Source organism: Diuraphis noxia, unplaced genomic scaffold (genome assembly GCF_037042655.1).
Source record: "Diuraphis noxia isolate RWA-SAM2 unplaced genomic scaffold, SU_Dnox_SAM2 contig0003, whole genome shotgun sequence".
NCBI lineage: Eukaryota > Metazoa > Arthropoda > Insecta > Hemiptera > Aphididae > Diuraphis > Diuraphis noxia.
The window spans coordinates 25,077,958-25,218,733 of NW_028301713.1; the positions used below are offsets into that span (position 1 = coordinate 25,077,958).

Here is a 140,776-nt window from a genome sequence, read left to right on the forward strand (position 1 = left end):
TCAACGTGTTTTAATGTAAACATTGTAAACCCTAAACACCAATACACAAATAATAATATATTATATGTATGTTATATATATAGTATATATACTACATACCTACTCTGATATTATTATCAGTGACGTAAATCTGATTTTTCCTGTGGGAGGGGAATAATTAACATTTAATACAATTCTTAAATATTTGAAAATGTGCAACTACTTATGTATTTAAAACTTTAAAATTAAATAACAAATAATTTCTGGATTTTCCATAATTTGTATCTATATGTTAATACTTATAAAACTCGAATTATACTTTAAATCGTGACTTTTTTAACCACTGGAAATTAAGTTTGTATACAATAATAACATTGGGTACGGTTTAAATGAAAACATTAAGACCATTATTGAAACACTTGAAACCCCTTATTTTTTCTGAATCTTATAACATCTTATGATCATGGATTGAGCCAATTCGTCCCCATATACAATATTTAATAGAGTCATTTATAAATATATAATGATGATTTTTACCTTCTGTAAAAATTAAATAAAAATGGTAAAAATGGAAAAAATTACAATTTAATATAACAAGATCTATAATACTTAACTTTAATGGGATAATTGCAAGGGCGCTAATTTAAAAACTGGATACACCTGACTATTTAAGCACCATCATAAGTGCAAAAAGTTTTTTTTTTTAGTGAAAAGCTGCAGAAGTTCTAATTTGGTAAATTATTAATAATATTGAATAAGCTTAAATAACAAATTAAGCTTAGCCTCTAAACCCAGGGGGGACGGGAGTTCCTTGAGTTCTCTCAACACCACGCAACATGATTTTTATCAGAGTTGGTAGCTAGGTAGGTACTTTTAAATAATATTTATTTAATGAAATATTTATCGAATACTAGCTACAATATAACTAATTATAACATTATATAAATATATAATATTATGATGTATATAATATGGTACTTGTGTAATATTATAATATATATAATAATACATTACAACGTACATATTTATATAGTAAATGCTATTATATTTTAATTTATCACTTTTCGTTTCAGTCGTGTTTTAACAAACTTGTTAGCCTACCAGCTGCAGTATACCTATATTATGTTTATTAATGAAATTTAAACAATAATGGTAGCGATGACTAGCGCGATAACCTTTATTTTCGATTCGAAATTACGTCATGATTTGAAATTAACATAATATAATATAGGTAATTAAAGTATTAAAGGCGCTGTTTTTCTCGAGAGACGCGTATAGCTATACCCTATATTATACTAGCTATACGTTTTTAATATTATAAATTGATAATATTATAGTTAGTCACGTATCATGCGCGTATATTATCCTTGTGTGTGTGTGAGTGTTACTGTGTAGGTAAGAGTAAACATCATAGAGTAAATAGTGTCATTTCATTGCATGTTATCAATCAAACGATTATTATTGAAATAATCGTCTACAATTCACAAATATAATAATATGTAGTTATTTAGTAGAGATCCGAAGTACAACCATCGCGTCATGAAGTTTATATCATTATGTCGGGCGTGAAATATCGAAATTCATTGCAGTAGCTGAGTAACCAACGATTGGAAAATTATGTTGGTACCTATGCATATATAAAAAGATTCAAAACTGAATTAATTTTGAAAATCGTATTCAAAAGACCACACCGTGGTATCTATTTACATATATAAGAGTACTCGAGTCTCTTTTTTAGGGTGCCTAATAAACTAGATAACTGTGCCTGACCAATAAATAACACAAAAGCTAGAGGCCTGGATCATAATTGAGTGGAAGTATGAAAAAACCCTTTAAACCAGCGTTTCCCAAAGTGTGTTCCGTGGGACTATCTCAAGGGTTCCGTCAGATGTATGACGTGATGTCTGAAACATTTTTTGTAGTACTGGTTTTTTTTAGAAAAAATAGGGTTGAGTTGGAAGTAAAGACATTAGGGTTCCGCAAAACACAAACTATTTCCTAAGGGTTCCGTGATCCTAAAAGTTTGGGAACCGCTGCTTTAAACTATATTTATTTTACTTAAGAGGACGCCACACCCGCATGTGTTGTCTTCGTCGTACAAGTGCGTAGCATAGCAAATTTTACGCTCAGCAGATCACGTTTATCTCCGTTATTTTAAAATTTAGAGTGAATTGACCTATTATAAAAATTAAAGGCAAGATTATTACCGAGTGCATCTCATAGGCTTTTTATTATATTTTAATTTTAAAGCGAGTAATGAGTATTTAAAAATTGTAAATAATTTTTATATCTAAAAATACTCATAACTCGGCTTAAAATTAAAATATAATAAAAAGCCTATGAGATGCACTCGGTAATAAATTTGCCTTTAATTTTTATAATAGGTCAATTCACTCTAAATTTTAAAATAACGGAGATAAACGTGATCTGCTGAGCGTAAAATTTGCTATGCTACGCACTTGTACGACGAAGACAACACATGCGGGTGTCGCGTCCTCTTAATGAAAAAATTCTACGAGAATATTATGTCGTTTCACTTCTACATGATGACATTTACTTTAGACATAACAAAACAATACAAACACAGTGTTAGTAGGAAAATTTTAAATTATTGTAATCTGTAGGTAATACCATATATACAGTACAAGTATATGTTGTAGATTGTAGGTAGTATTATTAATGTATGATTATATATAAAAAAAATAACAGTTATATGTTGTATATTACTGCTAATTACATATTATCGTGTGCCTATAGTGACCTATCTACAACTTATTTTAGCTTGAAATATGACCAAAAATAAAATTGATATATAATGTTTAAGGTCGGACCAGCAATGTTGTGGAAGGACCGTGGTAGGCTGCCACTGTAAATGTAATTATGTATAGAAAATCGTAGTTTTTGTCGAATGATAACATCAATAAGTACCTACGTTATTATAAGAAATATTCATTTTTTTTAAAAATAGTTTGATTTTAGATCTATTATTTAAAATTAGTCATCGACTAAATATATTGATATTAGTCTGTAATAGAGTAGTCTTAGTCACGGATAAAGATACCTATCTATCTGCAATAAAAGTCTCGATCATACGCTAAAACTCAACGAGTGGATTTATCAAATGATGGCTACATCAAACAAAACTTTGAGCTCTTAATAATATTATCTATAGCACAAAAATCGGAGACCAGTATAGATGACCACAAGAGACAAGACTAATACAACTAAGACTATATAATATGGGGGAGCCAATCGACCCGATGTTACCTCGGCTACTTAATAGTTATTAGTTACCCAATACTCTATAGTATATAATAAACTACCAAGGTAGAACCACGAATTAAGATATTATTATTTTATCTTTATTCGTGGACAGCACGCGCCCTCGCCGAAACCGCAGAACCTCGTATAGAGTCGTAGGTAACTTCGTAGCCAGCGACTATACGGCTGGCCATCGATCATCGTGGCGTGTCTGCAGACTTTCGATTTACATATTTTTGCAAGTCTCAAAATATCGAACCATAGATTAATGTAATGATATAACAATAGTTGCGCAGTCACCGTACCCGCACCGATTGTTACAACATATAGGTACCAATAAGTACCAATGGTGGGCATTAACTAGTTAAAAAGTAAATTTTTTTAAAACTTTTTAGCTTCAACAATTACAGTTTAACTGACAGTTGAAATAACTTGGCTTTTATCAATTAATTTAAAAATAATAACCCACCAAGTTAAAAATATTTTGAAATTTTTCCTTTTTTCCGTACATATTAATAAGCTAAAATAAAAATAATCCAATACAAAATACAAATAAAACAAAAATTTCTGTTATTTTTTTTGATAAAATAATTTTGTATACTGATCTACCTATTTTATAAGATTAGATAGACACAGTCACTTTTTATGCGATTTGCATACTAATTTAAGAAAATACATTAACTCTTTTTAAATTAAGTTAAGTAAATATTATTTTCAATAATAAATTTTTAACTTGTCGAGTTAATCTATATAATTTGTCAACTGTTAACTTATTTTATTATCCTTAACTAGAGTTAATTACTTCCATTAATTTATTTGACAACCTTTGCTATTAGTATACCGTACATATATACCTATTATTATAGGTCGTAGATACTTTGGGAAATCGTTATATGTAAAATAATAATAATCGCATTGTGTGCGTATCGTCATTGATATTATTATAGGTAGGTAGGTACCTCCTAATGGGAATAATACTTTTACTTTTTCTATGGCGAACAACGCCGTTCGCGTGCTTGCAAGCGGCCCTTCGACCTTTTATCACGAATTTGCGGTGAGTGACGTTACAAATTACGATCGTTACAATGACGCGCCGAGTTTTTGCGGTCTAACTATCGTTCATTTTCCTCATACAATAAAATAATATAATAAAAATATGATCTAGATCGTAAGTGCAAACGTACCTAACGCGATCTAATAATAACAACGACAATAACAATAATAATTACGACCGGACACCGCCGAATCGAGGCGAATACTCGAAAGTGAAAAGGCGAAAAAAAAAATCCGTCATAGACGTAATATTATAAACAACGGCACGCCGCCGCAGGTTCGCGTTGAGGTCATACCCTTGGCAGTTGTTGTACACAAGTAGTAAGTACACTGCGTTCGTAGTTTCGTACCGTCGTTTACTCCACTCTCGGCGAACCAGTCGGTCGGCGGGTCGACCTTGGCAGCTGCTGTAGAACATACCGATATACCGAGCGGCGAGACCTTGATCCGTTTCGCTGGTCGTTTTTATCGCGGTTATCGGCATCGCGCGCCGACCGCCCGTACGGCGTACGCCATTCACCCAGTGACCGTCTTGTCGTCAACACGCACGCCGAACGCGAACACCATGAGTGGCAAGTAAGTACAACACTTATAATACGATTGTATTTTACCGTACCGAATCATCTAACTCGACACTGGTAGCCGTATTGAGCGCTTACCGTTTTCACCGATTTCCGGTCGCTGACATGTCTTATTTGCTTCGCAGATCAGACTTCGGACTCATCGGCTTGGCCGTCATGGGCCAAAATCTCATACTCAACATGAACGATCACGGGTTCGTCGTCACCGCCTACAATAGGACCGTCGAGAAGGTGGACGAGTTCCTGCAAAAGGGTGCCAAAGGCACGAACATCGTTGGCGCTCACTCGCTCAAAGAATTGGTGAACTCGTTGAAAAAGCCTCGCAGAGTCATGATGCTCGTCAAAGGTGAGTCAAATCCATAAAGTTAACGTTGAATATTATATCGATGCAAGTAGCATAGTATGTATAGGTAGGTACTTGCACTATACTGCACCTTTTTCAAAAGTCCCATTTTGAAACTGATTTCCAAAATATGATAGTGACGAGTCGCAGGATTTTCTATCCAGTAGAGCGCACATTTTTAACCAGTCCTACAGAATAATAGGCGGCCAACTTATTTGTCCATAATATCTCATAAGTAAAACTAGCGAAAGGTGCGCAAGTAAAAACTATTTGCTCGTATTTCATTCGATTATGTGATAAGAGTAAAATGTCGTCTGGTATTGACACAGGTGTGCATATTATAAAAATGGGTAATTGGCATTTAAAATTAATATTTACTCTGACCATTTAAATCCAAAATTAGTTGGCATGTTCAGTGAAAGCACCATTCACTGCTTCAGTGCGCACATCTAAGCTAAGTATTTCGGCAGTTTGGTATACATGTACTGTACACGAGCTGTGTTAACAAGTATAATATGATTGTTGGTTCAATGCAAACTTACTTTAAATGTTCCTCATTAAATATTTATAATGATTGTCTAGTTATTGAAGTATTGAATGTTCATGAAAGACAAATCAATCAACTTACTTATAGATACTATTAGTATTGGTAGGCAGTAGTAAAACTATTACTTTTATCAGTTTTATCAAAACATAATATTATTATAATTGCAGAGCTTAAATTTAAATTACAATCCTTAGTTACAGGTATGTTCAAGAAATTTATTTATTTATTAAATAATAGTACACATTAAAAAAAAAAAAAAAAATATAATTCATGTCAAACCGTGGAATTTCTAGTTGTGTATTGTTCTTTAGTCATGAGTCCGTCTCTGATTTTTTCAAACCTTTGTTTTTGTGGTAACACTATTGCGATAAAACCAACATCATCTGGTTTGTTCAACATGATATTTGGGGTTTCTGCTAGTTTGCTGTTCATTTGCACCAATTTGCCTGGTACGGCTGATAGTATTTTGTGTTCTTCGCCGTCCGAACAATAAACCTTACATAGAGTTGACCCTGCCTGCACAATTTGAGCTCCTCGTTTTCCTTTTCCTGTCATAATGTTGCTGAGGCGATCAGTGTTCTCTGACACCTGGAAATCTATTTTTTTTATGGTTTTGCCCATTAAAACATGCGTGGATGCCAACGACAAGATGCACAGATTGTTGGAATGAATTAACACGCTGTAGTCTTGGTTAGGTTTGTCGTTGACGTTTGTTGCGTAACGAGATTCAAAGTATCGTTGAACAACAGTCGGTGGAACATCTTCAGTTATGTCAACGGATTGTTCTATTGATGGAACTGAATCGTCGTCGGTACCGAAGTTGTATACACTCGGTTTATCCATTTTTATTACAGTCTACACGTTATACGAAAGTTCGATTTTATAGATACGTTCAAGGTGCGATCAAACTCTAAATAAATAATAATATTAATATTATTTCGGATTATTTGAAAAGAATCGCTTTATAAAAATGAATAAATGATTGAAATGATTACATTAAGTTCAGATTTAAATCTCTTAATTTTCGTGTTCAAAAACGTGCTACTGATAACGCTTAAAGTGTTATCTGTAATGTTATCTGAATCACAGAATATATGAAATATATATATATACGATATACCTATATACATTCTGTATTTCTGTGTCTGAAATTCTGAATGTCATTAAAACAAATGATACCAACATGAAATATTTTAATTTTATTCAGTTGCCTGCATAGACATAATATATAAGCAATAATGTTTATATATGTCTATGGTTGCCTGGTTGCCTCTTTTTTTTTGAATTACGAAGATAATGCTGCTGAGGCTGACATACATTTGTATATTGTATTTTATTTTTTGATCTGACCATGTTAATTTTTATGAAATAAATTTTTTTTTGAAATGCATACTTATTTATTACATAATTATTTTTATTTACATTTGGCCAGTTAATATTTTGCTGTACTCAATGTATATTTTCTGCCACTAAAATTATCAAAATATAATTTAGTGACACATGTAAGACCTTAAGTATTTTCACAATAACTTAAATAAATTACTCATTAAAACATTAAGAAAATAAATCAAGTATTCTTCATTTTTAAAATCAATATTAAAGTATAACATTGGAAATTATTACATTTTCTTTGATTAATATAATTAATGATTAGTTTACTTTCATTCTAGCTGGTAGTGCTGTTGATGATTTTATTGCTCAACTTGAACCTATGTTGGAAACGGGTGATATAATTATCGATGGTGGAAATTCTGAATACCAGGATACACAACGCAGAACTAAAGCACTCGCTCAAAAAGGCTTGTTGTTTGTTGGTTCAGGCGTATCTGGTGGTGAAGAGGGAGCACGATATGGTCCATCATTGATGCCTGGAGGAAATCCAAAAGCTTGGCCATATATCAAGGATATTTTTCAAGTGAGTAGTCCTTAATATGAATATTTAGTTTATATATTTTCTCTATAACAACCAGTTATAATTAGGTATAGTATGACTATGAAGATACACGGCAAGTACTCTTGGGACTTTGTAGACAAGTAGACTTGTTATTTTACTTATTTATCAACTTTTATTTGTTATATCTAGGTATATTTTATATTAAATTTCTTGTAGAAAGTAGATTATTATTAGATAATTATACTTTTGATGGTGTGCTATGTTGTACATTTTATGTTATCATTTAGATTTTTTATTACCTTCAACTAATATATTTATTTAAATACTATTACAATACATTTTAAGAACCTAGTCTTGGTAAGTTGATCTATATAAAAATCCTGTTCAAACTCATATATTTTTCAACCTAGCCTTGATCTTATAAATATTTCCATTAAACCAACAAAATATTATAAGTATTTACAAGTTCATTCATGTCATGTGTACAGTTAAAAATAGTTTTGTTTATTGTTCTAATGACTAGTACAGGGCTATTTGGGTGTGTTTTTGATTATATTTTCATACTGCCTCAAGGCAGCTACCTGCCACATGTATAATATTGTAATATCATATCTACCAAAATGATATTATAATAATGCTATGAAAGTAATTACTTTCACTTTGTTCAAGATTTTATTTTAAATAATATTAAGAATATAATATGTAAATATTATGCTGAAATGGAGTATGTTCCTATTATGATTGTTAAGAATTTAAATTGTTCCCCAATTTTGTATCTAACAATATCTAAATTTACAGAGTATTGCTGCTAAAGCTGATGGTGAACCTTGTTGTGATTGGGTTGGTGAGGATGGTGCTGGCCATTTTGTGAAAATGGTTCACAATGGTATTGAATATGGAGACATGCAACTTATTTGTGAAGCATACCATTTGATGAAATCTGCTTTAAAAATGAATAACAAAGAGATGGCATTGGCCTTTGATGAATGGAACAAGGGTGAATTGGACTCATTTTTAATAGAAATCACAAGAAACATATTGCAGTTTAAAGACAACAATGGAGAATATTTAGTTGAGAAAATTCGTGATGCAGCTGGCCAAAAAGGTACTGGTAAATGGACTGCTATTTCTGCATTGGATTATGGCGTTCCAGTCACACTTATTGGAGAATCTGTGTTTGCACGTTGTCTATCTTCATTAATTGACGAGAGAGCAGAGGCTAGTAAAGTTCTTCAAGGACCAACTGATGCCTTTAATGGAGATAAGCAAGCTTTCTTAAAAGATATTGGAAAGGTAACTTAATTTTAAATACTGTAAAAATGCAAGGATCATTGAGTTTTTTTGTTGTTATTAGAAACTCATATAATCTTAATTATTTAAAATTTGGAAAAAATAGAACTTTGTACTTCTTGATTATATGTTAACTGTATTTTTATTCACATCTACATCTATACTACAAAAGATTTTGGTTTGCTGGTAGTAACTAATGTAGCATGTAGAAGATGTATACATGTCATAGTGTTGATATCGCACTAATACATATATGGTGTAAATGTATACTTTTATGTACTATTTAATATTGACTCTTGCGGTTTACTCTTTCTAAATGATGTTTGTTGTGATTTTTACTGTATTTCAATTATTTGGATAACTGAATATTTATTTGTTGATATATTACATATTATGTTTTCGTTAAAATTTTATATTTAAATTTTGTTTTAAGGCACTATACGCATCTAAAATTGTTTCATATGCTCAAGGATTCATGTTGATGCGAGAAGCTGCAAAAATACATGGCTGGAACTTGAATTATGGAGGAATTGCACTCATGTGGCGTGGAGGATGTATTATTAGAAGGTTGTATTATTATATATATCATTAATTACAAAAGAAATTGTTTAACGCAAAAGTTTGAATCTAGTGCATTCTTGGGAAAGATCAAACAAGCTTTTGAACTTGATCCAAATCTTAAGAATTTGTTACTTGATCCATTCTTTAAAGATGCCGTACACAATAGTCAAGTAGCTTGGCGCAAGGTGGTTGCTTCAAGTGCTATGCTAGGAATCCCTACTCCAGCGTTCAGCACGGCTCTTGCCTTTTACGACAGTTACAGAAGTGCTAGGCTTCCAGCAAATTTATTACAGGTAAAATACATACCATACTTATTTAGTGCTCCACTATATATGTAAAATTTTTATTTTGCTAGGCTCAACGTGACTATTTTGGTGCCCATACATATGAGCTATTAACAGCTCCTGGAAAATATATTCACACAAACTGGACTGGTACTGGTGGTGATGTTTCGGCTAGCACTTACAAAGCTTAAGTGCAAATTCTTTAATTTTTGGGACCAAACAAAACATACAAAATAAGTTGATATATTCTCAGAGAGGCTCTTTAAAACCGATTATGTTTTTATATTTAAATAAAATGTAATTTCATCTACTTAAATGTGATTATTGTTACTCTCATTTTTAAACGTTTATATTTATATAGTGTACTGTTATTGTTAAAAATGTGTTGTTTTATCAAAAACCCTTTTTGTTAATGAGAGTATAATATATTTTTTATTAAAAGTGGAGAATTTCACAACAAGCTTAATTTTTAATCACTCATTAATTGTTTTTGTGTATAAAAAAAAGTAGAATGTTGATATTGAGTGTCTAGTTATCAGTGACTGTACTGCTTTGAGAGAACTTTTGTTTAGAAATATTATTTTTAATTGGTTACTTGGTTGTTTGTAATTTGGTAAAATAACTTATAAATATTAGGGATACTGTAAAGCTTTAGTATTATATTTTTTCCATGTATAAATGTGCAATTATGCATTATATTAAAAATAATAAAATAATACATTCAAGAGGAAAACACCATAAAAAACATTATCTGTGTTTTGTTGGAAGTTTTTTTTATGATAATTTAATGTTTAAGTGAGTTATGAGCATTTTTATTGTGAACAATTTATTATACACTCATAACTCATATATACCTATATAATTAAAAATCCATAAATTTCAAAAATATAACATATTCATTACATACAATATGTTTATAAATACCATATATACATCATATAGATCCTTAAAAAGTGAAAAATCTATTAATTAATGAGATTTTATTATCGGTTAATGTTAAATAGTTTATTATGTGGATAATATAAGTAATAAACATAAAATCAAAATTTAATTAATATATTAGAATATTCTGCATAAAGGGATCATGAAACAAATTTTCAGCTAGGATAACATTTTAGTGTATCATGTATATAACATTTTAAAATGTCAACTTTTTTTACTCAAAAATAAAAATTAAGATTAAGACTTAAAACCCCTCTCTTTAAATGACGTATTCACTGACTATAGAAATGTATTATTTAAATTATTTATGATATTTGGACTTATTTTTATTGATTTTTATATAATTATTATTTTATAACACTCACTGAGAATGTATTCAATAATCATTAGTCATTACTAAATCCATATTGAATGGGGGGGGGGGGGAATTCCGTTTGGGCGCATTTACCCGACACGGAACACTTTAGGGCGTAATTTCATGTCTTATTTAGCCATCATGTTCCATGGGTGTAATGTATAAATATGTTATACTATGATAGGCGACTTGGTTATGTGAGATAGCTACATAATATGAAGCTAATAAGTAATAAACTAATAACCATAAATTCGCAATCATTTTGCTCATCCATACAGTGTGAACTGTGAACTGCCTGTCTAAGACAACCAACCAATATTTTATCTCATTTAAACCTTAACCGGATATAGATTTATTAGTGAAAATAATATTGAGATTCCAGAGCACAATTCGTTTTCTCTCTCTGACCCACGTGCAACATACGAAATTAAGTTTAGCAAATGAACCCTGTGTCACCATAGAAATATAGTTCTACAGCTCAATTATATCATAGCCAGTGGCAAATTTAGTTTTTGAGAGAGGGAAGTTAAGGGGTTGTTAATTTTTTTTTAATAACAATAGAATGACTTTCAAAAATAATTTTCAGCTAAAACATGTCAAAAATAATTTTCTTATGCATGTATATAGACATAGATAAACCTTCACTCATAATCGTTTTTCGTATGCAATGGTTCATTACTGTACCATCACAATGACATCTCGAAAACTATTGTACATCTATTTTTTGATTTTATTTCAATAACACGAATTGAGACTATTATTCTATATTCGGTGTTGGTCGATCTTTTGACAGTCATATAGGTAAGTACTCGTATCGTGTGTTCATATCATTATTTTTATCAAAAACTTTTCAAATTATAACTTCTTACTGTAGTACATACGTATTTTAGTAACGTTGATTGTAGCTTTTCAATAAATTGCTATGAAATGCAAAAACAACGTACCTACATACTTTGTTTTTATCACCTGAATCAATAATTAGTACGTCTGCAAAATAATGCACACCGCACCTTGGCTTGACACATTTTAAGCGTATTATTACAATAGTTGTGATACGTGGCAAAGAAAAATATTGCACAGCAATAACCAGTTTTTATTAAAATACATTTTGTATTAATCTAACACGATCCAAAACGAATACCCGTAGATAGGTTGATAGGTACATTAAATTGTCATCAAACGTTTACGCGAACACTTAAATAAATTATTTAAACCCATTTTTAATGCTTAATACAAATTTGATCAAAAATTGTTAGAATAATAATTGATGTATTTTCAAAATATTTATGTCTTTGCGTTTAAAGTTAGAATACTGACGATTTTTGGAACAATATATTTTATTTCTAAGAATATTTTTGTCATTTTTATATCATAGTATCATAGTATATCTATAGCAATAGCAATTCGAATCTTTGATAAATTAATATGAAATTTAATAGTAAAATTGTAGTATGGGGTTGATTATTAAGAAAAGAAAAAGAATTAAACTGAACGGTCTAACGTATTTTTATATAATTAAGAAAAAAACACTATTCGGTTATAACATTAAGTAATGCATTCACTTCTTAGTGGCGCACACTATATAGCTCACACGTACTGTATGAACACTACTATTACACTAGTTGACAAAAGACAGAAGGCTGAAGCCGACTATAAGTATAAGGTACGAGGAAAACCCAACTATATACCGATAGCATAGCCTACAGTCAAAAATATTCTGCAGAGTTTTCTGTTTTCTGTGGTCTCTCCCCTGTCGTCGTTCTGGTTGCCTATACTGCCCCCCACCGGACCCACTCCACTGGGAGTGATGTCCACACACGTGTATATACTCTTCTTAGAGAAGGGGGTACAAGAGCTACATGCATTCTACGCCTCCCAAAGTGAAAAGACGTCGATGAAGACCTTGGGGCCGTTTCGATACAAAAACATGAAAAAAAAAAAATAAAAAAAATATTTGCATTTTTTGTAGTTCATTTCTTATTGTTTTTAAGGTCATCAATTTCCGAGACCTAATAATGAATAATATGTATGTTATATTTTTGAAATTGCGTTTACGTTTGATGACAATTTAATGTACCTATCAACCTATCTACGGGTATTCGTTTTGGATCGTGTTAGATTAATACAAAATGTATTTTAATAAAAACTGGTTATTGCTGTGCAATATTTTTCTTTGCCACGTATCACAACTATTGTAATAATACGCTTAAAATGTGTCAAGCCAAGGTGCGGTGTGTATTATTTTGCAGACGTACTAATTATTGATTCAGGTGATAAAAACAAAGTATGTAGGTACGTTGTTTTTGCATTTCATAGCAATTTATTGAAAAGCTACAATCAACGTTACTAAAATACGTATGTACTACAGTAAGAAGTTATAATTTGAAAAGTTTTTGATAAAAATAATGATATGAACACACGATACGAGTACTTACCTATATGACTGTCAAAAGATCGACCAACACCGAATATAGAATAATAGTCTCAATTCGTGTTATTGAAATAAAATCAAAAAATAGATGTACAATAGTTTTCGAGATGTCATTGTGATGGTACAGTAATGAACCATTGCATACGAAAAACGATTATGAGTGAAGGTTTATCTATGTCTATATACATGCATAAGAAAATTATTTTTGACATGTTTTAGCTGAAAATTATTTTTGAAAGTCATTCTATTGTTATTAAAAAAAAATTAACAACCCCTTAACTTCCCTCTCTCAAAAACTAAATTTGCCACTAGCTTGGTTATGATAATTGGGCTGTAGAACTATATTTCTAGGGTGACACAGGGTCCATTTGATAAACATAATTCGGTATGTTGCACGTGGGTCAGAGAGAAAAAACGAATTGTACACTGGAATCTCAATATTATATTCACTAATAAATCTATATCCAGTTAAGGTTTAAATGAGACAAAATATTGGTTGTTTTTCTTAGACAGGCAGTTCACAGTTCACACTGTATAGTGTATGGATGAGCAAAATAATTGTGAATTTATGGTTATTAGTTTATTACTTATTATAGCTTCATATTATGTAGCTATCTCACATAACCAAGTCGCCTATCATAGTATAACATATTTATACATAAAACCTATGGAACACGATGGCTAAATAAAACATGAAATTATTCCTTAAAGTGTTCTGTGTCGGGTAAATGTGCCCAAACGGAATTCCCCCCCCCCCCCCCCCATTCAATATGGATTTAATAATGACTATTGGAATACATTAATAGTGAGTGTTATAAAATAATAATTATATAAAAATCAATAAAAATAAGTCCAAATATCATAAATAATTTAAATAATACATTTATATATATATATTTGACTATAGTCAGTGAATACGTCATTTAAAGAGAGGGGTTTCAAGTCTTAATCTCAATTTTTAATTTTGAGTAAAATAAGTTGACATTTTAAAATGTTATAAGCATGTAATTATGTTTTTTATATTGTTTCTAATAATATATCTAAACAGATGGAAATGTATAAATTATTATCTATATCTTACCTTGTAAGTGCCCTATTTATACCCGTATGGGTTTCAGTTTTAGTTTTCATAACACTCATTGATTGTCCACCAGTTTTGTTTTTGGTATAGCTCTGGAAACTTTTGTGCACAAACGTTTGGCGTAGTCAGAAGTTCAAATTTTGAAAGTTGGGGGCCATTGAAATGGAACTTTGAATAAGATTCCCATGACTATTGTAAGACTGAGACAACAAATGTGGATGTGGTGGATTTTTAATAGATGGGTATAATTCATAAAGTTGTGAAACTTTAATTTTTCACGTAATATGTATTCACGATGTAGGCAGTGTGGGATATAATAATATTATGATTAAACTCAAATTCAACTTTATAAGGATAAAATGTATATAATTAAAAATACATACATTTCAAAAACATAACATATTCATTACTATAGGTCTCGGAAATTGATGACCTTAAAAACAATAAAAAATTAACTACAAAAAATGCAAATATGACATAAAAATGGCAAAAAATGTCCTTAAAATTGACCTAAAAAAATTACAAAATAATAATTTTAAACTAATAAAAATACATTTTTCAAAATATTTTTCTCTATTTTGCTATAAAATTCTTTATGAATTCATCAAAGCTTCGAATTGCTCAAAATATTACAAAAATATCCTTAGAAATAAAATAAAAAATATAAAAATATTTTCCCAAAAATTGTTAGTATTCTAAATTTAATAAACGCAAAAACATAAATATTTTGAAAATACATCAATTATTATTCTAAAAATTTCGGATCAAATTTGTATTAAGCATTAAAAATGGGTTTAAATAATTTATTTAAAAGTGTTCGCGTAAACGTTTGATGGCAATTTAATGTACCTATCAACCTATCTACGGGTATTCGTTTTGGATCGTGTTAGATTAATACAAAATGTATTTTAATAAAAACTGGTTATTGCAGTGCAATATTTTTCTTTGCCACGTATTACAACTATTAGAATAATTTATAATACGCTTAAAATGTGTCAAGCCAAGGTGCGATGTGTATTATTTTGCAGACGTACTAATTTTTGATTCAGGTGATAAAAACTAAGTACGTTGTAATTTTATAATTAAATATTCAAATCGTTTTTATTGTCCATACCTTAGATTTGAATATTTAATACGAAGTCACTCGTACATTTTTGTTACTAAATTTTAAGCAAAAAGTTTTTAATGCTGTGCTTTAAAGTACATTAGGTGTTCGGTGACGTCATTACAATTGATGAATTAAAATATAATTCATTGTGGAATCATTATAAAATCATTGTAGGTATACGTAAAACATTTCTGAATGAAGAAGGTCTGTCACGCTCTATATATCTATAATGTAGTTATATACAATAGCAATACATTGACGATTGTCTTATATATATATATATATTGTTCTAAAAATATTGATTGATGAATCGAGAATTTTAAATTCAATGACATCTCATTGCTTCATTAGGTAGTCTAATATACAATTTATTAATCATTAATAACTTCATCTTCATTGAACTTTTATTTTAAATTACATTAATTGACAGATCATGGATGAAAATAACAGCTAGTAAGCAGAGGTATTATTATGAATGCGATATTGTCCTTTTTTTATAATTTAATATAATTTGTGCGTGTGTGTGTGTAGTAAACTGGCTGGCGTATATACAACAACACAGAGGATTGAATAAAATATTGATTGAAAAATAATTCATACTGTTACCAAAAATTCTAAATTATAAGAAATAAGTAACTCCTTATTATTATATTTTCGTATTACATGTTGAAGTCTTAGTTATGTCCAGTAAAAATACTATGAATGTTTAATTATAAAATATTTTTCAAATTTTTGCGATGTTCATAAAATCTTCGATATTTTAATTTTGAAACTCGAAGAATAAAATATTTTGAAAATGTATTTCAAAAATACATTAATTGTTAACAACTTCTGAGCAAATTTTGTATTAAATCTTAAAAAGGGCTAACGTTTGGTTAAAATTTCAAGTATCTACGGGTACTCGTTTTGCTGTCGTATCTATATTAAAAATACAAAATGTTTTTTTTTCGAAAGTTGGTAATTATTGTTGTGCCATATTTTCCAAAGCCACATATAATGATTATACATAGGGTTTATGTTTAAAATGCATTGAGCCATTGTAATCGGATTTTTTTTTACATACGTACTATAATTATTGACTCAGAGTATAAAAAATTAAAACTAAATTTTTTTTTTGAATTTTTTAGCAATTTAATGAATTCTACAACCAATATTATTAGTATATACACTACGTCTGAACGTATTATGTAGGTAAACATCAAAATATTATTCATACCTATACTATTATATTTCTTCAAATAGTTTACTCAATTGGACTGGACTGACACATTTTGTTGTATTTGCACAATAACTTTTTAAATGGCTTAAATACCGTTGTTGAGCAAGTTTCGATATTATTCTTGATTTATCACACTTACCGTTGTAATTATTACTAATATTTTTTTGGTATCTATAATCATGGTTAAATTTAACATTATTGCATTATTTGCTATATTTTTTATGTTTTGTGTTATTGAAATCACAGGCTATTGGACGGTAGAAATGGGTAAAAAAAGTAAGTATAATTTTTATTTTTTTTACATTTTATGACAAATCACATAATTTATGGATAATATAAATTAGATGTTAATTATCTTACCCTCATCTTGTTTGTAAAACATCTAACTATTTTTTTATTAACTATTTATTTATTTATAGAATTTGATAAATTTGTCAGTTGCTATAGTAAGTAATAAGATTTTACTCTATGATATATTATATACCACACATTTCTCATATAAATATATTGAATTTCGCTCAACGTGATCATTTTTTTACTATATAATTGTAATTTATTATAAAAGTTTTTGGTATTCTGATTTTTTTAACCAAAATGAATAAAGACGTAAAACATATCGTACCTATGTAGCTACATGTGACTCGTTTAGTAAAACATTATAGTTTCGGGACAATTTCAACCTTTACCATATTATGCTCGTTTGGCAATTATTGTTTTCCGTGTTTCAAATACATTATATCACGTCCTGTGTATCCACATAATAAACTACGATATACGTATATATAATAGTATGATTAATGATTATACTATATCCATTATCCATGCTTTCCGCCATTGCCCAGAAAAAAGATTTGTTTTATATTTGCAATTATAAAAATAATAAAATATGAAATCAGTGCCAACCATTTAGATAATAATAATAATAAAAAAAAAATAGGGTATAAAGTATAATCACCCCCTAAGTTTCAATGCAGCACATCCATCTTTAACCTTTTGACTGACTTTGCCCGTAAAAAATATAAAATTAAGCATTATATGGGTGTACCAATGGCCTCGGTGCAAAATGATTGTGCACTTTTTACCTTTTTATATTGGAGCAAACATAAAGAATGACTACGAATTGGTTCCCAATTGTCGAATTTGTTCCCGTGTTGTATACAAGTAACATATATGAATTGGTTTCCGCTAGCTTTTATGATGATGTAACCTTGTTAAATTCTCTTTTCAAATTATTATGATATATTCAACCAGAAACAATTTTCTTCTCATTTATTCAGACTTAGGACTGTTTAGAATTCAAATAAGTTCGTATACTTCAAACACTATCTAGAATACCTAGTCATTCAAAATTTCATTCTTCCTTCTCTTAGCTCATACTCTTATTGTGCCGATTGTGTATAGATTGTGATTGTGTTATTATATAAATTTTATGTTGTGGTCGAAAAGAATCGATGTATTTTAAATTTGGTCGAAAAGCGAATCGGCCGAAAGGGGAAGGATACGTTTTTGGTCGAAAACGGCTATGCCCATTTTTTCAGGTTTGTATGAAGGTTCGGTTTTTGTTAGGGTCTTTTAAAAGTGTAAAATAAAGATTATTAGTATTCTTTCAAGGTTTTAGGTTTTGTAAGCGGTTCTTTAAGGTCCCACCTCATTCCCTGCATTCGACTATTGTATTTGTTTTAACGTATAATTTCTAGTTAAGACTAAATTATTGAATATTTTATCGAAATTTATGTATATCGATGATCAATAACAATTCGTTGCAATTTGAAATGTATATTTTCTATTTATACACGTATTGACAGTGAATCAATGTCGAATAACCATTAAATACTAACGATGAGCAATACGATAAGCCATAAGGCCCCTACAGTAAATGTCTTGTATACTACTTATTTGATCACACCATGCACAGGCGTGCCGCTGCGATCACGCCAACTGTCGTCGCGCGTGGAAGTGTACGGTCGGCGTTCATTATTTTTATTTTTTCAAATTTTTCGTAATTATCAAAAATTCCATTGTCACTAACCGCCCAATTTGGACGTTGGACTGGGCATCAATGTTGGAGGTAGGTCGAGATCGGAATTCGGAATTCATGCCGAAAGATATCTCTATGTAAGTAATATTTTCGGACCTGTGATTTTTTTTATATTTTTCTAGAACAAAAACTGTATTGAGTTTTAAGGATGTACACCACACCTACCGCTATGAGATGCTTTAGATTGTCATTTTTATTTTCGAAAAATTCCAATCAATTCCAAAAAAAAAAAAAAAAAAACCGTCAATAAATGTGTATATTATATTAAATACGCTTTAAGTTTGTGCTTAATATTGCACCTTTTTTAGAGTTTTAAAAATATTATATTAATAGGTATAGGATGTATAGGTACATCGTTTTTCGATATCACGATATAAATGAACCGATATCGATAACTGAAAATACATCGTTGTGCATCAATGCATCATTAATAATTTCATTATCAAGCCAACGATGATAACCGTTAAAAAACTAAAATAAATTAAATTTCTACTAATCATTTCTCCTATTATTATTATAATCTAAAATATCTATCATAAATCTCAAAATGTCCTTTTGAGCAACTCTTTGGGGTGGACCTATAGAGTCCAATTGTGAAACTAATATACACATAAAAAATTTGATCATCATCGATCTAGTCGTATAGGAGGAGTTCATATGTGTATAGATGTACAGAAGAATTATATTTATACAAATAATTAATATTTGCTGTTATTATAATCTGAACTTTTACAGAACAAATGTATATGTTTAACATCATAATACAAAAACTGGATGCAAGTATGTTAAAAATTGTATGATATATATATATATATATATATATATATATATATATATATATATATATATATATATATATATATAGTTTAATAGTTTAATTATTTAAAAATTGTAAAGTATGTAAATTCCATCAATGTCATACCTATATTTTTAATTATGTTACTATAATAGTTTTTCAAATCATTATAAATTTGAAGAAATTTATAGCTTGTAATGAATATTGAATTTGGTTTTTTTTTATGACTTAAAAGTGTATTTTATTCATGACCGGTAATTCGTAGGTCGAAATTAATTATTTTGCTAGGTTGATAGGTATGTCAATATTATAATGCTTAATCTACTTTTACATTTTGAGAGATAATGTTAATAAATTCATTGGTTACATATTATATACATAATACATAATGCAATAATAATTGTGTATGATATTATTTTAAGTAATACTATATTGTTATTGGAAATATGTATATTGAACTGTTCATTGAGGTATTAATATATTGTGTTTAATATGTATTACTCATTAGAATTAATCGACTATCCGAAATTACAATAATAATTTTGGACGTCACGGGTTTTTGCGAATTTTTAAAAATTGCAATGTGTTTGGACAATTTAGCATAATGCGTTTGGGCGAGTGATTTACAACATTGTAATGCGTTTGGGCGACCATTTTTTTATTATTTATTTTTAATACCCTGGGAAGCTGTATTTTATCAATCCATTGTCCCTCTCATCTTGACAGACTTGGGACTCTCCGTAAATTCCACGGGTATGATTATAGATGGATTGTTTATTTATGTGTGTGCGCGTGTAATTAAAAATTGAAATGATTTAGATTTTTTAAAAATGAAGTTAAAATATAATTAAAATTGAAAAAGTATATTTGTTTTTTTGCTTATTAATTTTTTTTTCCTGGGAATTTTACTCCCATACGTTGTATATACTCTAAGAGTTTAATTTCACCTGATATATACCTACTTATTCTAGCATGTTTTTAAATATTCCTGTTTTTCTAATATGACTTTCATCGAATATTGTAAATATTTTTATTTAAAGCATTGCATTTTGTGTTAGTTTCTACTTGAATTTGTTGTAACACATTAATCACTTGAAATACATTTGAATGCAATGAATAAAATTGGGAATTATAATGTGCGTGGAATGATTCTGCTCCATTTGTTGTGTTTGGATCATTTCCAGGTTTTCTTGCCCATAAATAAGGAGGAAAAATACCCTCATCTGAAATATATGTATCAAGTATATAATCTGTAAATTCGATGATTTTTTGAGTTTTTGGAGCAATTGATATGAGCTCCATAAAACCATCGCCTACTTCATTGGATGGTAAATAATATGGTAATCCAAAAAAATGTTTAAGCCAAAAACCAAGTTTGGAATTGGTACCATATTCTCTTAACAATATTTTATTTTTTTGAATTTGTCTAAACCAACACTGCGCTAAATGAAATTTGTAACACATCAATTGACAATCCGGAAATGAATTAATAACTGCGTTATGAGCTGCTTTTTCAAAATCTGAATGAAATTTTCATACATTAGTAATTTTACCTGTTAAAGCAAGACACGATTTTTTTTTTAACCACATAGAAATATATTGATTTTCAGATTCTAATGTCACAAGTGCACGTGATAAGGGTATGTAATAATTGTGTTTGAAGATGTGTATTGTATATAATTAATAAAAATAATTAGAAGCGTAATTAAATGTTCCGTCGCCAAAAACGTTTTCACATTCAAAAAGATGTTTTAAGTTTTCAGTACACGTAAACTAAATAATTTGTTTTTCTCTATTGACGAAACAAAATTGTTCTTTATTAGTTTTAATATCGATTTGAGTTTCAAATAGTTGGTCGAACGCTTCATTTACGTGTAACATCATAATATACCAGACAGGATACAAGTATGTTCAAAATTGTATGGTATATATAGTTTAATGATTTAAAAATTAATCAATATGTAAATTCCATCAATGCCATATTAATTATGTTAGTATAATAGTTTTTCAAATCAATATAAATTTAAAAAAAATTTATAGCTTGTAGTGAATATTGAATTTGGCTTTTTTTTATGACTTAAAAGTGTATTTTATTCATGGCCGATAATTTGTAGGTCGGTTTCTATTTAAAATCCCTTGCGTTCTGGTCAAATAATGTGGTAAATAATAAAATATGCCACTGAATACAATCATGAACCATGTTTAATTATTTTGCTAGGTTGCTAGGTATGATCATTTCCAGGTTTTCTTGCCCATAAATAAGGAGGAAAAATACCCTCATCTGAAATATATGTATCAAGCATATAATCTGTAAATTCGATGATTTTTTGAGTTTTTGGAGCAATTGATATGAGCTCCATAATACCATCGCCTACTTCATTGGATGGTAAATAATATGGTAATCCAAAAAAATGTTTAAGCCAAAAACCAAGTTTGGAATTGGTACCATATTCTCTTAACAATATTTTATTTTTTTGAATTTGTCTAAACCAACATTGCGCTAAATGAAACTGACAGCACATCAATTGACAATCCGGAAATGAATTAATAACTGCGTTATGAGCTGCTTTTTCAAAATCTGAATGAAATTTTCGTACATTAATAATTATACCTGTTAAAGCAAGACACGATTTTTTTTTTTAACCACATAGAAATATATTGATTTTCAGATTCTGATTTCACAAGTGCATATGTTACGAGTATGTAATAATTATTTTTGAATATGTGTATTGTATATAATTGATAAAAATAATTAGGAGCGTAATTAAATGTTCCGTCGCCAAAAACGTTTTCACGTTCACAAATATGTTTTAAGTTTTCAGTTCACGTAAACAAAATAATTTGTTTTTCTCTATTAACGAAACAAAATTGTTTATTATTAGTTTTAATATCGATTTGAGTTTCAAATAGTTGGTCGAACTACGCTTCATTAATAGTTGTGGGAATTATGGGAAAATGTTTTCTACGAATCCCATATGCTGATTCTCTTTATGTATTATCTTATTTGGTCTTGCATGTAAGTCTTCTTCGGCTTTCCTTTTGACGGCTTTTCTAACACACCAAGTATAGAGTGATACTGCCGACCTGCAATAAGACTGAGCCATATCTAGGTTGATATACAATTCCCTCTAGAATAATATAAGGAGGAGGCATTTTGTCTCAGATCCCCGTGTATTGTTACAGAGTATTTTAATGATTTTCATTCTTGATAGACATTCACCTTTGAGTTTTTTCAATTGGGGCGCTAGCTAAGTTTGTCGTTGAACGTGAGGCCCAGGATACGGATATTATTGGAAAAGGTCAAAGGGGAGTTCATGAAAGAAATTTGCAGAAAGTGATCTTTTTTCTTTTTGTTGAATATGATGCATTGTGTTTTTGAAGGAGAAAACGTAAACCCAGACTTCGACGACCACCTGGATAGGGCATTCAGGGAAAGTTGAAGAAAATGGGTGGTAGTTTCAATTTGCGATTCACTGCAGTAGATATGGCAATCGTCCGCGAAGAGAATGTATTTGACCGGCTTAGGGATTTTTTCGAAAATGTCATTAATGGCGAGAAGAAAGAGTAACGCTGAGAGCAGATCCTTGATGAAGTCCGTTGACAATATCGTGGGATATTGACTTTTACGCAAAACTTTCGGTTGGCAAGAATTTTTTTTATAAATCTAAGGAGATTACCATTCAGTTCCCAGTTGTGAAGAATTGTTAAGACTCTGTTTTCCATACAGTGTCATATGCTTTTTTGACGTCGAGAGCAATTGCAATGAGGTGTTGTTTGTTTCTATATGAGGAGCAGATGTCGGTATGTATTGAAGTTAACGCATCTAGTGTTGAGGTTACGTCTGAAACCACATTGCTCTTTGTTAAGAAGAGACTTTGATTCTAACATCCAAATTAGACGTTTGTTTATAATTTTTCCAAGGTTTGGCGTTGGGAGAGGATACTATTTTTTCTTGCTTGTAGTGTAGAATATCAAGAATGGTTTTGAATTTGTTACCTTTGGTAGAGTTTATTTTGTTCCATATTATTTTAGGAGATGTATTCTAGCTTATGGAAGAAGTGAAATTTTTCCATGAGAGGGTTTTGTTATTTTTAGTAGTGTAACGGGCTATTGCCCTAGCATTTTTTAGGAGTATGCGGTCTTCAAGAGTTTTGATTTTTTTTATATATCGGTTGAGTCTCTTTTTATAGTTTTTAATTTCATCGTGGCAGTCCTTATTCCACCATAGAACATTTTTTTCCTGGGATTTAGGTTGGTCTTAAGTCCGATTGACTTATAGGCTGCATTTAAAATAGTTTCCGTGAACTATTGAGTCAATTTTATCCTGGGTATAACATGGATTTATGTCTAGTGGAGTATTACTGAGGTCATGTTCGATTAGTTGCGAGTAGAGGTCCCAGTTGCGGTTTTTGAGATTCCAGTGGGTTCTATGATTTATGCCGGGAGAGTGATCAAAATACTGAATATCTATAGGCCAGTGGTCACTGTTACTGTATGATGTTAGCACTTGCCATTCGAATAGTGGTGCCGAATTATAGTCTGTGATGGAAAGGTCAATTGCTGAGAAAGTACGGTTGGCAATATTATGTCTGGTAGGTTCATTATTGTTGAGGAGAAAAACGGACTCATCGTCTAGAAATTTTTCTACTGATTTCCCCCGATCATCGGTGTGCGAGCAACCCCATGGTATGTTGCGACTGTTGAAGTCACCTAAGAGTACGAAGGGCTTAGGAAGTTGACGTATAATATCTGTGAGGTGCTGTTTGGTAAAGATTTTACTGTCCGAAATATATATATATATTGCTTATGCATAGGTGTTTTACAAATTTTACGAGTGTAGCTGTTACTTCAAGGTCAGAAATTATTGGGATGTCTTCGCTTTCAAGAGTATTATTAATGAAGGTGGCAAAGCCGCCACTTGCTCTGTTAGCGAAAGTTCTGTTTTTAAAATAACCTGAGTAGTTTTTGATGTGGGCAGTGTGGTTATTTTTTAGGTTGGTTTCTTGGAAGCATATAATTTTAGGTTGAAAGTCATATACAATACGGTTGATGTCGACTGTCCGTTTATAGTAGCCGTTGATGTTCCATTGGATAATTGTGCTCATGATAAGATGTTATTAATAGATAGTGAATGGTATATTAGGTGGGTAGAGATCAGTAGTATTGAGAATGAGCTGAGTGGGGTTGCATACAGTGGCGTATATAGAAATAATTTTTGGGGTGGGCTATAGTAGATAGAAATTATTAAGTGATCTAGCACCTAGAGGCATATTATTAAATGCACATTTATCTAAGGTACCTAAACGTAAACAAGTTATATTACAATCAGTATTCACTATTCAGCACCTAATATTATATTATATGTACATTTCTTATGCAAGGTAGATTTTTTCTATTTAGTAAGTATAGAAAAAAATAATTGTAGGTATGTACCTATTATATAACATTAAACCCTTTGTAACTTTACATAAAACAAAATAAAACAAATAGGTAAAAATCATTTTTCTATTTTTTTTTACAAAACTATTTACAATGTCATTGATTTGCAACGGTATATTTCTATGAATTGTCATTAAGGCTAATCCAGTTAACCGAACATTTCCACATTGATTTCTTATATAAGTTTTTAATCTTCCAAGAGTTGAAAAACTTCTCTCTACACTTGCAGTAGTAATTGGTATTGTACATAAAATTTTCAGCAGAATATAAATATTAGGGAACAAATCAAATTCACATACTTTAAGGGCTGTTAGAGCATTTTTTGGAATCTTTTGAATGGTTGTATCAATCATTTTCCACTTTTCAACCCATAGTTTCCACTCACCTTCAATCATAGCTTCACCATTTTCAAAATCAGTGAGGTAAAAGTGTACAGCATCAACAATATTTTCATATTTTGATTTAACTGCATTTATTGGTATAATATTTTGTAAGCTCACAAGAGTCTTTTTATGTTTGGAAAATCTGTTGACTAATGATGAGTTTAATTCATCAAGATATGGTATGAATAAGCTAATTCTATAATATACATCTGGAGAGTTAGTCGAATAATTATGACGATGTCTTTGGATACCAACAATCCTAGGTATTGATGGTTCAACATTAAGTTTAGAACTAATAGCTTGAGCACTTAAATACAATTGTTTAAATTCAATTTCAACGTTAGATCTAATATCATTTATGACTGATTGTACAAGTTCTATGTGCCCAATAGCAGAACTTAAATCAATATCAGGTTTTTGCAGGCTAACTGATATTTGATGAGTTATAGCCAACATTTTGCTAACAGTGACTAATGTTATTAAAAATTCAAAATCACAAAGTTTTTTATGAAATGATCGAGCAGCTGCTCCATCATCTTTATTATCTGACATTATCTGTTCCATTGTTTCAATAATTGGTAAAATATCATTTTTGAAATTAACAATTGCTTCATGCCGTTCTACCCATCTAGTGTCACAGTAATTTATTAAACGTGAAGGTGTCAATCCTTGTTTAGATAATTTTGTTTTTAAGATATTAGATCTTCTCACCGATGCTCTCATAAAAGTACTTATTTCTCTTATCACCCCAATGCAATTTCTAACTGGTTGTAATTTTGATGCATCATTTAAAACCAAATTCAATGAATGAGAAACACAATGAGTGTAAATTGCCATAGGATATTCCTCCAATATTATTGCTTGTACTCCATTGAAAGCTCCACTCATTGCAGCAGCGCCGTCATACCCTTGTCCACGCATATAATTTAAATCAAGACCAAGAGACTGAAGTTCTTTTTTTATTGTAGTAGCTAACCCTTTGCCTGTAACATCATGCACTGGCACAAATTTTAAAAAATCTTCTCTTATTTCATTAACTTCTTCATCAAAATAGCGAACAACTAATGAAAATTGTTCAATTCCTTGGACGTCAGATGTTTCATCAGCAAGCACAGTAAAAAATTTGGCTTTTTTCACTTTTTCAATAATAATATTTTGAATATAACTCCCTATTAATTCAATTATTTCATTTTGTATTAATGGACTTGAATACATTTGTTTTCCACCAGCATTTAAAATATGCGATTTTAGAGTATCGTCACCATTTTTAGCTCTATAACGCAACAAGGCTCTGAAGTTCCCATCATTATTACCTGGATCATTCAGACTTAGGTGGCCATAGTCTTTATGTCCTCTTAATGGAATTTCTTGCCGCCCACAAAATATTATTGTTTCAACTATTGCAGAAATTTTTTTGGTGTTTTCAACCAATTCTTTCTTCATTTGCTTATCGACTTGATGTTGTACGCTATCTATCTTTCCATCAACCATTTTTAAAAAATTATCTGATTTTAATACTGCTAGTTGGTGATATTGAAGACAAGAATGACGATAGCAAATTTCTTTGGCTGATTTCCAATTCTGCAATGGTTTTGACACGAGCTGTCCAACACTCTGATGTGAACCTTTACCAGAAAAACTTCCAGGACCAAAAACCACACAGTTTTTACAAAATGCTCCATTTTGTACTTTAGAATAAGCTAACCATTTAAATTCATTCAACCAGGATTTTTGAAAGTGTCTAGTAGCATTAGATAATACTTGTACATGCAAGTTGGTGAACGAATCTGGTATCCATGTATTTTTTAAAAGCTTTTCTTTAATATCATCACTGAAAGTTTTACTAGATGTTCTGTTAATATATAAACCAATGTCATAATCACTGTTGCTTGAAGTTGTTTGGGTAGAATTAGAATTAATTATCAAATCCTAAAATAAAATTTAAATTATAATAATTATTTATTCAATTCCACTTAATCAAGACTTACATTAAAATCTATCTCAGAATTTTCAAAACTGTCATTAACTTTGTGTTCATTGTTGGCTATAGAATATACTTGACTGGAACTTGTCTCATCTTTGTGTGCCTTTAAATTAATATATAAATTGGGTAAAAAGAAAATCAAAAGAAATAAGTATATTCACCTAATAATTAATAAATACATAACACAATAACACATATTACATAATATTAAGTGGTACAATATTGATAAACATAACATTTGTAATTTTCTCTTATTGGTTCTTAAATAATAAGATCTAATTTTATAACTTATAAAAGGAAGTTATTGAAACTTATAAAAACATACAATTTTAAAATATAATTATATATTTTTTATAGAAATTATATTTTATTAAATACCTAGCTTATTATGTATAGTATACATATTAAGAGTACCTAATACTGGGAAAAGTTAAGAGTATCTAATATTGTATAAGTATTGGAACTTGGAAGTGTATACAATTTTCAAAAAATGTTAGATTTCACTAATTTAATTTATTACCTTTTTAGATATTTGTATATATGGTTCACTAATTTCACTAGGAAACGGGCGTTTTTCAACAGAGTTGCCTTTATTCAATTGTTTGTTCTATAAATTAATACACAAATAAAAATAAATCATTAAACTATGATAAAAAATAACAATACGGATAAAAATAATGAATGTCTTGATTTATTAAAATACATTTTGTTTAAAAACATAAGTAGGTAATTAACTAAAATATCTAAATTAATTTTATTATTTTAGATATTTTAATACATATTTAAATATAAGTAGGCAATCAAATAGTTTTAAATTTTAATAAATATGTGTATGATTTGACAATGAATAATAATATTAATTTACGATATATTTCAAAATTTAAATCATCCATCAAGACATCAATTATGGTAACCTAGCTTTTTTAAATCGATAAAATATTAATGTGGAATTGTACTTACTTTTTCGGCATCAAAAACATATTTTTTTAGTTTTTCTTTAAAATTCATTATTTAAAAATTAAAATTCAATAAACTATATACTATATAGTGTACAGTAATTTGTAATTACTACAGTATCTATTTAATTTAAAAGTCAAAATATTGTAAGTACAGTACTTTTACTAATTATTATAATTTATAATTATGGACAAAGGAAAATAATTAAGACGTTCGACTGCAACTTGCAAGGCGGCGAAATGGCGAATGATTCAGCGTCTGCCGCCGACAATGCTATCAACGACAACGTAATACGTAAACATAACTCTCGAATAAAGTATATTGTATAGACCAATAATATTATTAACCAACCTATAAATAGTATTCATATTAACTGATAAACAATTATTATTGCCAGTCTGGCCGGCTGGGCGTCTGGCAGCATAATATTATCATTTTATTTTCCCACAGATATACATACAGAAAATAAACGTTGATAATAGATAATGTCAAATATTCAAATATTCGTATAATATTATTACTTATTAATTTATAGTACCTACATAATAAATATGTTGTTATTCTATTTAAAAATTAAGATTGTTATTTCGGGGGGGGGGGGGGGGGCTGCGGCCCAGTAGGCCCCCCCCCTATATACGCCACTGGTTGCATAGGGGGTTAGTTGTCTTGAGGCGGTGGTAAGGCTTGGAATAGAAAGTTGGTCAGTCTGGTGAGTAGAGCTTTGGTGGAGCGATCGGTGACTTGAGGTCGTACTGAATCAATCAAGAGCATTAGCGATGTAATATCCGAGTTAATATCTTTGCAGATGTTGTGAATATTTAAATTTTTGTTAGTGAAATTTTCCAGTACGTATTTGAATTGATTTAAGGAGATGGATGAGTCATTAGAGAGGATGTCCTCAGCTGGTTTGAGCCCGTCGGATATTTTGTCAGCTATCTTGGATGAGGAATTAGAACGAGATCTGTCCATTTTACTTTTTTTTGAGCTATTCCTGCTTCTCTCGGCGTCTAAGTTTACCGAAGGGGGAGAGGGAGGTGTTGCTAGAGATGAGGTGTCAGAAAGGGGCCTTTTATGTGGTTCACAGGGTGGAGTGAGATGGTTTTCGGTTTTTTCAGTACTGTTATGGGGGCTGGGCTGAGAGGTTTCGTTTGCTAGGTAGTCTTCTGTTATTCCTTCCATTGTTTGGGTGGGTATGTAAGGAGTATTAGGATATTTTATTGGGGAAGGGGTGATATTCGTTTCAAGAGTGTCAGGCAAAGGGGGTATGAGGTAAGTTCTTCCAAGGGTGGTTTTTCGACAGAATCGGGTTGGTTATGTGTGGTAGAGGTTTGGGGGTCGACAATTGTTTTTTTGCAAGTGTTAGAGGTGTGGCCAGTGGATTTGCATAAAAAGCATGTGATTCTGTCATCAGTGAAGAATACTCTAAATTCAGTTTGATTGTAGAGTAGTGACAAAGATCCAGGGAGATTTGGTGTGTCTTCATGTTTAATAAACATCTGTCGACCGAAGCTTAAGATGTGCTCTTAGTCTTCAATGTTGATACCTGCTTTGAGGTAGGAAATTTCGGATACAGGGTTAACATAGATATTTTTGAGCGCGTCGAGTATTACATAGTTTGGTATAGAAGGGCAGACATTAGATATGACTATCCTCTTAGCAGGATTAATAAGTCTGCGTATTTGGATTACGTTGTCGTTAATTGTAATCGTTTGAGTGGCTTCTAGAAGTGAGTCAAGTATTTGTTTGGTTGAAAGAAAAATACAAAAGCGGTTATTCGATATGCGTGATACAAAAACAATATTTTTAGGCGGGATTATTTTGCCTATGGCGAAAATATAGTCTCTTTGGGGTATACCGTCTATTGATTGAACACAAGTGCTTGTTCTCTGCTGAGATAGTTTTCCTTAGCTGCCGCGAACGCGTAATTACGGTTTGTGTTTTGTAAGGTATTGTTAGTATTTATTACTTGATTGTTGATAACGCTGGACGCAGAAGACGCCGATGACAATAATGTTGAAGTAGTCGCAGTAGGAGAACTAGGAGTGGGGTAGAAGTAGTGGTTTTAAGTACCTTAGAACAACTTGGGAGAGTGTGTTGTGAGAGATATACATTTTTAGATTTAGTTATTTGTGTTGAAATAGTTTTATCATTTAGTTTATTCGGTATCATTTTAGTAATGATCGACGATAATGACGGTCTGCCCGTCTTATTAACGTTGCTCATTGTGCGATTTGGTGGGTAGTTACATAATAATATAATATTATATTACCGTATATATTATGTGTGTCCATTAGTGATGTTCTATAAAATGCCATTCGCGAATAGGTAAACACGTGCTACACGGTTGGCTGTCAGACACGTGCACATTACTTTTATTATACGGGTAAAAAGGCAATTCGCCCAAACGCAAACCGTCCATAATTTTAACCAAGTTTTTGTTACCACTGACTTATGTTTATATCACAATTAGGTATTAAAAGTTACTGAGTTATCCGTCTCTAAATTGTCTTTTCAAGTTGACTATTAATTTATTTGGAATCTAAGTTGTATATTGCTGACTTCTCAAAATATCTGACATCCATTGTAATCTAATCTAATCATATCTGTTCATTCACCCCATAATGCGAGTGAAATATTTTGGTTAGATATTAATACATTATGGAAAATTGAGTGTCATGTTTAGTTTCATCACACTAAAATAATAGTTTAATTATCATTGGATATTTGAATGTTGTAATTACATACACAAGTAGTTAATTAGAATGAAAAATAAATACAGTTACAACCCGAGTTTCATCTATGCGTGATACATTTTATTTTTTTATAAATCTAGAGAAGGTTTTTGACGAAATATTGAACAAATTATGTAAGTATACATTATTAGTTATATAGAGTGTTATATTATAATATTTTAGTAGTATGTTTTGGTATGTTTTGTACCCCCCGAAAATCCAGGTGATCCAGGTGCCCCGCCCCGCCCAGCTTATGCTATGCTTTCGCGACCGTGCCCAGCCTTGCCCCTTCCCATCCATACTCGACCGTGCCCGTCCGCGTATTTCCGGACCCTAACTGAGCTGGGGGACTAGTGCCCGAATCCGGTTAGACTCCGTAGTGCGTGTCTTCACTACGTTCCCTAAGTGATTTAGGGCACACTATTAAATATTCGTGTAAAAGCATAGTTTTGTACCTATATTAATTATATTTACATAATAATACATTAAATTACGAACCATACAATATTATTGTCTGGCTTGGTGATGCGTGGTCGTACGCTCAATCTGCGGAAACGCACTGAGCGTACGTACCGGCCGCAGTTGCTAGCTCCCGGATGGGTGACCACCCGGGGTTTTAACAACATATCCTTGCCACACATACACAAACACGTGTTACAATTCTACCCACTTAAAAACCTACACACAAATATACAAAAATAACCACTACCGTACCACCCCACACCCAATGGCATATGTTGCCGCGGGCTCCCCTGAAAAAAAAAAAATATTATTGTCATAATATATATATATATATACATATGCTATATACAACTTAAAATATTAGGCTTGTACATACATTAACGATTAGCTCATCTACAAGTGTCCCGTGTGGATTTAACCATTGCGATATCTGCCGAAATACTCGTAATGGTGATATCGAAATTCTGATTTTGTAATATGACTCACAGGGTTAAGAACTACAATTAATTCATATTTTAATTTATTTTAATGTTTTGGTAAAAAAGTTAAAAAATATATTTTTATATTTAATTATTTCTAAAAAAGTTAAAGATTAAACCATTTTGTAGAGTTTATTTTTCTGAAAATATTGATGTTTCAAAATTTTATTTTCATTAACTTTCTGATTTTTAATATTTTTTTTAATTTCGAGAAAAATTGCGAATTATTTAACACCATAATGTTATCAAACATGTGACCAACCGCGCCGCGCGCATTCCCATACGGCAGGCCGAATACTTTCCATGTTCCTAATAATTATAAATTTATAATCATATTTTATTTCTTCAAAACTAGAAAAAGTATCAAAAATCAGGAAATTAATGAAAATACAATTTTGAAACGTCAATATTTTCAAAAAAATAAACTCTATAAAATGGCCATCATTAATTTTTTTGGAAATAATTAAATAAAAAAATTAATTTTTTAAATTATTTACAAAAACATTAAAATACATTAAAAAATGAAATAATTGTAGTTTTCATCTCTATAAAACTTATTATAAAACTTATTATAAAACCAGAATTTTGATATCTCCATTATTTCATGAGATATCGCAATGTGTAAATCCCCGCGGGACACCCTGTAAAGTATTCAATCTAGAGATGTATAAACATGTGATGGTAAACTATTTAATATCAAAGTAGAAGGAACTATATGATTATAATAATTTCCCTTTAAATTATATCAAGAGTAGTATGTCAAAGGATCGAAATATCTATACGAAAATGCGCACGCGTGCTGTACCACTCCTGATATATCAAAGTTAAATATCTATCGTGATTTGTGATGAAATTATTAAAGAAATAAATTTAATGTTAGACCCCACCTCATCGAGATTTTTTTTGTTTTATTATGTTTTATTCAATCTGTTTCAAAGGAAACAATAAGAATAATTGATGATAGAAGCTAAGATAAAAATAAAAATAATATATACAATGGCAGATTTGGCGGATTGTGAGGCCTCCCAGTGGAGGTATTACGACATGAGTGAGATTTTCTTAGGCTAGGTTATTATTGTACATATATTCACTTAGGCTAGCAGGTCACGACACCACTGCCTTTTTAATCTTTTGGTTGGGTTACCTGGGATAGAAACAGCTAGATGATAGGTCAGAGATTAAGGGATTTGTATGGTGGGCTAGGCAGCTGTTGAAACGTTTATGATGTGTTTTCGATAATTCAGAGACATACGGAATTTTGAGGTTGGAGTGGAGGGAGTGATTAGAAACAAAGAATGGCGCTTTAAGAATTGTACGTAAAGTTTTTGATTGGAATCTTTGGATGCGGTTGATGTTGGAGATTTTGGCAGCGCCCTATAGTTGGATCCATAAGTCCAAATGGGCTCATCGAGAGATTGATGGATTATTATTTTATTCGTGATACTTGAAGAGTGTTAGATATTCAATCGGCTAACGTGTTAGCTGATGCGTTCTTATTTCCTAATAAATGGTTTGGGAATACATGTTACAAATGCTCTTTCAAACATCCTAATTATCGATTTGAATACAAAAAAATGTTAGAAATATATCCTTTAATTAATCATGATACATATATGTATATAATAAATAATTGTCTTAAATTAATGATTGTTAATTCACTAGTATTTAACTTAATATAACCTTTATATAAAATTGATATACTTATATATTTTCTATTAACCTTAATAAATCTTTTCTTAATAATTTTTCCATTGTATATATTGTATTCTCTGTCATAGATATTACACATAGTATGTAATAACACCTACAACACATCTCATATTAATATATTTAATTTTTGCTATTCGTAAATAGTATATTAAAATGTGATATATTTGTCTAATAATTAAATTAAATTTACCACTTAAGAACATATTACTTTTGATAGAAGATAATCAAATATCATTTAAATTAGATTTGATTGTTTATAATACTATCGGTGATTATTAAAACTTCGGTAGTTATTAAAAGGATTATTATAAGTAAAAACAATTTCACATCCTGTAATAATATTTTCAAGAGTTTTATTTCAGTGAGTTGTATATAATATATTAATGTGTGATAGTTATAATAATATACCTATTACCTATATATATATATATATATAATATAATATAATTAGATAGTAAGTAAATGATTACTTTCGGTTATTATTTAACTATAATGATAATATTATTTTTATATCACTATCATTCGATAACTGTATGTACTTAGGTATTAAACTATAAACATTAGGTGATATGATATATACAATTTGATATATTTAAGTATTACATATCTACACTTAAATCTAAAAAGATTGTATTAATAAAAGCTAATATTCTTATTTATTATATTATAACATATTATACACCTATTTATCAAAATGGTAGGGGAGCTCTAATACTATTATACTGTATATTATTTCTCTAGTATGTATGTTCCTTCAAAGTTTGAAGGGTAATATTCAGTATTTCATATGTCTTCTAATAAATTGAAAATATTATACCTAATAAAAGGAATAATTATAAGATTATATCATATTAATTATTGATTTGATTACTCATAATATTATCAGTGATTATTAACACTTCAGTTGTTAAAAAGATTATTATAAGTAAAAACAATTTCACACTCTGTAATAAGGATTTTCAAGAGTTTTATTCTAATTAATTGTATATAATATATCAATGTGTGTTACTTATAGTAATAAACCTACTACTTATATATATTTAATTTCTTTAATAGTATACTCAATATCATTTCTTTAATATTAATATACCTATTATATATTTGTATATATAAATATATAAAAGGGAAATAAATGAATAATATAACTGAATATATTATAATAATATAAATATATGAGAAAACATACATATAATGCTCAATCATTACATTGTAGGAAGATATTTCACATATCATTTAAATTAAATTAAATTGTTTATAATAATATAATCAATAACAGTTGTTAACATCTCGATAATAGACATTAAAGGTAATCGAAAGAGAAACACTTCTAGGGGTCTTAATATGTTACGTTTAGTCGTTGGTGTTCGTAAACAATATATTAATGTGTAACATATTGATATGATAGTTAAATATAATTTTTCTCCTAGATAGGTATACATCTTATTTTCGAAAGAAGAAAATCGAATATGATTTAAATTAGATTCCACTGTTTATAATATTATCGATAACTATTATCCTTATAATAGTTATTAAAGGATAATTAAAAGTGAAACACTTTCATAATATATCAATGTGTATTATACTAATATTATATTATATTCGATTAGTATAATAGATGTTATACTAAATATCGTTTAATTAAATATGAATAATACTTAATATTATTTCTTTACTCGCTAACACGATTGTGAGGTATGATCAATTGGATAGGTAGGTGGGTTGTAAAGGAGGGTTATCTATAATAATATAGTATATTTTATATAATAAAATGGTGTGTGAATGATAATATGTTATATATATGATAATAATATAATGTGTTTAATATATAATATATCCATCACGTAGGAGATAAGTCTATGATATGATATTGATAACTTGATAATATTGAAGTGTAGTCCACCGTCGTATGGTATTCAAATAGTAGATATTGGCGTCAAATGAAATAACACACGGATTTACTAGGTATATAATTGATGATTTATTAAATTAAACACTTTTAAAAAACAATATATTAACACTGATACATTATTACGACTTATGAGAGGTTTTGATTAAAACTATATGAGTGACGCTCTGTTACAAAACTTAAAGGATGCTCTGTTATAAACTTAAAAGATGCTCTGTGTAGATACGCTCATGTCGTTCACTCTTTCCAGACTTTATTCGACTGACTGGCGACCACCGACCGGGCCCGTCGCAACGGTCCGTCCGGGGTCTTCGGTATGTGCTGACCCAACCATTTCGGTCACGTAGACCATCGTGTGAACCGAAATGGTCACACACTCTTTTACCCTGAGTCAACACATTTGCGCGTTTATATGTAAGCCTCCAGTACATACATACATACATACAAACATACATACAAACATACATACATACATACATACATACATACATACATACATACATACATACATACATACATACATACATACATACATACATAAATACATACAAACATACATACATACATACATACATACATACATACATACATACATACATACATACATACATACATACATATACAACAATATAGTGATTAAATGATAGTACTTAGATTATATAGTATGGATGCAGCCACTCGGTATATTATGCTTATGTATTAGATGTGAAACTAAAATGAGTGAAAAGATTAGAGCGAATTCAATCAGAATTACATTTATTACATATACATGTAATTCACTAAATATTCGGAGCTCTAGGTAATTCTAACTTTAAGAATTAGCCTGATGACTTCATCCATTTTATATGATTTAAGATATAGTATATGATGGTTATTGGTTATAGAAAATCAAGACTAGAGAGGGTTAATAGTTTTATTTAATATTTAATTTTTAGGGGGGGGGGGGTATGTTTATGATAGGAATAGATAAGAGGGGTAGACATGTAAGTTATAGGTATATATGGGAGGGGAGGGGTCGGTAAGTGTTAGGTAGGACGGGCATGCTCGAACATGGATGGGAGGGGGCAAGGCTGGACACGGTCGCGAAAGCATAGCATAGGCTGGGTGTGGTACCTGGATCACCTGGATTTGCGGGGGGTATAGAACATACCAAAACATACTACTTATTTTCTAATGCATAATTTACTTATTAATAGTTTGATTTTTTTTTAAATATATGTACAATAACATTCGTATGTCGGATTGAATGATAATGCTTATGCTGTGTTTGTCTAGTGTATTTTTTTGTGACATCAAAATCAGATTTTATTACCCAGCAAGATAGTCACCCAACATCAAATTAAAATCGATTTACTTGCAATTTTAGTGGTCATGCCAAAACGTGTTTTCATAGTGTATAATACACAATTAATTAAACTCCGTGCTCTCTTTTTGTCTTTACCGGACATAATAGTCAGTTTTTTTTTATTTTTAAGTCCAAAAATTATAAAAAGTTCGCGTACAGACTGGTGTCGGTGTTGAGTCAGTCTGTTTAATATATTTTCTTTAAAGGCCGTTTTCCTTTTGTTCAAGGAGTGAAGGTAAATTTATATTTATTACATCTTATCGTCGTTTGCTGCTCATTAAAGCACAGTGCATGCGTTTTACAGGATTGTGTTATTACTCTCGTTATCTTCATTTCGTCCGCGGAGCGTGTCAAGGTCACCATAATTACGTTATCGTATATATTGGAATCAGTCTATTCTGCTTTAACTGATTATTCAAGGTGTTTAATTACTACTGCTATTTGTCTTGCATCTCTTTGCATTTAAGGAGTTTTATCTGCCATAAATTCTACTATGTCTTCGGATAATCTTAATTCACCTGAAGTCTCTGACCAGCAAATGTTGCTCAGATCTGCCAAGCCTTCAGTTCCACTTTCACCCATCCCACTATCGTCTGCAGAATTTAATCGAGTAATTTTGGCCATGCTTCAAACTTAGGATGCTACTTTGGCTCAATATAAGGCTTTATCCCATTCATTCAATAAAAAGTTTTGTGAACTTCAAGCCAGTGTTGACTCACTAGCTTCACAAATTGTTGATGTAAGAGCAGACAATACGTACGTCTCTTCGCAACGAACTTTCTACTCTCAACAATAGGATCGGTGTCATTGAATCTGACGTGAGTAAATTGCCCTCTTCGTCTGAAGACAAGATTCCTCAGCTACTCCAAGAATTATCAGAAAAAGAAAAATGCTCTTTTAACGCCATCGTCCACGAACTTATTGAATCTTCTGCTACTATACCAACTGAACGTTTATCTGATGACCTACAGCATCTGTATGAGTCCATTCTACCACTTGCTATGTCTCTGCCCCCAGATGTGAAGATGATCAGGTTGGGTCGAACTATTGGTAAGAACCCTCGCCCATTAAAAGTCATATTTTCATCAAAGATCATTTCCCAATAATTCATTAAGGACTTTGTAACCGGTATGTGTTCTCGTGCTGCTACGGACCCACCCTTATTGGTGTCTGTTGTTCGTGATCGTACATTAATGTAACGGCAACAAGTACGTCAGGTTTATGCCGATTTGGAACAACGTAGGAAGAACAGAGAAAATAATATAGTGGTCAGACATTTCAACGGCGTTCCCTCTATTTTAAATTATAACACATTGTCCTGGCAGATAAGGATTTTCAATTAAACCATTCCACTCATGGTAATGTCACTCGTGCAAAAAACTAACCAGCTTGAATAATATACCAGGAACCTGTGGTGACGTCAGTCAATCATCGTCATACCTTATCGATCCTCAATGTTTCCATTTGGTACCCCTAGCTTCATGTTATCTTTGTAAATTATCTGTTAATACATCTACTGAATTTTTTGATTTTGTAAACCATTTTAAAAATAATAATCATTCGAATTCTAATCTAAATAGTTTTAACATTTTCTACCAAAATTTCCGTGGGTTAAAAACTAAATTAAGTAATTTTAGAAGTTCTATTCCCATTTTTATTTGTTATGATGTTATCATCCTCACAGAAACATGGCTCTCTTCTGATGTCCATAACTCTTAACTCGGGCTCAATGGCTATCAAATCTTCAGGGTTGACAGAAATTCTCTTAACAGTAACTACTCACGAGGATGTGGTGTTCTCATTGCAATCAAGTCGGATATAAAAACATCTCTTATCTGTACAAACCTCAACACGCTTGAGCAAGTATATACCCTTCTGTCCATTAATTCATTTAAAACTATTATAGGTGCAGTTTACTTACCACCTGTGTCTACGCTCCCAGATTTTGAGGCCCATACCAGCTCTATCGAACACTTAATATCATCCACTAACCCTACTTCTATCCTTCTCTGTGGTGACTATAATCTACCTCTTATTAAATGATCTAAAAGCAACCAAAGTCTTTTCGCATCTGGTACAATGTCTAAAACTTCTACTCATCTTGTCGATTCTTTCTCGTACTATAATTTTTACCAGCTTAATCAAGTGCCTAATTCCCGTGGATGACTTCTTGACCTTGTCTTTTCTAGTTTTGATACACCTACTATCCAACTTGCCAACACTCCAATCGTTTTTCCGGATTCTTACCACCCACCTTTGTTTATATCTTTTCCTATTCCAACTCCCATAACTGCTATAGACACACATCAATACCGTGATTATAAATCGGCTGATAATAAATCTATGCTCCAATATCTAGGATCGTTTGATTGGGAAAATACCTTTTCGCTTTATTCAGTTGATGATTCTACTGTTGTCTTTAATGATGCACTTCCAAGCTCCATAAATAAGTTTGTCCCCGTTAAAGTATTTTCGCCTTCTAAATGTCCTAAATGGACATCCAGTATTCTCAAAAATCTCATAATAAACAAGAAGAAAGCCCATGCAGTTTATAAGCGAACCAAGTTGATATCTGATCATCTTGTTTTCTCTGAATATAGAGCAAAAGTTGATTACTCTGCTCATATTAGTCATGCCGAGGAGGCTCTATCATATTCCCCCTCCAAATTCTGGAAATTTTTAAATAATCTATAACAGAAACCTCCAATTCCGTCATCACTCCATCTCGGTAATATTACTTCAAATACTCCAACTGAATCAGCTAATCTGTTTTCAACTCATTTCTCCTCGACGTTCAATTCCTCGGTTCTCCAACTTTCACCATTTACTGGCTCATCCGATTACTTATGTTATTAACTGCCTTCCGATATAACGTTTACTGTCGACGATGTTTTTTCCGCTCTTAAAACGTTAAAAAATACTTACTCTAATGGCCCAGATGACATATCCGCTCAATGTTTGTACAATTGTCGTTTTTCTATTGCTTACCCAATTTATTTACGCGTTCATTAGATTTAGGCATATTCCCCATGATCGGGAAAATATCCTCTATAACACCGGTTTTGAAATCTGGTGACGCCTCTGATATCCAAAACTGCAGGCCAATTTCTATAATACCACATATTGGTAAATTATTTGAATCGATAGTATACTCCAGAATAAAGCGTATTCTTAATCATCTTATTATAAGTGAGCAGCATGGTTTTAGATCAAATAAATCAACCGTAACTAGTGGTGTTGCATCTTCTTATTTATCAGAAGTTATCGAACACAGAGGTCGAGTAGATGAATCATTACAAACTTTAATAAAGCATTTGAAACAGTCGACCACGATTGCCTTATAATGGTGCTTAAGTCTTTAGGCATTGGGAATCCCCTACTATCTTGGTTGCACTCTTACATCACTGGTAGAAAACAATTTATAAAAATCAAAAATGCTGTTTAAGAGTTAGCTGTGATACCATCTGGAGTTCCTCAAAGAGGTCACCTTAGTCCTCTTTTATTTATTCTGTTTGTTAAACTCGATAACCAAATGGATCACAAAGGCTAAACTCCTTCTTTTTGCGGATGACATAAAAATTATCCTTAAAATAGACAGTCTTAATCAATGTCATATCCTACAATCAGAATTACATATTTTTGCAAGTTGGGCGAACTCCATTGGTCTTAGCCTTAATATAAGTAAATGTCATGTTATGTCGTTTTCTAGGCAGCGATCTCCTATCCACCACAACTATTTCCTTAATGGCACTTCTCTTAACCGTGCTTTCCTCTATAAAGATCTTGGTATTCATTATACACCATCATTAAATTTTGAGCACCATATAAATGTCACTGTAGGTAAAGCCATGATAAAATAAACAGGTATGTCAGCAATTTTATGGTGCGCACAATATGGCGGCCGGCTTGCGCGTGTTATCAATTATACGTAATCAGTAATCACTTATCATCATATCTCCCATAATCATGATCTTAAATTTAATTTTAATTTAATGATATTAATCTGAATCCCGCTATTTGTTAATTATCTAATAAATATTACCTCAGAACAATAATATTACATAGGGTTTAATATTATAATGATTTTATTTTAGCTCCTTAACAATCAACAATATATTTAATATAACATAATGCAAAAATAATAGTTTTCTATGATGTGGGTTATGTATAGTCTATATTACAATATTACTTAAGTTTATTTCATTAAGTTATGAACTTATACTATAATTTATTCAATAACTGTTTAATATTAATACTTCAATAGTTTAATCAATTACAATTTACATTTTTATATTTTATTTTACCTTATCATGAATAATTTGAGAATTTTGAGAATCATATTACCATGATAAATGATAACACTTCAGCAAATGAAAAGCGGCGCAAACCGGACGCCATCTTTGCGCAAACTCGCATAATAAGTAATAACCGTAAGTTACTGACATACCTGTTTATTTTATCATGGGTAAAGCTTTAAAAGTATTGGGTTTTATTAAACGCAATACAAAACAGTTTTCTTCTGCCCGTTGTCTCTGCGCATTATACTTATCTTTAGTACGCTCTATATTAGAATATGGTCTGGTAGTATGGCATCCCTACCTAGCCAAAGACGAACTAAGACTCGAGCGTGTACAAAATAGGTTTCTTTCCTACATTGCCTACAATTTAAGTATTAGAAAATCAAACCAGACATAAAATGTTACATTGTAACAAATATTATTTTTACTTACATAATAACTTATTTATTTATAAAACATTGATCTTCCTACACTTTTTTCACGCTAATAGTAACAAATATCATTAATAATGTAATTAAGTACAAATAAACTAGTACTTACCTATAACTTTTTAATTTAAAAACGATATTGTATTAGGTAAATTAACATTCATAAATCAGGATAAATATGTGTAATAGAAACATATACATAAATTATTACTTTTACCACCGCACTTAACTAACTAAATTAATCATTTTAAATGAATATACCAATTAGTGCAATTTCTAATTCTAATTAAATTAATAATTATAAAAGTCAAAAACCTATAACAAATTAGCAAACAACAATTTATATTGAATATTTAATATATTATTTGATAACACAATATAATATAAAACTGTGATAACAGTTAATTATTAGCGCGGGAAAACAAGTCGATTTAAACTGACCAATGAGAATTAAGCTGGTGCCGAAATCATGTACGTTATGTTAATATGCTACCGGGAATTTCCCTTTTTTCTATATGCCGTGCAGCACTGTTTATTCGAAAATCGTCAGAACGTGTTAGCCATGACGTTTTGTACTGTGTAAGTTGTTGTTGTTATGAGTGGAATTGCAGATTAACAATGTAGCCACAAACCACAGAAAACTTAAAATAAAGGGAATTTCTCGGTACGTGGCAACACGTTTAAAATCTAGAAATGTTGGACGGTTTTTCGATGAGCCTTATGATTCCCTTCTGTTTGTTTAGTGGTTAAAATACATACATACAACTGATCAAGGAGCTGATATGCTGACAAAATCCTTGCCTACTAGTAAATTTAAGAATAATTTGTTAAAAAATGGAATACACGTCTACCTAATACTTTAGTTGTTTATATGATAAAGTTTTTTTTATGCAGGAATGAAGGGGAGTGTTGAAATTAGACATATCTAATTCCTTTTTGTTCATAGTATAAATACTAGGTTATGTTATTATATTACTTGTGTTGTTAAAAATGTTTGATGGATTACGCAGTTATGTAGACTATGGTTTTATGTAAATCTAATTATTATTCTTAATTCTTATTATGTATTAAAAATGTTTTATAATAAACTTTTCATTGCAGTTATTAATCAGCAATATTAATTTATTAATTAGTTTTTTTTTTTAAAACAATATAACATACAAAGATTTATAAAAATTATTATTATATTATTTAATTATTTATTTATATTGATATTTTTATAGATGAAAATTGTACCCAAAATATCGGGGCTGAAGCGCAGGAGGATATCAGTAAGGATAGATAACTATAGTTAAATAGTGTTATATTTAAATATTTTATATAAATGATTAAAAAAATAACAGAAGGTAATACGCATTAATCATTTAATCAAATATGAAGGCCTTAAGAGGACGCTACACCCGCATATGTTGTCTCCATCTTACAATTGTGTAACATAGCAAATTTTATGCTCAGCAGATCACGTTTAGCTCCGTTAGTTTAAAATTTAGAGTAAATTGACCTCTTACAAAAATTAAAGGTAACATTACTATCGAGAGCAACTCGTAGGCTTTTAATTATATTTTTATTTTAAAGTGAGTTATGAGTATTTTAAGATATACGAACAATGTAAAATTTTAAAATACATGTAACTCACTTTAAAATTAAAATAGGTATAGTAAAAAGTCTACGTGATGTCCTCGGTTTACATTACTTGTTACTTTTAAGTTTTGTAAGAAGTCAATTTACTCTAAATTTTAAACTAACGGAGCTATATACGTGATCTGCTGACTGCTGAGCATACAATTTGCTATGTTATGCGTTTGTATAAGACGAAGATAACGTATGCGGGAGACAAGCGTCTGGGGACAGAGAACCGAATGGAATCAAAACGGTGGATTTTTATCATTAATTTACACTGAGATAAGAAAAATACAAAATTTTGATAACAGACTTTATCATAATATTTATTATAGCTTATATAATATCATATAATGACATAATATGAAATTATGAAAAATAAATAATAATTAATATAATAATGTTTGACTCGGTCAATATCAATTTTATTATTCGTCAGAATGTCAGATCATAATATACTATATTAAATATAGTCAATAGTCTTGTAAAAATAAAATAATATGTGATTTTGTCAGTTTGACTCAGAGTATAAAATAAACAAATCATATTATATAAAAATCAATTAAGGTAAAAAACAAAAAATATTATGTAAAAATCAATTATTCGTCAGACGATTATATGATATAGTCATGTATAAATAAATTAATATTTGATTTTGTCAGTTTGATTCAGGGAATATATAAATAATAGGTAAGAATCATTAACTACTAAGCAGTATTATTTTTGAATATTAATGATGCACTAATATGATTTTGTTCCATTCTGCTTGGTGTTTCTAATACCTTTTCCAATACTTTCCTTGTTTTTTTAGTTGAGTATAAACAGCGTTGTAGTATAATTTTTTATTTGTTGGCGATGTCTGAGATGTTTTTCTTTTTGAGGTTGGTGTATTTGAACTGTTTCTTATTGCTGTTAATGTCGGTATTATAGGTGTAAGATATATTTCATTATCAGCATTATCATTTATCAATATTATGTAGTGTAAGATATATTTCATTATCAGCATTATCATTTATCAATATTATGCAGTAGTGTAAGATATATTTCATTATCAGCATTATCATTTATAAGTAGTTAGTTGTCGATCGGACGTCGTATAGTGCGCGTCGTCGAATCGATCTCGCTAAGTTTGTGTAATTTTTAAAATAAACTGTTTTAACTATTTAATATTCGAGTATATTATTTTATTAGTTATTACATGGCGCTGTGGTAAAACACGAAACCAATTCCGCGTAATCTATAATTATTTATTGTCGCCTTTCAGTAAGATCTGCTGTCACATGGTTTTAGCCTTATGAGCAATTTCTACGTCTGAAATTATAGGTTAGAACCAAGTACCAAGTATGGTAACCTTCGTGGGTTGATGTCAGTGACGACAGAATAATTGTGTTTCGCAGCATACTTCAAGTCGTTAGTATCACAAACAGTTCTGTAAACAGATAGTGCGTGTTATCTGCGTAATTGTTGTGAGATTGTCAGTGTCACGTACTCACATTTGTCAGTGAATTATTAACAAATCAGTTAAATCGGTTTTTTTTTGTTTTTTGTTTTTCAGTTTCTCGTATTAAATTAATTTTTCATGAATACACCTACAATTTTCGATTCTGTTGACATCAATCAACTTAAAACTATTAAAGCCGATGAACTCAGAAAAGAGTTAAAGTTTCGACATCTTCCGGACAAAGGAAACAAAGATGAGCTTATTGATTTTTTATTAGCCGACAACGAACGCGTTGTCGCTGATAATCTACAAGAGTCAATTATTACCTCGCGTTTTAAACAAAAATAAGATCAAATCAAGTTATCAGAAATGCAACAAAAAATCGATAGTTATGAAAAGATCGAATCTAAGGATAACAGTACAATTTCTATTGAATTATTAACGCAACTTGTACATACTCAAAAATTGATCTCAGATAATTTAAGTGCAAACAATAATAATAAAGTTCAAATCTTATCAACTAATGATACAGCTAATGCTATCTCTTTGTATCACGGGAAAAAGCATGAAGACATTACTGATTGGATCTTAGAAGTAGAACGTATATCTAGTCATGCACACTGGACATCATCTTTAACGTTAGTCAACGCAGTATCTCGACTTAGAGGTGCAGCGCTTAATTGGCATAAAGTATCAGGACGTCAACTTGTTTCGTGGACAGAATGGAAAGATAAAATAACTGATCGTTTCAAGTGTAAAATGTTTTTCTCTGATTTTTTTAAATTTCAAAGTAAACGCGTCTTACGTACAGATGAATTAATTGTAGACTACATTTTTGATAAAGATGCTATTATCGAAAAGACACCATTCAAAATGGAACAATCCGATCGCGTATCTCTTATTTTGGAAGGAATAAATGATAATATTTGGGCTATTCCGCTTGCAACAGCTAAATGCCTAACTGTTCAAGAACTCATTGACCTCGCTTTACCACTTGATACTATTCGTAAAGTAAATACAACTACTAATAGTAACAATCAGAATACATTTAATAATACTAAAGTTCCAAAAGAAACAACTAGGGAAACAACTAAACCAATTCATCGTTATAACCCTACTACAGATAATAAGGATGAGCAACTGTGTTTTAAATGCAAAACTTTTGGTCATATAAGCTATGACTGCCCTTTTCCTGATAGTGTTTCTAAGTATAGAGATTCAAATAAAGTCAATACCAAAAATCAAAAGTCAACTGATATTAAACATCAGTCTGAGAAAAAAATACAAGATTTAACAAACAGTAAAAGTATTAATTGTATTTCAACAGATTTAGTCAATATTTCTCAAATACCAGTTACCATTAATGGATCAATTACGATAGACGCCTTGCCGGATAACGGGTCATGTGTTACCTTATTAAGAAAATGTTTTGTGCCCAAAGATGCTGTAATTCATGAATGGCAAGACGAACCATACGCTACACCTGAGTAGTATATATTTGTATGTTCACAGCCAGCTTTTCCACGGTAAAATTTTTTCAAGGGGAAAATTCTCCCTTGGAGCACACTGATTTACCGCGTAACACAATACGGTGATTACACAAGATTATCCACCTATTTGCCCCTTACACAAAAATATTTACCGTATCAACTATTTTTCCCCTTTTTTTAAAATTTTTTCAATCAAATATCGCTAATTTTTATAAAAATTATATTTCAAGTAAAGAACACAAATTATTTAATAAACTTTTTTATTTTGTTCAATAAAATTACACAAGTTTTCTTACTTCTCTAGTAAAAGGTACATATTCTACAATACGATCATGAATTAATAAACAATAAGCAGTTACACCTGTAAGGGATTCCGATGCTTCAATTTCCAATTGAACATCCACTGCTGAGGCTGTTGCCGAATCATTCTGTTTTGAAGTATCAATAACTATGATGGGTGCGTTTGATAGAAAAGTAGATGGACTCAATATAGGGTTCCGTATACTTTTTTCATAGTACGATTCTTGAAATGATGTATACATATCATATAATAATGTAAAATTATTTTTTGAAAAATCTAAATTCAAATTATCATACGGATATGCATTCGAGTTTAGAAATACTTTAACGTTCGTTAGACTACAATGGTCGAATATACTACAATCTTTTGTTATTGTATTTTTACGACCTTTTTGTAATCCAATTATAATAAATCGTGGTTTTTCTAATTTTGAAGCGGTTTTCAAGTTCCATACTACTTTTTTAGTAGTTCCGAGTTCAGGATATTCAAAAGTTTCGAAAGATCTAAAAGGAATAAACAAACTTTTTTCTTTTTCTACAAGTTTCAATAACTTTAACCTTTCTTCATCATCAACAGTAATATGCGGAACCTTCCAGACTATTTTATTTAATACAACTTTACCTAAAGCAGCAACTACATCACTTTTAAGGCTTAACGCATTTAAATCAGTATGACTTCGAGTTAATATTAATTCCAATCTTGAATTTACTAATATTTTTTTATAATCTTCAAACAGACCTAACCAATATTTCAATGGAATGCAAGCACTGAATTCACCTTTATCGTTTGTTATTTGTGATCCATTTTTAAAATTCCAGCCAGAATTTTCGTAACAATTATAGTTATCTGGTGTACACGATAAGAATCCTTTCAGCGAGCTTGTGATTCCAAGAACACGTGTGCTATCTACTTCTATTCCATTTATTTCTAATCGAATTTGTTCAAAGAGGTATGAATAACCATTATTACACAGTTTCACTTTATCAGGATCAGATATTATTCCTTCTAAATAAATAAAGCTCTCATGTAGATACGGATAAACATCTGTTTGCTGTACTGATATCCGTATTTCATCATTATTATTAAACGATGTTGTGTACGGTGTATATGAATGATATTCAATTTTCGTTATTTTAGAATCCGTCTCGTACCGTGAACTTATATCTAAAATATCACTTTCAGGCATTCTGTTTTAATTGATAACCTAGAGCTTGCAAAATTTTTTTATTTTTCAACGTCAATTTTTTTACTTTATTTGATGTTACCGATACCACTTTAGTCTTATGACTAGTTGAACTGATCCGAAGTAGCGGATTTATATTGAATTTTAATCCCATATCAAGATCCGTAACGTTTAATATGTAACACGATTGTCAATGCCTCACCAAAATTATCAATCGGATTATTATCTTGATCAACTAGCTGAACGGTTATCGAATCAATATTTGTTTTATTCAATTTGTAATATACTAAATTTAGCGGGGACTGAATTACTTTAGATCCTGTCCTTCCACTCGGGAAAAACTCGTAAATCGAATGACTTTGAAGATGGTTGCTGAATGATCCTTGAGCTATATTACACAATACTTTTATAGAATTAATTGTGTTTAAATTTACTGCTTTTTCCGATCGATGAATTGCATACTCTGGTTTATATTGTCTTTTTTCAAAACCGAATACAGGTGCCATACTATATGGAATCTCAAAGTGTAGTATCCCATTACATTTTATATACGATCTGAAATCATTAGGATCAACCGAAATTTCGAATGTTAATTTGGTTAAGTTTTCACTATTATAGACATCTATTTGCTTCTTAATTCGTTGATTAATATCTTCAATTTCATAACATCCCTCTTCCAATTTAATATGACACATCATAGGCATCATATCATTATTGTTTTCATCGTCAACTATTTCTATAGAAAATGTATTATTATTTTCATTAATATTTGGGAATGAATTAAATGACTGTAAACATAACAAAGCTATTTCTGAGTCCTCGTAAAGGTTTATAGACGGAAAATAATTTACAGATAATATGGTAGCATTCCCAGTTAAACTTAAAGTAACTGACTCATACATTACAAAATCTAAGATATAAATTTAATAATGAGATCCATGACGTTTAATATGTAGAACAACTGTCAATGTCTCGTTAAAATCGTCAATTGGGTTATTGTTTTGGCCAACTAACTGAACAGTTATTGAATTAATATCTGTTTTGTTTAATCTGTAATATATAAGGTTTGACGGAGATTGAACAACCTTTGTTCCTGTTCTCCCAATCGGGAAAAACTCATATATCGAATGACTTTGAAGTTGGTTATTGAATGACCCATGTGCTATATTACACAATACTTTTATAGAATTAATCGTGTTTAAATTGGCCGCTTTATCCGATCGACGATCTTCATGAAACGGTCCACATTGTATCTTTTTAAACCCAAAAACAGGTGCTATACTAAATGGAATATCGAACCTAAGTAGTCTATATAATAGTGGGTTTATTCCTTTGTCACCGCGATCTAGTCTCTTTTTCAATTTCGTACCTGGCCCACAAAACTGATAACCTGGAACATGGGATTCAAACGGAAGACTATTTATAAGAGAGTTTGAACGCATCATCAATAACTGAATATAAAATAAAAATCTTCGAGTATTTATAAGAAAATGAATTTAATTGAACAGAAAGATAAATTAGAAATAATAAACGTAGATGTACAAATATCAAAAAAACTATCAAGACATGGTTCGTTATTACCTGATACTATACGTGCTATATTAGTTGGTCCTAGTGGATCGGGTAAAACAAATATAATGTACAATCTAATCACACATGAAAACGGGTTAAGATTTGAAAATATCTATTTATACTCTAAAACCTCTAATCAAGAAAAATATGTTTTGTTAAAAAAAATAATGGATGATATACAAGGTGCTAATTTGTTCATATTTACAAACGCAGATAAAGTTATAAAACCAAACTTAACCAAGAAAAATTATATTATAATTTTTGATGATGTAATATGTGATTCACAGTCTGTTATTAGAGAATACTTTAGCATCTGTAGACATTCAGGTGCTAGCTCTGTATTTTATTTAGCACAAACATATTCTAAAATACCAAAACAGTTGGTAAGAGATAACTCAAACTTTTTAATAATTCTGAAACAAGATGATATGAATTTACGTCATATATTCAATGATCATTCGTCGACAGATATGGATTTCTCAGAATTTCGGAAAATTTCTCATTTATGTTGGAATTAAAGTGATTATGGGTTTATGGTTATTGATAAAACTCGAGAAATGAATGAAGGAAGATATAGATGTGGTTTTCATACGTTTATTAAAATAAAATAATTATATATAATATATATATATATATATAATGTAACATTGTTATTATCTACATAGTCTTGCCAGTGGTCATACGATACAGTAATATTGAGTTTATTATTTACTATGAACAAAGAAAAGGTTTTGCTGAAAAATTTAATAATATCAAAAAAAAATATTAAACAAAAAAAAAATGGAAATGAAACGTGGTATTATAGATTCAGATAACTATTTCCGTGAAGCATTTAAACCAATAGCTGAACCACTCAGTACAAAAATAGAAAAAAATACATCGTGTAACTTACAACTAGCTGATTATAAAAATGCAGAAACCTCATACACTAGTGGTGAAAATGAAGATGATGAATTAAATTCGACATTTGTAAATTTTTTTGAACGTCCTAAATCACAACGTTATGATAAATCTTATGGTTTACATTATGATAGAACTAGTGATTCTTACAAAATAGGAGATTACTCTGTAACTTTTAGCCATGGTAACTTACAGCTGCTTAATAAATACTACCCATGGACATTAGGACTACAATCTTTATTATGTGAGAAAGAACCAAAAAATACAACTATACAAGATATGGAATCTTATTACGATATTTTGAAAACTTCTCGAGTTCATTTAAAAGCGGATGGGAAACCAAAAACCTCAAAGTTTCATAAATGGGCGACCGTTGTAAAACCTCTCTACGAAAGAATGAAAAATGAAGAAAAACAGTTAAACGAAGAAATAGTTAAAATTAATAACTCTAGAGCTCCTCGGATAAGATTTAAAGAATTAAACGAACATTTATCTAGTTTGAGTGCTAAACGTAGTAATGTTCATAATAATACAACCATAACAAATGAACCATTTGATTTTAACCCTACAGCAAACAGTTCTATGTCTGTAGATCCTCCAGTTGAAAAGATGTTTAATTTTACTGCATCACCACATGCTAAGAAAGGTTCTGGTTTATATAAAGATGTAATACCTCAAACACAGTTAGTTTATTATGATGATCCAAATGAATTAGTAACTAGATTAAATCTTTTAACATCATCACAAAGAGTTGGTAATACTGGCGTTAGTAATGAAATCATATCTATTTTAGAAGAATTACGTGAGAGGAATATTATAGTATAATGACAACCTTAGAAAATATAGCTAATGAGCTACATCGACCAGCGAGAAAAATATTTCCTAGACGTAGCGTAGTTACACGGTTTAAAGATGATCTCTGGCAAGCTGATTTAATAGACATGCAGTCACATTCTAGACAAAATAAAAAAAAAAAACGTATATGAATTAGATACAGACGAATTAATACAACTACTCGCACGAGTATAAATGAAGATACCGACCGTTTACGGACGTCCTAGCTCGTACTCGTCGAGGTGCGCGGGTATTTGTCGTTTTCGGGTGGACTGTCGTTGAACTGGTTCCGCGTCAGCGGCGTCCGGTTGGACCTCGGCGTCGGCCTCCTCGTCGGACAAGAACTCGTCGGCGTCTCCGTCTTCGGGTGGTACCTCATCGTCGTCTTCGCGGAGAATCCGCCAAGATTTGAGTTGCGACACATGAGCGGTGGTCGCGAACGTCTCGAGCCCGTCAGTGCCCAGTTCCGCGACGCGGTATGTGTCACTCGGGAGAACCTTCATTACCTGTAGTGGCTTCTCGCGGTACTTAGCTTGTAGCTTCGTCGGTTGGCCCGCTGTTGGTTGCTTCAACATGACAACAACTTCGCCGACTTCGTATCGCACACCCTCGTAGTGCTTCCGATCGTACTGCTCTTTCATCTTGGCTTGTCCGCGCAAAATGTTCCCGCGTATTTCTGCTTGTACTTCCGCGGGCGGCACACTATCGTTGCGGGTGCGGCTCAGCGTGGACAACGCGCTAGCCCGGTATCGGGGCAGATAGCCGTGAAGGGCCTCATACGGGGTTTTAGTCGTTGTCTTGTTGACAGCGGTGTTTAACATGCGCTCGACATCCTTGAAGCGTGTCCCACCGTCGTTGGTCCGCGGTCGACATGCTAAGTAACGGCAAAAGCGTACGATTGACTCGCTCCACCTGACCGTTCGCTTGCGGATGTCGGGTGGAGTTGAGAGTGTGGCTGATCTCTCGGTCGCGGCAAAACTCCTGGAACGTACGCGAAGTAAAACATGTACCCCTATCGGAAATAATTCTGTCCGGAATTCCTCGTTCGTCGCAAAACTTTTTAAGTATTCGTACGACGCTGGCAGCGTCGGTGGTTCGGCACGGGTACAGATGGACATATTTCGTAAGGTTGTCGGCCAACACCAACAAATACTTATTGTTGGAGGTAGTGGTTTCGAACGGCCCCAGGTGGTCGACGTGAACGATTTGGAAGGGTCGTTTTCCCGGCGGTATCGGGTTCAACAATCCTGGTCTCTTCCCGGCCGGACGCTTGTGCGTAAGGCAATCGATGCACATACTTATGTGCTGACGGACGTAATTCGCGCGACGGTCCTGTCGGTCGAAAAGTGACCTCCGTGATCGTGGGCCTCGATGACTATGCCCTTCCTCATCGATTTCGGTATGACGAGTAGCGACCGTCCCTTGTAACGACGATACAAAACGCCCGAAGACAGCTCATAGTCCTTAATTTCGTTTCGTTCGGACTTGGTGAGTTTCCCGTCGCACTCGAGGAGGCTGATCAGTTTACAGGAATTTTCGTCGACCTGTTGCATGAAACGAACGCGATCTTCCTTCGTGAGAGCGACACACACCTCTAGTCGTTCGGTCACTTCCGCGTCGACGGACGTCGGACCCTTTTCGTCATCGATCGCTCGGCTGAGAGCGTCGACGTGGGCCATACGTGACCCCGGACGATACTTTATATCGAAATCGAACTCGTGCAACACCTCGAACCAGCGCGCTATCTGAGGCTTATTGGTTTTGTGAATATTTAGGTACACTAATGCCTGACAATCGGTGAAAACGACAAACGGTATGCCTATCAAGAACTGGCGCAGACGGTTGAGGGTCCAAATTATGGCATAAAGTTCGAGACGAGACGAATGGTATTTGGACTCCGCGGATGTTGTTTTCTTGCTTACCGCGTATACCATATGTAGCGAGGTGGTCGAGGAGCCTTGTAGTAAGACGCCGGAAAGAGCGTGGCTGCTCGCGTCCGTATGCACTTGAGTAACGGCGGCGTTCGGATCGTACATTTTGACTACAGGCTCGTTACATAAGGCTTCGCGTAGCGCGGCGAAAGCGTCTTCTTGCTCCGTTGACCAGTCGAACGGCACGTCTTTATTGGTTAGACGTGTAAGAGGTACAGCAATTAACGCGTATTTTACTATGAAACGCCTGAAGTAGCCGGCCAGACCCAAAAATCGTCGCACCTCGTGTACGTCGTTCGGACGCGGAAATTTCGCGATCGCGAGCACCTTGCGACCCGGCTTGACGGTTCCTTCAGAAATACGGAAGCCCAAATAGTCCAGCTCGCGGGCACCAAAAGTGCACTTAGACGGTTTCAGCGTCAGATTAGCGGCGCGTAGAGCGCTCAGCACCCGTCGCAGGTCGCACATCATGCGCTCCCAGTTTTCTGACGGCAGAATGATGTCGTCGAGGTACGTGCTGACTACTCCTTCGTCTTTAAGCTCCTTGAACACGACATCCATCAGTTTTTGAAAGGTCCCCGGCGCTCCCTTCAAGCCGAAAGGCATCCTCTCAAATTTTGCAGTCGCCTCCTCGGTGACGAACGCGGTCTTCTGCTTAGATGCGGGAGTCAACGGTATCTGTAAAAACCCGTTCGACAAATCGAGAGTGGTGAAGATCACGCCGCGTGACAGGGCTGCGAGCTGAGAGTCTACATCGGGCATCGGGTACGGCTGAGCCTCGGTCTGCTGATTGAGATGTCTGTAGTCTACACATAGACGCTTCTCGCTCGACGATTTGTTCACAAGCAAAACCGGACTGGCGTACGAGGAAGTCGAGTCACTGATAATTCCGGCTTCCTTCCAGTCGCGCAGCGTGTCCGCGATTATACAGCGATCGGTGGTCGACGTGCGGTACGGCTTCTGGCAAAACGGCGCACTGCCTGGTGTCTCGGCGATGTCCATCGAAATAACGTTTGTGCAGCCGAGCTCCATGATGTTCTTCGCAAAAACATCCCGGTGTTCGTTTAGCATCGACACGAGCGATTGGCGTTGATCCTCGGTAACGTCGGTACCGATCACGACGTCGTCAGCGGTAATCGGTTCCTTCGCCGGACGGACTGGCTCGGTTTCGGCGACGTAAAATATATCTTCGGTGTGTATCTCGGCGAGCGCGTCGGCCGACACACAACTGTTCGTTTCGAACACTATCTCGCCGCCCTGCTTGAAGTAATTCACGTGTGGTAAGTTGAGCCATGTTCGACCGACCAACACGTCGACCGGTAACGAGTGGTCCAACACGACTTTCAGCGGGTGGTCGGCGGCAAGAACGTCGTCGATGATCACATCAGCGTCACCCTCACCAATCGTCATGGTGCTGGGTTCGTCAGCGTTCCCCACGGTGTAGAGCGGGCAAACGGTATCTCGTACGATCAAGCCACATGCCCGGGCTATCGACGATTGAATTAAAACGGCGGAACTACCGGTATCGATCAACCCATTCACGGCTCGGCCGTTCACGTATACGGTCTTAATGAACGGATTTTTCAGTTTCGCACCCCCGGTCGTCGCATCGGCGCGATACGCTTGGTCGGTGGTCGACGCGGTATCGATGCGGTCGGAATCGGCGGTCGGGCAACGTCCACGAGTGTGCTGATCCGAATGGCAATTGGAGCACTTAATCGGTCGTCGAGGTCTCGGGCAATCCTTCGAGATATGCCCCGCGCCCCGGCAGTTATAACAATACACTGTCGGTCGGTCTTTCGTCGCGTTCGAGGTCGATGCGGCACTTGACGTATACGGTTTAGCAGTTGCGTCAGTCGCGACTTTGGGCGGCGCGATGGTTGCGGTGGAACTAGTTTTCGTTCTAGTCGGTTCGACTGCGTAATTCTGTTTAACCAAGAGAGGCTTGGTAGTCGACGGGTTTGAAGACTCAAATTTTCCCTTGCGCTTCGCACGCATCCGCTCGAAATCTCGGATATCCAACAGCAGTTCGTCGCGTGTGGTGTGATGACGACTATACACCTAATCAGTGAGCGGCTGAGACCTCAACCCTTCGAGGACGTACTCGCGCGCGTCTGCGAACGGCAAATCAAGAGAACGACACAGCCCGATTTTGGCATAAAAATAATCGATCGTCGGCTCGTTCGGCTCTTGTACGCGGGACTCGAGCTCTCTCCACAGATCGGCTTTGCGCAATGTGCGCACGAAAGTTCGTCGGAAGCTTTGGGCAAACGTGGTCCAATCCGGAAACTCTTCAAGTAAAAACCAGCTTCGCGCGGCTTGAGCGACGTGCGAACGGACGTAAAGCAAGCGGTGTTGTAGTGGCCACTGACTAACTTGGGCCAACGCGTCTACCGAACTTATCCAATCTTCCGCCTGGCTGCTGGACTCGTGACCCGTGAATGACCAAATCGATGTCCCGACGTCGGGGAGTATGCGGTAATCAACGGATGAAGTCGGCGCCGGAGTAGCGTTAGATGCGAGGGAAGATTGTTGGAGTTGTGTGGTCAGTCTCGCCACGGTATTGATCAGCTCGAGATATGTAGGAGCCTTAGGTCCGGACTCAACATTCGGCGGGTCACCACCACCCGTAGCGTTATTCGGCATCGCGTGGTCGAAAGTCAACGATCGTAGACACAGACGAAACACAAGAACACGATAAACAATTTGTGGTGATAACACGGTAACACGATAACACACTACTAGCTGTTGGCCCGACTATCGACCAATAATTTACTTGTGTGGTAACGTCGCGATAACGACAACGGTATGAACGCGGTTGCGGTAGCCGCGCAAACTGCGAACCTCAAACAAAGATGTACTTTGAACCAGGCGTTACTCGGCCCGAAAAACACGTGTTCGGGTCGAATTTTGTGAAAACAAAATTAACGGCGCGGCGGCACTCAAAGCACGCGATAACGTCGGCACTTTGCGAACCTCGCGTAACGGCGACAACGTACGACGACGGAGCGAATTTATCGATAGAGCGAACTTAACGAGACGGATCCGGTCGGCTCTTTAACGAAAGAGACGGATCCCACTTCTGAATTGTAAACAAAAAAATCGAAATAGGTCAGGATGTGAAATAAAACATTCGGATTGACAATATAGAACTCGTTTATTATTACACATTAAGAAAGCGGTGACACAATTAAATAACTACGGCTTAGAGCTACGGCGGCGGTGCGCGGAAACATACGTCGTACCCGGCGGGTACGGAAAGACGGCGCGTCGCGCGAGCTGCGGCGCGGAGGCAGGTCTGATAGGCCCACCGTCAGTGTAGCCATAGCGCGTAAAGAAAAATAAATATAGCTAACACATTATTAACAGTATCTATTTTATTTCATGTTATAAAAAAAAATATAATATTTTAAATATATTTGTTTTTTGGGGGCGAATGTAAGATATATTTCATTATCAGCATTATCATTTATCAATATTATGTAGTGTAAGATATATTTCATTATCAGCATTATCATTTATATGTAGTTAGTTGTCGATCGAACGTCGTATATTGCGCGTCGTCGAATCGGTCTCGCTAAGTTTGTGTAATTTTTAAAATAAACTGTTTTAACTATTTAATATTCGAGTATATTATTTTATTAGTTATTACATAGGTAAAAAAGATTTTTTCAAGACATTTAGTTCTTCAATTGTAGATATTTCATTCAACACTTTATTGAATGACTCTTGTAGTTAACATAAGTTAACATTATATTATATTTATTTATTTAACATCAAATAGAACAAAACAACAACAACCGAATCACAACATTTTCAGACATAGTAGAAGAATAATATTCAAAGAAAAATAATTTTGGATAAATTATGTTAAATTATTTAGCATAAAACAAAAAACAACAAATTAATTAATTTATAAATATTAATGTATAAACATTTAATTCAAAAATACATAAATCACCAACAGGTAACAATTATATGATATAACAATATTTTAAATTACCTTAACAATTGATAAATAATGTAAATTTTAAATTAAAAAATATATTATAGAATAGGTATTATAGCATTCAATATATTTTATATTAATTATTATTATTTATTTTTCATAATTTCATATTATGATATTATATCAGTTATAATAAATATTAATATGATAAAGTCTGTTATCAAAATTTTGTATTTTTCTTATCTCAGTGTATATTAATGATAAAAATCCACCATTTTTATTCCATTCGGTTCTCTGTTCCTAGACGCTGGTCTACTATACGAGTTTTCGTCACCGCCGGTGATAACCGCGCCCATTATTCTTCCTCCCGTTGCTCACAGCTCTCACGGCGGCAGTGCCAGTGCTTCGCTCCACTTCGCGGACGTAAGGGTGGCCTTATGCGCACAAATCGGCCGCCGTCTATTATTCTTATTGTAATCAGAGTAAAGATTAAACTACAAAAACAGTAACATGCTGGAAGTATTAAATAACATAATTTATCTTTCAATAGATAAAAATTATTATGATTCAAATTTGACTGAAAATTTTATAAAATCATTTTGTAAGTATATATTAAAGTTATTTATATATTGTGTAATATATAGTATGGTTTTCGTGAGAGAATACGAAAGCAATCACGAAACCGTGACGTAGTCGGTTCAAACATGAAAAAAAATTATATAAGTCGTGGTTATAGATTGTTAAATATGTATTACAATAGGTAATCCAAGTATAAAAATACGCAACATACATATTATAATCAAATATATATTATGATAACACATATTAAGACAATCGTTAGATTGTCACAATGAAACTCAATGGCTATAACATAGTTATAAATGTTATAATATTACTTTTGATTAATTGAAAAGAACCTCATATATGTATATACAGTAAAACCTCTCTATAACGGAATCGCTTGGGACCAACAATTTTTTCGTTATAAAGAGTTTTCCGTCTTAGAGAGGTAAAAAAAAATGTTTCAAGAATTTATGTATGTGTACGTATGTATTAAAAAAATTATATTTTAGGTAAATACCTCGTAAAACGTAAATTTATATAATAAGATTATTATACATATATGACTTAATATTTAAATTTGTTTTGTGTATAATACTAAAAAAAAATGAAAGTAAATGTTTGTACCTTTTTTATAATTAAGAAAAATAGTTTTTAATATTTGATTGTTTTTGTGTTTAAGAGCAGCACGTTCAGCACATTCTCGAGCTTTTGTTGTAAGTTCTAATAGATTTGTATTTGAAATGGTGGCTGAAAACTTTTGTAATTCTTCTAAGTATGAGATTGCAGTTTTAAAATCTTTTATTTTTGGCTCATCGTTGGTCTCACTATCATCATTATCATCTTTTCTACTTCTTTTTCTTCTTCTAAAAAAATCGCCGAGTCGTAAGTTTGGTGCGTCTCTAAGTTACTGTCAAATGTAATAAAATCTTCTACATCAACATTGGCTATAACGCATTCCTCATTAATATCGTTCAAAGCATTTTCTGGTAAATCTATACCATTGGTATTGGTTCCTTCATTTGAAAGAAACCCGGCTTTATGAAAACAATTTTGTACACATTCAGCTTTTACATTATCGCAAGCCAACGCTATCCAATTGACTGCATTCAAAACACTTATTGATTTAGCGAGCTGATGAGCTGAAGAACAATTATCCATCTTGCATAATAACGATTGTAGCAAAAACTTACGATAGTAAGACTTGAACGTGTAAATCACTCCTTGATCCATTGGTTGGGTGATCGATGTGGTATTTGGGGGCAACATAAGTATTTTCGTATTAGATAGTTCGATCTTTGGGTGGCATGCAGCATTATCTAAGAATATTAGGACGTTTCTATTCTGAGATCGCATATCTGCGTTAAAATAACGCAACCACTGCTCCATTATCTCTGTTGTCATCCAGGCTTTTTTATTAAATTTCCATATGACAGGTAACGAAGTAATGTCCATGTTCTTAAAACACCGTGGTTTTTTAGACTTGCCAATTACCAATGGCTTCCTAATTTCTCCAGCCATACTACACATGAGCACTGTTAAGCGATCCTTTGCTTTTTTCCCTCCAGAACAAGACTCACTTTTCTGTACTAGTGACTTAGTAGGAATACCTCTGAAAAAAAGACCCGTTTCGTTAGCATTGTACACGTCTTTTGCTTCATACCCAGCAATGCGTCTTGATATTTTTTGCTTCCTCTCCACCACAGCTTCTTGATTAACGTCATTAGCCTCACCACTAACTTGTCTCCAAACAATGTCATGCCTTTTTTAAAAATTTTCTAGCCAACCGTTCGAAGCCTTGAAATCTTTGACATTCATTTTTTCAGCAAATTTCATAGCTTCTGTTTGTATAATTGGACCGGAAATTGGCAAATTTTTTGACCGAACGCTGACAAACCACTCATACAACTTTTGATCAATTTGTTCAAATGAGGGAGTTTTCACTCTTTTACTCTTTCCCGAGTTTTTGCTATTTACCCATTCATTCATAATCTTTTCTTTATTTTTTATCGCGTCGTAAACTTGAGTTTTTCCACATTTAAATCTAGTAATAAGTTCCTTCGTACTTAGTTTTTGTGTCTCCTTCAACTCGATTAGTTTAACTTTATCTGACAAAGTCAGAGCTGTACGTGGCATATTAGCGAGTAAAAACTAAAAACAGTACGAAAACAAACCAAATCACAACGATAAAACAGACGGTGAGCACTGCACGTTTACTAAACGATATGAACAATTCAACAGAAAAAAGACGACTGGGCAGTTCATACATTAAAGGTATGTACATACGTACATATCTAATCTTTAATAATAAACAATAGTATGACAATCGTGAAACGATACCGTCGAATGATATTTCAGATAATGACAGATAAAGTTTAGATTATCTAGTTACCAAAAATATATATTATATACATACATATAGTTTATACTTATGTAAGTGTATGTAATTTATCTTTAAATAATTCTATTTTCCGTTTAACAGCGGGTATTTTTACTAATTGGATTACGAACATTTTCCGTTTCCGTTTTGTAGAGGTTCCGTCTTAAAGAGTTCAATTTTATATATTATTTGAACCGGGACTATTGACAGTTTCCGTTGTAAGGAGGATTCCGTCTAACAGAGGGTCCGTTATAAAGAGGTTTTACTGTAAATAGAATTATGCATCAAGGAATAGAGAGCTAGCCATGGAATCCAATATAATTAATTGTATTCTTATCGTATATAACAACATTAACAACAACACGTTCAAACAATCAGAATGAGAAATCATTTCTCAATAGGGGCTAGTTTTAAAATTATTTTTAGACCACAATAATCATGACGTGCGGCTTGTACCTAAATTGATTTTTGTGCATCGTGTCGTTCCCATACGTATTGTGATTTGTACAATACAGATATTAATATTAGATACGAGATTTTATAACATTATAATAATATTACAACACCATATCATTCAAACTATGTATTCCTGTTATTATATTATCATATTTTACATCTACCCTTTTATAATGTAATCTATTATGAGTATATGTCACAGCAGAATATTATAATTCAATACCTTCAGTTTTTTGTATTTTTGCATTTCCTTTTGTATTGGATAAAATTTTTCTAGCTAAATCCTAAATATGATACGTCATTAATACGCCATATTCTAGCGTGTTTAAGAGATGTTTCAGTATTTTTTATATCAGGTATAGGTTTATCAGCTGTCACAAATTCAACAATTACGGAAAGCCTCTAAAGCTGATCTTTATATACACTCTTGATGAGTCTATTTATTGGTTTAAGTGTTGAATACGAAGCTGACTTACAAATAATTGATTCATAGTTTAATTTCGATTTTGTAATTGATTTGTTAATTTTGATTAGTATGTTTATTGTTTATGTCTCCTCATCATGATGTGTATGATAATACTTTTATTAACTATATTATGTACCTATTATGTAGTGAATAATAATTGTTCATTGAGATTTGATATATTGTGTGTTACTTGCCACTGACTTATGTTTATATTACCACGCCTAAGTTCTAGGGGCCATCAGTGGCGTAGACAGCAGGTAGGCCCGAGCCTACCCACTTTTTTAAAAAAAAAAAAAAAGATGTTTATCCTATTAAATATTTAGTGTATATGACTATAATATGTATTTAAAATAATAGAATTAAATAAATTGTAAATACGGTTTTAATTAACAAAATTAAATCCTGATGGTTTTTAATCGGTTCTGCAAATCAGTTAATGACACGTATTTTATTTTGAGTGTTGTGGTTTAATAACCGATCAAATCCTGTTAATCGGCATCCGTTGAAATGAAATATAGTGCATCAAAGCCAGTGTATAATATAATATTATAGCTCGACAGCCCGTATTGCCCGTTACCTACAATATGATAGATATTAATCTTATCCATTCAATTGACGATTATTTCCAAAAATAACGAGACGGTAATAAGTTGTAGTCGGATAGATACGCTTGCGATTGTCGATTAGTTTAATACTAATCGCACTGCGTCACTCCGAACGCCTTTAGTACAACATAGTGATTATATTTCGCTTTTATTTTTACACAGTCCGTCGCGTTGCTCGTTTTCGAAAAATGGAACGTTTTTTAATCACATCAGGTAATTTAAAATCAACTGCTGATTCAACTGTTTCGGAGCCCAATGACCCTGGATCAAGTGCGCGTACACCAATATCAGATATAAATAAACAGTTGAATTTAAACATTTTTGATACTAGTGTAACTCGTGAGGATACCGCTGTACAACCTGTCATCAGTTTTCTTCGTACTTTTATATCTGGGGAACAACGTAGCTTTCAAAGCAGTTGGTACAATAAGTACCCATGGTTGAAATACTCAATTAAGATGAATGCCGTATTCTGTTATTATTGTCGCCATTTCCTTCTCATTCGCAAGAAGATGTTCTAATTTATTACTGGTGGATATTCTGATTGGAAAAATATAAGTAATATGACTAAAAAACATGATAATACTACTTCACATAAAAATGCAATTGCTAAATATGGCGCATGGCTATCAACCAAAAAAACTAGATCAATTTCGACTCAAATAAATAAGCAAGTCAAGGAGCAAGTTATAAAAAATCGAGCTATTTTAACAAGTGTAATAAGGTGTGTTTTATATTGTGCACGGCAATATATCGAGCTATGAGAAAATTGAAGAGAAAGAAAAGAAGAATTCAATAGTGAAAATTATGATGCAAGTTTGTGTTCACGTCATGACGTAAATGAAGATAACTTTTTAGAAATTATAAAATTACTTTCCATTGAAAATGAACATTTTAAAACAAATTTTAATTTATTACCTAAAAATAGCAAATACATATCGCCTGAAATACAAAATGATATAATAAAAGCTACATCCAAGCTTGTATTACAATTAACAGTAAATGAAGTTTATATCGGGAGCCAGATATTTAGTTTAATTGTAGATAAGGTCAGTCAAAAATTGAACAAATGTGTATTTGTATTCGATATTTGCACAATTTAAAAATTAAAGAAAGATTTTTAGGTTTTGTCGAATTGAACGATTTAAATGCTCAAGCACTGTGTGATGGCATAATAGTTTTTTAAAATAATGTTGGTTTGGATATTTAAAATTGTGTAAGTCAATCATATGATGGTGCGTCAGTGATGTCCGGAGCTTTTTCTAGTGTTCAAACAAAAATAAGGGAATTAGCACAAAATCCGTGTCCGTTTATTCATTGCCATGCTCATAGGTTAAACCTAGTTCTAGTTGATGTAACGAAAAATATTCAAGAAGTAGATGAAATACTTGGTTTATTAGAAGCTATTTATGCGTTCCAATCGGTATCTACAATTCGTCATCATGCTTTTTTACATGAAACTAAGTATAGAGTACCACGACATTGTGAAACAAGGTGGGTTTCAAAACACAAGGGTATTACATTTAAAAAAAATCATTTTATTGATATTTTAAAAGTTCTTAATGCATTTAGAGAAAGTACTAAAAAACAAGAAGCTGCAGAGGCAAAGGGTTTGGCCATACAGTTTGCTAAGTTTGAAGTTATCATAATAATTGTGTGCTTAAACGAAATATTAAATATTATTAAATGCTTATCAATTAACCTGCAATCAACTGCTCTTGATATAAAACGTTGTACATTATTAATTAATATAACAAAGCAATAAATATTAGAGTTACGTAATTATGAGGAGTTTTTTGAACTATATGCGATCATTGGTTATTGCTCAAAATTCTAAAATACCTACGCTATCAAGTGATAATTTGTCATCAAATAGAACACATCAAAATTCAAGTATTTTGGCCGATTATTATGTAACTATTACCACTGGTAAAAGAATGGCTTATTCGTCTGATGACATGAAAACAGAGCAAAAGAGAATATTTTTTAATATTTTAGACGTAATATATTTCGAAATGAACTGACGTTTTAATACAAATGATGATATGTATGCAACTTTAGACCAAAATTCACCAACCTATTTAGACAGTGAAATAATTTGTCGTTATGCTGAAACATTTCCATTTTATCGATCAAATGAATTTATTACCAAATTTTAAATAAAAAATAGACGTAACTTTATTCGAGCTTAATGATATAATACTTTTAAATTCCACTTTAAAAACAGCTAGTTACAAAATGTTATTAGGTTACTTAAATATTGATTTGATCAAGCATTCTAAAATACGAGAAGAGTACTTACTGGCAATGGCACAGTTCGGGTTTGCATCGCTTATCAATATCATCACTAGACCAATTTCAAATACCTGTATAGATCATATTTTTATTAAAACAAAGTCCCATGCTAACATAGTATCAATAATTGTACTCTCTAACATTACGGACCACTACCCGACAATACTTAGTTTATGCAATATATTAGATAATAGAAATAATATGCCAAATCCACTTAAAATATTAAAAACTGATAATCAAAAACTATCAAACTCAATTGAAAACCACAATTGGTCAGAAATACTTGAATTCACTGATGTAAATAAAGCCACTCAATATTTCACTAACACTTTAAATAACCTAAAAAACCAAGCCTCGGATGAAATATCCATCTCCTCAAAAACCAAAAAATTGAAACCATGGGCCACTACCGCCAGTATTAACTCAATAAGACAAAGAGACCGTCTCCATTTACAAGTTAAGAAACAACCGCTTAATTTAAAATTAAATAATACTACGTACATTTTAGAAACAAAATTACAAAAATAATAAAAAATGCAAAGATCCTTTACTATAAAGCAGAATTACTAAAATCTGGAAATAACACAAAATTTAAATGGCAGACTATTAACAATATCTTAGCAAAAAATAAGAAATCAAGTAACCTTACAGAATTATTAAATAACTCTAAAAACAAAAATGATTATACTGATGAAAACCCCGATTATGTTTTGGCTGAAAAATGTAATAAGTATTTTACAAATGTAGCTACCGATTTAATTACGTCACTAAAAAACTGTAAAAATACCTACAATTACACTACAAACTTCGACAATAATTCGCAAAATAAGGTTAGCTTTAATAAATTCGATCCAATCACTCATTCTGGAATTTTTGAAGCTATCTTTAAATCAAAAAAACGGATCTTCACCCGGTCTTGATAAAATATCCTCCGATTTACTAAAAAAACATAGTTTAATATTTTTTAAACCATTATGTCATATTTTTAATCTATGCATATCACAAAATAAAGTACCAGATGCCTTTAAAGTAGCTATAATAACCACCATACATAAGAAAGGTCCTATCTCAGCTCTCGAAAACGTTCATCCGATATCAGTTATCTCAAACATTGCTAAAACATTTGAAAAAATCATAAAAAAGAAACTTATATTCTTCTTAGAGCCAAACAATCTTCTTTTTGAATATCAATTCGGTTTTAGACCCGATAAAAGCACGGACCAAGCAATAGTTAATGTCACAAAACTTATCTATAGGTACTGCTCTCGATGAAGAAAAAAAATGTGCTACAATTTATTTAGATCTGGCTAAAGCCTTCGATACAGTGGATCACGATAAACTTCTAAGTAAAACACAGAATATAGGCATAACTGGATCGGCCTTGTCTCTCATTAAATCCTATCTAGAAAACAGAAAACAGAGGGTAAAAATAAACAGTACTATTTCTAGTGAAAATATTATAAAATGCGGAGTACCTCAAGGTACTACACTATCTCCGGTTCTTTTTAACATCCAGTGTGTTATGCAGACGACACCGTGATGATCTGTATTGGTAGTTCTTGGAATGAAGTATTCCAAAATATAGAAGTCGATCTTAAATCTATCCATAATTGGTTGAGCGATAACAGTTTATTTCTAAATCTCAATAAATCAACCATCTTACTCCACTCACTGTCTGAACAAACTTTACCACCCATACACAATATAAAAATCCACGAATCCAACTGTAATACATTGGAAAGCTGTGATTGTAACTCGGTTAGTATTGTCAAAAACTGTAAGTATTTAGGCATAGAAATGTGCTCTGATATGAAATTGAGATTACATCCGTCACAAATAAACTAAAAAAAATGATATATATAATGAAAGAATTACGTGAAATATTGCCTTTCAAAGACATCAGAACTATATACCTAGCACTATTTGAGTCAATAGTATCGTATGGCATAATCGGATGTGGTGTTGCCTACAACAACGCCCTTCTACCACTCCAGAAATGCCAAAACACTATACTCAGGGTCGCAAACAAGAAAAATTGGAGATATCAAACCGAAAAACTATTCGAAGACTTTAATGTCCTCAATATAGAACTCTTATACCTAAAAACAATCACCATATATCTGAAAAAACATAATCAGTTGGATTCTATAAACCATGGGGTCAACACCAGAGATGCAGCTAGTAAATTTTCCTTAGATTGGCCCTAAAAAACTAATTGCCGAAAAGTTTACTATTTTTTGGGAACAAAGATACTCAACTTGATGCCCAATGATATGGTTAATTTACCGCTACCCATATTTAAAAAAAAAAAATAACCACTCGTTTTACGATATGAATATGTGTGTAAGACTTAAAATTGTATGTAACATACTAGTTTAACGCTTGTAATAGTTACTGGTATTATTTATGAAAAACTCCTTATTTGTTTTTAAAAATAATGTAATATGTACCTAAAACAATTAGAATTGTTTGTAATCTAAGATAACCCATGGGCCTCCACACGAGTTTTTCTCAGTGAGGCCCAGTAATCTTTCGATATTAATTTAAATAAAAATTTAAAAAAATAAAATGCCATATCAACTGGGAAAACCCTTTTTTTTATCTGTATCTGATCTTTTTGAATTATATCAAGAAGTAAAAAAATACAATGTTGGATTTGAAGAATTAACAAAAATTATTGAAAATGTTTTGGTAGTTCCAGTATCTAGTGCCTCAGCAGAAAAGAGTTTCTCGACGATGAAAAGAGTAAAAACATATCTAGGTCAACGATGACAAGTAGCAGACTAAATAATTTAACTTTGCTGTCTATTGAGAGAGAAATAAGTGGAAAATTCATAGAAAATCCATCTGCTATAATTGACGAGTTTGCATCAATGAAAAAAAGAAAATTGGATTTTCAATCTAAAAATATTTTAATAAAGCTATATCTTTTTTATTAATTTAATTTCATACTATTAGTTTTAAAACATAAGATAAATCCATGTAATATGCCTGGAATAAATGTATACGGTGTTCTGATACTTTTTTATTTTATAAAACTATTCATTGGTAATCCTTACATAAAAATATCGGGCCTACCCAGAAAAAAGTGTCTAGCTACGCCACTAGGGGCCATTGAGTAATGATCCATGAGTAAATTTTCTTTTTAAATTGGCTATAATTAATTTGGGATCTTAGTTGAATATCATTGACTTATCGACACATCTGACAGCCATTGGGATTTTATACTCTATACATCGAGTAGAATATTTTGGTAGATATTCGATCCATTAGGTGAGAATGTGGAACGTACCTCATTGCATCAGGCTAAATTAATTATATCTTAAATATTATTATATAGTTTTGTGTTATTTTGTGTATGTGTAGTTTATTAGTTTGAAATATAAAACAATGACAAACTGAGATTTAAAATAATTATAATAAATTATATTTTCATAGCAAATTATTTCATTGTTCCGAGTAACATTGAATCAATTATGTTAAATTTACGTAAGTTAACATAATGAGTCATTCATAGATTTATAATTAATTATTTTATAATTTTTACTGTGCTTATATATGACTAATTGTATTACAACATTCAACATGTAACAAAAATATGGATTGATGATAATACGCTGTCTATGTATCTAGATTATGAAAAACTAAATTTATACCTAACGGATATCACGTGGTTAAATTATTACATTTGTTTAGTTATTTAAAAATAATTTAATAGATATACATATTATATTATCATAATTCTGCATCGGGGAAATAGGGAAGGGATTCACTATGAAATATTATTTTATAATAAATTGTACCCATTCTTGTTGTTCGGGAACGAACATTAATAGGTCATGCACCCGGTTACCGAGCATATACGAGCAATCACACATACCGACCGTCGTATTTTTGTGTCCATACTGTTTATAGGTACTGTATATATTATATGTGTTATAGTTCATTACCATTGGTTGAATTCGTCGTGAAAATCCTAGTGAGCTATGGGGTAAAGAAATGTGTGTGTGTACTTAAAGGCTAATGACTCAAGTAATAAATGGTAACAGGGTTTCATATGATTGAATTACTGTATTACGAAATGTAAATAACGTCCAATAAAATAAATCTTGGCAAAATCAAAATATAAATATATTGGTCGCTGCATATTAAACCCACAGTTAATAGTAGTGTGTATTTGTATGTTCACTGCCAGCTTTTACGCGGTAAAAAAAATTGTTCAAGCGGAAATGTTCCGCTCCGAGAACACCGATTTACCGCGTAACACAATACGGTGATCACACAAAATTGTCCGTCTATTTGCGCCTTGCACAAAAATATTTATCGTATTTTTTTTTATATTTTATAATTTTTTTTATATTTACAACAATTTTTTTATTAGATTTTTCGTTTTTTTTTTTAATTTTTCAATCAAATATCGCTAATTTTTATAAAAAAAGTTCATTAAATAATTTGTGTTCTTTACTTGAAATATGATTTTTATAAAAATTATCGATATTTGATTGAAAAATTTAAAAAACAAAACGGAACATTTAATAAAAAATAGTTGATACGGTAAATATTTTTGTGCAAGCCACAAACAGACGGACAATTTTGTATAATCACCGTATTGTGTTACGCGGTAAATCGGTGTTCTCGGAGCGGAACATTTCTACTTGAACAATTTTTTTTACCGTGTAAAAGCTGGCTGTGAACATACAAATACATACTACTGTTAATTGACTCATTCATGTACTATAGACTCAAATCTACTGGTTCCGATTTGCACATATACTTCTATTTTTGCATATGGCACTTATGTCCGTGAGTTGGCTTGAAGGCCTAGTTTGGACGCTTAATTGGCAGAATTTCTAATGGGCAACCGTAGGTTTCTGCCATGTTCGGGTTGAGGGCGGCGGCCTCTCACTCTTCAGACAGCCTGTACTGCCCAGAAAGCGATGTCCACTCATGACTACAGGGATTCGACTCGGCAACGGTGAGACAGTGACCACAGCACCCGCAAGTATACTAACACATAATAAAAAGTTCGTTTATTAGATTCACATACCGGTCAATGGAGTCATTTTGAACGGTAAAAGGGAAAATCCAATCAACTCTGGATGGGTTTTTATCAAAATTAAATTAGGTACCAAGCGTATTATTATGTTACAATATTTTACTACTTTATTTTTGATTAAACAATTTCTTTTAAATACCCATACAGTATTTTAGATCCTGAGCGGAGCAATGAATGTATTGATTTTTGATCGACAAGACTACTATAAAGATTGACTTCCTCACATTTTTAATGTTTTATATTTCTAAAAATGTTATATTAAAAATTTACATTATTCAATTTTTGCAGAAGATAAAGTTAAAATAATTAAAAAATGTGCGGAAGTTGATCTAAAGTATACTTGACAAAAAATTCGAATTTGTTTTCAGAAATCTTATCGCTTCACTTTATATTCGTTTGGCAGAGGACACTGTTAAAATTCTTTGTGTTAGACAAAGATACAAAATCGTGATATCGAATCCCCTTAAGTAAATCTTTCTCTGAATAATTATCAAAAAATTATATACCATTAAAATAGTATTAGAAGCATCACAAGTTTTTTACATTCCTTTCTGTGTTTTCACTATACATATACCATACCTGTAAGTTTATAGTATGCGTTTTTACGAGTTTATGCTACAGTAAATAATACCATCAATTATATTTTATATTAGAGAAAAAATTTTCAAAAATAAACAATGATACAACAAACCGTGAGTAACTATTATCAATGACCTATAACTGTAATTTATAATTATTTATAATTTTGTTTTTCTGCCAATAAACTTGTGACAGAGAATACGTTTTTGTTCCACGACATGCTGTTAGCCACACGTACCAATTCACAATTGGGGGAATTATTGATTCCGCCGAAATTACCTGTTCAGGAAAAAGGTTTACCTATATCGATTTCGCCGGCTACTGTTTATAATGTCTACATATTGATTCCACCGGATATTAATTCAGCCGGCTACTGTTTATCCCTCCCTTGTAAATGTATTTTAAAATATACAGTCCTTCATAATATGATGCATAATATATATTATATTAATAAAATTATAATAATTGTATATAAATTCAAACCTAAAATGTATAGTCTAATTAATACGTGTATGTAAATATTTTGTAAAGTGTATAGTCTAAATTCTATTTATATACGTATTGCTATAACGTATTTCGTTACACATAAATGTCAGTTATGATTCTGACTGAAATCTTATCTTTAAGATATGATATATCTTAATATCTATAAGACTGTGGTAATTCGCGTGGCGATTACCGTGCCCGTACTCGTAAATAAGGTAGGCAAGTTGAAACAGATGCAAAACAAAACAACACGTGATAAATTAGACTGACTTTATTGTGGTTGACAATCGACAAACACAGAGATTTCTCACAGTTGTGATACAAAAGAAAAAAAAAGTGGGTTACGCGGAGCCGGGGCTACTACACGAGCGTTCTATCTCGCGCTGATATATATAAAAAAACGCGGTAAGACATAAACTATGCGAGCGCGGTTACCAAAAAACGGAAAAACAGATTGAGATTTTGAGAACGTTGCGTGCGGTCGAAGAGAAAAAACGGTAGTGTTGCGGTAGGCCGCAGAGCTTGCGTGGGACGCCGTTGTCGCTGCGACGGCACAGTCAAGCGCGGAGGGGAGCGCGATACGCGCGAAATAATTGCACGGATGGAAACATATTACAATAAAAAATGGGTACGGTAAAAATGGTACAAGTTTACAATAAAAATAAATAAATACAATAAATACGATAAATACAAAGAGTATTAAATATCAAGTGGTGATAATGCTGTCGCCACATTACTCCCCCTCGGCGAAAAGAAAAAAACAATTGCGCGTTTTTTAGAAAATATCGCGCGCGTAGGAATGGTCGGCAATCGGATCCTCGCGTAAGACGAATGCTGGCTTGAAACGGTCGATGGAAATCCAGGTCGTTGATTGGCCGCGTTGCAACTTGAATATTTTTTCGCGGCGTTCCAAAACTGCGATATGTCCCTCGTAACGTGGCTGTAGCGGCGGCTTGACGGTGTCGATCCTGATGAAGACGTATGGTTGAGTTCGTCGGGCACGAAGGTGGTGCGCCGAGTGTTGTGGTTCGTAGCGGGCGTGAAACGCAGTTGACTCATCGATTGACGCGGGGCGACTACCAGCTCAGGCGGTTGTGGCTCGGGTGGCGCGTAATGAAAGTACTCGCCTGGTAGTCGGAGCGTAGTGCCGTATATCAACTCGGCCGGAGTGTGATCAGTGCCTGCTTTAACTGTGCTGCGTAACGCGAGTAACACGATCGGTAGCTTGACCGACCACTGCGGCGTTTCGTGTGCGGTAAGCGCGGATTTAAGCGTGTGATGGAAACGCTCAACCATGCCATTGGACTGCGGGTGGTACGGCGACGTCCGTATGTGCTAAATGCCGAAGGTGATCAAAAGTGATGTGAACAAATCCGACTCGAACTGCCTGCCTTGATCGGTGGTGATGAAGTCGGGCACGCCGAAACGCGCTATCCAGTTCGTAACGAGTAGACGCGCGACTGCGTGCGCGGAAATGTTGTCGATCGACCAAGCTTCGGGCCATCGCGTGAATTGGTCGACGGCGGTCAATAGATACTTAAAACCGTTGGACGGCGGGAGCGGCCCGACTAAATCGACGTGTATATGCACTGTTGCAACTTGCTAGTATTTTTGCAGGCGATCGAACACGGTGCGCTCATGTCGAAAATGCTCACTCTCGTCGCGTGAGGCGATTAATACGTCGTCGATATACGCGAAATTGAAATCACGCGTTGAAAGGTTTGTGCGGCGTTGCGCAATCCGAAACACATGACGGGGAACTCGAACAAACCGAACGGAGTCGTGACGGCGGTCTTGTGTACATCTTTTGGCGCGATCGGTACCTGATGATATGCCCGCACGAGGTCCAGCTTGGTGAAAACAGTTTTTCCGGCTAAGTTGGCCGTAAAATCATGCAGGTGTGGCAGAGGGTAGCGATCGGGTGCCGTGACCGCGTTGAGTCGGCGGTAGTCCCCGCATGGTCGGAACGTGTCGTCTTTTTTGTCAACTAGCAGCAACGGGTTGGCCCACGCGCTCGACGATGGTCGACAGATACCCTTCTGTCGCATGAATTTGAACTCGGCGCGTGCCACTTGAAGACGGTCGGGGGGTAGACGACGCGAGCGTGAAAAGAGCGACGGGCCGGTCGTTTGCAGTTCTTGTACGACGTCGTGTAGAACTTGGTCGGGACCGGCGATTCTCGCGTGACTCGCGGTAGTCCAGCAGTAGCCGATGTCCACTTGGATGGTCGTGCGACGGTGCACAGGCTGGTGTCTGTAGTGTCGATAACGGAGACTGCTTTCACGGACGTGTTTTGGTTTAGGTCGACGAGTCGATTATTCCGTATGTCGCCAAACCAAGTAGTGTAAAAAGTCTGCACCTGCAGTGATCGGTCGGGCTACGTCGGCCATCTCGAAAGTCCAAGTGTAGAGTCGTTTGAGGCCGAGGTCGAGATGTAGTTCTTGAGGACCGAATGTTTTGATCTGGGTGCCATTTACAGCTACTAGTTTGAAATCGTTGTTAGTTTTTTGAAATACGGATCTTGAGTTGGGGGGAATGACCGAAATTTCTGCGCCGGAGTCGATTAGGAATCGACGTCCGGTACGGGTGTCAGAGACGAAGAGTCGGCGATTTTGGAGGGGGGGTCGTGCGGCGAGGTGTTGTGCGACCACCGCCGCCTTACGGAGTTTTCCGCGTAGTCGGAGTGAAAGTGCATGGGTCACGGCATTTGCGTGCTTCGGGGCCGTACCAACTGTGGTAGTAGCACCAGCCTGACGGTGTTACTGCGCGGGATGGCTGCGTGACTTGTAGAGGCATCTGTGACGGTTGCGCAGGTATTTGAGGCACGTACGTCTGACGCGCGGGTAATTGCTGCACGTAATCCGGGACGTGCGTAATCTGCAACTGTGCTGAAATGGCAGCCAGCTGCGCTGTGATGTCGCGAGTGGCGTTCTCGAGCGCGCTTGCACATTTACGACCGTGATGTCACGCGACTCCTCCTGCTCCAGCTTACACGATGGCGGAAATATGGCAGCGAAACGCCGTTTGGGTGGCACGTGGACATCAACGAGCTCGCTGCCCCGAGCTGCCTCCATCCGCGCGTTCGGCCAACGCGTCGAGGGACCCTGACAGTCCGGCGATGACGGTGCGGACTGATGGCGGAAGCTTCTGGAGCCAAAAGTGTTCCAGCAAGACGTCGCTCATGTCGTCCGGGTAGAGGGCTAGAGTCCCGCAACAACCGTGATGGTGTGCGATCGCCCAGCCCGCCAGGTTGGATGATAGTCTGGAGGCGTGTCGACTGTGGGACCATGTAGGTCTTAATGAGCATCGAACGTAGTGCGGCGTACGTCACCGACTCTCCCAGGAGGTCGGAAACCGTAAGGACGCCCTCTTCGTCGAGCGCGGCCAGCACAAAGTTGACGCGTGTGACGTCACTACGCACTCGATTAGAGTGAAACACGGCTTCAGCGTGCGTGAACCATTCTCTAAGTGATTGTCTACAAAATCCCGGGAGGCGCACATGTGAGGTGGCGGCGACTTCGACTGTCGCGGCGGCTTCGTGTGCAACATCGATCGGATAGGCGGGTGTTGGTGCCGGTATGTCAGCTTGTTCGCGTTGATCTTCGTTGCGTTGCATTAGTGTGTTTACGCGCCACGTGTTGTCGGATGAAATCGGATAAAGACCGTCACGTGGTCGGGTATCGGCGTTCCTTTTTCCGGTTTAAAATACGAGGTCACCAATGCGGTAATTCGCGTGGCGATTATCAGCACGCCCGTACTCGTAAATGAGGTAGGAAAGTTTAAACAAATGCAAAACAAAACAACACGTGATAATATAGACTGACTTTATTGTGGTTGACAATCGATAAACACAGAGATTTCTCACAGTTGTGATACAAAAGAAAAAAAAAGTGGGTCACGTGGAGCCGGGGCTACGACACGAGCGTTCTATCTCGCACTGATATAAACAAAAAACGCGGTAAGACACAAACGGTGTATGGTCTATGCGACTATGCGAGCGCGGTTAACAAAAAACGGAAAAACAGATTGAGATTTTGAGAACGCTGCGTGCGGTCGCAGAAGAAAACGGTAGTGTTGCGGTTAGGTGCGAAATAATTGCACAGGTGGAAACATATTACAATAAAAAATGGGTACGGTAAAAATGGTTAGTTTACAATAAAAACAAATAAATACAATAAATACGATAAATACAAAGAGTATACAATATCAAGTGGTGATAATGCTGTCGCCACAAGACCTATAATATTTATATATATTTTATATTGTTAAAATGTGGACTTTCTAATCTTCCCATGTTACTTCTCGCCTAGTTACTAATCAGTTAAAGAAATCGCTCCACCACGTGCATAGTGTCGGACATAAGTATTATTATATTTATTAAAGCGTATTATTTATTACCTAGTTATAAATTATAATGAACTTTACTATAGTTTCTAGTGAAAAAAAAATGATTTGATTTTATATAATGATCATAAATATTATAAAAAAGACTATGTTAAGTATTTAGATGCTCTTAAATGGCAGTGATAAATAAAAAGTGTACTGCAAAAATGTATGTGAATCAAGCAAAAAATATAAAGACACATATCATGCGCGATTGTTTGGTTATGTTATTGAAAAATGTTCAGAAATCAATTTATCGTTCAGTCCATTGGAAATAGTTTCTTATTTTGAAGAAGATATACATATTGGTGCAAAAACCATTTGTCCAGAAATATAAATTATTTTATTACATTTCATTTGACGCAAAATTGGTGGAAACCCATTCAAAAATACAAACTGACATATATATATAAATGGAATAATATATTAAATACAATTAAATTATGTTTATATTAATTATACTATACATTTTAATATTTTATAATGTATTTACATACACGTATTAATTAGAATATATCATATTTTAGTTTCGAATTATACAGTTATTATCATTTTATACATATTATAAAATACTATATATTTTGAAATACAAGGGGGAGGGGATTAATAGTGTCCGGCTGAATCGATTTGTAAATACTATAAACCAGAGGTATTCAAACTGTGCGTCGCGGCTCCCAAAGGCGTCGTGAAAGTTTGCAAAGGGATCCATGTCAAAGCACCGAAAACCAACATCATACCTAGGTCTTGTATAATTATTATAAATATTATTTGAAATAATTATGGAAATTAAAACGACACACCTTACGATTCGACCATTTGAAGTCTTATTTCTAGTCACTATTATTATCACCCGTATAGAATATTTCCCATATTGTATCCGTGTGTTGTTTCAATTTTTTCATAATAATTTGGGAGCCGTAAAAATATTGTGAAACCCCAAAGGAGCCGCGCGCTGAAAAAGTTTGAATACCTCTGCTATAAACAGTAACCGGTGGAATCGATGTCTAGATATTTTAAACAGTACCTAGCCAGCGGAATTAATAGCCGGCGGCGGAATCAATATACGTCTACCAATTATTGATGTAATGAAGCGATAAGAATTTAAAAAAGCAATTAAGGTTTTATACTATAAAGATTGACTTCCTCACATTTTTAATATTTTATATTTCTAAAAATGTTATATTAAAAATTACATTATTCAATTTTTGCAGAAGATAAAATTAAAATAATTAAAAAATGTGCGGAAGTTGATCTAAAGTATACTTGACGAAAAATTCGAATTTGTTTTCAGAAATCTTATCGCTTCACTTTATATACGTTTGGCAGAGAACACTGTTAAAATTCTTTGTGTTAGACAAAGACAGAAAATCGTGATATCGAATCCCCTTAAGTAAATCTTTCTCTGAATAATTATCAAAAAATTATACACCATTATAATAGTATTAGAAGCATCACAAGTTTTTCACGCTCCTTTCTGTGTTTTTACTATACATATACCTGTAAGTTTATAGTATGCGTTTTTACGAGCTTATGCTACAGTAAATAATACCATCAATTATATTTTATATTAGAGCAAACACAGTCAAACATATACGAGGATAAAGAAGAAAACAAATTTGGTGAGTAATTTTTTTCAATTTTTCAATTTTTTTTTTGTGTCTGTCATCACATTTAGGGACAGTAAAAGTGCATTTTTGACTTCAGTACCTCGTTCAATCAGAAAGTGAATCCAGTTGGTACTTTAGGGGGTCAAAAATAAAAAATTCTTAATATTTTTCTAAATAATCGGAATAAACAAACTAAAAATTAAGGGAAAACCGGAAAATTTTACCCACAATCAGTTTTCGACAAAATCGATTTTGGTTTTTGATGTAACTTTGAAACAAATGACCATAGATACATCAAATTTTAACCGAATATTTATATATGTATATTATATCCACCATGCAATTTTCAAAAACTTTTGACTTAAGTTTAACCATTTATAGGCATATGCAAATTTCGATAATTATTAGGTTTTTTAAAATTAATATCGATCAAAATGTATTTGTTGGCTAGAAAAGCTTGAAAAATTAATACAAGGCTCCTAACATATTGTCACAATAGGAGTTGAAAAATGAAATAAATTCATAGTCACAATTTTTTTTTATAAGCATTAAAAGTTTGATTTTTGACAAAATACGTAAAAGTCACGAAAATTCGCAAATTATTTTAAGCTAGAAATTCATAAAAAATGTTCTTTTAAATCTAAGATTTGAAAATTGAATACAAGATTCCTTACAAATCTTTAGCACAAAAAAAAATATCCACCAGAGAGTCAAATTAAGTTTTTATGAGCCTTTTAAATTGTACATTTTTACAACATTGGATTTTCACTAGATTTTTCATTTCTCATATTGAGGTTTTGATTTATTGACTCATTGTGTAATGTGTATTACTCATGAGAGTCAAATGCCCAAAATAATACAAAATATTTTAAACAAATATTTGTTGCCACTGACTTATGTTTATATTACCACACCTAAATTCTAGGGGCCATTGAGTTATGATCCATGAGTAAATTTTCTTTTTAAATTGGCTATGAATTAATTTGGAATCTTAGTTGAATATCATTGACTTATCGACACATCTGACAGCCATTGGGATTTTATACTCTATACATCGAGTGGAATATTTTGGTTAGATATTCAATCCATTAGGCGAGAATGTGGAACATATCTCATTGCATTAGGCTAAATTAATTATAGCTTAAATATTATTATATAGTTTTGTATTATTTTGTGTATGTGTAGTTTATTAGTTTAAAATATAAAACAATGACAAACTGATATTTAAAATAATTATAATAAATTATATTATCATAACAGGAAGATTCTTTCATCAAATTTGTTCATATTTAAGTAAGTAAGTTAACATAATGAGTTGTTCATAGATTTATACTTAATTATTTTATAATTTTTTCTGTGCTTATACATGACTAATTATATTACAACAGTCAACAAGTAACAAAAATATGGATTGATTATCATCAAAAGTTGTCTATGTATCTAGATTGTGAAAAATCAAATTTATACCTAACGGATATCACGTGGTTAAATTATTACATTTGCTTAGTTATTTAAAAATAATTTAGGTAACAGATTATACATATTGTATTATCAATTCATCATCTTTCTGCATCGGGGAAATAGGGAATTGATTCACTATGAAATATTATTTTATAATAAATTGTACCCATTCTTGTTGTTCGGGAACGAACAATAATAGGTCATGCGCCTGGTTACCGAGATTCTTCGTAGCATATAGCTAATCACACATACCGACCGTCGTATTTTTGTGTGCATACTGTATATATTATATGTGTTATAGCTCATTACCATTGGTTGAATCCGTCGTGAAAATCCTAGTGAGCTATGTGGTAAAGAGATGTGTGTGTGTACTTAAAGGCTAATCACTCAAGTAATAAATGGTAACAGGGTTTCTTATGATTGAATTACTGTATTACGATATGTAAATAACACCCAATAAAATAAATCTTGGCAAAATCAAAATCATATTAAACCCACAGTTAATTGATTCATTCATGTACTACAGACTCAAATCTACTGGTTCCGACTTGCACGTATACTTTTATTTTTGCATATGGCACTTATGTCCGTCAGTTGGCTTGAAGGCCTAGTTTGGACGCTTATTTGGCAGAATTTCTAATGGGCACCCGTAGGTTTCTGCTATGCCCGGGTTGAGGGCGGCGGCCTCTCACTCTCCAGACAGCCTGTACTGCCCAGAAAGCGATGTCCACCCATGACTGGGATTCGACCCGGCGACGGTGAGACAGTGACCAGATGCCGATTTCATTTGACGCAAAATTGGTGTAAGCATATTCAAAAATACAAACTGACACATACATATATATGGAATAATATATTAAATACAATTATATTATATTTATATTAATTATATTATATATTTTAATGTTTGATAATAGTAGTATATAATAGCCAAATAGGGGGTTCTGAATATCCTCCCACTTAAATTGTACATGTAAAATCAAAGGAACTTCTGTATAGGAAATTCGTAGTACAAGATCCTCCCAAACTTGTATTAACTACTCAATATAGGCAACCCGCATCACCAGGGCCGTATTTAGGAATTTGACACCAAGGGGCAACAAAAAATACGCCTCGTTAATTATTATACGGGCTCCTGTGGGTAGGGACAGTAGAATTTACCAATAGTAACTACACGCCTGTCGTAAAATTCGACTAAGGAGGGCGAACGATCGCATAAGCGATCTAATTCATAGCAGCCAACAGCTACGGGTGGCGGAGCTGAAATGAGAGGGACACTTTTGTTCTGGAGTTGGGAAACCGGCTCTTAAGGCGGATGAACTACAGAGCGTGGTCAACGGCATAGGAATGAGGAAGAATTTTTGTACAATCCACCTCATTAAAGATCCAAAATGGATAAGTCCTAGTAAATATCATCATGACTACGAGTGCGATTAAATTATTATCCGGAGTAAGTTCCTCATTCGGATGCTCGGGAGGAACGATTGCATATAGAAGTACTGATGTTCGTTATAGGATTAAGAAACAGAAGAAAGTTATAATTGGATAGTAGTATAAAATAGAGAATTCAATCACAAGATCCTCATCCTCCTCCTCCTCATCCTCATCCTCATCCTCATCCTCATCATACGCCACCACCACCACCACCACCGCCACCTCTCCTACTCACCGCTCGCCCATAGGTGCCGCCGTACCACCACCACCACACCACCATATCATCACACGACACGCGGTTACCGGCCATTTCTTTAAAAAGAGAAAGAAGAAAGAAAGAAAAAAATGAGTGTACGAGAAAAATTATAGATGCATATATAATCGGACAAAAAGAAGGGGTATTTGGGGGAAATAATAATACTTGGCGACTGCAGCTGGTGTCTTGAGGTGTTGGTAACCGGTGGCTGTGATAGGCTGGCCTCGTGGGCCGTCGATACACCTTAACTCGTGATCGACACGGCCCATCTGCACCGGTTACGTTGGATACTGTTGTGGATATTGGTCGCTGGGCCCTCCACAGCCCCAGATGGTAGAATTAGCCCATCATGGTGTCGACGAGATACATGAACAAAACATTGACCGCGTGGTTGTTGTTGGACGGATCGACAGACTGGACGACAAGTTTTACATATACCGGTGTACCGGGCCGCGGTCGTGACAAGAGTTAAAACAAATATGTCGAGAGAAGTCAACGGGCGCCGGACGGCTCGTCTTGATGGTGACCGTTGTTGAAAATGTGATGGAGTGGGGCGGGGACAGTGTTGCTTTTCGCGGGGATTTTACATAATTATTGGGCTTCAGCTGTCTTGTCGGCGTTTACCGGTGGAGACGATCGTATCGCCGACAGCGCAGGTAACCACATCCGCGGAGACAGTTCGCCGGACACTATGTTCAGGAGGGGTTGGGGGGATAAGTGAGGATATATCATGACTATTGTTCGTCTTAATCGCAACGCGCTATTGTGATAATAGAAAGACCATTAAAGTAATGGTCGCAGACCGATAGGTATGATAATTTAATTGTTGTAGGGAAAGGTGGGTTTAATGGATAATGATATTATAGAGGCCTAAAATTCTGTGACGTTACAACCTATATTGTTCCACGCACACGCGCGCGCGCGCACACACACATACACACACACACACACATTATCATGTGCATTATAAGACATTATATTTACTACTTATTATATATACTAGTATACCGGCCATAGATGCCACTACTGGAACCACAACAGTAGTATAAAATAGAGAATTCAATCACAAGATCCTCATCCTCCTCCTCCTCATCCTCATCATACGCCACCACCACCACCACCACCGCCACCTCTCCTACTCACCGCTCGCCCATAGGTGCCGCCGTACCACCACCACCACACCACCATATCATCACCACCATCACCACCACCTCTCCTACTCACGCCCGGCCATGGTTGCCGCCGTCCCACCACCACCCGCCCGGCCATAGGTGCCGCAACCGGTACACCGCTCCTCATCATCATCATACACCACCACCACCACCTCTCCTATTCACCGCCCGGCCATAGGTGCCGCCGTCCCACCACCACCACCCGCCCGGTCTAAGGTGCCGCAACCGGTACACCACTCCTCATCATCATCATACACCACCACCACCACCTCTCCTACTCACCGCCCGGCCTAAGGTGCCGCCTTCCCACCACCACCACCCGCCCGGTCATAGGTGCCGCAACCGGTACACCACTCTCCGCCCCACCTAAACATCAAACTACTCGACGCCGCCGTCGTTGAGCGAAATTTGAAATCGTGTCACGGCGACTCATTTAACTTGCCTCCACTACCACACTACATAGACCAATCTACCGTATTATCACAGTGCTATTATCATTTAATACATATTAGATAAAATATTTAATATCAATTATATTAATATAATAACATTTTATATTATTTTAATTTATAATATATTTAATTAATGTCAATACTCAATAAACAATTTACCAAAAGTCAATTTAAAAGTAACACTCACTTTGTGCACGTCAATAATGTTTTACAATAAATCAATTTAAAAATCACAACACTCACGACTCACTTAATTATATACATAAATAAACAAAAATATTCTAAAAGTCATAGCCGGTTGGGTTATTATTTGGTGTTATGTGTATCTCGCATTGCCATTATAAAAGGAACAACATCATCAACTCCAAATTCATGTATAAAAAATTTTGCCTTGAAGGTTTTTTCTCCTAAGCTTGTGTAATCTATTACTGAATATTTGTAACCGGTGGGAATTTGACTCTGAACCACATTGAAATTGTTTAATATTTTGTTATTCTATTAATTGTAATATTATTTAAAAATTAATTTACTATTTTATATTACCTGTAAATCAACATGCATAGGCTGACTATTGATTATTTTTGAACTTTCTAATTCTAATGAACCGGGACCTAAATTATCTTGTTGTGTCTATAGATCAGTTTTTAAAAATATATTGTTAAAAGCGGATTAATAAAGGATTATTATTAAATATATTTCTGAGCTGTTTTTAATATGTACTTGGGTATCAACTTCTTCCAAATGCATCTTCATATGTCTAATCATATTTTTTCTTTGAGTAAAAGCCTTCTCACATTTCAAACATTTGATTGTATTTTCTTTAGGGGTCTGTGTTTTAATGTTATGCTTTTTGAGTAAATGTTTTTTTAATGTACAGACTACAGTTGTGTTTAAACTTTACTCCACATTCATCGCAATTAAAGTTCTGTAAAGATATAACGTTTCTCCCTTTAATACCTGGGATTTTTACTCTTTAAAATATAATGTACTTGAATATATTATAATATATAATGCTTCTTATTAAGAACCATTCAATTAATTCAAGTATAAATATTCACAATTCATGTAGTAAAAATTAGTTACTACAGGATAACAAAAATAAACAAACAAATACATAATATACTATAAAAATGTATATTATATTTTTAAAAAAATCAATAAATATTCACAATTCATATAGTAAATATTAATTATTCAGGATACCAGGATAACAAAAATAAATAAATACATAATTACATAAACTATAAAATGTATATTATATTTTTAAAAAATTCAATAAATATTCACAATTCATGTAGTAAAAATTAGTTACTACAGGATAACAAAAATAAACAAACAAATACATAATATACTATAAAAATGTATATTATACTTTTAAAAAATTCAATAAATATTCACAATTCATGTAGTTAACATTAATTATTACATTATATATTATATATTAATATATTATAATAATAATTAAAACTCAATATACAGGGTGATCCATTTAAGTGGGTACACTAATTATCTCGAAAAGTATTAACTTTTTTTGAATTTTTTTTTTTTAAACTTCTAGGTTTATGTTTTTCTAAAACCGTATAATATTTTAATTTTTTTCACCCTTATATTTATTAGTGAAACCACTATCAACTTTTGATTTTCAAATGGTAACATAATATAATAAAAATATCATGAATTAATAATCCCATTTTTATTGTGAATTTACGCGTTAACATTTTTATTTTTCAATGATTCGTTTGCGAGATACAGCTCCTCAAAGTATTGGTGGTTGAAAGTCGGTACCGCTGGAAAATTTTAATTTGTAAAGCCCAGAAGCTATAACTGATAAATTCGATACCGTTCGAACTAACTACCTAAGGTACCTAACATTAAACATATTGATAATTGTTGTGCTTTGAACCTCATTAATTGAATGTCGAGCTATTAGTGCTATTACACCTTTATGCTAATTTAACCATTAAAGCTACGTTTTGTTGACCTTGACTGTCGCACCAAATCCCCTCCATAATCAATATTACCATAGAACAATAATAATCGTATTACAATTTACAATTACCGATATTTGGCGATACCTTTATCATTATTTATAATTATCTATGATGGTGTGGCAAGCGTGACGTTGTGTTATCAGTGGTGGCGTCGTATGTCGTCGGTGCTGTCGGGAAACAGGTTCGACCACCACTGCGTCACCCATACTCACGTATTTTTCGTAAGTCGATCTGACTCCGTGTTTCTGAAGGGTCGATACGTCGTCGTACGAGGAAAGAGATTCAAGGGAAATAAATGTAAACACAATATATCGTAATGACGCGTTGCGTCGAGTATTTTATTGGTAGTCGTTCGTTACACAATAATGGCGAGATCGAGACGTTGCGAGTGAAACAAGCTCGCGGTCGTTCGGGTCGTAAAGGCGTCGAGACGGAGCTACTCGTTGCGAGCTCGGTCGGTCGAGGTGTTGCTCGTTCGGGCGTCGTTGTCGCGCGAGGTGGGTCGAGGTCGATTTAGTAAAGAACATAAATATAATTACAAAGAAGTCGTATACAAAAACATAACAAAAGAATAAATAACGAATACAAAACAAAAGTATAAAAAGGCGCGCGTCATGCGCTGAGCAAGTGGTGATAAGCTCGCGGTATCACCACAATGGCCACGGTCTTATGAGATAATAGAATTGATTAAAATATTATAATATCATATTAGTTAATTAATGATAATAGTAAAGAAAAATCAATACTGATTACTGATAAAAAAACTTTAAGATAGTACTATCTTAAATCGTGGTCTATGATACTTTTCACACTTAGATCATACTAGGGCACTATAGGTACAGGTATGCTACTCCGCCATTTTGCGACTAATAATCTTATGTGAATATGAATTTCTCCCCCTTACTTTTATCATTGATAAATGAGTCGCAAAATTTATTGTGGCATAGCATACCCATTATATTATGTAGAACCTTAATCATACTAAGTTTTCACATGATATAGTTCAGGTTTTCCCCAAAAGTTGAAACTGAATACTGATACCAAAAAAATTAGTTAATAAAATACTATTATATTTTGGTATAATGGTAATCGGTAATCGTTTCTCTAGGGGTACCTGAAATAGGATTCACATCTAACCGCTTCATCTTGCTAGCTATGGCCTATGAATCTATGATGATGGGCTGGTGAGGTTAGAGAAGCTTATGTAAGAATGGATCTCTAGGTGGGGCTATTCGTTTGAAAACCGACATTTTTCTTTTCTAATTGAAGGTATATCTTGGTCTTTAATTAACTTACTGTTGCCTATTTTTTCAGTTAAATTGGTTATAATAACAAAAATATTGGTTGTATTTGAAAATGTAATTTTATTTTTTAATTCTTTCATGTTTGTTAGTTGATTTATGATTATTATTTTTAAGTATATGGTATAAATATTAGTCATTACTCTTTAGTATACACTAAATCTGTAGGCATATTGGTAAGTGTTTTCGTAGTATAGGTACTGTAGTTATGAGGTCGGTTAGATAACTTATAATAATAAGACTAAACTTGAATAATCGGAAAAACTAGTTATTACAATTATTCATGATTTTGTTTTAAATAAACTATAACCCACTATAATAACATTTTAGTATATCTTTAGAATAATATATACCTATTTTTTTAAATTGTCAAAAGAAAATCAATTACAAAAAAATATAGTATAATAAAAATCAATGGGTATGGTACACCTTAAAGTTTACAATACAGTATACACACATATAAATACTAAACAAATATACCAGGTATAATAAACACCAATATCTTATGAAAATAAATTATTGAGTTTAATGTCTTATAATACTGTCCAGTACAAAATTTGAACACAATAATTTTTAAATTGATTTTGTGGTTTAAACGATATATCAATATGTACAAATATACTTAATAGCTTTAAAACATAGTAAGCGACTAATAAAAAATTACATAGTAAATGATACAATTTTTTTTAATCATACAATATAATACAGTGTATGCTGACATTAATTTCAGATGGTTTATGATAAATTGACGAGGCTCATTATCCATTTGTAAAATCTCTTCAGAGGCGCATACAAAGCTACCTAAGAAATTGTTTTATATACCTTATTATTTATTTAAATTAAAGCATATTCAGCACACCCCTATGATACAACTGACAAAAGTTTAAAAATGTAACTAAATCTATATAAAATGAGGTGATTAGAGCCATATTTAAAATGTTATTTTCACAATTTAACAATGTTTTATTGCCAATATTTTTTCAATACAATATTAATTTAAAACTTTACTAAACTTGTAGGTCTTGTTTTTATGATTTACCTTCTAATAGGTTATTTTTTTTTTTTTAATTACCATTCAAAACTATTTCACATTAGTTTTGAATTAATTATAGCAAGTTAATAATCATAATTTTAAATATACATATTATATGGTGCCTAACCTATAAGTAAACATCTAGCATATTGTAATTTTAAATGCATACTAATTGTACAACTTTTTTTCAATTATCTATATTATTTAATTAAAAACAACTTAATTCAAAATTGCAAATTCCACATATTACCCCATTTTATATTTATAATATTGTGAACCACTTAAATAATTTAAAATAATTTAATAGTGAAAGACTATGGATAGTTAAATATTTCAAATTTAAATTTATATAATATTATGTTTTTTTAACAATACAATAATTATGAATATTGTTACAAACAATAAGGTAATATGTCAAAAACAACTTAGCTGTTTCAATATGTCGTGACTGAAATCACCCCATTTTATATTTCTATTATTATGAACCACTATAAAAGGCATTTGTGTAGCAGGTGATCTACCAATTTAATAGAAGTGATCCACTACAAGATTTAGGTACCTATAATAATAATATGTACATTGTACATACCTATTAGGTTTAAAATATATTTTACCATTAATTATTAAGATATTTTTTTATTTAGGATTATCAAATCAAATAAGAATTCATTCAAAAATACACAGTTTACCGCCATTGATTAGTGCTACAATATGAAAATTATATTTCTATTATTATCAAAATCAGGAGTACGGCACGTACCTACATTATCATAATAGTAATACATTATAGTTTTCGGCTTAAATTGAGAAGTATGTAATAAGTAATAACTATAATAATTAATAGGCAAATAATAAAGGAGTAGAAGCGCACTTGATCGACTTTACAATTACTACTATGAAAGAAATGCACATTTATAAAATTTGATGGAGCACCTGCTAGATAAACACCCTTCAAAAATGTTACCATAATATTTAAAAGCCCAGGACTATGATAAATCTATTCCAAATTAAATGATACAGTTAGATCAAAATATTCGTTATGCAGTAATGCAAAATATGAGTTAAGATCATAACATGTATTCAAAAAAATTGAAACAAACTCAACTTAACCCCTAACTTAAAAAATACAGTAAAATTTAAAAATGGGACTAATAATATTTTAACTTAGATTTCGTAGGTGGTAATAAATAGCTAACAACACCAATCAAACAGAAGAACTATTCAGTTGCAAAACACTAAAACAATATAATTTTAAATACAAATATTTTTATGATACATAAATATTAGGATTAAGACATACCTACCTAATATTATAACAAAGTAGTTATTTAAATAAAATATTTAATAATACCATGTATAATAATGAAGGTGAGTAATTTATGATTTTTTTTTTAATTTTCTAAAAACATATTTTACCACCCATTTAAGTATCAATGATTGATTGATGTTGTTAGCTAAATTAACTTAATTGTATAATATTTGTTAAAATTAAAAAAAAAACATTAGCAAGTACTATTTTCATTTAACATATTTTTAGTTTACTATATTATTGGGATTAAGTTTTTTCTGGAATGCAGATTGTCAGACTTGATTTTTAATCTTCTTTGAAATTAACTTGAGTAGTTGAGTATTTACTATCTAATAAATTAAAAAAGGATAAATATAACCAAATTATTTAACGGTAAAAAAATATGTTTACATACTAATTCATTTTGTAGTCCCTCCCAACTATTAAAATAGTATATGGGAAACAACATTTTTATTTGTTATTGTTCTTGTTTGGAAAATGTAATGGACGATAGAAAATTATGTGATTTCAATATCCATCTCCAAATCATTTGGCCAAGTATATTTGTAGTAAATACAGATCAACTTAGTTCTTACTGTTCTTAGTAATAATTACTATGCCAGAATGTAAAATTTGAATATATGCAACTTATAAGTACTTCTGAACAGAGAACATTATATTTTTAAGTATGTATGATGTAGATAGGCAACCATCTTGTTGTGTCCAAGAAGATGGTAATAAGTAAATGAATAATATAATATATATGAAGTTGTATTAGGTTTGTGCTATGGTGTATTGGTGTCAGCCAATAATTTTAAGAGTATAACAAATTTTGTGTTATCAAACTTTGAATAACATTTATTGGTGGTGTAACTGAATGAACAAAACTGATTTAACTGAAAATAAAATTTAAATAAAAACTGTTAAGACGTCATAATAATGTATGGTAATATATGTACAAATTAATGTATTAATCATAACAATTTTTCTACATATACATTTTAAGAAAACTTACCAATAAACTGAATGTAGGTACAAATGTTGTGCCACAGAATATAACAATTGGTTGTGCTTTCCAAGTGGTTGGTATTCATGTATTATCAAATTTACATCACACTTCATAATATAAACTTAAATACATAGGTATATTTTTGATTGAAATATCAAATAAAATACATAAATATATCCCAAATTAGGACTTAGGTATAATGTAATTTTAAGTTCAATGGAATATTTTTGACAAACTTATTGATTCAACAACTATTTTGTTAGGTATATTATGCTTTTAAAGAAATTTAAACTGTCTGTCTACTTATAACGGTTTACAACATAAACTAACTATACATATTTAACTATTAAAGTAATAGTGCTATGCTGCATGGCCACATGGTTTAGACTATTATTTCACAAGTTTTAAAGTTTTTTATCAGTAATCAGTATTGATTTTTCTTTACTATTATCATTAATTAATTAATATGATATTATAATATTTTAATCAATTCTATTATCTCATAAGACCGTGGTCATCACATAGAGTAATAATAATTATTATAATAATTACTCTAAGGGTCATCATCAAGGTGTATTGATAAGGTGTCGTCACTTGTTTGATAACTTGATTGAAAACTTTACTACAGATAGTCGTCACCACCGGGAGAGCTGTATGTCCTAAAGAGGCCGATAAACGAACACTTTTGTATACCAAAGCCATAGAAAATTGAAAATATATTATGATTTAAGAAATAAAATTTAAAAATTTTCATTGCATAATGACTTCTATGTTCTAAATTATTTGTATTTAAATACTTTCTTTTTATCAAATACAATTATTAATATTATTAAATATTGTCATTTTTAAATTTCCTATTACAAAAAAAATATATGAAAAATGTGAGAGTTAATTCACTAAATTATCATACATAATGCTTTCAAAGTGTTACAATGAACAAATAATAATTATTAATTATTAATTAATATATTGATTTTTAAATACAATTCATTATTTGTTGATATTGAGGTTAATACTAGAAGGATGCAAATATCCAAAGAATAAGTGACTAAATTATACATCATATTTTATAGTTGATGTCTACTCGATAAAAAATATTGCAAATGATTAAAATGCAAATTTAATGTATAATACTATAATTACAGGCTCCAATTTATTATGCCAACTCAATAAAAAAAAACTTATTATGATTCATTGTTTTAGTAAATACTAAACTTCAATTTAAAAAAAAATAGCATTATAATTCGTAATTTTTAAGACATTTTGCATTTAAAAGTATGAATACATAGGCCTTCATAGGACAGGAAGCGCGCTCTGGTGACTATAGAACTGTGGTAATAATTTCAATCAAGAGTGTATACGTATAGGGGTCCAGAGTGACGACACCTTATCAATACACCTTGGTCATCATAGATAATTATAAATAATGATAAAGGTATCGCCAAATATCGGTAATTGTAAATTGTAATACGATTATTATTGTTCTATGGTAATATTGATTATGGAGGGGATTTGGTGCGACAGTCAAGGTCAACAAAACGTAGCTTTAATGGTTAAATTAGCATAAAGGTGTAATAGCACTAATAGCTCGACATTCAATTAATGAGGTTCAAAGCACAACAATTATCAATATGTTTAATGTTAGGTACCTTAGGTAGTTAGTTCGAACGGTATCGAATTTATCAGTTATAGCTTCTGGGCTTTACAAATTAAAATTTTCCAGCGGTACCGACTTTCAACCACCAATACTTTGAGGAGCTGTATCTCGCAAACGAATCATTGAAAAATAAAAATGTTAACGCGTAAATTCACAATAAAAATGGGATTATTAATTCATGATATTTTTATTATATTATGTTACCATTTGAAAATCAAAAGTTGATAGTGGTTTCACTAATAAATATAAGGGTGAAAAAAATTAAAATATTATACGGTTTTAGAAAAACATAAACCTAGAAGTTTAAAAAAAAAAAATTCAAAAAAAGTTAATACTTTTCGAGATAATTAGTGTACCCACTTAAATGGATCACCCTGTATATTGAGTTTTAATTATTATTATAATATATTAATATATAATATATAATGTAATAATTAATGTTAACTACATGAATTGTGAATATTTATTGAATTTTTTAAAAGTATAATATACATTTTTATAGTATATTATGTATTTGTTTGTTTATTTTTGTTATCCTGTAGTAACTAATTTTTACTACATGAATTGTGAATATTTATTGAATTTTTTAAAAATATAATATACATTTTATAGTTTATGTAATTATGTATTTATTTATTTTTGTTATCCTGGTATCCTGAATAATTAATATTTACTATATGAATTGTGAATATTTATTGATTTTTTTAAAAATATAATATACATTTTTATAGTATATTATGTATTTGTTTGTTTATTTTTGTTATCCTGTAGTAACTAATTTTTACTACATGAATTGTGAATATTTATACTTGAATTAATTGAATGGTTCTTAATAAGAAGCATTATATATTATAATATATTCAAGTACATTATATTTTAAAGAGTAAAAATCCCAGGTATTAAAGGGAGAAACGTTATATCTTTACAGAACTTTAATTGCGATGAATGTGGAGTAAAGTTTAAACACAACTGTAGTCTGTACATTAAAAAAACATTTACTCAAAAAGCATAACATTAAAACACAGACCCCTAAAGAAAATACAATCAAATGTTTGAAATGTGAGAAGGCTTTTACTCAAAGAAAAAATATGATTAGACATATGAAGATGCATTTGGAAGAAGTTGATACCCAAGTACATATTAAAAACAGCTCAGAAATATATTTAATAATAATCCTTTATTAATCCGCTTTTAACAATATATTTTTAAAAACTGATCTATAGACACAACAAGATAATTTAGGTCCCGGTTCATTAGAATTAGAAAGTTCAAAAATAATCAATAGTCAGCCTATGCATGTTGATTTACAGGTAATATAAAATAGTAAATTAATTTTTAAATAATATTACAATTAATAGAATAACAAAATATTAAACAATTTCAATGTGGTTCAGAGTCAAATTCCCACCGGTTACAAATATTCAGTAATAGATTACACAAGCTTAGGAGAAAAAACCTTCAAGGCAAAATTTTTTATACATGAATTTGGAGTTGATGATGTTGTTCCTTTTATAATGGCAATGCGAGATACACATAACACCAAATAATAACCCAACCGGCTATGACTTTTAGAATATTTTTGTTTATTTATGTATATAATTAAGTGAGTCGTGAGTGTTGTGATTTTTAAATTGATTTATTGTAAAACATTATTGACGTGCACAAAGTGAGTGTTACTTTTAAATTGACTTTTGGTAAATTGTTTATTGAGTATTGACATTAATTAAATATATTATAAATTAAAATAATATAAAATGTTATTATATTAATATAATTGATATTAAATATTTTATCTAATATGTATTAAATGATAATAGCACTGTGATAATACGGTAGATTGGTCTATGTAGTGTGGTAGTGGAGGCAAGTTAAATGAGTCGCCGTGACACGATTTCAAATTTCGCTCAACGACGGCGGCGTCGAGTAGTTTGATGTTTAGGTGGGGCGGAGAGTGGTGTACCGGTTGCGGCACCTATGACCGGGCGGGTGGTGGTGGTGGGAAGGCGGCACCTTAGGCCGGGCGGTGAGTAGGAGAGGTGGTGGTGGTGGTGTATGATGATGATGAGGAGTGGTGTACCGGTTGCGGCACCTTAGACCGGGCGGGTGGTGGTGGTGGGACGGCGGCACCTATGGCCGGGCGGTGAATAGGAGAGGTGGTGGTGGTGGTGTATGATGATGATGAGGAGCGGTGTACCGGTTGCGGCACCTATGGCCGGGCGGGTGGTGGTGGGACGGCGGCAACCATGGCCGGGCGTGAGTAGGAGAGGTGGTGGTGATGGTGGTGATGATATGGTGGTGTGGTGGTGGTGGTACGGCGGCACCTATGGGCGAGCGGTGAGTAGGAGAGGTGGCGGTGGTGGTGGTGGTGGTGGCGTATGATGAGGATGAGGAGGAGGAGGATGAGGATCTTGTGATTGAATTCTCTATTTTATACTACTGTTGTGGTTCCAGTAGTGGCATCTATGGCCGGTATACTAGTATATATAATAAGTAGTAAATATAATGTCTTATAATGCACATGATAATGTGTGTGTGTGTGTGTATGTGTGTGTGCGCGCGCGCGCGTGTGCGTGGAACAATATAGGTTGTAACGTCACAGAATTTTAGGCCTCTATAATATCATTATCCATTAAACCCACCTTTCCCTACAACAATTAAATTATCATACCTATCGGTCTGCGACCATTACTTTAATGGTCTTTCTATTATCACAATAGCGCGTTGCGATTAAGACGAACAATAGTCATGATATATCCTCACTTATCCCCCCAACCCCTCCTGAACATAGTGTCCGGCGAACTGTCTCCGCGGATGTGGTTACCTGCGCTGTCGGCGATACGATCGTCTCCACCGGTAAACGCCGACAAGACAGCTGAAGCCCAATAATTATGTAAAATCCCCGCGAAAAGCAACACTGTCCCCGCCCCACTCCATCACATTTTCAACAACGGTCACCATCAAGACGAGCCGTCCGGCGCCCGTTGACTTCTCTCGACATATTTGTTTTAACTCTTGTCACGACCGCGGCCCGGTACACCGGTATATGTAAAACTTGTCGTCCAGTCTGTCGATCCGTCCAACAACAACCACGCGGTCAATGTTTTGTTCATGTATCTCGTCGACACCATGATGGGCTAATTCTACCATCTGGGGCTGTGGAGGGCCCAGCGACCAATATCCACAACAGTATCCAACGTAACCGGTGCAGATGGGCCGTGTCGATCACGAGTTAAGGTGTATCGACGGCCCACGAGGCCAGCCTATCACAGCCACCGGTTACCAACACCTCAAGACACCAGCTGCAGTCGCCAAGTATTATTATTTCCCCCAAATACCCCTTCTTTTTGTCCGATTATATATGCATCTATAATTTTTCTCGTACACTCATTTTTTTCTTTCTTTCTTCTAAAATATATCTTGTTTTTGAGTTGTAATTGCCATGTAAAATACAATCATATCACTACCTTACATGTTGCCACATATTTTCTTTTATTAATATTATTTTTATTTACTGTTTTCCCTTTTAAATAAATCTTTGGGATTCATTTCCCACTGTGTGTATCAAAACCCATAGATTCTACCGACATGTCCAAAAGACACCACGCGGTTCGGTCTATGGGTCATCACATAAGTGTTCCCCTTGTGTGATGGGTGGTCAGTAAGCCCTTAAAAAGGCCGAAAGCTCACAAGGTATAAAGGTATTATAAGTCTGATGAGTATGCGTATATAGATGTACATTACTAGAAAATATAACAGTTAGTACCCAAAGATCGGACTTGTAACCGCTGTGTTATATTCATGTAATATTAAATTACAGATAGTACCTACTCGTAAACTGTATAATATTAAATTCACGGTATTTTGTTCACAGTAATGTGTTAAGTGATATCTGTTTAGGGTATAGAACTGCTCGCAGGAATGTGATAGCGTACCTATAATTAAATATACTTCACTTAAATGGCTAATAATAATATGCACATAATTGGTCTGGTGGACCAGTGGTATTATAGCAGTCGTCTGTGAGGCAATAGATTCGAGGTCGAGTCCTGGACAATCGAAATAAATTTTTGCATTATTTCCACTGATAATAATAATAATATTATACGTCACAACGGCGGCGGCGGCGTCGAGTAGTTGGATGTTGTGGTGGGGCGGAGAGTGGTGTACCGGTTGCGGCACCTTTGACCGGGCGGGTGGTGGTGGTGGTGGGACGGCGGCACCTATGGCCGGGCGGTGAGTAGGAGAGGTGGTGGTTGTGGTGTATGATGAGGATGAGGAGCGGTGTACCGGTTGCGGCACCTATGGCTGGGTGGGTGGTGGTGGTGGGACGGCGGCAACTATGATCGGGCGGTGAGTAGGAGAGGTGGTGGTGGTGGTGATGGTTGGGATATGGTGGTGTGGTGGTGGTGGGACGGCGGCACCTATGGGCGAGCGGTGAGTAGGAGAGGTGGTGGTGGTGGTGGTGGCGTATGATGTGGAGGATGATTATGATGAGGAGGAGGATGAGGATCTTGTGATTGAATTCTCTATTTTATACTACTTTGGATCATGTAATGTAAGAACAGTGTATCAGGCAGGGAAAATACACAATGCCATTAAAGAAATGGATAGGATGAATATTTCAATCCTCGGTATCAGCGAAATGAGTTGGCCAGATTCAGGCAACATAAATATAGAAAACCACAAAGTACTTTACTCAGGTTCAACAACTGGAACACATGAGTATGGATTAGGTATCATTCTGGCGGAGAAAATGGCTAAATCGATAAAGAACTTCATACCAATCTCTTCAAGAGCTATACTCGTACAGCTATTAGCTACACCAGTAGATGTTAACATCATTCAAGTTACGCTCCAACAGCGGAGAAAGAAGAGAATGAGATAGAAGAATTCTATCAATGTGTTAATAAAGTCATGAATAAGTGGAAAAAACAAGACTTAACGATCGTTATGGGGGACTTAAATGCAAAATTGGGAGCAGGAAGGACATCGGTGAGCGTAGGAACATTTTGACTAGGAGAAAGAAATAGCCGAATGGACAGGTTGGAAATATTTGCGGAAACAAATACAATGGCTGTAATGAATACATGGTTCAAATTACATCCACGGAAGTAATACACATTGAAATCCCCAATGGATAAACCTGGAAAAGTTGTAAGAAATCAATTCGATTAGTGAACCAGAGATTCAGAAATAGTTGTATAGCGGTTAAAAATACCCAGGGGCAGGTCGTCAATCAGACCCCGTCCCACTAGTGGCCACCTTCAAAATTAGAATGAAAAAGATAATCCCAAAAAATGGAAAAAGATATGACTTACGAAAACTTAAACATCCTGATGTAAAAGATAAGGCACAAGCAGAGTTAAATAAAAAACTTACCAGAATTAACAACGAAATGCTTATTAGCGTTGAGAAAGAGACTATTGGCTTTCAGAAAGTAACTATATTAAAATATAGTTAGTATATTAAAATAATTAAAAAATGTGCGGAAGTTGATCTAAAGTATACTTGAAAAATTCGAATTTGTTTTCAGAAATCTTATCGTTTCACTTTATATATGTTTGGCAGAGAACACTGTTAAAATTTTTTTGGTTACACACAGATAGAAAATCGTGGTATCGAATCCCCTTAAGTAAATCTTTCTCTGAATAATTATCAAAAAATTATACACCATTATAATAGTATTAGAAGCATCACAAGTTTTTCACATTCCTTTCTGTGTTTTTACTATACATATACCTGTAAGTTTATAGTATGTGTTTTTACGAGCTTATGCTACAGTAAATAATACCATCAATTATATTTTATATTAGAGAAAGTACTGTCAAACATATTCAGCTATCGTGAGGATGATGAAGATGATAACGATCGTGAGTAATTATTATCAATGATCTATAACTATAATTTATAATTATTTATAATTTTGTTTTTCTGCCAATAACAAATTTAAATTGTAAAATCTTCATGCATATTCATGTGTATTGTTACGTTCCAACTGAACGTCGATTCATACATCAACGTAGGAATGAAAATATAACTGATGTATAAGTGTAACAATATCTTTATTTTACGTTTAAAATTGATATAAAATTACATTGTAGTAAGCTATAAGGTGTTAGTGACATGCTTATTGCCACACGTACCAATTCACAATTGGGGGAATTATTGATTCCGCCGAAATTACCTGTTTAGGAAAAAGGTTTACCTACATCGATTTTGCCGGCTACTGTTTAAAATATATATATATATAACGGTTCCACCTCCTTCCTATTCAGGGCGGAAATTAATTCAGCCGGCTACTGTTTATCTTTCCCTTGTAAATGAATTTTAAAATATACACTCCTACATAGTATGATGTATAACATTATATATATTAATAAAATGTATAAAATGACAATAATTGTATAATAATTCAAAAAATGTATAGTCTAATTAATACGCGTATGTGAATATTTTGTAATATGTATATAGTCTAAATTATATTTATATACGTATTTCTATAACATATTTCGTTACACATAAATGATGTCAATTATGATTCTGAGTTCTGACTGAAATCTTATCTTTAAGATATGATATATCTTAATATCTATAAAGACCTATATTTATATTTTTTTTATATTGTTAAAATGTGGACTTCCTAATCTTCCCATGTTACTTCTCGCCTAGTTACTAATCAGTTAACGAAATTGCTCCATCACGTGCATAGTGTTGCACATAAGTATTATTATATTTATTAAAGCGTATTATTTATCAGTTATAAATTATAATGAACTTTACCATAGTTTCTAGTGAAAGAAAAAATGATTTTATTTCATATAATGATCATAAATATCATAAAAAAGACTATGTAAAGTTTTTAGATGCTCTTAAATGGCAGCGTATAAATAAAGATAAATAATAAGTGTACTGCAAAAATTTATGTGAATCAAGCAAAAAATATAAAGACACGTCATATGCGCGATCGTTTGGTTACGTTATTGAAAAATGTTCAGAAATCAATTTATCATTCAGTCCATTGGAAATAGTTTCTGATTTTGAAGAAGATATACATATTGGTGCAAAAACAATTTGGCCAGAAATATAAATTGTTGAATGCCGATTTCATTTGACGCAAAATTGGTGGAAACCGATTCAAAAATACAAACTGACACATAATATATAAAGGAAATAATATATTAAATAGTAAATACAATTATATTATATTTATTTTAATTATATTATACATTTTAATTTTGAATTATACAATTATTATCTGTCGCGTTCAGCTCTGAACAAAAATCAAACATAATAATTTACGTTAATATAGGTTAATCAGGGTGCCTTCACGACAAGGCGTTAGTTAAATTCAAGTATAATAGTAATGACCTTAAATGAATAATGATGGAAATAAAATAGGTAACCCGAATATGTTAAATAATTGTTTTTATTATAATTCTAATTTCTAAGTGATGGTAGGTAGGTACTTTGGTTTAGTATAAAAATGATAATACAAATGTTACAATATAGTCTATTGGCTTCGAATAATACAGCAAATGATAATATTAAGTGTGAGAAACCTATTTGGCACCCAATAAGTGGATAAAATACAATATGCTGGATTATCAAAGGTAAACAATATAATATTGAAGTGCTTGATTAGCACAGTAAAATAATAATAATAATGCTTGATTAGCAAAGTAAAATAATAATAATAATACTGAATAATAATCTGGCAGCTCGTCAGCTGGTTACCTGAGGAACTGGTGTCCGTTAGCGGCTGGGGCGTGCTCAGCTTTTTCTAATGGGGGGGGGGGGGGGATAAATTGTATCTTGTTTTTTTGATTGTCATATACACAAAATGTATATATTGATATTTTAGAAGTAGGTTGATATATTAGGTATATTATATGATATAATACTAGATATAGAGCTAAACATATTCAAAATTAACATTTTATAAAATATTTTATTTTATATAATCGGATATAATAAAAGTATAGATCTAAAGACCTAAAGTATAAGTTCAAGTTTTCTTGGCTTCATAGACATTTCATCCAAGACTTCATCTGGAGTAATGCTAATATCTTTATGTACTGCCAACAACGTTAATCCATTAAAACGGTCCTAAAATAAAATGCAAGTAAATATTGAATGTCGGTTAAACTAATAAGTTAAAGAGTATTGTAATTTAAGTATTGAGTTTCTAGTGTATGTCTTCACCCTCTTTAATGTTGAAAACGATCTTTCTGGGGTGGATGTTGGAACGGGTAGGACACATAACATTTTTAGTAACTTATTCAAATTTGTATAAATAAAGGAACTGCAGAGTTGGAGAGCATCTAGGCCAGTTTTAATGACTTCAGAATTGTCCAATATCTTTGTTCGCCATATTTTCAGTTCAGCCAAACTGTTGTCTTTATTGACATGCGGTAAATAAAACTCTGCCAGATTTTTAAAGGATTCTATTTCACTTGCATTTAAGAACTGATTTTTTGAAAAAATAGTCTCAAATCCTATTTAAATTTATAGTCAGAGATATATGTAATTATGTAAGTACTCTACAGTCTATGGCCCGCAGTTATTAGTTTATTATGGCTCGGTTATTGATAACAATAGATTGTGACGGGAATCCCGGAACGAACTATTTTGCAGTCTTGGGTAGTATTCGGAATAAAGTATTCCAAATACAATATTCGGAATACTATTTAGGTATTCAGAATACTTTTGAAAATACTTTTCCTAAAAGTATTTTATGCAGTATTCAGAATACCTTCGAAAGTATTCCAAATACTATATTCGGAATACTTTAATAGTATAACAATATTAGGATTTTACTGATTTTAGTATTTTATCATCTAAATTTGCAAAATGTCAAGCTATTTGGAACAGACAGAACCGTTCTAGTCAAATGGCCGACATAGTTAAAACCAATTTGGATGTACCTATACTTAAAAACTCCTAATGATACCCGTTAGAATCTCTGGTTTGATGCTATGAAATTTCTTATTATTCATTTTAAAATGAGCCCTTCTAAATTTTATGAGATATGTGATGCTGTTAAAGTTAACCGTTTTTCTAAAGCCCGATATATAATTTTTGGACGAGTATTTACTAGTAATGGAGCCTCTGCATGTGTACTAAACTTTGCAAACTCGACAAAGCAAACTTTGGGGATTTTTTTCCGGGTACCGTGTCTAGATGTATACAAGGGTAAAAACATATGTATTTTGGTTACTTATTGCCATCTATCACATCTCTCAAACAAAAATATGATGATATTCTATCGAAAAAAAAATTAATATTTCCTGGTTATTTTGTTTAAATAAATACTTTTTAACTTTTTACATTCCTTATTTAGTATGTATTGTTTTCACTGTGCCTGTCCTGGTAAAAGATTTTATACTTTAATAATATTATTAATATTATTCATAGAAGATAATAATTGTAGATAATCATTATAAATATTATAAAAAATTATTATAATATAATATTGTAAATCATAAACAGTTATAGTTAGGTATATATTATAATTTTAATTTACAAACAATATATTATAATATATTTAAACATTGGCTATAATTTCCCAAAAACAATTATTATTTTATTAATATCTATAACAAAAAATACTTTATTCAGAATACTATTTTTTGGATGTATTCGAATACATATTCGGAATACTATTTGTCATGAATATCCGAGAATTTATTCCAAATACTTTTAAAAAGTATTTTACCCAAGACTGCTATTTTGGTCCGTTGTGATTGATATAATCTGTACTGTCGTACTGATATATCGATGGGCGCGTTCATAATATAGATATCGAAACATAATGGACTGAAATGTTTTAATGTTATAATAGTCCATTGGTATCTAACAACATAATATTACTCACAGATGTGTATCTACCGACTACTATAATATATATTTTATATCTTTGATAATAATTATTAACACAACTTAAAAATTAAAACCAATTATGCATTACCTCTTTTTTCGAGAAAAGCGAAACTAGCAAGAAACTCAAGAAAATTCATAAAATAAAGTTCATGGGGGGGGGATATGACACCCCCCTCCCCGTGAGCACGCCCCTGGTAAGCGGCTTTGAACTAAACGCTACCGTCTCAGGATGCACATATTTGCACAATAAAAATACAATATAATAATAATTAAATGTGTGACAATCCTGAGAACGTACAACTAACGGGCCACCAACTCGGACGAATAAATCACTGAACACAATATATAATTCACAATGACAAAAAAAATTCACGTGCTTCTGTAAGTATCTCATGGTGCATCCTAAATTGAGGAATAATATTAATGGGTTGAACGCAATAAATGATTGAACGATACTTACAGAAAACAATTCACAGATGACTAAAATGAAATGATTGAATATGACGTATTGAATGAATGTATGCATTTTTGATGAGAACGAATGTATCTAAGATTAACAAAAACAAATTGAATATTGAATAACTGAATTGGAGGCTCGTTGAATGACCGAACAGCTCGAGAGGCATAAAAAAACAAGGAAAAAAGTACGAACGTAATTTAATGAATATGAAGCCTTTAAGAAAATGAACGAATTTTGAGTAGCCAATGAAAAAACACATAATTTACGAAAATGCGATCAGTACCACCTTAAACATTTAATCCATCAAAATACAGAATTTCGGTGGCACTGAAAGTGTTACACAACTTTATGAACGAAGAAAAAATATTGAAAGTGCATAAAAATAATATAAAAATGTAACCGTTGGAATACGCACATTGCCCACTATCAGTTAGATAACGGCGCACCACTATCACAAACGACCAGCCTACTGGTGGTGGAATTAACGTGCCATCCATGGCTAAATAACTTGGTATGATCGCATTGAGGCGCATTTTCGTTATGGGCTGCGCATGTACTATCATTCCATGATTTATCATGGAAAGAAATCTCAGCTGGCAGTGATTTTTATCACTGGATTTTGCAACTTCCGATAATGTTGATAACCGACTACGCTTATCAGTTATCATATTTGACCATAATATTGGATTGAATATTAATTTTCAATTTGAAAGCTTGATTGAAAGTTCGTTTTGATTTTTTTAGTTGTATATTATGTAGGTTTTAAATATGTTAGTACATGTTCTATTCTTGTAAAATAAAAATTGTTTTTATTACTAAAATGATTTGTTATTTATTTTTCCTCGTCCCATTCCTTTTATATGAAAAACTAACACGATATAACTTGTGTCTTAATATAGTATCCACTTGAATTTCGCCGCTCAAAACCATGAATTAAGATAATTCAAGTTAATTTGTATAAACAAAAATTAGCGGGAATCTTAGCACTTTTAGTCTTTTATTTATTATTCGTTTGTGCCATTGACGTTAATAATATTGTCAACTATCAATTTTAATTATTATTAAAATGTCTTGGTGTGCGGTAAAAGACTGTAAAAGTGGACGAAAAAAAGATGCAATGACAAAAATGATACAAATATAAGGTTTTTCAGATTCCCGAAAAACTCTTATTATTGTAATAAATGGATTGATGCTTGTGGCAAAAATAAAAATGATATTAAATTTAAATTTAAATCAAACTTTGATGTTTATTTTATTAAATAATACATTTTTAAAATAAAATAATAATTTGTAATTTCAATTTTGTATTTTTATTGCTTTAAATATTGTTTTGAACATGGTTTTGATAACTGTAAACTGATAAATCGAAGTGATAATATTCACTGCCAGTGGCGGCCATGACACCTGCGTATCATAAAGTTGCGATCATACCTAGTTATTTAACCATGGTGCCAACTAATGCCTCAATTCCGGTGGCGTTATCACGTATTGCTAATTATCAGTATATTTTGATAAGATTATTTGATAAGATAGGTATTTTGGATTTTATAGAAACACAATATAGTTGTAAATTATTAATACATAATATAATACCTATATTATATTATTACATAGTTTGTCGTTTGATAGATCTTTTGCCGTCAAATTAAGAGGACGCTACACCCGCATGTATTGTCTCCGTCTTACAAGTGCGTAACATTGCAAAAACTGTTTCGCGCGGGAAAGAACCGAGAAGGCTACAGCTATAACTAAGAAACGGAATTTTCACCACATAATAAGGAGAACATTTACTGTGCAACGTTGTTTTCAATTTTTCGATATCACAAATAGAAAAAAGTTCTTATTGTTTCAAAATGCATTATTTTTGCATTTTTCAAAATCGAATAACTTTTTTTTCAGTTCTAATATCAAAAAAATAAAAACAACGTTGCACAGTCGAAATTCCCTTTTATCTGTGGTGAGAATTTCGTTTTTTAGTTATGACTGTAGCCTTCTCGGTTCTTTCCCGCGCGAAACAGTTTTTGCAATGTTACGTACTTGTAAGACGGAGACAACACATGCGGGTGTAGCGTCCTCTTAACTATACTCTATTCGCCGTAAGTTGACCCACTTGCGCGTAGCATACTGAGCCGCCGAAACGTTCAGACCCCCCATGTCGGAGACAGGTGGCTTGTGATTGGTCAGTGGTGTTCGGCAATCGGTAATTAACGTACTGGCGCGAAAAATCAGGTTTTTGAATAATTGTTTGCACGTCCGTCAAGTTGGCACCGGCACTTTCTCCAAACAACTCAAAATTGGTATCAAAATTTTGCTACGAATTCGATACATTTTGCTACGCTATTTTTAGAATTTGCTGCTATTTGGTTTTTTCGAAAATCCGGAAACAAACATGCCGGTGCTATCTTGACGTAGCGCCGGCACTTTCTCCAAACAACTCAAAATTGGTATCCACATTTTGCTATGAATTTGCTACATTTTGCTACGCTGTTTTTGGAATTTGCTACCTCCTGGTTTTCCCGGAATCCCGGGAAATTTGCAATACAATTTGATTCAATAACTAAAAATTTTAATGACACATTTTCAAAAAATGATCTATCTTTTGACAATGAATCTGACTCTGAACCAGAACTAAATATTGACCACAGTTTAGAATTCAATTCATGTAACAATTGTTTAAGATGTGCTTTTAATATTTTGTACGAAATTGTTCAACAATCGGGCTCTTTTAATAACATATACTTGGCGTATAAATTTGTTTTAACGTTACCATGTACACAAGTTACATGTGAACGTACATTTTCCAAACTCAAAAATATTAAAACTAAATTAAGGTCATTAATTTCTCAAGATATTATGGAAACTCTATTAATGATAAATATTGAAAGAGACTATGTTGTTGATAAGGAAATTGTTGTAAATACTATTGCTAAAAGTTCATCAGAACTATCAAGGTTATTGATTTGAGATGTTATTCATATATATTGTTTAATTTGTTTTACCTTTAATATTAATTAAAATAAATATTAATCTATGATACAATTTGAATCTGTGTTTTTCTTTATAATGTTTGATGTCACGATGGTTTTTTTGGGCTACTGTTGGGGGGCCCTTTTTTCCAAATCGCGGACTGGGCCTTTTCGAGCCAGTCCGACACTGGGTATGAACAACAAAAAATTAAATTAAATTTAAATAGATGTTATCAACATTTTAAATTTCCAAATTAAAAATATTCCAGTCAATATATGTATAAACCTATTTTCAACATGTTAATATTATAGTACTGGACAATCGTTGTCTAAGTATAGTATATATTATAAATAAATGAACTGTAGAAATTCATTTTAGTTTTACCATTTATTTGACTCAATAAAGAATATAGTAATAATAATAAGTAACCGGATTGTTTAGTAAATAATTAATAACAATCAAAAGGGGATAATAATATTAATAATAAAACAAATAAACAGCTTGGTTGGCATATAACTAACAATTAAAAAGTGAATATTAATTAAATAGACAGCCTAATTGGCATATAAGAGTGACAAACAAAAAATATAATCATAAAAATGCTTAAAATTACTCAACTTGGTGAAACAGTTACAACAGAATAATTGTAATTAGATAAACAGTCTAATTGACATAAAACAATATCAATCAAAAACTTTATTCATACAAAAGCTTAAATGGGCTTCAAAAGGTATAATAGTTGTACGAATATAATAATAATTCTAACGAAATATACAAAACATATCATAAAACAAAATATATACAAAAATTAATAAACTGAAATATAAGTACTTTAAATTTATTTCAATTATTATCATCTATTCTCCAAATTAATATAATTTTACTTTTATTTTACTCTTTTACATAAAATAAAATATGGGGTTGAACTTCAATTTTTTCGGTGTTTTTATATGTTGTTATTTTGTTTACCAAGTCGTCGTGAATATTCCACAGGCCATTAGCTCTTTTAACATGTGAAGTGTAATGTCCTATTTCTTCACTTGAACTTCGTGAGTTGTGAAATTAGTTGTGAAACGCATTATAATTAGTTGTGAAACGCATTATAGCACATGAATGGAACAATAATCTATGAAAATAAAAAATGTTAATACCTATTATATCATGGTATTTGGTCAAAGTGCCGGTGCTGGGAAATTTTCTGTTTTCCGGGATTCCGGGAAAACCAGGAGGTAGCAAATTCCAAAAACAGCGTAGCAAAATGTAGCAAATTCATAGCAAAATGTGGATACCAATTTTGAGTTGTTTGGAGAAAGTGCCGGTGCTGGGAAATTTTCTGTTTTCCGGGATTTCGGGAAAAACAGGAGGTAGCAAATTCCAAAAACAGCGTAGCAAAATGTAGCAAATTCATAGCAAAATGTGGATACCAATTTTGAGTTGTTTGGAGAAAGTGCCGGCGCTACGTCAAGATAGCACCGGCATGTTTGTTTCCGGATTTCCGGAAAAACCAAATAGTAGCAAATTCTAAAAATAGCGTAGCAAAATGTAGCAAATTCGTAGCAAAATTTTAATACCAATTTTGAGTTGTTTGGAGAAAGTGCCGGTGCTGGGAAATTTTCGATTTTCCGGGATTCTGGAAAAACCAAATTGTAGCAAATTCTAAAAATAGCGTAGCAAAATGTAGCAAATTCGTAGCAAAATTTTGATACCCGTTTTGAGTTGTTTGGAGAAAGTGCTGGTGCTGGGAAATTTTCTGTTTTCCGGGATTCCGGGAAAACCAGGAGGTAGCAAATTCCAAAAACAGCGTAGAAAAATGTAGCAAATTCGTAGCAAAATGTGGATACCAATTTTTATTTGTTTGGAGAAAGTGCCGGTGCTACGTCAAGATAGCACCGGCATGTTTGTTTCCGGATTTTCGAAAAAACCAAATAGCAGCAAATTCTAAAAATAGCGTAGCAAAATGTAGCGAATTCGTAGCAAAATTTTGATACCAATTTTGAGTTGTTTGGAGAAAGTGCCGGTGCCAACTTGACGGACGTATTGTTTGCGGAACGAACAATTATCATTTTATACAATTTAGACTATATATTTTAATATTTTATAATATATTCACATACACGTATTAATTAGAATATATTATATTTTAGTTTCGAATTATACAGTTATTATCATTTTATACATATTATAATATACTATATATTTTGAAATACAAGGGGGAGGGGATTAACAGTGTCTGGCTGAGTCGATTTGTAAATACTATAAACAGTAACCGGCGGAATCGATGTCTAGATATTTTAAACAGTAGCCAGCGGAATTAATAGCCGGCGGCGGAATCAATATACGTCCACCAATTATTGATGTAATGAAGCGATAAGAATTTAAAAAACCAATTAAGGTTTTATACTATAAAGATTGACTTCCTCACATTTTTAATATTTTATATTTCTAAAAATGTTATATTAAAAATTACATTATTCAATTTTTGCAGAAGATAAAATTAAAATAATTAAAAAATGTGCGGAAGTTGATCTAAAGTATACTTGACGAAAAATTCGAATTTGTTTTCAGAAATCTTATCGCTTCACTTTATATACGTTTGGCAGAGAACACTGTTAAAATTCTTTGTGTTAGACAAAGACAGAAAATCGTGATATCGAATCCCCTTAAGTAAATCTTTCTCTGAATAATTATCAAAAAATTATACACCATTATAATAGTATTAGAAGCATCACAAGTTTTTCACATTCCTTTCTGTGTTTTTACTATACATATACCTGTAAGTTTATAGCATGCGTTTTTACGAGCTTATGCTACAGTAAATAATACCATCAATTATATTTTATATTAGAGAAAACACTGTCAAAAATAAAAAATGATACAACATATAGTGAGTAATTATTATCAATGATCTATAACTATAATTTATAATTATTTATAATTTTGTTTTTCTGCCGATAACAAATTTAAATTGTAAAGTCTTCATGTATATTCATGTGCATTGTTACTTCCCGACTGAACGTCGATTCATACATCAACGTAGGAATGAAAATATACCTAACTGATGTATAAGTGTAACAATATCTTTATTTTATGTTTAAACTTGATACAAAATTACTATGTAGTAATCTATTAGGTGTTTGTGAGCGGTGTTACGACCTGACTTTGAAATAATGATATAAAAGACAATGATGGCATTACGACCTGCCTCTGAGTGTCTTGAATGAGTTGAATGTCCCTAACCGTCTAGCTCACATTTAGGAACCGTCTGGATCACATTTTAAAAACTTTCTGACCAGCATTTGTCCCCGTCTCTCCGGTCTCTCTTATATAGGATTTGGTCCTTAACAATATCTTTATTTTACGTTTAAACTTGATACAAAATTACTATGTAGTAATCTATTAGGTGTTGGTGAGCGGTGTTACGACCTGATTTTGAAATAATGATATAAAAAAAGACAATGATGGCATTACGACCTGCCTCTGAGTGTCTTTAATGTCCCTAACCGTCTAGTTCAAATTTAAGAACCGTCTGGCTCACATTTTAAAAACCGTCTGACGAGCTCTTGTCCCCGTCTCTCTTACATAATATGATTTGGTCCTTAGGAGAGGACTTTCCTGTATTGTGATTCAACTTAATATGCTGACCGCTTCGTATCCTTTCACACGGGTCTACAGTCATTTCTAAGAAGGGACGTGTGAAAGCACTTTTATAATTTAACCAATTTTATATTTTATTCACCACATTCTTATTGTTGACCTCCGCACGCTTTTGATATTAATGGCTTATTAGTTTTAGTCATAGTTAATACTTATTTTGTATCACAATTGCGTGGTATCTCGTACATATTTTATAGATACGTAACAATATTTATTACTGTATATCATTTTTTTGTTTAAATATAAAATGTAACAACTATAAAGTAATAACAAACATCTTACCTAAACATAATTCAAATCATTTCAGGTCCACTGAAAGATTTTATTATGAATTATTCATCCACGGACAGTTCAGGTATATAAAATTAATTATTATTACTATATATATTATGATAATATTAAACTATGGTATATGAATCGGTACTATAATATTGAGGTGCATTTCCCTGGCACCCCCCCCCCCCCCTTGGAATTTTGGAATAACTCAACATTTTAGTATACCAATTAATCTTTAAAAGACTAATTTTAACTTCCCATAATCTAAATCAGCGTTTCCCAACCTTTTGCCCTTGCGGCTTCCTAACTCCAACCCATATTTAGCCACGGCACACTTGTCACTGATTTATAGAATATGTATACATATTTTTTTTATACCAGACTTTCATCATATAAAATATTTATACCAAAGTAGTTGTATATCGGTATACTATTACTAGTAAACTGTTTAAAATCGTAAGATAGGAAAAAATATTATTATAACTATCTTAAATATTTAATCTATTGAAATGTAAAAACAAGATACTTACAATCACAGCAGACAACAAACGACTAACTGAAGGTCCATGTCCCCTGCATCCCCACTTTGAGCTTTCGTAAAAAAACCCGGGGCGATCGTTTGTACTCTGTTTATACCGCAAAAGTCGTCGTTTGTATCGAAAGCTGTAAAAAGTTATAACTGAAGCACGACTCCAGCACCCCCACTTTGAGGGTTGTTATAAAAAAATCTGGCATAATATGACTCTTTTACCACTCAGCCAACGCACTTATAGCAACATTTACCATGAGATCCTAGGTAGTTACTTTTTGATTTTCATAAATTCGAAAAATATTTTTCTAAACACCATTGATATAATAGCTTTGAGTACAAGGTTCATTAGTCTTGCAACCCCCCCTCCCCCGATTTTAATATTTGTTTTTCGTAATTTTTTTAAAAAGGAGCTCTATAATTATATTATATTAATAAACTATGAAACAAAATAGGTAATATCCAAATTATTAAAACAAATGAACTTGGTTTTAAAATGTATCATATTTTAATGAGGATTGAGTGAAACAAAATATTTAATTTTGTCATATAATAGGTTGAAATGTATGGTATGAACGTACTCAAATTAAAGTTTATTTATTTTGTTCAAAATGTTTTTGAGCAACTTTAATTTTGAAATAGTTTTGTTCAACCGTTGTATTTACGACATTAATAATCACCTCTTTATAACTTGTTTCAACATGCATATAGTTTCTATTATTTATGTTTTATTTAATATGCGTATCTGACTAAACAAGATAGCTTGTTGATGAACTTAACATTTTTTCTTAAACCTGGATTTGAGGCATCTTTTAATAAACAGTTATTGTAATTTTTACTATAACTATTTTATTTTAGATTCTGAACGAAGTGATGAATATTGTATTGATTTTACAATAATGTGTGTGTGTGTCTGTGTTTTTTGTGTCTGTGTACTGCATAAGCATAAGTGCATAACTAGTCGAAATAATACTTTAATTTCTAACTTCGAGGGTACTTTCCGATGTCAAAGATTGTGAACGGAGATGATTTGTCAGTCTAGGATATATTATATTTAAATATTGTCACATATTCTATTTTGGAACAAATATATTATTTTTCAATTAGGACGCATTTTAAATAAGGCATGGTTAATCAATTTTTCCAAAAACATTGCATGCAGTTATCATAATTCATAATACCTTATATTATCGGAGATATACAATATACCGGGTTTGAGGATAAATCGTTATCATTACGCGATTTCATAAGAATTTAAAACTCGAAACGCTCAAAACATTTTTCCTATAATGACGCTTCAAATTTTCTCTATAGCTATTTGAAGCAAAACTTATGAAAAACTTATTGTTGAATTTTATAACCTTAGATATAAAATACAAACAATATAATGAATTTTGAACTACAAAATAATTTGCAAATATTCATGGTTTTGACAAAATTTTGTCAATATTTGAAATTCAAATGCTAATAAAAATTTAATTTGAATTTCCGGTAGACATTTTTTTTATGATAAAGATTGAAAAATTTGTAAGGAATCTTGTATTAAATTTTAAAATCTTAGATTTAAAAAGAACATTTTTTATGAATTTCTAGCTTAAAACAATTTGCGAATTTTTGTGATTTTTACATATTTTGTAAAAATTTAAAATTTGATTGCTTATAAAAAAAAAAAAATTGTGACTATGAATTTATTTTATTTTTCAACTGCTATTATAAGGATATGTTAAAGAGCCTTGTATCAAATTTTCAAGATTTTCTACCCAAAAAATAAATTTTTATCGATATTAATTTTAAAAAAAACTAATAATGATCGAAAATTGCATATACCTAAGAATAGTTTAAGTTAAGTCAAACAATATTGAAAATTTCATGGTGGATAGAATATACTTATATAAACATTCGGTGAAAATTTCATGTGCCTATGTATTCTTATAATTTTTTAATCACTATAGGGATAACTTATGAGAAACTTTGTATTAAATTTTCAAGTATTTTTATGAAGCCAAAAAAATTTTATCGACAATTCAAAAAAAATTTTTCAGAAAAATTGAAAATTTCTGTTGCCAATAAATACCTCAAAAAAAGTCAAAATATTTTTAAAATTAAATCATGTAAAGAAAATGACAATCCTTATAACTGGTAAAATTTTCACGTATCTACGACTACTACAATAATTTTTGAATAATAACAAATATTTAAAATCGTTTCAGGATAAATCGTTATCGTAACGCTATTTCGTAAAAATTTAAAACTCAAACGCACCTCAAATTTTTCCTATAATGACGCTTCGAGATTTCTCTATAGCTACTTGAAGAAAAACTTATGGAAAACTTAGTCTTGTATTCTTAATCCTTAGTTATAAACAAAAAAATATTATGATTTTTCAGCTTCAAAATTATTTGCAAATTTTCGCATTTTCGACAGATTTCGTAAAAATTTGAACTATAAACACTTATAAAAAAAAATTGTGCGTATGTATTCTTATAATTTTTTAATCACTATAAGAATAACTTATAAGGAACTTTGTATTAAATTTTCAAACAAATTCTTCTCTAATATCCATGAAAACATTTCGTAATCACAATATAATCATCTCGTCTAATATATATGTGTTATAATCTGTGGTACAATTATTGAACAAATTTTCAATTTTTCAATTTCCGATCTAAATATCTGGTGAAATTTTCAAGTATCTACAACTTATAATTTTTGAAGTATCACAAATAATATTTAAATTCGTTTGACTCGTTTGAGGATAAATCGTTATCATTAAGCGATTTCATAAAAATTAAAACTCGAAACGCTCAAAAACTTTTTCCTATAATGACGCTTTCAAATTTTCTCTATAGCTATTTTGAAGCAAAACTTATGGTTAACTTGGTGTTAAATTTTATAACCTTAGATATAAATACAAACAATATAATGAATTTTGAACTACAAAATAATTTGCAAATATTCATGGTTTTGACAAATTTCTGTCAATATTTGAAATTCAAATGCTAATAAAAATTTAATTTGAATTTCCGGTGGACATTTTTTTTTGTGATAAAGATTGAAAAATTTGTAAGGAATCTTGTATTAAAGTTTTAAATCTTAGATTGAAAAAGAACATTTTTTATGAATTTCTAGCTTAAAACAATTTGCGAAATTTTGTGATTTTTACGTATGTTGTCAAAATTAAAATTTAAATGCTTTTTAAAAAAAAATGTGATTATACATTTCTTTTATTTTTTAACTGCTATTGTAAAAATATATTATGAGCATTGTTTTATATTCTAAAATCTTAGAATTAAAAAGAAAAACTTTTATGAATTTCTATCTAACATAATTTGAACATAGCCGTAATTTTTATGTATTCAGTCAAAATTTGAACTGTAAATGCTAATAAAAAAAATCGTGCCTATGTATTTTTGTAATTTTTAATCTCTATATGAATAACTTATGAGGAACTTTGTATTAAATTTTTAAGTATTTCGATATGGCCAAAAAAATTTTAACAACACTTCAAAAAAAATTTTACAGAAAAATTGAAAATTTCAGTTGTCTATAAATACCTCAAAAAAAGTCAAAATATTTTGAAAATGTAATCATGTAAAGAAAATGCCAATCTTCGTAAAAATTTGAACTATAAACACTTATAAAATAAAATTGTGACAAACTATTTTTAATTTTTTTTAGCTACAATAAGAACAACTCATAAGGAACCTTGTATTAAATTTTAAGTTTTTTTAGTCATTCAAAATTTTTTTACCGACACTTCAAAAAAAAATTTCTCAAAAAAATCGAAAATTTCAGTGGTCTATAAATAACTCAAAAAGTCAAAACTTGTAGAAAATTAAACTGTATAATGTATATATATAACACTAACATAAACATTTGGTAAAAATTTCAAGTATTTACAGTGATTAGTTTTTGAATTACAACCATATAAAAAAATCAATTTGGTCGAAAACTGGTTTTGCGTAAAAATTCCAGTTTTTCTGTCATTTTTTTTTTGTTTTTCTCGATTTTTTTGAAAACTGTTGGAAAATGTTTACTTTTGACCTCTATAATGCACCAAGGATATTCACTTTTACATCGGAAACCACCCCCAAAATTTGAAATTGAAGCATTATTTCAACTAGTGCTGTACACGCACTATAACAAAAAAAACCAAAAAAAAAAACACACATCATTGTAAAATCAATACATTAATCACTTCGTTCAGAATCGCAAATTAAACATTTTTTTTATTAAATTTGATTTTTTTCATATTACATTTTTTAATGAACGAATATTTTTATCCAAATGGTTAAATTTGCATATTGATTATTTAGAATATGAGAGGGTAAATTAAGTCTTTTAAGGATTACTTGGTATACTAAAATGTTGAGCTAAGGGTGATTTGTGGTTTCCACAGCACCCCCACTTTGAAAAATTTGTTAAAAATCGGGGTTTTGCTGCACAAACGCCCAAAGTCGGGCACAAAGCAGCACAAAAATAGCACAAATGTGGCACAAACGAATGGCGTAATCCAAAGTTGAAAGTTCCAAGGTGGGGGTGCTGTGGAAACGACAGCACCCCCACTATGAAAAATTCGTTGAAAATTGGGGTTTGTTGCACAAACGCTCAAAGTCGGGCACAAAGCAGCACAAACGTAGCACCAAAAAGGCTCCTTATTTGGTTCCAAAATCCCGAGGTGAGGGTGCCAGGGAAATGCACCTATAATATTGTATTAAACTGAAAATAACATTTTTTAATTTAATTTTTTTAAAGAATTTTATGAATCAGTGTTCGGGTTTTGTCAAAATAGCGAAATATCGTAAGTAGAAAGAAACTAGTACGTATAATTTTAATAAAATTACAAGCATTAATGGCGTATTTTTCTATTAGGTTTAGGTTGTTATTTGAGGAATAATGTACAAATCTCAAGTATTACATTCAATTGCGTATTTGGTTTATTATTGAAAAAGTTATAATTGTTAACCTGGTTATAATACACGGGTATAAATCACAAGTAATTTAATAGAACCGTTTATATTTAAACTTTTCATTGAAATTATATGATATGATTATGTTTTTATTTTTAGATATATTTACTAGATACTACTCTAGTTGATTATTGTATAAATACATTTTATTATTACAAGAGTTTACTATATAAGAAGTATTTTAATTCACTGTTAATAACTATTTATATAGTATAATTTTTATTTTTAAATGTACTTTAATAAATATAACAATGTTATAAGTTTCTAGGCAGATTTAGATAATATATGATTTTATTTGATAAATTACAATTGTTCTATATTTATATTTTATACTATATCACCTCTACATTATAAACTAGATTTGTATACAATATTTGATATACTATATTTGATACACACGCATGAAATACAATTTTACATTCTCCTCATTTTTTTTTTAATTCAAATTTCTCAGCTCAAGGATAAACAAAATCAAATATTACAACAATTAACTGAGAAATTATTTGTTAAGTAGTTAATTGTAGATTAAAGTATGCGATTGAATGTATTGCTATTTTTTAAGCAAAAACAAGGCCTGAAAAGTTTCTGACACTCGAGGCAAATAAAATCAAACCAAACATTTTGATCTGACCCGCAGTTATCAAAAGGTTTGCCATCTCTGATATAGGATGTTTTTACCCCCCTGTAAAAATGTGTTATATATAATTAGCGTATAATTAACGACCTGTTTAAATTATACTATAATTATTATAGTATAGTCGGCTATCGAACGATTGAGAACATTATACCTTTTTGACCGAACGATTGAGAACACTTAAAAATAACAAAGAACTTACCGCTCACCCCAAAAAAAACCCAAAAAAGGTCACTATTGAGAACGAATTTACGTGAAACGTTGCCATATCATTTACTATTTATCATTTAACAAATATTCTAGAAGAAAATCATATGTTATATAAATATGTTTAAAAATGAAAAAAATGTAGAATTATAAGAATATGTATTATATATTATGTAAAAAAAAGTAAAACATGTAGAATATTATAAAAAATGTAATAAATATGTTATGAGTTTATGACAAATGAGTTACCTATATGAATTAGTTAAAGCGGGATAGCATAATCAAACATACTCTATATATTTTAATAAATTATTAGAACTCTTATTTGCTACATACCATACATAACATTCTTTATCGTTTGATAGTCGATTATCGTGCTCAAATTATTGTTCGATTAAATTTGGCAACGTTAAAAATTAAATTAAAATAATGAGCGTTCTCAATTTATTGTGTTACCAAAAATAACGTTCTCAATCGTATTTTACCGGTATAGTCATATTATCCCGGGCGGGTCTGTTTGATTTATATTTGGATAGTCCTCCTCCAAAGTCAAAGCTGAAATCGCGCCTATGTGCCTCTTAGATCTAGATTTCACCATCAAACAAGAATATACAATTTGTATTTTTCACTCTAAATGTGGTGTACGTATAATATTGTTCTGCTGCAGTTGGTAACGCCACGATCTAACAGGTCTCATAAACCAGATTACCAATACTATTTTTGTCAAAATAGTTTTTAACGATGTATTGCGGTGGGTAATTCCGTAAATATACATAATGAAAATGAAACCATGCAGTAAATTGTATGCCTATATACCTACGATTTGACGCGACGCGCCAATGAGATGACATCGATACCAATAATATTAATATCCATAGAATTTACATTATTAATTTGTTAGTACTGTTTTTTATCACAGATAATTTTTATTAAATTTAAATTAATTAGTTATATATAAATTTTACACATTAGACCATTTAATTAGAATTCATCTTATATCACACATTTTATAATATATTATGTGAATTATCTGCTACTATTATGAATTGCTGACTAGGGATCATATCATGATGACTTAAAATATGATATAAAATAAGAAAATAGGTGGTTTTAAATTGAAAAATATTTGAGTTACTTTATTAGGTAATTATTCAAAAAATTGATTTATACCTATTAATTAGTTACCTGTAAAATACGATTAATCTAATAAGCTCACAAAAATATAAAATTACAACGACAAACAAAAAATTATCTACATATCATAGGCTAAAAGTAAGTAAAATAATTTTCTGATGAAAAATGTTTTATCACTCTTAAGCTATTAATCATATTTGAAACATTAATTGTATTAACAAATTTACACTTATTCATTATCCCACATAATATGTGTTATTTTGTTCGGTAGTAATAGAACAAAACAAAATAGTGAAACCATATATTTGATTAAATTCTTTATTTTTAAAAATTAAATTAAATATAACCTATTTTTCTCTATGGTCTTTGGATACTTAGGTATAAATTTGTAGCCTAGGTAGGTAAGTTCTGAAAATTAGAAAGATATGAATGTTTTATTGAAAAACAATACAACGTATTAAGTACAACAAATCCTCAATGTTTGATAACCTATTATTATCTCTTATAGGAGATTTTAATGCAGATATTATATTCAATGAAACCAAATTACGTAGAAATTTATTTAATAATAAAGTAAATCAGTGTTGAATCCAGAATATTTGTATGATTGGTTCGTTTGATAATCATTTTTAATGATAAAAATTTATGCAAATTAAATGATATAAAGCGGGTAAGGTAACGAATAATCGTTTCAAAAATAAATAAATATAACGATATAAAGATGATATGTGTTGGAGGTCATTCCGAGGAAAAACTTAATTATTTTTTAAAAATAATTCTAGGCTTCAGTCTAGAATATATTATTACAACAGATAATTTTTGTTGATAATTTTTATTATCAACTTTGAAAATCGACCGTATTGATGTCCTGCTGGCTACTGAAGATACTGTAAATGAGGTAATTGTATGCACGTCAAAAGCATCGCCGGATTCGTTTAATTTAATTTAATAAACATAATAAATATTAAAATGTATATGACTTAAGCTCATATTGGTGTATTATTAATAATATAGTATAATGTATAAGTAATGCATGTATAGTAAATGTGTGTTATATTTTTTTTTCCATATAATTAATCAAAATAAGATTATTAATAATTTATGTATTCTTAGAAAAAAAATAATACCTTAATAACTTAAATTATTAAGTATCAATCTGATATCAATAAATTGAACTTAAAATAATATTTTTACTTCTCTTAATTATATAATTCTAAGACATACCCCCTTGAAAATTTACGATACCCCCCTCCCCCCGGGATAGAAGGTCTGAAATAAACACTGGTTATGTCGAAATTCAGAACGGTTCGACCAAGAAAAATTTTCTAGTTTTGTTTGATTATATACAACTACTCGCGGGTAAACAGAATTACAGAATAATATGATGAGATCGGCGAATCTGCTACTACCTTGGAGTTATCAAATACCTTAATGGTATATTGAATTATGACGAGTGCACGATGTTTTGTAAAACGAAGTAATTCGAAGTCTGCTCGAAAACCATCTAAAATCATATATTTTTCTGCTAAATGCGTGCACCGGTGAGATCCAGAAATCTTAATTTCCGCGGGATCGGTTCGAAACTTTCGAGAGTGGGAAAACGTGTCAAGTTAGGCAACAAGGTTTGAAAATCGAACTGGAAAAAAGCGATTTAGATTAATGGGAAATTCGGGTGATAGGTTATTATTAAACACTGCGTATAGGACATAATGACGTTGACTATCGCGATCATAAACGAACAATAATTGTCTGATTATGTAATATTATATTTTTCATAACGCCCCTGCACGTGCGGTTTCCGATTCGAAGTACCGAAGATTTCAGTTCGGCGGCCATTAACGACAACAACAATAATAATAATGTTATATTAATATTTTAGGAACGATTTTAGGCACGATGGGAAAAGATAAAATTAAAATGAACACCCACGCTTCCACTTGTCGATTCGATATTGTTATCATAATAGTTAAGGGTACGTAATTTACATGATTGCACAAGCAATAGTCGTGTTAAACAGAACCATAGTATGCGAACACGCAGAGTGAATAAGTAATATAACGTACTATATAACGGCAGTAACTAAAACGTGACATTAAGTACCTATAAAGAAATTAAATTGAATTCTCGTTCGCCCGTTCGCTGCCCAGCGGGCAGATCTAGGATATACCGCCACATAATGATAACATATGACAATAATAATAATTAATATTACATTTTATGGTTCGCGTACAATTATATTATAGTATTATGTAGAAGATATAATAATATTGAAAAACATACTAAAACGACGCGACTTCCGGCTGGCTATTGCAGATGACTTTCGTGTATGTATATAATGATAACAATAATGTAATATGTGTATTTTAAAAACAAAAAAAATCTCCGAAATTGCGCGCATTTTGACGCTAAGCGGGATGACAACGCGACGATTCTTGTCATCGGGCCGAGACGGCACATTCTCGACAACAATGTTTAACATTAATAATCAGCTAACGTAACGATAAACAGTAAAAATATCAGCAAATATTATATATTATATATCTGTAATCAGCTGTATATATATATATATATATATTATGTACAAGAATATTGAGCAGTAAGTGAGCTGACCTGCAAAAGCCGTCAACGCTTTAAAGTCTTACGATTACGAGACAATTCTATCTCAAACCGGGGAGAGGGGTGGCTGGGGCACATCCGGTAGCCTGTTTTTCTCTATATAAAGTAGGTATCTATCTATCAGGTATAGATAAGTATAGGTAGGAAGGGGTAGGTATGAGTTTTCCAAATTTAATTTATGGTGCATCAGTGCGGGGGTACTCCCGCATTGTTTGATCCGCACCGCACGATGGAAGGGTCATAGGGAGTTTGAGTAGAACAACCACGTTCGTATCCCACGGATAGGTATATATATAGAATTATTATTTATTATTATTCGATAACCAAAGTCGGATAAGACGTCATCGTCTGCACTGCCATAACAATGCTATGTACTGACGTCCCGCTAAGACACCTAAAATCCGCATATACACGTAAATGTACGTAGGTGTCCTGGAGTATATGATAGCTGAGTAGAAGACCAATGGAGATTAATTACTCGAAATAGTGAGAGCTGATTAATGTCATAATGAGAAAATATGGCTTTGGTTTATTGAGATTACGTATCACGAATAACAGGATGTGAACCGAACGGCCGCGCGAGCGTGGAAAGCTGCGATATGCGATATCCTAATATTGCGCGCGTACGTATTGGCATGATTCGACCATGGACACATATCTTTTCGATAGGAGCGGAAACGCAGAGAGTAGGACTATATAGGAGAGCCCCGAATAGCCCAAAATCAGACGTGATCTACCAGAGTCAGTGCAAGCACCTTCACGCCAGACACCAGTACAAATTAATCATTCGGATTTAGAATAATTTTCAATTAAATCATTCTTGTTCAATAATAGTGTTTTATTCAGGTCAAATAAATATATAATAATTAATCATAAAACAAGTTGTTATACTTATTTCGCTCAATCCATCTACCTCAACACAAGTCGTTCGTCCTCCTGTATGCTGGGACGTTACAACAAAAACAAAAAGTGTAACTAAGAAATGGTGGTTAAATGTACGTGTCCAGTGTGATCATAGTTGCGATTTTTCGAAAGAGATTTTATTAATTTTGCGACGCTGAACTCGTATCTAAATTGGTCTAGAGAAAATGGGTTACCCGGGTCACTGTTTTCCATTTTGGAAAATGTATATATAAAAGCATTATATTATATAAATAAGCATTATGATCAGCGTTTGTGCGGAGCAAGACTAACCTGATGCTACGTACTACGTCTTATAGAAAATGATAACATGTTGAACGCAGGTAAGTATATAAAACACATTTCCCACCGGACGTCCATTCAAGAGTTTATTCAAAGATCTATTCCGGGGGAGGGGGACACATCTTATTTTAATTGTTTTTCTTTGTTTTTTTAAATAAAACCGATTGTTTAAAATACCATGTTCGCGTGATAGAAAGTAAAAATATTATGTTGGCTCGAGCGTTCTTCATTCAACCTTTCCACCCCCCCCCCTCACCAGCCACCAAAAAAACCGTCATTAAAACCTCATCAACCCGAGTTTAGTGCTGCACTGTTGAATATACGTCCGCCCGAATGTTGTTATATATATCGTCTAATAAAGCGTTGATAGATTGGATCTCGGTATGACAACATGACTACCACCGAAGTGCACAAGCATGCAGAAGCCAACAATATTACAATTTGTTACAATATTATATTATAATTGATACGATATCGACATATTTAATCCATTGCCAAGCAATAGACTCTATTGAATAGAGTGTATTATGTAAGTATATATAAGTAGCCAAACACGGATTGCAAATTAGACTTGATTTAAACTTGGCGATATAGCTATAATAGGAATCCTACGCATGAGTATTATGTAGTGCCATCAAGGCCGTAACTGGGCGATGGAAGGGTCAGTCTCTTTTAAAAGTCAAACAAGAGTTTTAAATTTTTTATGATTTGAACGCAAAAACGATTAGTTCACGGTAATATATCATACAAATTGCCATAGTATCCATGATACATTGATACTTAGTAATATTGTCGTTAAAAAACAAAATATTGCGTTGTAAAATTGATTAGTGAGATTTTGTTACCGAGATTTTTTTTCTACGACGACTAGACGGTTAAAACGTTTAGGCTTAGGATTTTTCAATAATTGGCTATTAGTATTTTGTGAAATTACATTTATACCATGGTAATAGATAGGGAACGGATTTTAATGCAAATTGCATTTTTTTCTGAATCTCCGAAAACATTGCTTTCCAAGCACAAAGTTCATTTCATACATCAAGGAATTAAAAAACGTAATTTTTATTTTGCCTTTTAATACTTTATTACATTTTTAGATCATTTTTTTACATTTTTAGTGTATTTTATATGTTTTTAAGTCATATTTATATAGGAATGGGTAAAATTCAATTAAAATGTATTCTAAAAAAATAAAAATAAATATTTATTATGTATTTTACCGATTAAATAAACCCAGACGAAATTATTTTTGACACGTGTAGACACACATATAGGATATGTTATTTTGTACATACATACAAGTTACTGTAGCAGTGTAGCATATTATAGCTTTTATTTTATTCAATATTTTTATCAGATAAGTTTTTCATAAGAATGTGTTTTTTATAATTTTTAAGTTCGAAATTGTGTTTTTATTGAATTTAAGTACATTTTTAAAGTTTTTTATAGCATTTTTGAAGGGAATTTTTTTGATATTAAAGCATTTATTTACGGCATTAAGTCGTATTTTTTTAGGACATTTTTCTTATTTTTTATGACACAAAAGTCCGTTCCCTAGTAATAGAGAAAAAAAATTGGTCCGATATTTACCAAGTCTATTTGATCTGAAGTTATAATTTGCAATGGACATCCGCGGCAAACTATACATTACAATACTTGCTCACAATCTACATAATCGGTGCTGGTATTATTTACACACTAAAAAAAAATAAACGCAAACTAAATAATAATTAAAAAATCAATAAAATCAACAAAAAACCAAATGACGTTTGTGTAAAACAAGTAAAAAAAATCAAGTCTAGTTTTATAAATGCAAAAAACATTCGGGGAGTAATTGTATATAGGTGATTTGCAATACATAATAAGAATAATAATAAAAAAAAAGCGGGTAAGTCGTGGATGTCGCTCTGCTGTACAGTAGGTTACTGTAATGGATGGGATAAAATTTGAATGCATTGATAGGTATCATTGTATACGAAAAACGATTCTGAACGGAGATGATTTGTCAGTCTAGGATATATTATATTTAAATATTGTCATATATTCTATTTTGAAACAAATAAATTATTTTTCAATTAAGGCGCATTTTGAATAAGGCATGGTTAATCGATTTTTCCAAAAACATTGCATGCAGTTATCATAATTCGTAATACTTTATATTATCGTAGATATACAATATACCGGGTTTGAGGATAAATCGTTATCATTACGCGATTTCATAAAAATTTAAAACTCGAAACGCTCAAAACATTTTTCCTATAATGACGCTTCAAATTTTCTCTATAGCTATTTGAAGCAAAACTTATGAAAAACTTATTGTTGAATTTTATAACCTTAGATATAAATACAAACAATATAATGAATTTTGAACTACAAAATAATTTGCAAATATTCATGGTTTTGACGAATTTTTGTCAATATTTGAAATTCAAATGCTAATAAAAATTTAATTTGAATTTCCAGTGGACATTTTTTTTTTTGATAAAGATTGACAAATTTTTAAGGAATCTTGTATTAAATTTTTAAATCTTAGATTGAAAAAGAACATTTTTTATGAATTTCTAGCTTAAAACAATTTGCGAAATTTTGTGATTTTTACATATTTTGTAAAAATTTAAAATTTGATTGCTTATAAAAAAAAAATTGTAACAATGAATTACTTTTATTTTTGAACTGCTATTATAACAATATGTTAAAAGAGCCTTGTATCAAATTTTCAAGATTTTCTACCCAAAAAATAAATTTTTATCGATATTAATTGAAAAAAAACTAATAATGATCGAAAATTGCATTTATCTATGAATAGTTTAACTTAAGTCAAACATTATTAAAAATTTCATGGTGGATAGAATATACTTATATAAACATTCGGTGAAAATTTCATGTATCAATGCTCATTTGTTTTAAAGTTACATCAAAAATCAAAATCAATTTTGTCGAAAACTGATTGTACGTAAAATTTCCTATTTTTCCGTTAATTTTTAGTTTGTTTATCCCGATTATTTAGAAAAATATATAAGAATTTTTTACTTTTGACCCCCAGTACTAACTAGATTCACTTACTGATCAAATAAGGTACTGAAGTAAAAAATCGAAGCACTTTTACTGCCCCAAAACGTGATGACAGACATTAAAAAAAAATATTCATGGTTTTAACGAATTTTTGTAAATATTTGAACTTAAAATGCTAATACAAAAAAATTGTGCCTATGTATTCTTATAATTTTTTAATCACTATAAGGACAACTTATGAGAAACTTTGTATTAAATTTTCAAGTATTTTTATGAGGCCAAAAAAATTTTATCGACAATTCAAAAAAAAATTTTCAGAAAAATTGAAAATTTCTGTTGTCTATAAATACCTCAAAAAAAGTCAAAATATTTTGAAAATTAAATCATGTAAAGAAAATGACAATCCTTATAACTGGTAAAATTTTCACATATCTACGACTTATACTTTTTGAATAATAACAAATATTTAAAATCGTTTCAGGATAAATCGTTATCATTACGCGATTTCATAAAAATTTAAAACTCAAACGCTCAAAACATTTTTCCTATAATGACGCTTCAAATTTTCTCTATAGCTATTTGAAGCAAAATTTATGGAAAACTTGGTGTTAAATTTTATAACCTTAGATATAAATACAAACAATATTATGAATTTTGAACTACAAAATAATTTGCAAATATTCATGGTTTTGACGAATTTCTGTCAATATTTGAAATTCAAATGCTAATAAAAATTTAATATGAATTTCCGGTTGAAATTTTTTTTGTGATAAAGATTGACAAATTTGTAAGGAATCTTGTATTAAATTTTCAAATCTTAGATTTAATAAAAACATTTTTTATGAATTTCTAGCTTATAATAATTTGCGAATTTTCGTGATTTTTACGTATGTTGTCAAAGTACGTATGTTGTACTACATAAGTCAAAAATTTTTGAAAATTTCATGGCGGATAGAATATACTTATAAAAACATTCGGTGAAATGTATCAATGGTAATTTGTTTTAAAGTTACATCAATAATAAAAATCAATTTTGTCGAAAAATTAGTGTGCATAAAATTTCCCGTTTTTCCCTTAATTTTTAGTTTGTTAATCCCGATTATTTAGAAAAATATATAAAATCTCCCAAAACGAGATGACAGACACAAAAAAAAATATATTCATGGTTTTGACGAATTTTTGTTAATAGTTGAACTTAAAATGCTAATAAAAGAAAATTGTGCCTATGTATTCCTATAATTTTTTTATCACTATAAGAATAACTTATGAGAAACTTTGTATTAAAATTTCAAGTATTTTTATAGGGCCAAAAAAATTTATCGAATTCAAACGCACTTTAAATTTTTCCTATAATGATGCTTCGAATTTTCTCTATAGCTTCTTGAAGGAACACTTATGGAAAACTTAGTGTTGTATTTTTAATCCTTAGTTATAAACACAAAAAAATTTATGATTTTTCAACTTCAAAATTACTTGCAAATTTTCGCGTTTTCGACAGATTTTGTAAAAATTTGAACTATAAACGCTTATAAAAAAAAATTGTGCCTATGTATTCTTATAATTTTTTAATCACTATAAGACTAACTTATGACAAAATCTGTATTAAATTCTCAAGTATTTTTATAGGGCCAAAAAATGTTTATCGACACTTCAAAAAAAAAAATTTCTGAAAAATCGAAAATTTCAGTTGTCTATAAATATCTCAAAAAAAGTCAAAATATTTGAAAATTGAATCATGTGAAGAAAATGCCAATCTAAATAACTGGTAAAATTTTCATGTGTCTATGACTTATACTTTTTGATAATAACAAATACTTAAATTCGTTTGAGGATAAATCGTTATTGTTACGCTATTTCGAAAAATTTAAAATTCAAACGCACTTAAAATTTTTCCTATAATGAAGCTTCGAGTTTTATCTATAGCTATTTGAAGGAAAACTTATGGAAAACTTAGTGTTGTATTTTTAATTCTTAGTTATAAACATAAAACATTTTATGATTTTTCAACTTCAAAATTACTTGCAAATATTCGCGTTTTTGATAGATTTCGTAAAAATTTGAACTATAAACGCATATAAAAAAATTGTGACTAACGATTTTTAATTTTTTTTAGCTACAATAAGAACAACTCATAAGGAACCTTGTATTAAATTTTCATGTTTTTTTGATAGTCCAACATTTTTTTACCGACACTTCAAATCGAAAATTTCAGTGGTGTATAAATAGTTCAAAAAAAGTCGACAATTTTTGAAAATTAAACTGTCTATAGATATCACTAGAATTAACATTTGGTGAAAATTTCAAGTATTTACAGTGATTAGTTTTTGAATTACAACCATATAAAAATATCGATTTGGTCGAAAACTGGTTTTGCGTAAAAATTTCCGTTTTTCTGTCATTTTTTTTTTGTTTTTCTCGATTTGTTTGAAAACTGTTGGAAAATGTTTACTTTTGACCTGTATAATTTCACTTTTACATCGGAAACCTCCCCCAAAGTTTGAAATTGAAGCATTATTTCAACTAGTTATGCTGTACACACACACAAAAACAAACATAAAAAAAAACACTCATCATTGTAAAATCAATACATTCATCACTTCGTTCAGAATCTAAAAGTACGTCTGGTCACCATAGTTATAGTATAGATTTTATACCTATATATATTAAAATATTTCAAATAGGTTAAATTAAAAATATCCAATTTATAAATCTGATTATAAGAACAATTTTGATGATAAAAACATTTTTCTCAGTTATGTAGTTAATTTTTAGAATATTTTAATATACCTATCAATATATTTTGATTAAATTTATTTAGAACGTAATAACTTTTTTTTAAATATTATTTTTGGAAATTTCCGATATCACAAACACATCAAATAGTGCCCTAAAAAATGTCAGGTACCCTGGGGTCCTAGTGTAAGTAGTACCACCCAACAACCCAACACCCCCGCTTGTTGCGCCACTGTAAGCTAACTATTTTTTCAATATTCAACATTAACTTTATACTCACGTTTATGGTTTTCCTTGGTTCATCTTTATCATTTAAAAACTGCATATGTTCGTATCCAAACCATTTAGATTTATATATTTCATCTCGTCCTAGATTTATTAACAATTTATGAATGATAAAATAATGTAAAATAAATAAAATATTGCGTTGGAAATGATCCAACAATTATAATAATTATGATATATTATAGACTATAGAGCACAAATGTATAATACATTTATTACCTTTTCCTGTGCGCATAGAGTTTTTTGTTTTGTAAGTTTTTGTCTTTTTCGGATACCCATATTTGTCTGTACATTTGTTTTATGTCAGCAGATAGTACATAATTATGTGTTCTGAATCTGGAGACAATACAGATTAACTCATCTTGAATGGCAGGTCCTTTAAGTAGCACGTTGTTTAAACTTAAACCCGTATATTGGTAGCATATGACGCGTCGAACACCACACGTATTTTTGTCATGAGGCTGTTATCTCGGCATACAGCGTGGTGCGGCATATAATACGATTGTGTGTTCGTATTACCCGGAGTAACTTCCATATGACCAAGTTGCAAATATTCGTTCATAAATTCTTTATAACCTTCGTACAACTTGTGGTCTTTTCGCAAACGATTTTCAAACGCAAAAAATCGTTTTTGAGCGATTGTTCGTGAATCGCCTAATTTTTCTACTTCTTTTGTTACTGGTAATTGTATGACGAATTTTCTGTCGTCACCTCATTTGACGGTATTTTCGAAATGTTCAACACACCGTTTTTCATCCAGATCGTGATGGTTCGTTGTCGTGATTTCTTCAAGATTCCAAAACTTCGACAACTGGTTTTGTAGCGGGTCCGAATTTTCTTTATTTATTGTTTGCGCGACGAATATGTGTACGTTAGTTGTCGTTTTGTCGGTAATTAGTCCAGCTACGACCCACCCTAGCTCGGTTTCCTGGAACACTGGGCCGTTTTCATATGATTTATACTTGCCAGATTTTAATATTTCGAAAAAACGTTCCGCGCCTATTAGAATTCGATCGATTTTTCCGGGTTCCGTGTACGACGGATCAGCGAGTTTGACATACTTCGGTATATCTGAGTTTGCTAATTTAATTTTTTTATTGGTAGATTAGGCGTTATTTTTGGTAATATTAAAAAATCGAGTGTTTCCTTATATGCCGTAGTTCGCGATTGCACTGCTGTTGTTACTGAAAAATGCGCATGATTAGTCGCCCCGTCGATCCCGGTGATTGCAAAATTTACCCTTTTTCGAACGAGCTGTAATTTTTGTGCTAACTCGTGCGTAATAAAATTACTTTGTGAACCCGAATATCATAGCCGTGACAGTAAAACGTGTGTTTGTTCGGCGTTACTTGCTGCGTGAGCGTTAATTGACGTCGATACTGTGGGCTCATTGTTATCATCATTGACGGTTGTGTGCAACAGTGTATTGTGCTTATCGCCGCATTTACGACAGCCCTTAAACTTACATTTATTTTCAGCGTGTTTTGATAAACATACAACACACATTTTTAATTGATCGATTTTTTGTTTTCGTTCGGGAATTGACAACGCTAAAAATGTTGTGCAATAGTTAATTGGGTGGCTTTCGTTACATACGTAACATTTTAATTTAACAGTCGAGTCGTTGCGTGCATTAAGCTTGTTTTTTGAAACATCGCTCCGTCATGTTTTTTTGATTTTGATGAGGGCTGCCGTCTTTTTTGATCGTTTTTGGTATTTAGTTTTTGAACACCTTCAACTGCTTCTAATATTTGAAATCTTTTTTGCAAAAATTCGATTAACTCATCTATTTCGGATACTTCTGTTTTGTTTGCTCGAGTCTCCCACTCACGTAATGTGGCTCTAATTTTATCAGAATTACGTGCACTAAAAGTGGACCCCAGTTTTTTGTTTCGTAACCTAACGCTTCTAATGCTTTTCTGTGCCCTTGTAGTGAATCAATGAAGTATCTTAATTTCGCCGATGATTCTTGGTCTATGTGTTTAAGTCGAAAATCGCTTTCGTATGATTCTTTACCAAAACGCGTTTATTATTATATCGCTCTTTTAGGCATTCCCATGCTGTGGTATAGTTTTGTGCCGATGTTTCGAAACTTTTTATCATTTTTGCTGCCTCCCCGGTAAGTGCTGATTTTAAATAGAAAAATCGTTGTACATCAGTTAGGGCTTCATTCGAGTGTATTAGTGCTATAAACATATCGTGAAACGTTGACCACTCCTTATAGTCTCCACTATATTCCGTTACGCTTAAGGCGGCCAACTTGACTATCGATGCTTAGTTTGATGTACCACTTACACTCCAGCAAGATATATTTGTCAATTGACGCGATGACCTTTGATTCAATTCATTTTCGTCTACGTTTGTTTCGTTCGACAATTTTATTTTTTCAAACAATGTTTCGCAACTGGCAATTATATCAAAATACAACTCTTCGACCTCTATCCTATAAGATTCTTCTTCGAGTGCATCTTCGGCATTTTGTTCAATTTCTTGTTGTATTTTTTGAAAATCGTTCCAGCATAGGAAAGTTTTATACGAAATTATACAATCTTTTTAATCGGCCTTTTATAACGCCGCGTCGGCTTATCAAAGTTGCTTTATCGCACATTATTATGATCTGTGTATTTTCTAACGCAGTAACGCTAATCTAACTGTTACCTATAGTCTATACTGTCTTACTGTGGTCTGAGACTTATTATTATGTCGATAACCTTGATGGGCTTATTGGATGATTGTATGTGTATACTGTGTGGTGGTTGTGTTATTTTAGGCGTTTAGGTGAAATAAACTATGTCGGTATTATAGATTCTAATATAAAGGAATATTAAAGCTCTCTTACCTTTCGATACCTCGTGTAATAGTGTTCCTCTAACACTCGCACCAATTTGAATCCACGTCAGCTACTTTGCATCACTTATTCCGCGCACAATTTGCACGCGATCCGCATTCGAAGGACTATATGTTCAGGCCGTACGGCGATTTACTTTAATTATGTTTATCGAACACACGACAATTAGAACTTTAAATTATAAATATAAAACCACTTATACAATAAATAATTGTTTAACCAAATAATTTTATATCTTTGTGTTTTATAAATTTATTGATATAGTTTAATACCCTATAAATTGCATAGAATATTATTTAAATTTTAATTATAATAATACCTTTTGTTCTCATTTACTCACTTAGAATTGGCGGTTGACGGTGCATCGGTCGCAGCTGTCATGAGACTAAAAACTGCTCCTTTGACCGGTCGAGCCGATAGCTCGTTATCATAGCTTATCTTACGTATGAGTACAATAGTATAACAACCGCGATCGACAACTATCGACCGTCAATACTTAACACAAATATTAGAAGAATGGTGTGCTGAATATGTTTCGGGCTACGTAGCTAATAGTTTCTATAATAAATACCCTTCTTTAACTTTAGAAAAATATCTAAAAAAAACACCTGGCTTTGACCTTATTACAACGGAAGTGTTCTAGCACCTTCCCAGGAAAACCATAATTTTCCTAACTCAAATTTACAATTCAATGCTTCATTTATTATACTTTCCTATATTATGGAAATACTCTATCATTATACTCATACTAAAACCAAAAAAACCAAAACCACCTTACTGTCCTTCCTCGTATAGACCAATAAGTCTCCTCCCAACCTTCTCCAAACTATTTGAAAAACTCTTACTCAAACGAATACTGCCTACAGTAGAAGAATCCAAAATACTACATGACTCCCAATTTGGCTTTCGCAACAGTCACTCAACGATTCATCAGGTCCATCGACTGGTTGACAAAATTAGATATGCCTTGGAGGAAAAGTTATACTAAACTGGTGCTTTCCTCGACGTCTCTCAAGCTTTTGATAGAGTCTGGCACTCTGGCCTCCTCTACAAATTAAAACTTCTACTTTCTAGCCACTTCCTATGTGAATCTATGTACAATAATAACCTAGCATAAGAAAATCTTACTCATGTCTGCCATTTTATAGATTATTATTATTATTTTTTTTTTATCTTAGCTTCTATTATTCTTACTGTTCTCCTTTGAAACAGATTGAATAAAACATAATAATAAACACAAAAAAACAAAAAAAAACATGTATTTGTAATTTCAGACTATTGTAACTTTTGAATATTCATTATTAATGTAATGAACATAATTTAATATGTACACAAGACTAATAACTTTAGTTGTTGAAGCCTCTTTTCACTTTCACTATAAAAAAAAAAAATAAATACTTTTCTTAATTTTTACTGAAATAATGTCAATAGTGAATAGTTAGTCGTAATCGATATTTTCTTATCTTGGTTATGCATTTTATTTCATCGATTATTGATTTAAGATCTAAAATCTTTGGGAAAACCGTTTATACCTACAAAACATAATAATGATAAGTAAATAATTAAAGAAACAATATACTCATGTCAGCAAATTCTCAAAAATCATATTTTTGAAAAAGTTATTAGGTACGTTCCGAATTAATTTAACCAAAAAAATATTGAATTTAAAAAAAATTCTTAAACATAAACTACTTGACTTAGATGAATCCTTTTACCATAAAAATTGTTTTTATAATCAGATTCACAAATAGGCTATTTTATTTTGACTTAATCGGATTTATTTTTATTTTTAGTACTAAAAAATAAACATAAAATATGTATTATACATGTAGTGCTACGGTCACTTAATGAAAAAAAATAAAAATATTAATTGAACAAAAGTTATTCCAAAACTCAGTTCTATCTGTTATTTGCTGTATTGTTCAAAAAATGATACTAAATGTTCTTTTTCAATTAAGTCATTTTCGAATTTGAAATTATGTTGAAAAAACATATTTCTTGTTGATTTGAATAAATGGGGAGGGTCAAATATATATATTTTATTTTCACAAACTTTAAAATAAGGTCGGGCTGGTGTAACATTAACACTTTTACTGAAACTAACAAAGTTAGAACCCATATCAGTAATAAATATTTTTATATTTAATCCTATATCAAAAAGTTTACGTATAGTTTCAAAAATAATATCCTGCAAGTCATATCCGGTATAATTACTTGATACTAAAAAATATGCAATTGGTTGTTTCCAGTTGACATTTATTCCTCTTATACTTGACAATATTAAAAAGAATATCATTCAAGCCTGGTATCATTTCAAATTTATGAGTTAGCCGTTTGAAAGTTGATATTGATGGTAATGAAAGAATATTTAATAAAAGTTTATAGACTCTAGGTCCTGAAAAATAAATTGTTAATGCTAATTGTTTGATTTCATTATTATATCTATAACCTTCTTTTTGTTTTTATTTTAAATTAATTTTGGACTTGACAATAGTACATAATCCAGGTGATAAATATTTTTCATTTAATCTTAAAAAATGTTCAACTGTATCATAATTATATGATTGTTGACTTAAACTTACGATATTCTTCTTTAAATTTTTTATTTCTTGTTTTCCAGATTTAATCTCCATAGCCACTTTTTGTTTCCTTGATGTATTTGCCGATAAATATCCAGGAGTTTGATTTAAAGAATCAGAAGTTGTTAGGTATAATGCAATAAAAATGATAAAGTTTATATAAACGACTTTACGACAGGTACTGTCGTTGAGTCGTTCAGAAATATAATTTAAACAGATTTTAATACGGACTAGTGCATTGTAATCGGAACTACTGCAGTATTTCAACTTATATTAGTGTGATTATAGTATTATACAATCGGGCAAAATGATTGAATTTGAAAATAATATTAATTAAATATTTTTTTTTATATGATATACTAATACTTTTGCAAGAAGTAAATTTATCAAAAAAGTTTTACCCGTGCCCCCAGGAGCATCTAAAAACAATATTTTGCCTTCATTATTGTTAACAGACGACTTCACTGAATCATATACAATTATTTGTTCACGGTTTAATTGATTTTCATTTTGAACGGACAGTAATAGTTGCTGTTGATCATAATTTCTCTCTCTTAAACACTCAATATTAATTGTTGTTCTATTTATGTTTATCGCTAAAGGAAAACCAAAATGTACTAAAGATTTTCCCGATAAAATTTCCACGTCTTTGTTTAATTCAAATAAAGCTTCATCAAATATACTTTGTTCAAAACTAATATAATTTGATGACAATTCCTGTCGTTTTCGATGCAGCATATCGTCGGCCATACTTTCACGATAATTTTGCCAAAGCATCAAAGGATCAGTAATTTGACAAAACGTTAGCATGATAGCAAATAAACATCTTAGTGATTTAGGTGTGCAACATATATTATATACGCTTCTGATAGCGTGTTTTCCCAATGAGACTCGTCATCCAATAAACCCAACGTTTTGCATGCACCTTGAAAAGTATCATAAATTACATTTTTCACTGTGCGAAGAATTTGAAAAGTAGTTGGACCTTTAACTATATGGAGCAGCATCCTCAAGTGAAAACACTAGGTATTGTTAGGATGGATAGTATATGTATACCCTGCCCAGAGCATCGGTTTTTTTGATGCCAGGGTGCCCTTCTACCACAGTTCCTTGTTTACGCCGATTAAACTTTTTACCAACCTGATTCCCTATATAGTAACTTGGAATTTTATCATAAGTCAACGTTTTAGCAAATTTATTTTCTGCGCATAATTTAAAAAACGCTATTAGTGTCGTATCTCGCGGATAATCAACAACATCACTTACATTACTTTCTGAAAAATATACCCTTTGACCATTTTCTAAGTGAACTGCGAGATGGATAACAGTTGGTGCTCTCTCATGTATACTAAATGATAAAATCCGCCAAACTGCTTCTGAGCTACAAATGTAGCAACCAGACTGATATTGGTCCACTTCATCTGTCGACTGCACGCTAAAAGTAGCTCGGTCGCTGCCTTTATTAATATATTTAGTTACATATTTTATCGACTTTATAGAACTACATAATTCAACATTAATATGACCATCAAAATACTTTAAGCAAAAGTTTGTTGTAAGGCACAATCCATCTGTTGTCAATTTCATGATTTCGAATAGTACATATATTTCCACCTGCATGTCAATTTAAAACTTATGGAGAACTTAGAGTTGTATTTTTAATCCTTAGTTATAAACGCAAAAAATTTTATGATTTTTCAACTTCAAAATTACTTGCAAATTTTCGCGTTTTCGACAGATTTCGTAAAATTTTGAACTATAAAAGCTTATTAAAAAAAATTGTGACTTACGATTTTTAATTTTTTTTAGCTACAATAAGAAAAACTCATAAGGAACCTTGTATTAAATTTTCAAGTTTTTTTGGTCGTCCAACATTTTTTTACCGACACTTCAAAAAAAAATTCTCAAAAAAAGTGTAAATTTCAGTGGTCTATAAATAACTCAAAAAAAGTCGAAAATGTTTGAAAATTAAACTGTATATAGAGAACACTAACATAAACATTTGGTGAAAATTTCAAGTATTTAAAGTGATTATTTTTTGAATTACAACCATATAAAAAAATCGATTTGGTCGAAAACTGATTTTGCGTAAAAATTCCCGTTTTTCTGTCATTTTTTTTTTGTTTTTCTCGATTTTTTTGAAAACTGTTAGAAAATGTTTACTTTTGACCTCTATAATGCACCAAGGATCTTCAATTATACATCGGAAACCACCCCCAAAGTTTGAAATCGAAGCATTATTTCGACTAGTTATGCTGTACACAGACACAAAAAAAAAAAAACAAAAAAAAAAAAAACACACACATCATTGTAAAATCAATACATTCATCACTTCGTTCAGAATCTAAAATAAGTCCAAATATCATACATAATAGGTACATTTCTATAGTCAGTGAATACGTCATTTAAAGAGAAGGGGTTTAAGTCTTAATCTTAATTTTTATTTTTGAGTAAAAAAAGTTGACATTTTAAAATGTTATTATGTTTTTTGTATTGTTGTTAATAATATATCTAAACAGATGGAAATGTATAAATTATTATCTATATCTTATTTTGTAAGTGTCCTATTTATACCCGTATGGGTTTAAGTTTTAGTTTTCAAAACATTCATTGATGCCCCCCCCCCACAGTTTTGTTTTTGGTATAGCACTGGACACTTTTGTGAACAAACGTCGGGACCTGGTGCACATTTCTGCATAAACGTTTGGCGTACCTAATCTGCAGAAGATCGAATTTTGAAAGTTGGAGGCCATTGAAATGGACCTTTGAATAACATTCCCATCTCTATTGTAAGAATGAGACAACAAATGTGGATGTGGTAGATTCTTAATAGATGGCTATAATTTATAAAGTTGTGAAACTTTAATTTTTCACGTAATATGTATTCACGATGTAGGCAGTGTGGGATGTAATAATATTATGATTAAACTCAAATTCAACTTCATAAGGATAACATTTATATAATTAAAAATACGTAAATTTCAAAAACATAACATATTCAATACTTTAGATCTCGGAAATTGATGACCTTAAAAAACAATAAAAAATTAATTACGAAAAATGCAAATATGATATAAAAATGGCAAAAAATGAGCTAATAAAATTACAAAATAATAATTTTAAACTAATAAAAATACATTTTACAAAATATTTTACTCTATTTTACTATAAAATTCTATATAAATCTAATAAAGCTTCGAATTGCTCAAAATATTACAAAAATATCCTTAGAAATAAAATAAAAATATTTTCCCGAAAATGGTTATTATTCTAAATTTAAACGCAAAGACATAACTATTTTGAAAATACACCAATTATTATTCTATTAATTTCTGATCAAATTTGTATTAAGCATTAAAAATGGGTTTAAATAATTTATTTAAAAGTGTTCGCGTAAACGTAATCAATGTTTAAATATATCTGCACAACATAATATGTGACAAATATAAGTATTAGATTTATCGCATGTCAATTTATGCTCACCTATTATACAATAGGACGTAATCGTAACACAAAAAAAGTAGGGAAAAATCGTTTAACTTTGTCCGGGACGCAATCAACGAACGCCGTATAATAATTGATGTATTTTGAAAGTGTATTTTAAAAATATTTATGTCTTCGTGTTCAAAGTTAGAATACTGAAGATTTTAGGGAAAATGACAAACATTTCGACGATTTTTTTTTACACACATGAAAATGCTGAAAAATTAACGTTTGAGAATTTAAATATGCCTCATGAACATTTTTACAATTATCTTTATATTTTAGAATCCGAATTTATTAATATTTTTCCTACTGTAGCTGTTGAAGTAGGAATAGGCGACAAACTAAAAATGGATTTGCTGAGCACAAGCGCCGTGTTTTTTCCAGGTTGTTTAACAAAAATCGATAGTATTCTAACTTTAAACGCAAAGACATAAATATTTTGAAAATACATCAATTATTATTCTATTAATTTCTGATCAAATTTGTATTCAGCATTAAAAATGGATTTAAATAATTTATTTAAAAGTGTTCGCGTAAACGATTGACGACAATTTAATGTACCTATCTACGGGTATTCGTTTTGGATCGTGTTAGATTAATACAAAATGTATTTTAATAAAAACTGGTTATTGCTGTGCAACATTTTTCTTTGCCACGTATCACAACTATTATAATAATACGCTTAAAATGTGTCAAGTCAAGGTGCGGCGTGTATTATTTTGCAGACGTACTAATAATTATTGATTCAGGTGATAAAAACAAAGTACGTTGTTTTTGCATTTCTTAGCAATTTATTGAAAAGCTAAAATCAACGTTACTAAAATACGTATGTACCTACTACAGTAAGAAGTTATAATTTGAAAAAAGTTTTTGATAAAAATTATGATATGAATACACGATACGAGTACTTACCTATATTACGAATGTCAAATTATCGACCAACACCGAATATGGAATAATAGTCTCCATTCGTGTTATTGAAATAAAATCAAAAAATAGATATTGTACAATAGTTTTCGAGATGTCATTGTGATGGCACAGTAATGAACCATCGCATACGAAAAACGATTATGAGTGAAGGTTTATATATTATGTCTATATACATACATCATAAGAAAATTATTTTAGACATGTTTTAGCTGAAAATTATTTTTGAAAGTCATTCTATTGTTATTTAAACGTTTTTACAACCCCTTAACTTCCCTCTCTCTCAAAAACTAAATGTGCCACTGGCTATGATAATTGAGCTGTATAACTATATTTCTAGGGTGACACAGGGTCCATTTGATAAACATAATTTGGTATGTTGCACGTGGGTCAGAGAGAGGAGAAAACGAATTGTGCACTGAAATCTCAATATTATTATCACTAATAAATCTATATCCGGTTAAGGTTTAAATGAGAAAAAATATTGGTTGGGTTTCATAGACAGGCAGTTCACAGTTCACACTGTATGGATGAACAAAATAATTGTGAATTTATGGTTATTAGTTTATTACTTATTAGCAACATATAATGTAGCTATCTCACATAACCAAGTACGCCTATCAGAGTATACCATATTTATACATTACACCCATGGAACATGATGGCTAAATAAGACATGAAATTAAGCCTTAAAGTGTTCTGTGTCGGGTAAATGCGCCCAAACGGAATTCCCCCCCCCCCATTCAATATGGATTTAGTAATGACTATTGGAATACATTCTAAGTGAGTGTTATAAAATAATAATTATAAAAAAATCAATAAAAAAGCGGGTAAGTCGTGGATGTCGCTCTGCTGTACAGTAGGCTACTGTAATGGATGGGGTTAAATTTGAATGCAATGATAGGTATCATTGTATACGAAAAACGATTCTGAACGGAGATGATTTGTCAGTCTAGGATATATTATATTTAAATATTGTCATATATTCTATTTTGAAACAAATATTTTATTTTTCAATTAGTACCTACGCATTTTGCATAAGGCATGGTTAATAATTTTTTCCAAAAACATTGCATGTAGTTATCATAATTCATAATACCTTATATTATCATAGATATACGAATACCTGGTTTGAGGATAAATCGTTATCATTACGCGATTTCATAAAAATTTAAAACTCAAACGCTCAAAACATTTTTCCTATAATGACGCTTCAAATTTTCTCTACAGCTATTTGAATTAAAACTTATGGAAAACTTGGTGTTAAATTTTATAACCTTAGATATAAATACAAACAATATTATGAATTTTGAACTACAAAATAATTTGCAAATATTCATGGTTTTGACGAATTTTTGTCAATATTTGAAATTCAAATGCTAATGAAAATTTAATTTGAATTTCCAGTGGACATTTTTTTTGTGATAAAGATTGAAAAACTTGTAAAGAATCTTGTATTAAATTTTGAAATCTTAGGTATAAAAGGAAAATACTTGATGAATTTCTAGTTTAAAATTATTTGCGAATTTTCGTGATTTTTATGTATTTTGTAAAAATTCAGACTTTGAATACTTTAAAAAAAAAAAACGTATTCATGTATATTTCTTTTATTTTTCAACTGCTATTGTAAAAATATGTTAGGAGCCTTGTATTAAATTTTCAAATCTTAGATCTAAAAAGAAAAATTTTTATGAATTTCTATCTAAGATAATTTGAACATTGCCGTAATTTTTACGTATTAAGTCAATATTTGAACTTCAAATACTAATAAAATAAAATTGTGCCTATGTATTTTTATAAATTTTTAATTACTATAAGAATAACTAATGAGGAACTTTGTATTCAATTTTCATGTATTTTGATTGGGCCAAAAAATTTTATCAACCCTTCAAAAAAATTTTTCAGAAATATTGAAAATTTCAGTTGTCTATAAATATCTCAAAAAAAGTCAAAATATTTTGAAAATTAAATCATGTAAAGAAAATGCCAATCTTAATAACTGGTAAAATTTTCAAGTATCTAGGACTCATACTTTTTGAATAATAACAAATATTTAAAATCGTTTCAGGATAAATCGTTATCGTTACGCTATTTCGTAAAAAATTAAAATTCAAACGCAATTAAAATTTTTCCTATAATGACGCTTCGAGTTTTCTCTATAGCTACTTGAAGTAAAACTTATGGAAAACTTAGTGATGTATTCTTAATCTTTAGTTATAAACACAAAAAATTTTATGATTTTTCAGCTTCAAAATTACTTGCAAATTTTCACATTTTCGACAGATTTCGTAAAAATTTGAACTATAAACGCTTATAAAAAAAATTGTGCCTATGTATTCTTATAATTTTTTAATCACTTTAAGAATAACTTATGAGGAACTTTGTATTAAATTTTCAAGTATTTTGATAGGGCCAAAAAAATTTTATCGACACTTCAAAAAAAAATTTTCAGACAAATTGAAAATTTCAGTCGTCTATAAATATCTCAAAAAAAGTCAAAATATTTTGAAAATTTAATCATGTAAAGAAATTACCAATCCTAATAACTGGTAAAGTTTTCAAGTATCTAGGACTTATACTTTTTGAATAATAACAAATATTTAAAATCGTTTCAGGATAAATCGTTATCGTTACGCTATTTCGTAAAAATTTAAAATTCAAACGCACTTAAAATTTTTTCTATAATGATACTTCGAAATTTCTCTATAGCTACTTGAAGGAAAACTTATGGAGCACTTAGTGTTGTATTTTTAATCCTTAGTTATAAACGCAAAAAATTTTATGATTTTTCAACTTCAAAATTACTTGCAAATTTTCGCGTTTTCGACAGATTTCGTAAAATTTTGAACTATAAAAGCTTATTAAAAAAAATTGTGACTTACGATTTTTAATTTTTTTTAGCTACAATAAGAAAAACTCATAAGGAACCTTGTATTAAATTTTCAAGTTTTTTTGGTCGTCCAACATTTTTTTACCGACACTTCAAAAAAAAATTCTCAAAAAAAGTGTAAATTTCAGTGGTCTATAAATAACTCAAAAAAAGTCGAAAATGTTTGAAAATTAAACTGTATATAGAGAACACTAACATAAACATTTGGTGAAAATTTCAAGTATTTAAAGTGATTATTTTTTGAATTACAACCATATAAAAAAATCGATTTGGTCGAAAACTGATTTTGCGTAAAAATTCCCGTTTTTCTGTCATTTTTTTTTTGTTTTTCTCGATTTTTTTGAAAACTGTTAGAAAATGTTTACTTTTGACCTCTATAATGCACCAAGGATCTTCAATTATACATCGGAAACCACCCCCAAAGTTTGAAATCGAAGCATTATTTCGACTAGTTATGCTGTACACAGACACAAAAAAAAAAAACACACATCATTGTAAAATCAATACATTCATCACTTCGTTCAGAATCTAAAATAAGTCCAAATATCATACATAATAGGTACATTTCTATAGTCAGTGAATACGTCATTTAAAGAGAAGGGGTTTAAGTCTTAATCTTAATTTTTATTTTTGAGTAAAAAAAGTTGACATTTTAAAATGTTATTATGTTTTTTGTATTGTTGTTAATAATATATCTAAACAGATGGAAATGTATAAATTATTATCTATATCTTATCTTGTAAGTGTCCTATTTATACCCGTATGGGTTTAAGTTTTAGTTTTCAAAACATTCATTGATGCCCCCCCCCCCACAGTTTTGTTTTTGGTATAGCACTGGACACTTTTGTGAACAAACGTCGGGACCTGGTGCACATTTCTGCATAAACGTTTGGCGTACCTAATCTGCAGAAGATCGAATTTTGAAAGTTGGAGGCCATTGAAATGGACCTTTGAATAACATTCCCATCTCTATTGTAAGAATGAGACAACAAATGTGGATGTGGTAGATTCTTAATAGATGGCTATAATTTATAAAGTTGTGAAACTTTAATTTTTCACGTAATATGTATTCACGATGTAGGCAGTGTGGGATGTAATAATATTATGATTAAACTCAAATTCAACTTCATAAGGATAACATTTATATAATTAAAAATACGTAAATTTCAAAAACATAACATATTCAATACTTTAGATCTCGGAAATTGATGACCTTAAAATACAATAAAAAATTAATTACGAAAAATGCAAATATGATATAAAAATGGCAAAAAAATGAGCTAATAAAATTACAAAATAATAATTTTAAACTAATAAAAATACATTTTACAAAATATTTTACTCTATTTTACTATAAAATTCTATATAAATCTAATAAAGCTTCGAATTGCTCAAAATATTACAAAAATATCCTTAGAAATAAAATAAAAATATTTTCCCGAAAATGGTTATTATTCTAAATTTAAACGCAAAGACATAACTATTTTGAAAATACACCAATTATTATTCTATTAATTTCTGATCAAATTTGTATTAAGCATTAAAAATGGGTTTAAATAATTTATTTAAAAGTGTTCGCGTAAACGTAATCAATGTTTAAATATATCTGCACAACATAATATGTGACAAATATAAGTATTAGATTTATCGCATGTCAATTTATGCTCACCTATTATACAATAGGACGTAATCGTAACACAAAAAAAGTAGGGAAAAATCGTTTAACTTTGTCCGGGACGCAATCAACGAACGCCGTATAATAATTGATGTATTTTGAAAGTGTATTTTAAAAATATTTATGTCTTCGTGTTCAAAGTTAGAATACTGAAGATTTTAGGGAAAATGACAAACATTTCGACGATTTTTTTTTACACACATGAAAATGCTGAAAAATTAACGTTTGAGAATTTAAATATGCCTCATGAACATTTTTACAATTATCTTTATATTTTAGAATCCGAATTTATTAATATTTTTCCTACTGTAGCTGTTGAAGTAGGAATAGGCGACAAACTAAAAATGGATTTGCTGAGCACAAGCGCCGTGTTTTTTCCAGGTTGTTTAACAAAAATCGATAGTATTCTAACTTTAAACGCAAAGACATAAATATTTTGAAAATACATCAATTATTATTCTATTAATTTCTGATCAAATTTGTATTCAGCATTAAAAATGGATTTAAATAATTTATTTAAAAGTGTTCGCGTAAACGATTGACGACAATTTAATGTACCTATCTACGGGTATTCGTTTTGGATCGTGTTAGATTAATACAAAATGTATTTTAATAAAAACTGGTTATTGCTGTGCAACATTTTTCTTTGCCACGTATCACAACTATTATAATAATACGCTTAAAATGTGTCAAGTCAAGGTGCGGCGTGTATTATTTTGCAGACGTACTAATAATTATTGATTCAGGTGATAAAAACAAAGTACGTTGTTTTTGCATTTCTTAGCAATTTATTGAAAAGCTAAAATCAACGTTACTAAAATACGTATGTACCTACTACAGTAAGAAGTTATAATTTGAAAAAAGTTTTTGATAAAAATTATGATATGAATACACGATACGAATACTTACCTATATTACGAATGTCAAATTATCGACCAACACCGAATATGGAATAATAGTCTCCATTCGTGTTATTGAAATAAAATCAAAAAATAGATATTGTACAATAGTTTTCGAGATGTCATTGTGATGGCACAGTAATGAACCATTGCATACGAAAAACGATTATGAGTGAAGGTTTATATATTATGTCTATATACATACATCATAAGAAAATTATTTTAGACATGTTTTAGCTGAAAATTATTTTTGAAAGTCATTCTATTGTTATTTAAACGTTTTTACAACCCCTTAACTTCCCTCTCTCTCAAAAACTAAATGTGCCACTGGCTATGATAATTGAGCTGTATAACTATATTTCTAGGGTGACACAGGGTCCATTTGATAAACATAATTTGGTATGTTGCACGTGGGTCAGAGAGAGAGAAAACGAATTGTGCACTGAAATCTCAATATTATTATCACTAATAAATCTATATCCGGTTAAGGTTTAAATGAGAAATAATATTGGTTGGGTTTCATAGACAGGCAGTTCACAGTTCACACTGTATGGATGAGCAAAATAATTGTGAATTTATGGTTATTAGTTTATTACTTATTACTAATAAGTTATTAGCAACATATAATGTAGCTATCTCACATAACCAAGTACGCCTATCAGAGTATACCATATTTATACATTAATATCATTAAAAATGGGTTTAATTAATTTATTTAAAAGTGTTCGCGTAAACGTAATCAATGTTTAAATTTATCTGCATAACATAATATGTGACAAATATAAGTATTAGATTTATCGCATGTCAATTTATGCTCACCTATTATACAATAGGACGTAATCGTAACACAGAAAAAGTAGGAAAAAATCGTTTAACTTTGTCCGGGACGCAATCAACGAACGCCGTATAATAATTGATGTATTTTGAAAGTGTATTTTAAAAATATTTATGTTTTCGTGTTCAAAGTTAGAATACTGAAGATTTTAGGGAAAATGACAAACATTTGAATATTATTATTATTTTATAATCAAACGTTCAAATCGTTTATATTGTCCATACCCATACCTTAGATTTGAATATTTAATATGAAGTCACTCGAACATTTTTGTTACTAAATTTTAAACAAAATGTTTGTAATGCTGTGCCGTTCATTAGGTGTTCGGTGACGTCATTACAATAATTGTTGAATTAAAATATAATTCATTGTGGAAACATTATAAAATCATTGCAGGTATACGTAAAACATTTCAGAATGAAGAAGTTCTGTCACACTCTATATCTATGTAGTTAAATATAATAGCAATACATTAACAATTGTCTTTTATATATTGTTTTAAAAATATTGATTGATGAATCGAGAATTTTAAATTCAATGACATCTCATTTCTTCATTAGTCTAATATACTATTTGTTAATCATTAATAACTTCATCTTCATTGAATTTTTATTTTAAATTACATTAATTGTCTGATCATGGCTGAAAATAACAGCTAGTAAGCAAAGGTATTATTATGAATGCGATATTGTCGTTTTTTTATAATTTAATATAATTTGTGCGTGTGTGTTGTAAACTGGCTTGCGTATATACAACAACACAGAGGATTGAATAAAATATTAATTGAAAAATAATTTACACTGTAACCAAAAATTCTAAATTATAAGAAATAAGTAACTCGTTATTATTATTTTTTCATATTAAATGTTGAAGTCTTAGTTATGTTCAGTAAAAATACTATGAATGTTTAATTATAAAATATTTTTCAAAGTTTTGCGATGTTCATAAAATCTTCAAAATTTTAATTTTGAAACTAGAAGAATAAAATATTTTGAAAATGTAGTTTCAAAAATACATTAATTGTTAACAACTTCGGAGCAAAT

General features: G+C 31.5%; 7 protein-coding genes, 1 long non-coding RNA gene and 1 pseudogene across 11 annotated transcripts; 3 read left to right on the forward strand and 6 right to left on the reverse strand.

Annotated features, from left to right (window-relative positions):
- The first annotated feature begins 4,652 nt into the window (after positions 1-4,652).
- On the forward strand, positions 4,653-10,259 carry Pgd (phosphogluconate dehydrogenase). Its single transcript, XM_015512594.2, has 7 exons — positions 4,653-4,869; positions 5,000-5,220; positions 7,435-7,679; positions 8,457-8,951; positions 9,382-9,515; positions 9,580-9,802; positions 9,865-10,259. Exons 1-7 carry the CDS (start codon positions 4,859-4,861, stop codon positions 9,982-9,984), a joined length of 1,449 nt encoding a protein of 482 aa, XP_015368080.1. The 5' UTR covers positions 4,653-4,858; the 3' UTR covers positions 9,985-10,259.
- On the reverse strand, positions 5,959-6,804 carry LOC107164685 (protein Abitram). The gene has a single exon (XM_015512595.2). The coding sequence runs from the start codon at positions 6,605-6,607 to the stop codon at positions 6,038-6,040; it is 570 nt and encodes a 189-aa protein (XP_015368081.1). The 5' UTR covers positions 6,608-6,804; the 3' UTR covers positions 5,959-6,037.
- Positions 10,260-17,054: 6,795 nt separating the features above from the next.
- LOC107164686 (uncharacterized) lies at positions 17,055-112,073 on the forward strand. 4 transcript variants are annotated; one of them, XM_089222071.1, is made up of 17 exons: positions 17,055-17,205; positions 17,349-17,375; positions 19,703-19,747; positions 21,374-21,403; positions 22,433-22,462; positions 31,360-31,392; positions 43,110-43,157; positions 57,658-57,708; positions 67,309-67,359; positions 69,580-69,618; positions 75,946-75,993; positions 77,242-77,274; positions 94,849-94,905; positions 105,187-105,225; positions 106,303-106,350; positions 111,556-111,601; positions 111,673-112,073. In XM_089222071.1, exons 1-17 carry the CDS (start codon positions 17,109-17,111, stop codon positions 111,695-111,697), a joined length of 747 nt encoding a protein of 248 aa, XP_089078197.1. In that variant the 5' UTR covers positions 17,055-17,108; the 3' UTR covers positions 111,698-112,073. The 4 variants fall into 4 exon arrangements, with proteins under 4 accessions (XP_089078197.1, XP_089078198.1, XP_089078199.1 ...); XM_089222072.1 differs by lacking the exon at positions 105,187-105,225; XM_089222073.1 differs by lacking the exon at positions 57,658-57,708.
- On the reverse strand, positions 20,772-21,293 carry LOC149057121 (uncharacterized; the record flags this gene model as incomplete). Its single annotated transcript, XM_089221964.1, has 1 exon — positions 20,772-21,293. A coding segment is annotated over one exon (522 nt), but the record flags the coding sequence as incomplete, so codon positions are not given.
- Positions 46,716-48,002, reverse strand: LOC149057122 (uncharacterized). Its single transcript, XM_089221971.1, has one exon. It carries the CDS (start codon positions 47,922-47,924, stop codon positions 46,716-46,718), a length of 1,209 nt encoding a protein of 402 aa, XP_089078097.1. The 5' UTR covers positions 47,925-48,002.
- Positions 48,077-48,840, reverse strand: LOC149057123 (uncharacterized). Its single transcript, XM_089224319.1, has one exon. It carries the CDS (start codon positions 48,821-48,823, stop codon positions 48,077-48,079), a length of 747 nt encoding a protein of 248 aa, XP_089080445.1. The 5' UTR covers positions 48,824-48,840.
- Positions 68,511-68,995, forward strand: LOC149057124 (uncharacterized). The gene is made up of 2 exons (XR_016190720.1): positions 68,511-68,845; positions 68,896-68,995. It is a non-coding gene; the product is annotated as an uncharacterized LOC149057124 (long non-coding RNA).
- LOC149057125 (uncharacterized) lies at positions 97,028-98,031 on the reverse strand (annotated as a pseudogene).
- Positions 112,074-130,053: 17,980 nt separating the features above from the next.
- LOC149057126 (uncharacterized) lies at positions 130,054-130,608 on the reverse strand. Its single transcript, XM_089223297.1, has one exon. The coding sequence runs from the start codon at positions 130,606-130,608 to the stop codon at positions 130,054-130,056; it is 555 nt and encodes a 184-aa protein (XP_089079423.1).
- Between the last annotated feature and the right edge of the window lie 10,168 nt (positions 130,609-140,776).

Excerpts from the sequence above, each read along its gene's own strand:
- Pgd (XM_015512594.2), top strand. Across the intron at positions 8,952-9,381 it reads TCTTAAAAGATATTGGAAAG|GCACTATACGCATCTAAAAT; the intron begins GTAACTTAATTT and ends TTTTGTTTTAAG. Across the intron at positions 9,516-9,579 it reads GGAGGATGTATTATTAGAAG|TGCATTCTTGGGAAAGATCA; the intron begins GTTGTATTATTA and ends GTTTGAATCTAG.
- LOC107164685 (XM_015512595.2), bottom strand. The coding sequence starts at position 6,607 with ATGGATAAACCGAGTGTATACAACTTCGGTACCGACGACGATTCAGTT.
- LOC107164686 (XM_089222071.1), top strand. The coding sequence starts at position 17,109 with ATGGTTAAATTTAACATTATTGCATTATTTGCTATATTTTTTATGTTT. Across the intron at positions 69,619-75,945 it reads AAACAATGATACAACAAACC|AGCAAACACAGTCAAACATA; the intron begins GTGAGTAACTAT and ends ATTTTATATTAG. Across the intron at positions 94,906-105,186 it reads TGATGAAGATGATAACGATC|AGAAAACACTGTCAAAAATA; the intron begins GTGAGTAATTAT and ends ATTTTATATTAG.
- LOC149057122 (XM_089221971.1), bottom strand. The coding sequence starts at position 47,924 with ATGCCTGAAAGTGATATTTTAGATATAAGTTCACGGTACGAGACGGAT.
- LOC149057123 (XM_089224319.1), bottom strand. The coding sequence starts at position 48,823 with ATGTATGAGTCAGTTACTTTAAGTTTAACTGGGAATGCTACCATATTA.
- LOC149057126 (XM_089223297.1), bottom strand. The coding sequence starts at position 130,608 with ATGAAATTGACAACAGATGGATTGTGCCTTACAACAAACTTTTGCTTA.